The sequence below is a fragment of the Anopheles coustani genome, chromosome 2 (assembly GCF_943734705.1).
Source record: "Anopheles coustani chromosome 2, idAnoCousDA_361_x.2, whole genome shotgun sequence".
Lineage (NCBI taxonomy): Eukaryota > Metazoa > Arthropoda > Insecta > Diptera > Culicidae > Anopheles > Anopheles coustani.
Window position 1 is genome coordinate 55,968,835 of NC_071289.1, and position 120,657 is coordinate 56,089,491.

Sequence of the window (120,657 nt, forward strand, 5' to 3'; positions counted from 1 at the left end):
ACCAGTCAATCTGAAGGATATATATAATAAACCAGTTTCACTATTTACAAGAGTTTTATATGTTAAGTTTATATGCTAATAAATTATTACAAAATTCGAATCGTTTGTTGGTGTTCTTTTCTACTTGAATTACTACATGTATAAAAAATATAGTTGAAAAATGGTTGGGAAGTTTAACGGAAAAATTAGGGAAAGAATCTCAAAATCTATGTAGGTTTTCCTCATGAAGTTTTTTTCTAGGCATAAGTTGGACTATTGTACAAAACCATGTAGATAACTTAAAACAAAGGTGGGATCAATTTTAGTTTATTTTGGAAATATTCTATGAATTAATGAACTAAAAAACTGCAGAAGCTGTTCAGAATTTGCATTTAAATAGCACTTGCTAATAATTCAATTACAAGACTAATTAACCGTTTTGTTAAACATATAATGTTGTTATCTTACGATTTCAAAAATGTATAACATATTCCCTTTTATAAGAGAACTGAACTGCTTTTCGTTTCTTTTATGGATCAAGGTTTCAATCTTTAACCGAGGTTTCATTTCTTTCATTCGTAGGATTCGTAGGAGACGTTCGATGAACGTCTTAAACAGTGTCTCAAGCGCCTAAATGCATGCAGCGTAGCAACAACCGCAATCCTCTTCACCCTAAATTCACTCTTGGAGTAGTACGTAGCAGCGCTCACCAGATGGCGCCAGGAGTATTTACGGCATAACCGGTTCGCTGGGAACAGATCCCGGAAACGGTTCTTCAAGGTCATAATAAGGTCACAAATCGTAAATCACCGGGGTCTGTTCCAGCGAACCGGTTATGCCGTAAATACTCCTGGCGCCATCTGGTGGCCTCACTGGCGTCATCTGGTGGAAGAACCGTTTCGGAGAACCGGTTTTGACCGGTTCGGGGCGACCAATCACGACTCTCCGTTTAAAAAGGTCGTTGAACAGTTCTATGCTTGCGGAATTAAAATTTGTAAATGTTTAAATGAAATCAAGACGAATTTCGAGCATTTTGCGAATTTCGTGTCAAAGATGAAACAAAAATGTTTAAATAGGAGGATCTTATTGGTTTTTCGAAAAATAACCTCTGATCGTTGACTGGTCCGTGAATCGAAATAGTATCATTGGACTCTAAACCATATTTCATTTCTACTATTTCATTTTCTTTAGTTAAGAAGCACTTATTTTTGCTATCATTTTTCAAACAATAATCCTCAAACTCGACGCATACATATTTGGCGATATTAATATCAGTTGAATTGCTAGCGATATTACTTTTTTTCACAATTGGCTGTATCAATTGTGGATTTGAAGATTGTGTAGGGAATTTTTGTTCACCGAATTCATAGATTTCGTTGATGCGTTTAGCTATTTGTGCTAACGGTTTATATCCAGATCGAATTAAATTTTTAATCTGATACAATTTACTTTCGAAAGGATATGCACTAAAATTAGACAATATGCCAAAGCGTTTTACGTCGTCTACCAAATGACTTAAATTGTGAACATTACTTCCTATGAACTCATTTCCATATGTATGTCCGTAACAGTCAACGAAGTGCAAAAGAAGCGAATTTGCCAAATCGAGAAAATGTGCATACTCATTAGATGAACATATAGCAACTGCACTCTGTAATGATAATGATAAAAAATGTTCATAAACATCGGCAGGAAGAAAAAGTTTCAAAATGACAATAAAAATATAGTGCAAAAAAGTTCTGGCTTCTAAGCCCTTCCAACGTGATACGCAATCCAGTCGTGGGCTGGGTTTGTTGGAGGCAAATCCACCACCGACCACATCTTCACTCTACGGCAGATCCTCCAGAAGTGCCGGGAGCACCAGATCCCGACGCACCACCTCTTCATCGACTTCAAGGCGGCCTACGATACCATAGATAGGAAGGAGCTATGGAAGACCATGCGGCAGTACAGCTTCCCCGAGAAGTTGGTTCGACTGCTAGAGGCCACAATGGAGGGGGTGCTGTGTAAGGTGAGGATTTCGAACATGCTGTCGGATCCGTTCGAATCTCACCGGGGTCTGAGGCAAGGTGATGGACTCTCCTGCCTTCTATTCAACATCGCTCTGGAAGGTGTCATGAGGAGCGCGGGCTTCGACATCCGTGGCACGATTTTCACCCGCTCTCTCCAATTCCTCGGCTTCGCGGATGACATCGACATCATCGGGCGGAACACTAGGACGGTGTGCGAGGCGTACACCCGACTGAAACGCGAGGCCGCAAGGATTGGACTAATGATCAATGCGACGAAAACAAAGTACCTGCTCGTCGGAGGCTCTGACAGTGACAGAGCCAGGCTGGGGAGCAGTGTATCAGTGGACGGCGACGAACTTGAGGTAGTAGAGGAGTTTTGCTACCTCGTCACTGTCGTAACTCCGGACAACAACGTGAGCTGCGAAATCCGGAGGCGCATTGTTCAGGGAAATCGTGCCTACTATGGACTCCACAAACTCCTGCGGTCCAGATGGCTTCTCCCACACACGAAATGTGCCATATACCGCACGCTGATTAGACCGGTCGTCCTTTATGGGCACGAATCCTGGACTCTGCTCACGGAGGACGCCAACGCCCTCGCAGTCTTCGAGAGGCGCGTGCTCCGGTCTATCTTTGGCGGTGTGTGTGAGCAGGGCGTGTGGAGGAGAAGGATGAACCACGAGTTAGCTGAGCTGTATGGCGAGCCGGACATCCTGACGGTGGCGAAGGCCGGCAGGATTCGTTGGTTGGGGCATGTCATGAGGATGCCGGACTCATGCCCCACCAAGAAGGTGCTCACCAGCGACCCGCCCGGCACGAGACGACGAGGAGCTCAGCGAGCTCGGTGGATGGACCAAGTGGAGCAGAACCTGCGAGACATCGGATGCGACCGGGGTTGGAGGGCTGCAGCCATGGACCGAGCTACCTGGAGAACGATTGGTGACCAGGCCATGTCAGCACGACGTGCTCAACTGCGAGCGGGCCATTGAAGAAGAAGAAGAAGCCGTAATCACTGTCGTAGCTACACTTCGTGAGAGGATATACCTAACTCGGGGTCCACACTACAGCGCGACGTCGCCTGACAGGAGCTGAACTCCATATAAAAAAAACCTTGCACTATGTTTTTTTTGCATGGAGTTCAGCGCCTGTCAGGCGACGTCGCGTTATGCGACGGTGCAGTCTGGAAAGCGTGTAAAAGTATGCTATTGGTGGTACAATGCCGTTGTGTGAATCGTTTGAATTGAATGTTTCTTTAAATTAAGGATTATGGTTATGCTTATTATGTTCGATGCGCTCGCTGCGGGCGTGTACCCGTTTCATACTCATTTCTTCAGTCAAACGCTATGGTTTATACTGCCCATCTTGTCTAGTTTAACCGATTAGCAAAACGATAAGTTATTATTATATTAGAGAATTTCTTAATGAGGTTTAATAACTAGTTATCGATATTTAAGCTTGCAGTAATTGCATTCAGGCTTGTTCTTCACATAAAAAAACACGTGACAACTATTATTTGCCCATAATTCCTACACATTTATTAACTTTATAAAAGTTATTTTGTAAAAACATGAAAAAGATCAAAATCGAATGCGAATCTAAAAATGAAATAAATGCACGTTCATACATGTATTTGAAAATACAGTTCTTTAACCCCTCGATACCTTTTTAACGTCTCGTAAATATGCTGGAAAATTAGTTTTAGTAATTGTGATAGACAAATGTGAAGAGCAAACCACTGAACTGGGACAGTTATCTTCCATATTAAAGGGGCATGTGCTCACATGATATAGATATCAGGCACCCTAAATGGTGAAAGGGGGGAAGAAATCACAATCGGAATATGATGCTTTCCCTTTCGCTTCGTACGCGCGTGCATTTTTTTTAGTTGTGCACAAGTTTACGTACCTACGTTTTGTGTTTTTTAAATGTTTTCACTATAGATATTGATGAATTAAATCAGTTTCTTTCTTTTTTTTTTTAAATTTGCGTCTAGTACCAGTTTCTGTGATGATCCATACCATAACCTCAGAGTTATTCATCAGAGTCGCCTCAGAGTCACATGGCGTATAGATGCTGTTATATGTGCTGCATAAAAATTCGGCCACTACTTAATCCCGCTTATATTGTTAGATACACAAAAATTGGAGTAATTGTCATTCTAGGAAGAGAAAACATTTAATGACAGATTGATCGGTGTTGATATGCAAAATCCCTTTTGGCCACCCGTTGTAACCCACACACCGGTACATGATGTTACGGATACGAAGGGTAACGTAATTAGATGAATGATGCTAATCTTTTGAAGAAAAAATATGTGTTAAAAATAGTACACACATTTATATCACTTATTACCACACGCCCGACAAATCAGGTGGATCACTTTCAACGTTGCCAAATAGGCGTAGTACCAAAACTGCGAATTTCTTCATTCCAACAGTGTGCAAAATCTCCTTTTCTTAGTTTTAGTTTTCATTTCTTTAAATCCCCTCCCATTCCTCTTCTCTAATTCTGCGAATAACCATCTATACAACAGCAAGCGGTGTTTTTTTTGTTCCATTGCTAATTCTTCTCATCTTGTTCTTGTCTAATTTTGCGTTTCGCGTACCGCCTTGTTATTTATTTATTTATTTTTTTGTTGCTACTAGTCGGAGAAGATCACGTTCACCAACACTCGGGCAACACGTGTCGAATCAGCAAGAGTAAAAGAGAACGTCAGTGCTCTTCGCGGAACAGGTGAGAGCGTGATGGAAACTCTGTGTATCTTATGTGCACCACGAGAAGCAGTGCGCGAGTGTGTGAGGTCTCGATTGTTTTGAGTATTTTCCCCCATTTTTTGTTTTTACTCCATTTGGCTTCCCGTTTCCTGAGCCGGATGATGTGTGCGGCTACAGTGCGGTGCGAGTAAAACGAAAGTGAAATCTTCCCCGGGAAGAATCGAGACTAGATCATTATAGTTTTTTTACCGGAAAATAGCTAACAGGATTTTGAAAAATATGTATATGAAATACATTATGAAACACAGTTTTATCAAATTTTGAACGGCCTCGAACTTGTACATCCGTTGACTGTTGCCATGCATTTTTCTTCTCTAAGGATGCGCCTCCAAATATTTGGTGTGAGCCCTAAGCTAGGAAATGTTTTCCTAAAACACCGATAAATCTGTTCTCTTACAATTTTTAACCAAAAGAAAATGAAAGTTTTTTTGCCGTTCCTTGCAACGCACTGTGTTTGCATGCTCACAGCATTTGATTCGCGATATTTTTCTGCTTCTTTCTGGTATCTACTGTTTCGCATCCAGAGTTTTGAACAGTCTCACATACAGCTGTACTGGCCACACCATCGTACACATCATTTAAGATCCGCACCACCATCGTTACCCCCCAATTGAATCCTTCGTCTTGAGCACCATCGGTTGTTACGAACAACCGTGGATGCGGTCATGGGATGCGGAAACGCGGAGTGCGGCGCCATTGGCGCGTCTGTGTAAGTGACCAGTGCGACACAGGAACTGATCTTCCACCCGGCTGTGGTACGACGGGGGGTGCCGTGTTGGAGGGCGAGAAGCCGCACAGAGGTTGAAGGGGTGTTAGTCGCGGCATTCTAAAAAATATCTAAATATTTTAGAACCCCATCGCCAGTATGTGTCAGTTCGCGACCGTGAAACGTACCGGACTCGCGTTCCGCCTCGCAGTTTGTGATTCCGGCGCGCGCGCGCGCGTGAGAGAGTGAGACCGAAGCGTTGAACGAGGTTGAAAGTAGGTTCGCTAAAAAGGTTTGCCCGAGAATACGGAGCACAAGAGCAAGAAGAATTATGCGCGCCAGCAGCAGCAACAGCAGAAGAGAGCGAAAGTTGGCGCTTAGTGGGGATGTGTACATTCCGCTCGACGGGTGTTTTAGTTTAGATTGCAAAACGGTTCGCAAAATTCGGCCGCCAAAGATCAGCTCTCGGCGATAGTGCCGTGTCGTTGGGGTGTGTTTTTTTGGGTAAAGCCGATGTCCGTTTCATCTCCTATATAGTATTGACGTTCTCCGGTACGGAAAGCATTGATATTTCGAGGGGTGACGGATACCCAAAGGTGAAACGCGACTAGTATGCAAGTGCTTCCGTTTCGGGTGCCAAAGAATAAAGTAGACCGTGATAAAAATCCAGAAGCACTTTGTTAAATGTTGCCCGGAAAACAGCATCCAACCAACCAACCACTCCAGGACCGCTCGCCGGTGTGCCAGTTGCGCCAAGGCAGACCGCGACCGTTCGGCTGCGAAAAGTGTGCTGAGTGTTTTCAGTCGGCTAACGAAAGCAAAAACCGCTGTAGTGCTGTGTAGAGCGGTCTGTCAACAAAGCGAGCAAAATTTAATGCGACGAACAAAAATCAGGCGAACAACAAGAACGAAATGGCTAAGAAGATTTGGCACAAAAACGTGGGACCACCTCGCCTGTCTTGTCTGGGCCGCTCGCAGTGGTGTATGTGTGCATACTGTGCCTGTTTCTCCTCCGGTCTCCAAGCACACACCAACCAACCAGACCGCTGCTGGTGGATTCTAGCTTAGCGCTTCCGCTAGCTGTCTCGCGCCGGCAAACCTCGCGGGGTGTGCGAGCAGCTCGTCGGTACGACAAAACGCGGAAATCTTCTATACCACACACAGCAGAACGGGCAGCGGGAAAACAACTACCACACGGAATTTGTTTATACTCTACGGTGACCGTGGTCGTTCCGTGGTGTTGGTTGTTCTGCTGGTTCAACAGTGAAGTTCATTAACGAATGCGTAATACACGCGGCGCGGTTGGTGTGTTGAGTGCGTAGTTCGCACACTGCGATGCGTCACTGTTTGTGGCACAATTTCTTCCCCTTGTGCTAAACGTCGTCGTCGCTGCTGCACAGAGATTGCCAGCCGAATGTGTCGCCGTGTGTGAAAATGAAAGCCCCTCGCAAATGCAATGATTTTGGGAAGCAAAAATTTCAATTGTACGTTGCATGTCGTTCAACGATTGATTGATAAACATGCAAAAAAAAAAAACCATTAAGTTATACACCAATTTACCTGTTGCACATCGAGCACAAGATCAAAATGTTAAACGTCCCCAAGAGCAGCAATCAACTACTTTGCCATGAGCACATATCTACGCGTTTACGGTGAACGGGTTTTCCCGACTCTGCCCTTTTCTCTAGCAGTAGCCTCCTGCGTTGGAGGCTGTTGCACAATCGTTTCTCGCGACGACGAACATCAGAGCTGTCACTTTCAACAGCTACCGCCGAGCTGTCATTTCAGCTTCCCCATGAGTTACAGGCTGTTAGAATGCCGGTCGTGGTAAATTTTGTTTTTACCATAATAAACCTTTGTGGATTTACCATATATTAATATATATGGTAAAGTGTGATCAATTTATACATAAGTTTTAGTTTTTAAAAATCGGTTGGCCATTCTAGTGACCTTTAATGATAATTTAAAAAAAATATCGCATGCACTTTAAAATTGGCAAACCATTTGTATGCCATAACACACATACGTTCGAACACCCTGTTTTGTGTGTGTGTTCGGTGTCACCTTGCGTGTCGGTTGCGTTTGCGGGACGGTGCGGGAGGCCACGCTGCATCGCAGGCAAAGCACCTATACAGCTCCAGCTTAGGGGGGCATGATTCCCGAAATGCGTTGTGTTAGTGTTCCCAATGTACCAAACCTGTCTAAAGCGGGAGAAGTGAGATAGAAGAGGAAAGAAAAAGAGAAAGACAAAAAACACACTAAGAACGAAACGTAACAGGAGCGTGTGGGAGCAGGCTCCTTTTTGAAGGGGATGGCTGGCGCGCGGGGAACCGTTCTACATCTGGTGCACAGGGATCGGCACTGTGTGCGTGCGCTGTGTGGCCTAAAGACCTACATATTACGAAGAAGGGGGGGTGACGGCTCGTACACGGGTTGGCATAGTCCCGAGAATGCCCCTCATGGGAGGGTGGCTTGGAGGCGGATGCGTTGGCGATCATATTCCCAAAAAAAGAGAAAAGAAAGGAAAAACGGAACAGATCTTGTATGTAAATACCGTAGCGACTGGGGGGCCCCAAAAATGCCAACACACCAAGCGGGCAAGCCAGACAGGGACAGGAACGAAAGCAGTTAGAACGCGAGAAAAAGAGATCGGGAACGGCTTGGAGCGCGTGCGTCCTTGCGTTGCTAGCGTTTGTATGTTTTATTAGCTCCTTTCGCAGCGTGGATGGGGTCCTTTCGTTCGTGCTCTCCACCACGTCTTGGTGTTGGTGTTGACCGTCTGCTGGGGCACTGTTTTTCCTTGAGCTTGACGTTGGTTGTGCAAGGTTCGATTATATTGGTCGACAGCGAACCGTTTTTTTTCCTCTTTCGCTCCCCATTTACAGCCGCCTTTCTGTTATGTGGCATTTCCCTGTCGTTTCCTCCTGGTTCACTTGCTAGTTCGTCCTGTGGGAAACAGACGGAATTGTGCTCCTGTCGGTGCCGGTGGTAGTGTGTGGTGTTGGAACGGATGCCGTTAGATTACCGTTGCCGTTGGCCAAAGTGTAGCTGAAACCTTTTCATCGTTCCTTCGGCGAGGGATTTACGTTTATGCATGATTGAGTGAGTGAGAAGGAAAAGGGGTACGGCGAACGAAAAAAGCCCGGCAATCTTTTTGATGATTGTTCTTCGGTAAGGCAAACATCGATAGCGAAAGTGTTTTCCGAAATGAATCGATCCAACGAAATGTGTCGCATTTACGTTGCCGTTTTTTTCTCGTACGAGCCATGTTGTTGGCCCACCTGTTATCATTCACCTGGTCACGACGGTATCAGCAGCGCCTTCGAACACTGGCCCATCGATGCAGCCATCGCGGAACGACAACAGATTGACAGATTTCGCTGGCCTTCGTTTGCCCGGCGCGATATCAAAAATTTCCTGCTGCTTTTATTTCTATCGCTATCAGTTGAATCACTGTCGAACCACTTCCCACCGCAATGGCCAAAGGGTTGCTCCTTGTGTAACGGTGTTTGTTTTTGCGTTTGTGTGTATGTGTTTGTAGTATTTTTATGATTGCCTTGCCCAACCAGGCAGGAGTGTTTATGTTTTGCGCTTCGGTTGCCCATGAACGCCTACACGAACTCATGTGCCTCTCGATGTTAAGTGTAGGTCACTGTATCATTGTGTCATTCTCATTCGTGTTGGCCAAATCGTGTTGGATAAGTGGGAAGAAAAATCGATGCATGAAAGATAGAAAATCGTTAGAAGCGTTGTGTGATAAGTGACAGCTACAGCTTAGCGAAATATATACGGTACTACATTCGCTCAAAAACCTGTGTTAAATAGATGTGTTAGCTCTGTTTTCCGGTTCTGCTGTTTGCGGGTGTGTTCAGGAACGAAGGCGCCACAGTGCAGTGAAGCAAGGCTTTCATTACGCGATTGAAGGCACAGTGTAACAATTCAATGAGAAAAATGGTTCCTTATTTTCATACACATTTTGGCGTAGGGAAAATCTGTCGTGGAAAAAGAAAAGTGTTGTTTTGAATTGGATTAGTTTAGTGCAGTGCAAATTGATGTTGCATATACAGTTACTCCCAAAAGTGAATACACAGCGACCAAAACAGAAGCAAAAGTTTCACTTTGTTCCTCCAATCGTTTTAGCGATGAAAAAAAGCGAAAGTCGTGTTGAAAATTTATTAAAAATTGGTCGTTTTACCGTCATATAGAACCGGGTGAGGCACATGATTAAGAGGATTTAGATAACTGATTCCGGGGGGTCCGCGACAGCCGAGAACTATCCACGTACAACAGCGAAACAAGTCTCGTAAGCCCTTAACGGGGCAGGCATGATCAAGAGGTCGTTACGCCAAGAAGAAGAAAATAACTCCAAGGAGGAGTCCAAAATAGCCCCAACTTTGACGAAAATTCTGAGCATTGCTTTGGCCCCGAAACTCGTATCGTAACCAAATAAGTATCAGTATGTAGAGAACAGTGCAAAGAACAATCTATCATTGTTAAATACAATGAATATCTTAAACATATCTTAAATAACTGTTCCTCACATAGCAAATGGTATTTGTTTCGAATTTAGCCTGCTGTGTACTGGATACAGTGTAATGTACTACCTCGTTCTGTCTACACATGAACCTTCTTGATAAATTGTTTATAAACTCTTTCACGCAGTGTTTTTTAGGTTCAAATCATGTCGTCCTGACTTGGCTATATTATATTTGAACTTATCTGTGATATTTTAGATATGTTCAATATCGAATACTAATTTTTATTTATTAAGAATGTCAACACGTTATTGAATCACAATCACAAACAATCCGAGTAAATCTCCATTATTTCGTACCCTTTTGTGTATATAAAAATCTGCTAGTAGTAGATAGCAGAGAGATAGTTTTGTCTATTCAAAAACTTAGAAAAATCGTGATGCATTTGTTTGAAATCTTTGTAACGGTTAAAAATCATAGCACTGACAAAACTGGGAGTAACTAACTGGGATGTACAACAACATTAAATGTTTGACGTTTCGGTTTTGAAAATAAGATTTTATTTTTTAAAGATTTCGAAGAATTTACTAAAAGTAAAGCGTTACGTTGTCTACCAGAGAGAAGATTTAAAGTTTTTTTATACAAATACAAATGCAATACCAAAACTATTGTCTTGTAATTGCTACATTAGTCCTGTGTTTCTAATGATTTGTTCATGGAAGTGTTAATTTGTGTTTTACCATTTTCTACCATCGATGGTTCTCGAAGCATCCGCGTGTAATTTTCACAAAAAAAACCCATCTACTACACTCGGGTTCACTTTACATGCGGATGCAGCACGTCGCGTAACGGTTCGTAACGCCGGTTACAACTCCAACTCACCGGTGGAAATTGCATCATCGCACCAATGCATCGAAGATGCCACCGTTGTCGACCTTGAACTATATACTTGCGCAGTATCCCGTCCATTCGCTGTGGTTGCCAAGCCTGGCCGGGCGTCCAACAACAGCTGTGTGGTACTGGTGAACCTGACCGTGGCCTGCATTCTGCATCAAAGCATCCACCGAACCGGGGTGGAAACTGGGATAGTTCAGGACGGTGCTCGCGAGAATGCATCTCCGGCCCCGGCTGCAATACTGTGCATGCTGCTCACCAGCGCCAGCGTAATGCTCCGTCGTGGCCAGCCAATCCCGGTTTTCCTAAATCGGCCATTTCGTTGTAAATCTCTGGTGTTCAAGTAAAACCAAATGGGGAAGGTGGTCACATCTAATGCGAGACCAGCACAAAAAGTGAGAGAGGCTAAGAAGATAAAAAGAGAAAAAGAGATGCGTTGTTGAGCGTGTGTGTGCGTGTGTTTGCATGAATGCTGTGCTTCCGGTGTGAGCGTTCCCTTTTCGGCGTGCACGCTGGTAGCTCCCCGGGAGAAGATTTTTCCGGAAGCAGCAAGCTGCAACCGACGGACGACTTCGAGTGAACCGGCGGTGGTAAAATGTAAAAATCGGAGAGCGACAGCGTGTGAATGTAACCGCCCGGTGCAAGTGAAAGAGCGCTAGTACAATGTGTGGTGTGTGCGAATGTTGGCTATTATCCTTTGGGAAGGGTGGAATAGCGTAGGAAGATGGGATGCTGCAAAACCGAAGAGGTGGAGGAAATGCTCTGTTGCGTTCGGCTGGAAATTTTCCGTGCGCTCCGGCCAGTACCAACAGGACCGTGTCCTTCGTGCAAAGTCTGCCAGTGCTTGCGAGGTCTGAATCGAAAAATTCAACCGTGTGTTCCGTTTCCCAGACGGTTGATCAGTTGGTTAGTGGGTGGCGAAAAAGTGGTTAGAAATTTGGGAAAATTTTCTCAAGCGTACGAAGAGGTGTTTGGACGATTAATAAATTGTGTCAAACAAGTGGTAAAGGTGTAATATCGTAATGTTTTTTCTTCAACGGTTACAACGGTTTAATTTTTTCCAAAAGATGCAAAGTGCCACTGTGGTAACCTAGGGGAGACCGAAAGTGTAAAAAGTGACTTCGTTAAATACGGAAAAGAAAGATTAAAACAACAGTACCTGTGGGAATATATTTCTAATCGAAAAGAAGAAAACAAAGAAGAAAAGACGAAGGAAAAGAAGAAAAGAGCAGTCATAATGCACGAGGAAGCCACCTCGACGGCCAGTTCGTCCTCGCCGTCCTCTAACATCGTGTACGCCAACGGTGGCGGCCTGCTCATCTCCACCTCGCCCACGCCCGGCCCCGGTGGGGCCTCCTCGTCGTCCTCTTCCGCTGCGTCGTCCACGGTCACGCTGTACGATGTGGTGGTGCCGCAGGACCTACATGACACGGCCACCTTCCACAGTCATCAGCATCTCCAGCAGCAGCAGCAGCAACATTCGCAGCAGGCGTTGCAGTTGCCACAGACACCCGGGTTGACAACCGGAGTAACGAAAATCATCGTTACCGGAAATGGTGCTGGAACGCACCACAGTCTTCAGCAGCACCAGCATTTGCCACAAGGCCAACTGCAGCAGCATCATCATCAGCATCACCAAAACCATCTGCAGCATCAGCAGCAACACCAGGTGCACCATCAGCATCACCTAAACCAACACCATCATCACCATCACCAACAGCAGCAGCAGCAGCAGCACCATCATCAACATCATCATCACCATCATCAGCATCAGCCAAGTTCCTCGACGAATGTGATCGTCAGCGGCTCGAGTTCCGTGCCGGTTGCCTCCTCGGGTGTGTCGGACCTGCTGCTCGGCCAGGACCCGATCACGACAACGACGACGACGGCGACGGCCAGCACGGCCATTGCCACTCTCATCGCACTCGGCCCGGACGATGTGGTGGATTCCGTCATCGAGGGTACGGTCGTGACGGAGGACGATGCGTTGCTGAGTACGGATAGCCTTCAGCTGGCAGCTTCACTCGCCGCATCCAGTGTTGACGCGAGCGGCACCGTTGTGGACGAGGTGGGCGAAGTCGTTGGCTCACTGGTGGCTGGTGGTGGTGTTGGAAGCGCTCCGGTCCTCTGTGCAGATCTTCATCATCAACAGCCGCAGCAACAAAGTCAACTCCAGCTGCAGCAACCCAGCAGTTCCTCCTCGTCCAGTATTACGATCGTCTCGGAGACGACGATCCTTCCCATAGGTGGCGGTGGTTCGTCCTGCATCCTGGCTCAGACCTCTTCCCCTGCGTCATCGTCTAGTGTCGCCTCGTCATCCACGTCCTCCTCGTCCTCGTCGGCTACTTCTTGCGCCTCATCATCGGCTTCGTCCTCGTGCTCGATCGGGAGCACCACCACCAACACCACCCACGCGACGATGGTGGCGGTTACCGTCGGGAGCAGCAGTGGTGGTGGTGGTGGTGGTGCTGGCGTTGGGAACGGTTCCAGTGCGGAGGAGGGTTCCTGCGTCGTTATTTCGGAGCTGTCGGGCAATAACGACGCCGTACACCTGACCGAGCCGATCGAGGTCAAGATTCCGGAGGACGACGAGGGTGGCAGCTACGCCGAGGAATCCGACGGTAAGTCGTACATTTTACTTTCTTTTCTTTCAATATGCAATTGTCCAAAAGCATAGCCAATGATGTTTAGCTCCGAACTTCGATTGCGAATGCGACTGTCTACGACATAGTTACAAAAAAATGTATAAAATATTCGACTTATTTTTATTAGAGCAACAAATGTGTATTTATAAATTTTTCCAGAGTAATAAAAACATAATTGCGTACCCTTCATTACTATCACAAATATTTTTTAATATCTATATATCTGTCGTTGGGGTCCGCGACAGCCGAGCGGTAGCGCCGGTTAGAAAATCGGCCCATGAGCGCCGGGGCTCACCACCTCGACGGCGTGGGTTCGAATCCCAACCGAGACCGGACCCTCCCCTGTACGAGAGGACTGACTATCCACGTACACATAGGGTAAAAAGTCTCGTAAGCCCTTTACAGGGCAGGCATGACCAACAAGGTCGTTACGCCAAGAAGAAGATATCTGTCAAATGAATAAAATTTCTTAGGACGGCGAAGATTAAGTCAAGTGGATCGCTATGTGATGATCGTATTGATATTAATATATGACGTCGTGTTACGAATTACTGAATATAAGAAGAGTAGTTAAGTGACCGTTGATTATTCAAATACATTGTAACAAAAGATATAAGGTCATGAAACAATAAAATTCCTATCAACAGATTTTAGTCAAGCACTTTTACACTTGTAAAAGTGTAATCAAATAACAAATTATGTAATTAAAAAAATGGATTAAATATTTCCTGATATGTACTTTCTTTATACTGTACTGTATGCTGGAATGTTTAATGAATGAAATACTGTGTGCTGGAAAGTTGTTAAAATTGAAATGATTTTCCATCATAATATTCCGACGATGCAAAGTTAAATCAATAATCGAATTCATTCGTAGATTATACCTTTTAATTTTAAAAAATGCATAAGAAAAAACGTCACTTACATTATACACTTTTGACCGTATGTTGAATCCGTATGTTCAAAATAATCTACACATATATAATAATTTTAATATCTAATAATTTTTTCTCCATCTCACTTAAACTGACTCATCACTACCTTTCGAGAAAGATAGCTTTTATTGAAACTAGAAATTTGCTCGACAAACTTTTCATGCATAACAACACAGGAATTGGTTTAGGCAATGGGGTTATTTATTTATTTCGACCATGCTGGAATATTTTCCCGCTGTTCAGCGTTTTTTAGGCGACGCAAGCTTATAAACGAAAAATCAATGAAATTTTCTCGTCGTCCTATTTCAGTCGTCGGAAGCGGTGTGAAAATTGGATTTGCTTCTCCTCATCCGTCCAATGCGGGTGCGCGGGTGTGCGTGATTATGTTTGTTTGCCTTCGGTCTATTTGTGCCGTTGTAAGAGACTGTATTTTAACACTTAACAACGTTGGCATTTTATTGGGAACAGATTTTTATATATAATAACTTATAGTACTCAATTCAATGATACATGCACAAATGATATTCGCTGTCACTTTGCTATGGAAAACATGATATCCTTGGTTAGGATTTTCGGTGATTTTTTAAGACATCACAAAACGTCTTTCAACGTGGATTAATTGTGCTAAAGGACGTCACCAATAAAGTGGGTCAGATAAAGTTACATTTGATACTTCACAGGGCACGGAAAAATAACTAAAAATTAGAGTAAACTATTAGATGTGACCCTCGATTAAAATGCTAGAATTCGACCACATTCGAGTCGAAGTTCCATGTAAAATATTCCCCCCAGGCTACACCCAAGCAGAAAATTGGAAGGAAAATCTAACCGGAGGATGGTGGACCAACCCGCGAGCGCAAAGGATGCGACCGGGGACCGAATGCGCGCGGGCGAACCTTGCCCTAGTGGCAGTGTACTCGAAACCCTAACCTCAATACAAACGCTGAACTTGACATTTTCGGTCCAAGCTGGGAACGTTCCAGTTTTGTGCTCCTGACCTCCGCTTTTCCGTAGCAGGACGTTTGTGCTGGTGCGCGTGCAAGCCCATCGGTGCCCACCAACACCAGCGCAAGGATATCAGCCTAACCCAACGATGGGGCACTTGTGTGAGGCTGCCATGGAAATGGTCCTGCCTGGAGAACGTTGTTTACGGCCGTGCGGAGGAGATCCGCTGGCGACTAAATAAACGAGCGGAAAAGGCAAATCCGCGTTTGCAAGGGTGTGCGTTGGCACCGTAGTGTGGCGCTTCCGGCCACTATGTGTTCCAAGTGCGACAGTGTATGTGTGTGTGAGTGATGGAGCAAAGGGAAATAAGTTTTCCATTTTCCCGAACCCAAGCGAACCGAAATCGGGCGTACGGTTGCTTCTTTGTTGCTAACCGAAATGGCAAACCTGCCCCGAAAAGTAGGTCAACCACGTTTCGTGTCGCACCTCCTTTTTCCCAACAACTCCCGCTGGAACCTTCCGTTTCTCTGCTGTGTTTCTTGGGGACGCCGATGGAAGCTGCAGCAGAGTTCTCCACCAGAACGTTGTCTTTAACGTAGACTTAACCGAGCTTATTTACGTTCACCCGGGGAAGGGTCCGCAGCTGATATGAAACATTCCATGGAACTCGATTGAAGTTTTCCGAGTACAAAAAAAAAAAAAAAGATTTTCCATTCGGTAAACTAAACGATGCGGCTGTGAGAGTGAAAATTTGTTGACTAAGTTTTGTTCTTTCAATATGATCGTTATTCTGTTCTGAAAGCATGAATAGCATAAGAGCGTAACTATGTTTTTAAGATTGGGAAAACAATTTTTCTATCGTAATTATTAATGTTTTTTTTCTGAGTCATGCTGTACAGTAAAGTTTGAATAATTTCCGAGACATTTAAATGACGTTAAAAAATGTTAACCTTAACTGCGTTTTAATTCGTAGTATTTTTTGGTTTGGTAGTAACAGCCTCTCATCCATATGCATAAAATTATGGAAATGGTTAGACAAAGATGCACAAAATGTATGTAGCGTGTTAAAAGATTTTTATACAAAACAGCACGATAAGAATATTTGCTAACCATTTATGTAAGCTTTTCATGGTATGTCAAACGACACTTCTTCACCCAGGTGTGTAATCTAGTTTGCACTCGGTGTCCTAGAACCAACAGCGAAAGGGCACCAACTTGACCTTAACCAATAAAAGTTTCTATGCTCACCTTGAGTCTCGCGGGTTTGGGCAGTTTCCTTTTTTCTACTCACTCGAATTTTCCACCCATGACCGTGGTTGGGTCTGGTTCTCTGTGTGTTGGTTCGTTCGGAGTTTTCCTCGTACGCGCATGTGCGGACGAGGTGTACAAGCACCCTAGAAGGAAAGGCTGGGTGAATATTGCCCGATCAACTCCAGTCCAATATGTACGATTCCGGAATTCGACGACCTTACACAAGGATTTTCCGCGAGCCCCCCAAATGTGACGCTCTCGCCCTGGCGCTAACATTGTCCCCTTTCGACAGTACATGGGCCTATGGTCACAGATACACGCGATAGGCGTTGTGAGCCGGTGCAAGTGTAGGGCCTGTTCGCTTGGTACTATGTTATCAGCTAATTTTTCGCCACCCATACATCTACCTCTAGCACCCCAGCCTGCAACGCGTTACATCTCGGAGGCTTAGGTTCCACAAAGACTCCGCCTATTTGGCCACCGGGTTGTTTGACGCGCGTGGCAGCAATCGCAACGACTGGAGCGCTGGGTTGTGTTGTATGCTGACGATGATGATGCAATGAACAAGTGTGAGAGGTCTGCTCGTGACCTACTTTCATATATCTCGTGGAAGCCGCCTCGATTTCCGGACAGGCGCGGGCAAAACACGGTGGCGGGGGTAGAAATTTTGCAACGTGGCACGGCAATGAAAAGCGAACAGCTTTTCCGTTTTTCTCATCCCGCTCGTGACAGTGCTCGAAAATCGGTGCATGGATTTGGGTTTTTTTTTGCAACAGGAGCACCAAACTGATTGTAATCCTTCAGCCAGGGGGATGGGAAGCGGGGAGGAAGGATGAGGGATGTGAATGATGGGGCGGGACGACCGATGACCTAATTTACAGCCACACCATTACTCAGGGCGAGAAGATAAGGGTTTTAATTTCCTATCTCTGCCACCGAGAGAGTATTAAAATTTCCGTTCATCGCTGGAACCTGTACATGTTATAGTTTGTTTTATTTTTTCCTACTCAAGTTCCTTGCACCATTGAAAATAATGTTCCCCCAACGGATTTGTAGTGGCTGATGGCTTGACTACCTGTTGACATCGTATTGATCAATTTTAAGGACTTGCAATACGTTGTTTATATCGAAAAGTTATCCTACGTGCTCTTGCAAAAATAAAACAATTGGTTTGTCACTTATACAGAAAAATAGCAAGGAAAACACCAAACTCGTTGACCTTGTTTTTGCATAAATTTTTTGCCGATTTGAAAATCGGGAACGTGTAAACGATACACTTTCTCCAATTTTGTATGTTCAAATAATAATATACTAAGGGTATACATCATATTAATATATTTTTCATCACTTACACCATCCATTTCGATAAGAAAATTTAGAAAAATAAAACAAATTTTATCATGGTTCCTTCAGAATCCAAAAAAGAAATCCAGAATCGTTTCAATCATGTTAACCTGAAATTGTTTCGGAATAGTCATAAAGTGACTATTCCTTCCTTTGTTAAATTCCATCATTAAATTATATTTTGGCTTCATATTTTTCAATCAAACAAAAAACTTTATTGGGTCAAAATTGAAAAAGGCGTTTGAAGTTTGAAACATCAATAACAAAGTGTATGTCAGTGGTCGGTAAGCAATTTGGAGTAAAGAGCCTATTGATATGAATAATGGATGTTTGAAATGAAATATTTTCATTTTGAGATGAACCGTGTGAAAATTTGTCAAACAATTTACTTAAAACTACTAAGGGTATGGTGGACGTAGGACCTGCAGGTTCGTAACCTCTTAGCTCATCATTAAGTTGATCTTGCAGTCTAGAATAAACTATCCACTCGTATACTATTTCTTAATATTGCCTTTCGCTTTAGATTGATAATCTAAAAGTGTCCAGGTTTGATTTAATTAATAAGGCCTGTGGCGAACTTTAGTCTAGCTTCTAGTAGCTGAAACACACTAGTAAATGTTTAAATTTTTAACACAATTCTACTACGTTTGATAAATTGTCACTATAACATGACATCTTTTCGAAAGAAGCCTTTTTATACATTGAGTCCTTAATATTATTGAAATCTATTTGACGAACTATGGAATATTTATCCATTTCAACCACGTGTTATGCTTTGGAATTCGGAATAATAAAATACATAAGCTTCATTCAAACTTTGAAAAAAAAAAAAACAGATTTGGATGATTCTACAATGCCGGGTGGGTTGTCTTACTCGATCATCTCCCCAATGCGTGCCAACCTTAGCGGTCCATTGTTCTTGCAGGTCGCAATGCTCTCTACCGCACCACTACCTAGGTGTGCTGCTTTCATTTTTTTACCATTCGCTTTCGCGTTCCACGCTTCCAAATGAGGAGGAATTCACTTTCGTCCGGAGCCGGTTCTTTGTCGGAACCGGTTTTTCTTGTGCTTGTACCAGTGACCGTGTGTTTTAAGCCCGCTATGCAGAACTGTTCTCGTCGCGATCGGGCATCGAGTGTCGAGAGGGTTTCGGGGATGGGATTGTTGTTTCTGGTTATCCCCTTCGCGGTGCGGCCGCACCAAAGGGATTCTATGTGTTTGCATGGATATGTGGGATAAAGCATAGCATCAGTAACACACACACGCATAGCCATAGTTGGGAACCGGCAACAACATGGTGGACGGGAGCATAGCGGATAAAGAATCGTAAAATTAACGGCGCTACGATGGAATGGGAATCAAAACATAAGGCAAACTTACGTAGTTTCTTTCAGCTATTCTTAGCATCTACATACATAATGAGGGAATTTTTCTTTCCCTGTTTACGCAATATTTAATGCCGCTGTTTCTAAGGGTAGATTGCTAAATTATATGACTTTCGAAAAATACATGTATTTTGGTATTTTTGTGTGTAGTTCTTATCCTCACCCAGTTTTGAAACCTATGATTGCCGCTTGGCAAGAGCATCTTGTTTTCGGACGCCGAAATCGATATATTGATCGGGCGAAAGAACTAAACTAGCGTGTCTAGCACCTCGTTTGAATAATGTATTTAGAATTAATATGCAGGAGCTCACTACGTATTATGTAATTTACGCTTAAATGTGGCTATATGAAAAAAAAAAATTATGTTAACGTGTTTTTCTTGTTGACTTTATTCCTTTGCCCATTGGTTTGTTCGACAAGTTCATAATTGTATATAAATTTGGAAATAGAGGATCAAACCCTCGGCCTTTTTCGATGTTTTTTCGATACCAAATAATAAGGATTCTGTTACAGGAAATTTAACTATTTTTGACAACCCATACATAGACTATGCTTTTTTAATTTTTCTTTCTTATCACAACGCTTCATGCATTCGACAATATTATTCAACATAAATTTTGCGGTGTGATTTATTTGTCTGTAATGTGACCACACACTCGATATGCTAATACAGCGTTTCTTATCTGTCACCGTTTGTCTTACCGGCACAAAAATGCATCAGTTGCTCGTGGCGGCTGCTGTTGAATATATTTACAACCCTCCTGGCCAGACGCATCGAAATCGGCCATCGGCCAGTGACATCGTTTCATTTAAATGGAATGCATTCGCGTTGGGATACTTGCGAGTGGAGTATCTCATCCAGTTCGGTTGCCGAGGGCGGTAATTGATCGACTATCTAGGCAACCAGCTGGGCGACAATAACAAAAAACAAATTATCCAGTGAGATTCCATCCGCAAGCAATATACAATCTCCGGCAAGATATATTTTCGACTGTACCACCCACAAGTTAACGTAATTGATATCCCGAGGGTTTTATATCGATCGCTATAAGAATCCTTGAGCGTAGAAGAAATGGATGCAACTTGGCTGGCACTGCTGACCACAATAGTTCGGCAGCAGTCCAACGGGTCATAAGGTGTCTTATTCTTTCTTCGTGGCGCACGGGTGTAAGAGAAACCGAGAGTGTCGTTCCGTTTCTGCCGGCAGACGGTTCTTTTCAAGGTGAACCGGTACCGGTGGTGCGAAGGTTTGCCGCTCGACTGCCAATGCTCTCTCGGTCCAATGCTTCCTGTCCGGTGGTCTATTCCTTGTCCAACGGCACTGTGGGACTATTTGATGTGTTTGGTAAACAAGGTTCACAATGTCACATTGTCGGTCGAACAAGACAAATGACTTAAGGCATCAAAAATAAAAAAAATGATAAAGTCAAGTTATTTAATTTCCCATGAACATGTAAAACAATAATCCACAAATGAAAGTTCATTAACATGACTATTGGACCAATGTTCATTAATACTGACTATTGTTTTCGACTCTTTACAAAAGGATGCCTTTATAACATGATCTGGTACTCCAGGTTCTTTGGATTTATCTTTTATTATTTTTATTTTAGAATTTATGGATCTGACCATTGACGCAGTCGATGAAATGTTGGAGAAACTATTGCAGTATACACTCTCGAGCTGAACTATGTTTTATACTCTTGACACTTTCATAAACACCTGGAATTGTAAAAGTTAGATTGTCCTTTTGTATTAAACAACAAGTTTTAAATATGAATTTATCGAACATATGTAAGATCTCGACTTAGGAAAACCCTTTCTAATTTCTACAATTACTCAAAAAACAAATTCTATTTATTCTGAAATGAATAGTGAATATTGTGTGTCGAGTCTCCCTATCTTAATGTGCTAATTTATTTTTATGTCGAACTTTGGTCTTATGTAAAACTTAAAAAAAAAATTTTACCGATTCTCTTAATTATCCATTGAATCCGTTCAACTATTCGAAAATGGTCTGATCGATCAGTTTTCAGTGTTATATTTTAAGCGTAGCAAACGGTTGGGGGAATGCAATTCTTAACTAAAATAATAATTTCCCTAATTCCTTCATATTGCTTTTATACGCAATTTTGGAGATTTTTTTTTTGTGCTTTTTGGTTTTGTGCACTTTTCCGTACTTGCAAAAACGTGCAACATCGAACAGGAGTAAAAATTGTACACTAAAATCTATTTATTTCCCACGACATGTCCCAACCTGCAAACTTTCCTGTCTAGGCACCTTGTTTCTGCCAGGGGGTGAGTTTGGAAGTGTGTGAGTGTCGATTGGTCGGTTCTGGTGCTTGTTCACCGATGGCATTTTACAACCCCCCCATTCGGGCGCGTGTGTGATCATGCGATCGAATCTGAAAACTAACCTCTGCCGGGAGAACGAAGATGTAGAACGCTTCGAATCTCGTGAACGTGTCGTAAACTTCTCACAAACCGACGACGTTCCGCGACGACGGGCGTGTGTGTAAGAGGCAGTTCTGAGCAACCAAAATTGACACCGAGGTGACGAGGAACTGGTGACGGATCCGCTGCCGTGTGCTCTAGGAGGGTAAAACAACAGAGTGGATCGAGCCTGAGTAGGCCAATTGCACTAGCCCGTTTTTATTGCCAAATACACTCACTATCTCGCATGGGCACACACACACAACGGGCGGAGGAGTTGGGGTGGCTTACCGTCATTACGGTAGAGGGATTGATGAAGGTGGTTGCGTCCGATAGTTGCGCGTGTGCTGCGATGTGAGCGCGAACGAAACTACTAGCTCACTACTATTGTTATGGTAGTAGTCGCCGACATAATGGTCTCTATTAGTGGGTTGTTTTTTAAAATAATTTTCTCACCCCAAGCGGCACGCAGGACTAACAACTATGATGATGATGATGATGATGATGATGACGGCAGCGATCATCTTGGTGGTGTGGTATTGGTGGACCACTATCCGAGCCTGCCTTACGTGTTTAGAAAATAGATAGGACAGGAAGGGGGGATGGCAACAAGCTAGCCACTTCTGTTCCATCGACTATGGTCCATAATGGGATAGTAGAGACGCCGCTTCTCGCGTGCTTGGTCGGCCGTGCGGTTCGGGTGCTCGCTAAGCAGTGCAGGTAGTTTCTATCAGATGGCGCCACCGGTATCGATCGTTGCTGTTTTGTCCAAGAATTAACCTGAGTTATTCCACGGAATTTTGCTAGTTGGATGGATAGAAATAGTTGATGTTACATAATTTTGTTTCGGTAATATAATTTTTCAAAAGATATAAATGCTTAAGTTCAGCGCTGGCTTGGTTTAATTATTATTTCGTTCTTAGTTTATTATACATTTAATTTACGATGTTACCAAATATAGTGATATAATCCGTGTTATGTATCTTCTTGAAAACTTGTCAGTAACGACCAACCAAACATGTTAGATTAAAATGGATATGATTTATATGTTTGGTTTACTGTTAGTGCACAATATGGAAAATGAATCATTCGTTCCTAGGATATGAATACTTTGAGATAAATTGCCAACTCGTGAAACATGGTTTATGTTTATTAGTATCAATAATTTGGGGTTAGTTCAAATTAACACGAATTATTGGTCAATTGTTGTTCGACATTTTCCTTCAAAACTTTGAACTAGACAAAAAAACTGCATGGAAGCACACAGGGACGGGTTGTTCCGGTCCTTGCAGCAGGCCTATCGATGCCTATCGGTGTTAGTGGGTCACCTAGTAACCGTGAACTAGTAATCAACCTGGCAGTTGTAAACCCGAAACCGGCGACCTACTCTCCCGGCAGGACGACGGTGTCGACCGATCGTGGCATCATGTGAGCGGCGCTCACAACTATTTGAACGGGGCGACAATAACGAGCACTAAGAACGGAAGGAGAAAGCAACAAAAGGCAGGAGAATGAGCGAACCTTCGCCTAAGTTATAATACAGCTTATAGCGTGAGATCTCAGCTTGCCGCCTTACGGCACCGTCCTTCTTCTTCGTTTCCAACCCTGCTTGAACTCGATTAGTTCTGTTCTAGTTTCGTTTCGTCCCATGTGGACGAGAAGGAAGCTATCCATCAAGTAAAATTTTAATCATGAACGAGTAAACCCCCATGACGAGCCTCCAGTATGTTCCCTCCTTTTGCTTTGGAATACTGTACTATGAATACATAATTCAAATTACTCCTTTTGCTGTCCCTAGCGTATGGGGATATGAATGGAAGTTTTGATGACCTACATTTGTATTTGTGTTCAGCTCTGTTAAAGTAAAAGGTATAATTATGAACAGTACCATTTGTAATATTATGTAATTTTCCAAATAAATTTCGCTTATACAGTATACGTTTTGGGATTTTTATACATTCTGTTTTTTACGGTGGGGGCGCATGGTGTCCCACTTCGTATTTTTTTTTATATGCTGTATTGTCGCACAGCTGTATATTTATTAAACTTATGGAGTGAACAGGAGTTTTTTTTCTAAAACCATAAATTCCATGTTAACTCCGGGCAACCACACATCCTGATTCTAGGTCAATGGAATCCGTCTTTGCTGGTGAGAATGAGTGGAAAAGTGCAATGAGAGTGGAAAATACACGCGGGCGAGTCCTAGAATAATACCCACAATAAGGTAAAAAATGAGTCCCGTTCGCTTGAGGGGAGTCAACTCAGAGGGGTATTTTCTTCGTAACAAACATTGGGAACTCACTACGCGGGGGTGGCCAAAGCTGCAGCCACGTGGCGCGCACCGTAGCTTCTTCAGTTGTTGCCGGCTTGCTTGCCACCCGGCGCCCGCTTCGGTCCTGCGTTCGGATTAGCCTCGTTTTGTTCGTGCCTCCCAGCGTTCGAGGCATTGGTGTTGGTTTTAGTGAGTTGCATAGTTGTATATAGTACACCGCAGCTCCGCAGCGCATCGTTGGTGCTCGTGTACGTTGGTTTTTCTAGAACTAGGTCATGGTTGCAGCAGTAGCAGCAGCAGCAACACCAGTAGCAGCTTGTCGTTCTATTTTGAACAACGCCTATCCACCGACACACAAACACCTTTAGTAGACTGCGCCAGCACGACGTTTTCTCGTTCGTTCGGCACCGGCTCGCTGGAGATGGTTCGAACTCAATTCTTCGCCTAATCCTACGTGTACGTTGCAAAATGTCGAAGAGTGCAGCTTTACCTCCAACCGAACTTCGTTCGTGCGTCGTATGCACATTGCTGTGTGTGGGAAGGACGCCTTGTAATTACACTCAAACACATACACACACACCCTCATGGCACACACTACTACATGTTACGATGCAACTTTGCTAATGCATTTTTATTGATCGTGTTCTACTTTTTGTCGCTTGCTTTGCAGTAATTTGGCCTGCATGTGTGTTTGTTGGGATATGTTTTTAGAACAGCTGTTATCACGGATAAAAGTTTACGCTTAAAAGTTCAACCAAATCGTCGCCGATAAGCAGCAAAGGTATGGTTTTAGTGCAAATGTTAAAGGGCTTTTTGGCAATTTTTGCCCAAATTGTTTTCTTTTTGAGCTTTTTGAATACTTCGATTCGATGCATAATTGCCGATTCGAACCAAATAATGGTTAAAAATTAATGAAATATATTATTTTCATGAAGTACCAGGCTGCTCCATTGACGCTAACTGCAGCCAAATTGAGTCACTGTAAAAAATACAATCAAATAAATAAGCCATTATACGACGTAACGCAATAAAAAAAGTCATTCCACGGCGCCAAGCGTCCAGAACAACAAGTTGATGAAATTGTATAACAGCATGGCGGTTGTAATGGTGTTTTTTAATCTACCCTTACATTATCGGAAGTACTCAACCTGATAACCGTTATGTAATGATAACGCGATGATAAGAAAGAAAAAATGCATCTATAGTGCACTCTTTGATTGAACGTCCATTGCTTAAACCAGGGGTCGGCACACGGTTCCTGTAAGAGGTCAGTTGTTAAAAAAGAGCCTGAAACCGCGGGCCAGATGCCTTTAAGGATGTCTTGATATTGTGAAAGTAATATTAAACCGTTTTAAAAATGAGTATCAATTTTTTCTATCAGTTAACATGAGATAAAATATTTCAAAGCTACACTTTTCGCTATTAATTTTTATACTTCTTCTCGTTAATTTTTTTATTTTTTCAATATATTGATCTTTTGCGGTGCTTAAAATTAGTTTATTTTGTCATACTAGAAAATAAATCATCGTCTCATCTTTTTTTTTTATCATAGAAAGGTTTTACTGGCGTGCTCTCTGTTATTAATAATAATTCAGCCTCGGGATGTATTGAATATTGTGAACATTTCGTAACGGTGTCGATAATTGCTTCAATTGAACATAGTTACTGTGGGTTCAAAGGTAACATGATATTTAGTCGCTGAATTCATACAACTGGCAAATTTTAAATCAATAATGAGTAGAAATGCGTTGCAAAAAGTCTAATAAAAGTATATGTAGAAGTCGCTTGGTATTTGAACACCTTGTTTAACAGTTTAAATACACTTTATCAAGGAAAATACGTGTGTGATATAGTGAACAAATCCGACCAGGATTGACATGGGTTTTTCGTATGTAGTACTAAAATACTACTAACACACACATAATGGGAAACTAATTTTCAATAATTCTATAAACATTTTCGAATCACTACCCCGTGGTTATTTAATGATGATGAAATGGATGATTTATACAAAAGAATTCAAAAATTACCTTCATTGTTATAGAACGTTAAAGTTATTTTATGAGATTAAAAAACAACCGTTACTAATGAAAGACAAGTAGCAATTAAAAAATCTTTAAATAAATATTTATTACAATTAAGCAGATTGTAGGGAAAAGAATGAATGAGAAGAAACGAAACATTCGCGACTTTTACTAAGTTAAGTTGGTAGGCAAACCCGAAAGGCAGAACAGAATCGTGTACGAGCGAAAAGGAAAGAATTTCTCATTTTGGTGCTCTTTAACCCTCCTTCCCCACCCTATTCACCATCCCTCCCATGTCTTCTTTCACCTCCTACAACCAGCCCTGGGACTAGGACCGGTCCAACTGACCAAACGGTAAATCGATTTTGTGCTACACGGTGTCTTTTCTGTTTCCGAAGCAGTGCGCGTCGTCCTTGGCCTACTAACACGCATTCCGATCGAGTCGGGTGCGTGTGCAAAAGAGACAGTCGGAGCGGTAGAGCAAGCGAGTGAGAGAGCGAACATGGTCGTGGGGGGGAGCTATAAGAACAACATCTACTACTCTCGCGGAGTGCGTGCGTTGAGGCAGAAGGGAAAGAAGAAGAAAAAAAATAACGCACGCTCACGCACACCCCAACAACAGTCGTCGAAAATTTATTTACATTTCGGGTGCGTCGTCGCCGTGACTGAGGACCTGAGCTGAGGAACGGCTGCGAGGACCGTTGATGAACGCGAACATGAACGAAACGATCGACGTACCGACAGGGAACGCGCTATAGACGTCGGCAAAAGATTATAAACCAACGACAGAAACGTAAAGAGCAAAAGAGAGCAGCGCAAAATCAGATGCAAAAGGCGTCCATCATCATATCACGGGCAATAGTTACGCACTTTCGTCGGGCATTCGGGCAAGCCGTCCTATGTTTGCCGTGGTGTATTTTTCTGGCCTACTCTTCTTCAATCGCGCGCATCCACTTGTGGCGTTTTGTTTCTGCCTTTATTATTTATCAAAACCCCAGAGTCGATCCAAGCAAGGATTCGAAAATGCATTGAAATTATTTTCTCGTCTAATTATGTTGGGCACTAATGATACTATGAAACTAATGATACTACCATACACTTAAAATAAAATTATAAAAAACACGGTGTTGCTTGAAAATTGATAGTTGACTGCTATCAATTACAATGGTTTTCGCCAGTCTACAATCAAGAAAAAAATATTCAATTCCGGATTTTTGATTGGTAGTTTAAGTTTTTCTATACGTTTAGTTTTTTTTTTAATTTTGTATTCTCTCCTTTTCTACAAATATCATGACAGGTCAAGACAAAGCAAGATAGTGCACTTTGTACTTATGGACATTTCCCAACCTAAGAGAAGACCCGGTTGACAAAAATTCAATTTTTTTGCAGCTGTCATGTAGTTACAGCAAGTTTTTCGATGGCAGATTTCAGCAAAAATTTAAATTTCTGTCAACCGGGGAATAATCTTACAGGCTTACGAAAATCTTCAGTTTGTTTCACTATTGGATTGATCTAAATGTGAAGATATGTGTTTATTTTTTGTTAATGAGCGCTTTAGTTTCAAACCGTCCGAATTTGCGGTTAACCGTGCGTAAAATTAAAGTTTTTTATATATTATCTTCAATTCTCTTTATTATTTTTACTACCTAATAGATTTTTCGAAACCCTAACTAATCCTCATGAATCTGTCTTGAATCTTTCACGAATCCTTATGGTTCTTTGATTGGCATACATCAAGCAACAAATGAAAAGGGGAGCCTCTCTTCTTATTATTTTTTTCTTCTTTTCGAACTTCAATTGTTTATTCTTTTAATATTTATGTATTTTTGAGAATGATGAATCCCTCATTAACACGTTAGGCTGATGTCAGTGCATGGTCGCACGATATTTTATCGGACGTCAGGTCCACCAATGTTTCTATAGTTTTTCAAATCCTAAGAAATTAAATGAATTTAATTAATTTACCTAGATAAGAACCACGACTCCGAGTTTATAAAATCCAACTTTGTTGACAGATAAAATCAAACGATTTTGGTTTTATCGTACGATAAGAGCGTGCAACAGCTTGCAGCTGTCAAATCCCATACATTTTGGTCTGTCAAAACCTGACGTGGTAAAACACTGACACCAGCCTTAACTGCCAAGCGTTTTTAGCATACTTTGTTAGTACAATCTTTTTTAATAAAATTTGTAACTTTATTAATCCAACGATTTTTGAAGGCTAAGCACAAACTCTGCTTCCCAAAGAATTAATATTAAATATTACTATAATTTGTAAGTCACATTTTCATTTATTTATGGGTCAAAAACTTTTTAGAACTGATTGCTGATGTCACCCACTTTTGGATGACATGGCAGTCAACGTGTTAAAAGATTCATGAATTTCAAAACAAAGAGTCATTCAGGTTGATGAATCTGAAGCGAAATTAGACAACTCTAATGTAAACCTTTCATATTTTACCAATGATCGAATGTTAATTTTACAATTATGTACATTCATTTAGAGGCTTCATTAGAAAGACAAACTAGTACATATGACTTTTTAAAAAATAAATGAAATTCGACTATAGAGTTAGTGGGCAAAAATTTTTTTTTTAAGTTTTTCATTTCCTACTTTTTGGCTTTCCTAATATTTATCGGGCCTCCATTGGACACTTTCTTCTGTTTGGTCTTATCTTAAATGAAATAGCTTCTGTTCTGATTTAGTTGAAGTTGCGTGACCTTCGCTGACTGCTGGTTGAAAATAGTTTCAGAAAATAACAAAAATCCCAAACATTATCTATATTGGCTGCTGCTATCTTTGCGCGGAATTCAAGAGTAAAACGGGTTTAGTAATAACAATCTTATTGGCCAACACAACGGTGTTTCGAACTTTTCTTAATTACCTATCATAAAAATAGCCGTACGCACGTTTTATGGCCCCGTCCATTCATCCGTCAAAGCACGATGGGACACTGTTGAGTCAGGCCTTTTCTCCGTCCCACGTGGATGACCTTGATCTCGATTTTCTCGCTGAGGCTTCAGTATTTGATCAGATGAGGGGCAACTGTGTCAACGTAGAAAACGCAACCCCCTTCCCTTCTGATTAAGGGAAATTCAAATAATCAGGTAGAGAAGTTTTTCGAGTTCGTGGGTGGAAGAAGAAAATCTACGAATTCCTTAAAATGAAACCAAAATGAAGGCTTAGAAGCCTCGCGGGCCCTTTCATTAGCGTATTGCGTGGACGTGAATTGTAATCGTAGTACGTGTTTTCTATACCAACTAGGACAGGTCTCTCCTTTCCAAATGTTTTCTCCCCCTATCACCCAGTCCGTCGTTCTTCTTCCATCCATTTTTGGATGTTTTCGATTTTACGTTCGTGAACGAATCAACACTCGAACTGTTTTTGGATTGTTCTCTTTGCCGCCGGATAAACATTGACACCAAAACCGACTAACCTTGACTGACTTTTTGTGGCGTAACCACCTGTGTAAAGGTGTTGGTGGTAATGTACGTGAGGTGCACTGCATTTCGTTAGTATGCGTTTCCATGCGTGCCTTATGCTGATATTACACTTCTACCGCAAGGATTAATAACTGTAAGCTTTCTTAGAATAATCCATATTTATTTTCAGTTTGTTTAGCATAACTGTTTGTGTTATTCAAGGGCTATGGTGCTGCTTTGTAATTTCTTATTTAATTTTTTATGAAACTTCATATTCAATAAGTTTATCCGCCTTACAGCGTTTTACAGGTCACCTAGCAATCGGGGCAGTGTATGTAGAACATCAAGAATGATAGCCTACTGCAGAGTATTTGATGTAGAATAGCAAAACCCACAAGTGGCAACACAAACCGGTAAGTAGAATATCCATCACTTTCTAGGATCTACCAGAATGAAAGTTGTCTCATGGATGTTCGAAGTAGAGACGACCAATTGAGAGGTACAGGATAAGGTAGGCTATGATCGCTTTTTCGCATCAGAAAACGAGCGCGAATCACAACAATGCTCGCAAAAGTATGTTTTCGACCGGAAAGCGATTTTCCCCTACTTTTACCTGCACCCCTCAACTCGTCGTGCCTACTTCGAACATCCACGCGACAACTTTCATTCTGGTAGATCCTAAAAAGTGATGGATATTCTACTTACCGGTTTGTGTTGCCACTTGTGGGTTTTGCTATTCTACATCAAATACTCTGCAGTAGGCTATCATTCTTGATGTTCTACATACACTGCCCCGATTGCTAGGTGACCTGTAAAACGCTGTACTAATGTTCAAGCTCATCAATTTTGTTGTATTAAAATTAACGCGATTGATGTTGCTCCAACAATGAAAATTTTTTAACATCATCGTGCGACAGTTCACGCGCCATGTTGATCTATGCTGGCCATCACGAGTTTTCATGAAAAGCAAATGGTGATGTGGTCCAATATGCATACACAACGCAATGGCGTAAATATTAACGCACTGCGGAAAAAAGGTGTTTTTTGTTGCTGTTGTTTGTGTTCAAAGCAAACAAAAAAAAAAACATAAAAAAACACCTGGCTGGGGGAGACTTGAAGTGCCATTAAATGCATTTTATTTACTGTCTGACCATGACATAAATTACATTGTTTTTGCTCATTCTCACTTTGCATCTCCCCGATGCCATTTATTACCACTACTGCTGCAACCGTTCGCTAATGCTTCCATTACTAACACTTCGGGGAAGGTTTTTCGAGCTGGTTGCGATTGTTATTGGCTCGACGATGGCGTGCAAGATGCAATCCTTCTTCTTGCGTCAAATTGTGTGCAGCTCCAGCAGAGTCATTTCTGTGCTTCGTAACTCGTTTTTGGATCTAAAGATGAGTCTAACTGTTCGTTTAATCTTAGTACATTTGCTTTGTGTGGCATTGCTTGGCTAAACAATGTTAATGATAATCACATACGATGACTATAACAAACAAACCGAATGTAGAAGAATACTGTCATTTTTCAATGTTTCAATGGATGAATAAATTTCTTTTGGGTTCTGGGAATAAAGTGAAATATCAACGCCCATCTTCAGCGACCTTCGAAGTGTTTATACGATATTAGCTCTTTTTTCCTGATTAGTGTTAAAGTGCTTACCTCGCTGGTGATTTTATATCAACACTACATAAAGCTTTTACTTAATTTTTATGTTTGGATCAGATGAAACATGGAACAAGAATGTCATTGCGAATCATCTGGTATCCTTATTAAATGTTGTTATATGAAACACACATTTGTAAAATTATATCAAACAACGACCAATTAATGATGGCTGGTTTTGCATACCTGCTTTTTTGTTCAGCTTCTTTTCTCATAACCATCCGATTCCCTCCTTCCATGATCCTAAACACCTTCGTCCGCCTGCGTTGACGCTGGGAACTTGAAAAGAAAGTGAAAATGGTGTCACTGCCAACAGGTTAGTAGGCCAGGCAGTGACGTCGTGTGAGTGATCGTAATACAATGTGGTGGTGTCGAATGAAACAGCACTTTGGCGGGCGCATGGAGCGAATAGTAGTATAAGAGAGGTCTTTGAAGCATAAAACCGGTGCTAGCCGGTAGTAGGTGATGGCCTAAAACACTATTTCCAAAAGCGCAATCAAAAGTCCAACATGTACCTTTAGTACATCATTTTTCAACTAGTAGTAATAAATGGATTCTGCGTGAAAAACAAACCTACGCGGCGTAAGATTACCTACAAACATTATTCAGTTATGAATAATAAAAGAAATGATTTTAATGTTAATAAAATCATTCATTAACTTGATCATCGGTTTGGTGTAAAATATGAATGCTTGATAATGACTGCGCCAAAATATATGCAACTGTAGCAACATCCATGGTTGATAAGTTTTTCTGCGGTATGCGGAGCAAAAAGTTTAAGTATCCGAAAAAAAATTTATGACTTTTACATTCATCATAGCTAGGCTAATACGAATATTTGTTCTTTGTCCGCCTGTGATGATTCTGTGTTGAAGATGAAATGGCATTATAAATTTTAAAGTTTCTGTTTATTATTGTTGTTGTGCATTAATTTTCCCTGTGTATGTACAGGGAATCAACATTTTCATCCATTTTATATTGTTCCGAAAGGATCAGCTTCTATGTTGCTGTTTAGACAATAATTGGTAGAACAAAAAAAAGCAAACATGAACACTGGTCCGTAAAGGGTTAAATGATAACAGCGTAGAAGGGAGTAGTACACTAACTCATAACATATTGGATAGATAATGATAGTGTAGCTGAAAAGCAAAAAAAAAGGAAAAACATAAACGGTGTTGAACATCCAAACAACCCACCTCAACAACGACGCAATAAAGAGATATCACTCTCACTTTCGTTTCGGTGTCTTCCCCCACGCTCCTCACACAAACCCCTCTCTAACCGGATATACACCTACGCTACTTACAGTTTGTCAGCTTTTTCGGAAAATGATTCCGATCGGAAGTGGAAGCATGTTCCACCATTGACTTTCGGTGCGGTCAGAGGATGGTGGGAGGTGGGCGTTGGTTGATGCGGTAATAGCTGCGCAACCTACAAAATGGGTGGACTCTTTTCATATGCACCTGTTGTTGTGTGAGTGTGTTTGCGTGTGGGCACGCGTTTATATGCGCTCTAATGATAGTAACAATAAGGAACGATGTGTTGCTGTTCAGGTGGTGGTTGGGTGCAACTTATCCATAGTTTTCCACCACCCCGCCGCTTGCTTCCGGTTTGTGATCTCCATTGTTTTACTTCCTTCGCGTGTGTTCTGCGTTCTTGCACACTAGGCTGCCTGTTTTTTTTTCCGTTTTGCCCATTGTGTAATGCAATAAAAGCGCGAGAAACTGGTTGCTCTTGCGATTGCAGAACGGCATTTGGGTTAGTGTCAGAACGCTTTATCCATTGTCTTCTCGCACTCTATTTTCCTTCGTTTTCCTTAATCTTCCCTTTCTTTTTTTGTCTGTACAACCGCGAGGTTTAACATTTTTGATCTTATCTACATTTTCATGTCACCCTCGAAAATGGGTTGGGGGAATTAGAACTATGCATTCGTTTTTCTCGCCGTACACGAGAACCAGTTTTGGGCTTGATTTATCAGCAATTGCACGTAAAGGCATGTTTTGATTTTTTATTGTTCGTATGTGAGTTTTGTACTATGTAATGCTTGTTTTCACTTTTTCGATGTTTCATTTTACGAAAAATAGAAAAAGATTTTGTTTTACGAAAAATGCTTTTCTTTTCTCAAGCAATATTTTTTTCTTGAGCAAGTATAATGATAATGATAATAGATGAGTGATAATGGTTTCGATATCATACGATCTAACATTTCAATGAAAATAAATTTTGAAGTTAAATTAATCCATGTTAATCGGCGTTTTATTTATTATTTTTGACTATTTCAAGACATTTTTGAGTCGTTTTGGTGCGTTTTAAACACTACCAAGAGGAAAAAAATAATACTCTGAAACCCTATGACGATGGAACGTTCACGAGTTGCATAAACACACCCTGACCGCGGGCCTCCTAAAAATGGATCGCTGTGCTTTCCCGCCAGGTATGGATTTGATTAATGTAATGCCAACCTGGTATCGGTTCTTTTGGGTGTCCAAACTCGGACAGGCAGCGCGATTAAATTCGGGGGACAATTTACACGACTCAGCTCTACGTTATTACGGGTTCACAAGCGCGATCGAACACACAGCTACGCGATCACGATCTCGTAACCGTATGTGTCAAAAAGATAGCCCATTTATCGGAACTTAGCACTTACGGGCGGCATGCGTAGGTTTGGAGTACTCTTAAACTTATTTTAAATGTGGTCATCTAGTTTTATGATAACCAAGGAATAAACTAGATATTTCATGGTGTAAAGTATCAAAGAAAAGTTATTCAAATATATAACTTTATTTATTTATCGTCATTTTCATCCAATTTTCGATGGTTTACGCATACCTCCTGTTTAAGATAACATCAGTTCTTCAGTAGACGAATTTGGATAATGCACGATTCAGCAAAGCTGTCTGCATCGGTTTCGGGTGCTAATTTGTCTTGACGTGGCCTGACACCTCGGTTACAGCCAAGACAAAGCAACGATAAGGTTAAAACCTTCAAAGCGATTTCAGCGAGGTGATGAGTCTCCTCTGTGAACGACACGCTCTGTTTCGTTTGGTGTTGATGGTTATGGCTTATAAACAATACATTGTGAGAACATTTCGGGGGCCATTTTGTACAAGTCGAAAAAGATTTTTCGTTTTCAGTTCATTCATTTTCCAACAAAGGTACTCAAATATATAAAAAAGCATGGGTATTCTTATTCAACTTTAAAATAAGCATAGCTGGACAATTTATGTTGTTTATATTAAAGTTAAGACCTTCAATTATGCTGTACGGCTTATAACTTTGTGTAACATAAGGCAATGGAATAATGTTTTTGGGGGTTTCCGGAGTTTCAATCACAATTATTGCCTACCCTCGTTAAGTTCTCTTACGAGACTTTTTCCCTTTGTGTATGTGGCTAGTCAGTCATCTCGTACAGGAGAGACTTCGGTTTCATGGGCCGATTTTCTAACCGGTTATTAATGCTAGTAAATAATTAACAGTTAATATCATGTAGTTGAGAATGTGAATTTCAATGAAATTTAGACCAACTAATCCAAATGGTTTTAAAAGTCTACCAGCTTTCTTATGGTTGAGTTTCCTTCATTTCTGGTTGAGTTTGGCCATTATCCGCCCACTTCCAGAAGAAACTAAAATTAAAAACAAATAGTTGAAAGTTTGCAGTACGAGTGCTAGCCGAATGAGCAAATTCTTAGCAATTTACAAGAAAACAAAAAATATGCATCACTCAAAGAGAGCGTAAACTTTGCCTTTTGATGATGTGAATTTTCGTGGCACTTTCCATTTATGCTTACTACCAAAGGGCCAGCGAAGAGCCCCTAGCAAAAAACAACGGGCAAACAAACCAACCGGAAGCGGTCAAGCGAAAATAAAAGGAAAACTTTTCCTCTTTCACCGCTGCCCGGGCTTTTGCCAGTGGTCAACTTTTCACCATCCAAGCATGGCAACCGAAGAATCACTTGAAGCGAATTGCGAGAACGGTCAGTGTGCTTTCTTTCCCATTTTCCACCGAAAAGATGACAGAAAAAGTCGAGCCGTGCCGTGTTTTGCCCTCGCAGCCCTTTCGCAGCTCGCGACGGCTCGGTTTGTTTTACTTTTCGTTGCATGCATTGTAGTGCCTTCGGTAGCGAACTGGCGGAAAAAGAATGGTTTTCGCAAGCACTTGACGGTTTTTGTTTCCGCCCTTTTCGCGGCAAACATCCGACGCTGAAGGCCGTCGATTTGGAAAGAAAGCGCCGCAGCGGTACTTTCTTTCTTGCACTCGGTGGAAATGCTTTCCCCGTTCTAGGCAGTTGTTGTTAAGTGTTGTTTTGTTGTGGGTCAAAAATGCTCTGCTAAGGAGAATTATGCAGCCACCGCTTCGAGTATAACATTTCACCAGAGCTGATTCACCGCCTTTACGTGAGCGAAAGTGCTTCTGGGTGTGCATCTTATGCTTATGGTTTCGTTCCTGTTTTTTTTTGTTGCACTTTTGTGCTGATTTGAACGTTGCCTTGCTTATATTTGCAATTGCCATCTCCTGCAAAAAACAAAAATAGTGTCTATCTGGCATGGAAAGGTTTGATATTTCTTTTCACTAATGTTTCATACAGTTTAAGGAAGTCTATTTCATTTTGTACTGCAAGAAACAAGCCAAAGTCAACCTTTTTCGGTACTACAAAACTTCAGGCTAAGACTTTTTCTCCCTTCCCAAACTAAGCTTCGGATCCTTCTTCTTCGAGATTTGATGATGCTGTTTTGTCGATTCGTCAATTTTTCTATCTTTATTGCATATTTGATGATACACTTTCGTATTTTAAACAAAACTATTAATTCGCACAATATAAATTAAAAAGTTGTTGAATATCATGATATTCGTTTTTTCTTCTTAAAATAAATGTAAACATGTTGAATGTTTGGGTTGATAGCGTTTGATTCGATTAGTTTGGAATGCAAAATTTTCTGTTTGGAAAATCGAGAAGCAATGGTACAGTGGAAGCAGTGCTCTAAGTTTCATGCATCGGTCAGACATGAACTAAAAGTGCATATTGCGTTGGTGGACTTTGAACTTTACGTGTACAAGCTGTATAGAAACGTTTTTTTGAAGGTTTTACATGTAACATTATGTATGCATGAGTTTCACTAATATAACTATTACTTTTCTATTATTTTACAAATAGGGCATGCAATGGCGATTTGTCAACCGAACAACATATAACTTGTTTTGGATAGCTCAAAGTAATGCACTGATTTTAATTTTCAGTTGTTCATTTATTTTTCCATCGCTCTACGTTACGCCTTTTGCTTCATTCTTAAGCGTTTCCTCTTTATTGATAAACCGTACACGTGGATCAAGCTTTACAAGCATGTTTGAAAAAAAAATCCATCGTGAAATTGTGCCCTGCGTTGTCATGTTTGATGGAAGTGCAACTGTTTAATAGAACAAAGAAGAAAAAAACACGCCAAATGCGAATGAAACATTTGCAAACGCATAAAAAAAGAAACCCGAGAGAAAAAGACCACGCAATGGTGGACCATTAAACAATAGCTTTCGACCCAGACATGCCGACACTGTTGTGTGGGGGGGTTGCCGGGCGTTTCGGATGTATTTGTTCGCGCAGCCCCAGACGGATTGCATAAGCCGGGCGAAAAACGATTCAGCCACGGATGGAAGCATGGAGCCAGCCGCTGGTTTAATGTTTTAATTGAGCTTGACCTCATTTTTTCAGTCGACATGATTTTTTTTCCTTCTTAATTTTCTTCTCTCCGTTCGTTTTTTTTATTTGCTCACCACATCAAGTTGGTCGCCATACCCCTTTGCCATTTTTTTCGTTTTTTTTTAATTTTTGGGTGTGCGTGCGGACGTGCGTGCGAGGGTTTTTTTTTCGCAATGTTGTGTGACGCCCTACCATAGCAACTGACTAATCGGCTTTCATCCCCAAAACTTCCAGCAGACCTGACTGCTTCGTTGGCTTGAAAAGGTTCCTCGCTTGCTCACATTGGAAGGGAGACTGATTTTACCATAAGTGCACTCCGACTGTTCTGTTTTATGTTTCTTTGAAGATCTATTTGGCTGCGTGTAATTGAACACTTACTGAATGCAAGTAGTCATCAAACACGATTATCTCCCCTGCATCAAACCTCCATTTTTTATTGTCAAGAAATAGTTTTCATTACAGGCAGATCGACAGTATAATAACAATTCAATGTGTTGAATGCGTGCAGAAACAATGGACGGGGTTAAACATTTTTGATTGATGTTGCTTTGGTAAAATTGCAAGAGTATGTTTTTAGAACTTCCACTGATGTGGATGACGGCTATGACGTTAATAAATTTATTCAACTAAAAGTAACACCGGATAGTAAAGTTTTATGCTATCTTCTTATTATATCTTCATAAGTATTTAATACCTTACATGCTCGACGTTGATAGGTGAATGTGTTCGACAGTTTCCCAACGACGTAACGTTCACTGCGCGCAAGGATGCATGTAATGTTTGTAGAAGAGCAATCTCTATTCGACGGAAAAACAAATCAACTGCTCACCACTTGTCGGACACGACCGAACAAGATGCTTCATGACACAATAGGTTGACAGTAAAGTAAACGTCAGCAAAACCGACGCCACAGTGGCAGCATCTTGCGTCGCTGGCCATCCCCCCCCCACCGGGGATAAGGGAGGGTGTCTTAAGGGGAAGGGGGGTTGCTGCACAGTTTTTGGGCGCAGAGAGTGGTTTGCGTGATTTTACGCTTCGACCTGGCTTCGGTGGCTGCGGCTGGGGTTCCTTCGCTCCGGTGTCCTTGTATGGTCCTCACATACCGCTTCGCCATTTCATTACGCGCCACCCAACCGGCGCCCGGCCACTAGTGGAGAAGGTAAGGTGACCTGTGCGTGCCTTTCGCTCGATCTCTCGACTCCGACACTACTCTCGCTTTCGAGTGGCGCAGGTGCGCGAGCCAAGAGGGAAGGGTGGTCCGCAGGCCAAGAACTGGTCCGCCACTCCACACGCCACTGTCGTCTGGCATCGGGCCGGGGAAGTTTTTCAGCGAAGATATGTGTTGCAACCGTCTTCGTGCGCTTTCAGAAGCTTGCTCTACTGGTGCTGCCGAAACGAAGATTGAGGCAAGATGACAACGCCGGCATCAAGTATAGTGTGGATGTCAATAAATACGGACTTTATCTTGAATGTTTCAATTGCTGTAATCATATTCCTATAAAGTATTGGATTTAATTATCTAAAATCCAGTTGCTTGTTATATTATAAATCAAATCAACGGAACAGGAAAATACTTCTATATACATAATTTACTTATAAATATTTTTTTTGTTTTTCATCTGAAAATGCTCTTGTTTCAAAATATGAACTGAATTGTGATGGATTAACGCTTCCCAAGAATAGTTTATTTTATCAGCTTCCACAAGAAAAATCTTCAACCAGTGGATGGAGCAGAGGAACCTTTTTATTCCCACAAAAAAAATCAAAAAATAAAAACATTAACAACCCATAGGCTAGTAAAGCCGTCGGAGCCAGCGGACGAATCAGATCGGGCTCGACCGGAGCGCTGCGACCGTCGGTTGGAAGTGGAGTCGAGATTGAGAAAATGTCCTTGGCACACTTAGCACCTGAGTGCATGTTGAGCCGATGTTGAAGCCACCGCTTGGGCAGCTTTTGGGTTGGTGTGTGATGGTCGAGGGGGCGTGCGGGGTAGACGACGATGGAGTTGGAGCCTGCAACAACAAGATCGACACGACCAACCAAGCTTTAAATGGTTGCGGAGGGAAGGGGAGGGGGGGGAGGGTTGTCTGTTGGTGGGGCTAAAGATCACCTTTTCTGTCCGTATTTTCTCCATCTTTCCGGCTATAACAGATGAGTGTCGCGAGTGAGGTATTGTAGGTAAGATTTTTCCATCCGAACTGGGGTTGTATTCTGACAAGGAAAAAAAATCACTACCACATTACCGAAGCTTCGAGAAGATGGTGCGTAGATGCTAAAGTATCTTACAATTGTTCTGGAAGGATGTTAAAATGAAGTAAAGCAAAGAAGATGGTAACATATCGAATGTCCGATCTAGAAACGTCTAAGGAAATGATAACTGATCGAAAACAGAAATGATAACTGAAAACAGAACGAAACCTTGACTGGTTAAGCATCGGTAAGAAATGGGGTTTCCGGCCGACATCTCCATGAAGTCACCGGCGTACTTTAACTTCATTAAATCCAAATTAAGTGGTGCAACTGTGCTCTGGGATAGTTTGTTTAATTATAACTGCGTAGTTGATTTAAAAGAACACACATTACGAATTTCTAAAACATGAACCGCTTTAGTTGTTTAGTGTTTCATCTACTAGGCTTCACTACTAAATGCTACTTACCTCTTTTTTTGCTCACTCAGGCATCGTGTGCCGACTCCTTCGTTCAGTGTCGAGCTTTTTCTGCTTGTTCGACATGGCTCACGTAGTTTTCGACGCCTGCCCTTCCACCTTTTATCCCCGGCCGCCGCCACCCCGTAACCCTTCGTTTCCTTCGTGACCAACCAATCGACGACAGGCTGTCATATTCTGAGCGTCCTTGACATAAATAGGCTGGCTGGGCTAGCGTGGTGTTTTATATTCATATTAACGAAGCTTTTTCCCTCCCGCGTGCGTTGCTTCCACTCACACCGTGCCATACACACCTCCGATGATATTCTTTTCATTGCTTCTCGCTCCCTCTAGTGGCACGATTGGTTAAGGTTTTGTTTTGTTTTACACCAAACCATCTTTGGTTTCGGGTTTGTTTTTCTTGATTTTTATGTTTGCGATGAAATCCACTACTTTACGTTTAAAAAAAAATGTAGTAGGAGTGCGGGTTGACCGGAGCTAAACATTTTTTTATAGTTTTCGTTTTCATTTTCATCTGCGAGGGAACTTCGAGCGTTCTCTAGAATGGGATGGATTTTTTTAATTTTTTCTTATTTGAACCTGCTGTGCACGACGAACCTCGAAGTAGTTTTTTTTTCTTGTGCAATATCAACTCGACGCTAGAAATGGGTTATTAATAGACAACCCAATATCATCTGGCTTGTTATCATTGTTATTCAAATTGTGTACAAATTGTTCAAGTTTGATAAACACCTTCTAGTTTGTTGTGCAGTGTTAAATTCGGTAGATTTTTTTGTACATCTCTAACAACAATGAAAAGTATACAATGTAGTATATTTTAGCAGACTATTTTACTCGTTCTTTTCAGAAAAAAGCGATGGAAATACCCCAAAGGATATACTTTTTGCATATATGAGTGCAATAATTTTACGCGTTTACGAGCTCCATCAATCGCATGTGAAACAACATTTTGAAAAACCATGCACAGTAGGCTAAACGGTTTGACATTCCTTCGTGTGATAACGCTTCGCAAAACAAAACAAAAAGGACGAAAGTAATACACGACCTCATCGCCTCCGCCGGAGGAGCCGCCAACGGGAGAAGTACTCGCAGGGGCAAATAGTGGACAACATTGACCTGAAAACACATTGCACTTGAGTTAGTTTTCCATCGCTTATTTGTTGTGCCGTTCGTGCGCCTCTGCAGTTGCCGTTTGGGATACGGGCTCGTATGTGGGAGGAGCGTGTGTTGGTTAGAGTTTCTGTTCGGTCCATGTTCGGTGCACGTTCGAGCACTGCTGCGCGTTGCCGTATTTGCAAGCTGCAGTTGCATCCGCCCGGTTGCACGCCCCAGCCAACGAGGCAGAGGCCAATTCCGTGGAGACCATTTGATGAATGGAAATAAATCGTTCCCGAGTCGCGGGAAACATTACGATGCACTCGGGCAGATTTATTTCCCCCCCCTTTTTGTTTCCCGATTTCAACTGCTGCGTTGTGAAAAGAGCGGGGAAACGTGAACTGGAAGATGGATGGTATACCAGCGGGGGAAAAGCAACAACATGGCTTACATAATTCAATGCAGTGCATGGTTGCAGTTTAAAAGCGTTTAAAAAGAAGAGTAACCAGTACCAACAATTGCAAACTCTTCTTGATAATATTTGTTTGACCCCCGCGAGTTCAACTTTTAGTTTTTCTTTAGATGCACCGATTTGAAAAATTGTTTTGACCTTCATTTTCGTGTAATTCATCAATGAAGTATTAAATAAATATTTATTGCTTATCATTCATACACTTTATTTGCGCACGTGTTTGTCACAAAGAAAACTAAACACCGGAAAAGGCGTTCAATAATTTGGCTATTTTCTCCGAAGTTGACCGGTGATGCAACAGGAAACCGTCGCCATCGGGCATTCGAAAACATGCGCGATTTAACGGCCCAATTGGCAAATGGGAAGTTAGCATGACGGCATGACGACGACGACGGGGCGATGATGACGATGATGACGAAGCCGACGAACGGACTGCTCCACAGGAAGGAGATGGAGGAGGAACCAGGTTGGGGGTTGTTCATTGCTGCATAGTGCAATGTCAAACCTTCCGCGCGCCCCCTTTCAGTTGTCCCCTCCTACTCATCCTGCACTCCGCTGCATTATTATGCAGTTCGAGTTGTATTAGAGGGAAGAAAAGGCGGTCAATGTCAGGCTCGCCACCATATGGCGCCATAGATTCATGGAGTGCTCTAAGGGTTGGAGAGAAGAAGAAGGGATGGGGGTTGCTACTTTAGGGCCCAATTGGGGTACCGATGGGTACATGTGCGTACACACGTGAGCGTACCCTGGTGCGTGCGTGTATGTGTCTCGCTGCGGGCACACTAGAACACACGCTGCGTACGAATAGGAAAGAAGTTGTTTTCTAGCTCGAGGAAAGTAGTTTATTTTTCCCATTACTACCATTTTGCTCCCGCCCCCCCCCCCCCCCCCGCGCTCAGGGCCATGGCGTCGTCGCTGGCGTCGTAATTGAATTTTAGGTCAAGTTCTGTATGCCCGTCCGCTCACTTTCAGCCCGCCAGCCCGCCCGCCTCGTCGGTCGTTCGGTTACTATTCCGCTGTTTGACAAGATGCATTTTTCTGAAGTTCATCTGATTGCATCGTACTTGAGCGTCGGGTTTGTCCAGCCGGATGCGTTTGTTTTCTCAAAGCAGCGACGCAATAGAAATGGTAATGGCTAGCCTTGCGTGCAGTAGAACAATGCATCCACTGGGCGAGTTGTATTGCTTGAAGATGTTGTGCCGGTTTATTGCACAATTTATCATCCTTTACTCCGGTTCAACGGTTGTTAGACATGGTTAAGGTGTCTAAAACTTAGCAAACATTTATGAAATAGGTAAAAGATATAGTTACTATTACGTAATAACTCTGATTTAGCTTTCATTGTCTTAATGTAACGTTAAAACATGTTATCTATTCTTAGAAGAAATTGTAGAGCAAAATTGTATAGGTCAAGCTCAAAGGATGTAATTGGTTGTTATAAAACCTTTGCATTCAGCTAATTTGATTTGTTTTATAGAAATCTGCTAGCTTGACGCCCCAGCGATGTGGTGTGAAGAAAAAAGTTATGTGTTTTACTCTTTACACTAGTTGTGCAGACAAAAATATAAACATCCTCGCACGGGGGCAATATGCACCGACTTATATGGTGTAGAATGCTCCGCTATAATTGATAAGCAAAATTAACTAAATAATAATAACTAATAAAATCATTTTCAATATTTCATATTGAAATATATTATGTAAAACATTTGGGCCATTTTGCTTCACAAATGACGTGTGGAACATATTGTTCTAAAAAATCTTCGATTTGATACAATTTTTATTTTTTGACAGTAGAAGATAGGGTAGAGAATTGATGGCGATATAGGCCAGGTTTCAGAAAAATACTCAATCTTTTAATCGTTTTTACAGCTGGTGACTGTAAAATCTATTAAAATATTATTTAATTAATTTTATTTCTGTAGGAATAAATTTTACAAAATATGCATGCGTTTAGTGTGATTGGCCTCTCCCCGAACTCTGTGACCTATTGACAGAAAATAATATTGTAGATCAGTGGTTAGTAAAATAATGTAAAATTATGTTTTTACAGAAAACAAAATTTTTTTAATAATTTCTATCAAAATGTAAAACAAAAATCAGCATTAAATTTCTGATTTTAAAACTCCATATCCTGCACGTTTACTTTGATGCGCGCTATTAGCATAATTAGATTATATACTGACGCATTGACATTGGCAACGGATCGTGCAAAAGGTAAACTCTCGTCGCATTACCAGCACCCTCCTTTCTTTCGCTCTTTTCCTTCCTCTTCATCCAAAGTAGTCAGCAAATGCAGCACCACGCAGGCGCAAGCTGCATGGGGCACGCTTGATGAAACTGCATCCCCGTGGGGTAGATGCATTCCCGGCGGTAAAATGAACCTCAGCCCTCCGTTTTCCCCGCCTTCCCATAGAGCAGCCTTCTCGCAGCATCGGTGAGATGCACACGATCCGTGCCAGACGCGAGACCTCGAGACCGGGATTAGATCGGAGCGCCCTCGAACGACGATCGCATCGGGCGTCCGATCGAGTCGCTGGTGGAGCTATCGGTGGTGGGTGGGGGGATTGACGCAAAGTGGCTGCCCTCGTACACTAGACCTAGTTTAGAAAATGGACCCGAGGTTAGTCCACACACACACACACACTAGCACACTCATACGGCGACTCCATCGGGTCGGGCTGCATTCGAGTGGGATAAGGAATGCGTAGCGCTTTGCTTCCTTTTCTGCTGCACGACGCCGCTTGTCTATTTTGAGTCAAACGCAACTCGAAAGACTATTTCGGTTCGTCACGGAGTTTGCGGGTGGTGCAACCTGTGCGAGTAGTTTTCCCCAGGCCCGGTTTTTGAAGGGCGTCCTTAGGAAGGCGCTCGTCGGTGACCGAATTAATTATTTAAATTCGATGCATGATTAATGAGGAGCGCAGCGGTGGTCATCTTTTCCTAAAGGGATTTTTCGTAATTTGGATCGTTGATAATTTACATACGCTTGACGATATGCTGTTTTTTAAAAGCCGTTAAAATGTCAAAATGCTAAAAATGCAAAACAATTGGTAAAACTTTCAGTTGTATTTTCTTGTTGGCATATTGTTCCAAGTGTCATTCCATACGCTACCATTTCAGTAGTTTCATCGAAGTTTTAACCCAAGGATGTAAAATCATAAATTGTTATGCTCAACGCACAATACGCTGCATGTATGGCGATTTATTGGTTCAGCAATTCCATCCCTTAAAGCGCGAATCATAAATGCCTCCAGCGAAGATGTTGAAAAACATAAAACCGAAAATCACTCGCTAGCTTAAATACCCTTAAATTTACTTCCTTCCGAAGCAAGAGTGTGTATTGCATCACGTTGAGTGCATTTCTCGCGGCAGAGTGTACGTTGTTCATATCTGCCAAGGGGTATGGCGAAAAAAAGCGACAAGTTATTTAAAAATGAGAATAAACAAAAGTAAATCTGAAACGGATTCATAACACAATGGCCATAAAATGTATACTACTGACCCACTTTTCATTCCCTGCGGAGGGGTGGCCCGCGGAATGGGGTGCGTGGGAGCAAGAAGGCTTTTCCCAACCCAACCCTTTGGCTGCTTCGGCTCTGTTGCTGTTCTTATTATTGCTTTTATTTTTCATTCCTCATCATTCTGTTTTGGCGGCGAGCAGACGCACGACGAAATATGGTATGAATATTCAAGCATCCCCCAAAATGCAACTTATTATTCTGCGGTGCAATCGTGTTGTTCGGGCCCGCTCGTTCCGTGGCGTTATGCACATTTTTACTTCGTACCGCAAAGGGCTGCCGCTGTTGCTGCTGCATCTCGGCCATCCACGACGCCGGTGGTGACTTATGACGGGTTTGTGAATATCGCCCAATATAACCACAACCTGCCCCTGCTCCTTCGCTCCACTTCATAATTTCCTGTCGCCGCTTTTCGAATACAACCTTTAAATTTCGGTGTATGCCGCCGTTATTACCGGGCAATGCGACGTGGCCGAAGCGAATTGCTGCGACTCGAAAATCGATCAACCTAATTTGCAGGATGTGGTACATGACCAATGTGTGTCAATTTGTGTTGCTATTTATGTGTGTGTGTGTTGGTGTGTCGTTCAACAGCTAATGAACAAACGTAGTCAAATTATGTCTGTAATTTATGGTTGGGGTTTTGTTTCTCATAAAAATAAAATGGAATATTATAAAATATAGCAATAGAAGCAAGCTATATTTTTAAAATAAGCTGTGAAACAATGACACTTTTAATAATCTTTCAATTTATTTTGTTGTTGTTATAATGTTACTAGGTGCCATTTTATAAGCTTGAACTTAATACAATGACCGACGTGATAAACCATGCTCCTCGAAGTTATTGTAATTTTGCTCAATATTTTTGTTCAAATACTCTGTGATCATTTTTTAAATGTTATTTAACTTAACTTTTATAGAATTCTCCTATGAATTAGTGAATAAGCAAATGTTAAGTTTTGAAATATAATGTAATGTTTTGATGTAACTCTCACGGATGTATTAAAAACACTTCGGTTATAATTTGTCGAAGGAAATTTCGTTACCGTTTGGTAGCACACGGGTCAGGGATCAGATTTAATTGGAGGTGCTACCCTGCCACCAAAATCCAATTCACACCCAGTCAAGCGGTATTAATTTACCCAGGAATATTCTATTGAACCCCGTACGTACTATAAAATGACTCGTTTTATCGAATGAATCAAAACTTGAACGTAAACGGCATGATCGTGTGAGGCGCAGAGTGGGCGAGGAGCATTAGGATTGTTGAATCCAAGGCACAAGGAAGCATTGGAAACGAAATGTGGTAGTCTGTGGAGTGGAGTGTTAAACTTTTTAAACAATATTCGAGGTGGGCACTTTATCACGCCGGGCACTATAAGTTTAATTATAATATAAAGCGAATAGCGAATTTTCAAACTCTTGTTTATTGCCTGGGTTTTTCATCTAATCTAAGATATAAAGACTGTTAAACGTAAACATTTCTTCATTTTTTAATGACACAACACACCGTTAATTTTTTAAAGTAACACCGAATAAAGGATAGTGAATTCCGTACGGGATGAGTCGGTCGGTTTTGTGGCCGACGTCATTTCGCAGACGCAATTGCAGTTGCATCAGTCAACATGCTGTGAGACAAAGAAGCACCCCGAAGTTGAAGGTGGAAAAAGCAAAAGCGAGTTGAGAAAGCAAAAAGCCGTCTGCCGTCCTGTGGGTGTCTAGGTTTCGGTCTGGTGCCTTTAACAGCTCAGTTCTGGAGGAGTTCCACGGTTCGCACGGTCGCACAAGTTGCTTTACCATGCGCGCTTTGTACCTCTACCGCTTTGGGTGAAAGTTTCCCGGCCACCCCGCGCCCGGTTTGGGTCGAAAATCAATCCAGGGCCAGCCTCAGTCCCACCCCGCCGGAATGGTCGGATCGGTTCCGGATCGGTGGATTTCGCAACGGCTGGCAATGTGGTCGATGGTCAGTAGGAGGAGGGTGGTGACTAATTGTGGGAGAATAGATTACGTGCGGCGTCCCGCGGACGGAAGATGGAAGGATAGATATTCGGGCACAGTGGAAAGAAATGTGGCTTCTCTCGACCGGAACTGAGCCAACCGCTTGCAGTATAAATCATGCTACCGGAGCATTCTGTGGGAGCAGTTTTACGACTATTTAAAACATAACAAAAAAACACACACGTTTACTATAGGCCATCGGGTTTGGACGTTAAATTTTGTTTTTTATTTTCTATTTTTTATGTTGTAAAGCTGCAGTATCTCACTCAACATTGGTCAAGGAAGCTTTAAAGGCGTAAGAATATATATTGTTTTGTTACTGCGTTTTTTTTACTGCGACGATCTAAACGAAACGTCATCCGCGAAACGGTTGACATGGCGCAGTCAACGTGTTAAATCTCTTCGATGTGCACCATAAACGAATTTAAGTTTATCACATCAAATTATATAAGTAAGGAAATATATCCATATATACAGTGTTTGGAATAAAATCCACATTTTACTATAACTAAATGCTAGGGTTAGTGATCCCATAGTAGTGCTAGTTCCAATAGTGGTTGTAGTGGAGTAAAATCTGAGCTCTACGAAGAAATAAATACAATAGCATTATTTGCCATACTACGAAATATTCTATTGCTAGATATTATATGGTGTGTTCAAAAAATAAAGCTTCCCACTCTGTAATATAGAGGCTCCAAAATCCACATTTTCTAACCAGGTTCTACTAATATGCTGGATTCCAAAAGAATTCATAAGGAATGTAATGATTTCCTTAAGGATATAAATCACTGCAAAATGCATTGGTCTATGACCTAAACAATGCATTGATCAATGAGTAATTTTGCCGTTCTGTTGGTTTTGCTAAAAAGAACAAAACATGCGTAATATTTTCAGTTTTTGTCAAGTTTTTTGTATTACCACCTTAGTACTCGGTACCAAAACTATAGGAACCATACCACCATTATAGGGACAACCGGCTATGAAGAATTGAATTTGCTTTGTCAATTTTTTATGGTGTACGTTGAAGATAGCTTTACAAAAGAATAATAAAGTTTCGATCATAATTTGTATGATTATGAAAAATATTGTGTTCTTAACGATTTTAAATAACTTCACATTGTCAGTCAGATGGCTAAATGCGCCACTATTTGTTCCATTAGCCTACTACACCCTGATGCTTCCAACACCTCACCCTGTTTGTTCCAAAAGATGTTGTAAATACATACAAAAAAACGTACTCTTATGATATGCATAGTACGACCATCCCAAAGGCGCAGCATCTTCAAAGTAAAAAGTTGAAAAATAACCGATAATTATCGCCCTTCCAATTGGAAGGGACCCTCTGCGGATGTTACGACACTCGCTCAAAGGGTTGGTTGTGTTTTCGATACGGTTTCTCCTCGACCGCGACATCTTGAAGCCAGGTCTGTGTTGTAGGTTTGTACGCGATAGTATTTATGGCTGCCGATCGAGACGTACCGTTGTACGCCGTTGGTCCATCTGTTGATAAGCCGGCGCGACCTGTGCATCATCGAGGCGGTTTTCGTCACCTGCGCCGAGTGTAGTAATGTTGAAGTGTGCGTTCCTGGGACCGCCCTCTTCGGGGTGTTCGGCCAAGGGTGTCGTGGCTGTTGATGGTGCGTTTTGTGTCGCATCAGTAACGCTTTTACGCAATCATCCCCGACCTCGGGCAAGCGCGCGAGATGGAGCGCCAAGTCTAAAAACAAAACAAAAACCAAGATATCTTGGGACCGTTTTCGGAAACATGGACCCAAATTTCATGTTACTTTATCGTGCTTGCACACTTGTACAGACTATAAGGGAAGGAGTATTATCTGAATAAATTTAAGGTAGTAAAGTAATTTATTAGTAAATGATATGTGCCGGTTGCAAATATGTATTTAGTTGACCTTCTTTTACTTAGGATTTTCTGAAAAGCCGCACTAGATTCAGAAAATGTTATTACATACACGTTGACTGCCTTGGCAGTCATTTTTGACAATCTGCTGTTTTAAATTTCATTAAAGTGCCCACTCACACACAGTTTCATTGCCCTCTAAAAAATAAAAATGCAACACAAGTGTTATTCTAATCACAAAATATTGTTTTTGAGAATGTTAGCATTTTTTAAAATAAATTTTATATAAACATTTTATCTAACATGATTGTACTAAAAATATGTTCTAAAACGCTACGCAGTTAAACAATTCTTATATGTCACTTACTTGTGCTTATATTTTAATATTTCTGTATCTTTGTCGAATATTTGTAATAACTGTATGTATCAAAGTTATTTTTTGTAAAAATTAAGCAATTAAAAAATGTTCCAAATTTCTCGTTCAAACTTAAAAGCAACGGACATCCGGTGAAACGATTTCGTGTTTCGTTGGTGGAGGTTCGCTTGGGAGGTGGGTGGCCGCGTGTGCTTTGCGTGTCTATTACCAACCCCGTCCGAAAACACCCAACCCACCGCATTCCCCATCAAAAGCACACCCACAATCGTGGCGGATCTAACGTTTACGTTTCACGCGCACAGATAAGGACGGTGCGTTGGGGGGAGGGACTGGGGAGACGAGGAGTAACGCGAGATTAGAGCGCGCGAATGGTGCGTGTGGTGTGGTGGCGGTGGTGTGTGCACACGTTTACGGCGTCGCTGTGTGCGACCCACTTTCCGCTCGAGATGGCCTACTGCACTTGGCCAATTTTCACTCTCGATGGCGATTGCGCAATCAGGCCACCGCCGTCGCCGCCGTTGCTGCCGCTGACGTTTACGCGTAGTGTAGCGCGTTTCTATTCATAGACCGAAGCGCGCTGGGTGCGTGTGAGTGTTCGGAGGTTGGAGTGAACTATAGAAAGAGAAAGAAGCAACCTCTCGAGGGAGTGTACATTAGTGAGTCTTCGGTTTTTGTGGGCTAAAAACGTAAGGTAAGGGGTGATTTTTGTCGACTGAAAATATTTGAGTGCTCGACCGAGGCTCATAAACGCGTCCAGGGCTGCCCCATCCGTATCCCTCTCCCCCGTATCCACAGCTCCAACCGAAAAAGATCGAGTGGAGGGTCGATCGTGCTTTACGCGGGTTTTCGAGATCGCGACCAAACGGCACTCATCTCGCGAGAGTCGCTCACGGTGGTACGGAAAGGGGGTGCTTTTCGTCCCTTATGCTACACTGGCCGCGACGGTTCGAGCTGTGGGGTTGATAGTTTAGGGGTGGCCGAATGGAGCCGCGTGGTTGTTGTAGTGTATGTATGGTCCGTTTTTTCATTAACCGATTTGTTTTGTGCTCGGTGGTGGAAAAAAATATCTCGCGGTTTCGATGGTGGGAAGGGACACGCCAATTCCACACGCGCTGGGAGCTTCCAAACGAGAGTGAAATCGGCTCAACACTTTGTAGGGGCGCGTTTCAAAGGCTTGGTGTTTTTTTTATTTGTGGTTCTGGTTTCATTACGGCTCTTTCCAACGGCGAAATAATGGTTTAAAAAAAATGCCAACATACACACACATACAGCACTGACCACTACAAACTTCCTATGGTATGTTTGGAAACGCTTTCGGAAAGTGCAACGCAATGTAAGGAAGCAGAACGGAGCGTGGACGCTGGGTGCTGGCGGTGTGTTGAGGCCCGGGGAACGTGGACCTTCAAAAAAGTAGTGTTTTTTTAGAGAACCTCAGCTACAGCCGTTTGGTTGCTTTAAGACAACGGGGAAAGGAGGTGGAAAATGGTGGAAATACTGGCGGTGTGAGGTGATTAAGAGAAGCGATGAGTTCGTTGGGCGGGTAGGGTAGTAGGCCGTGGGGGAGGGGGGGATTAGCGGATTATTTACGGCCCGAAATAAAGCTGTCCGAGTGTGTTGCAATCGAAACACTACTGTCCGAGGCCAACCTCTCGAGGGAGTGGAAGCAGTAGTGGAAGAGTTAAAAATATAAAGACAAAAAAGAAACGATTCAAACGGTGTCCACTTGTTGGATGAATTTCAAAGTCGTCAAACAAAACCACGAAATGGAAAGAAATTCTGAATCGTGTTAATTAGTAAGGCTTATGGAGAAGGTCATGAGGTAGCGAGTTGGAAGGGGTAAGTCGATTACAAGATAGGTACGGGAAGGGTGACAAGAAGTCGAATAGATACATAGAAGATCATGTGGAAAATAAAATAAAAACATTATCCATACTGCAATCGAGATATGCATATTTTATTATAATAATATTGTTCAATATACTGCATTTTTCTGATCTTCGATGTTATCCAACAATAGAGCGAAAGAACACAAAATTAACAAGATATAGTTTTTCTCTTGGAAAGTTGTGCTGGAAAACTCAATTAGTGTGTGCACCTAATTTGTTTCCAGCAAAGATGCAAATACGTTTACATGCATGCTTGCACTCCTATTTTATGTCGTAAAATACGAAACAGATATCCAGATCATTAAACTAAATCTACATGATACGCAAAACCACAATGGCTTAAACTGAGATCGTTATGTAACGCTATGCTTAAAAATAGTTATCAACCACTGCGTGCGGTCATTTGTTTGCTTTTGGGAAATTAATAACAAATAATATTAAATAATAACTCCGTAGACCAAAGAAAGTACGTAAAAAATTGCTCATTATTGTTTGAAATTGTAGATTAGTTTTGCTAGTACGCTTGCGCAGTTTTTTTTCCGTTTTTCAATAAACTTGCATTTTGTGTAAACTTGGATTCAAAATAAGTAGATTTTCTTGGTTATACACAAAGTTTACTGTAATTGTAATTATTATTTTGAATTGATGCTTCATTATATATACTATATAATTGTTTGCTACTTTTCCCATCATTTTCTATACAACTGAATAACAAATGGCAAATCAATAACATTAAAGCAAGTGTATCATAATCGATGCTGGGAATGCTAAGCATTTTGCATTATTGATTTTTTTTAATCCTTTGGTCATACGGATTGTTCGTTATAATTCCGATGCTATATCTTATACTTTTCCCCTTCCTATTTTTCAATTCGTTAGTATAAAACTCGGTACACATGGGTTTTTTTCAGTAGCTTCATCAATGAAAAAAAAAAATCAATAAAACGGGTGCATCGTTTATCAACGAAAATGGTGAAACGTTTGTTTTGCCTCTTAGGAACGTCGTAAATGAATGAAATCCTATTTCGCTTGGCTGGTAATTTTTTTCGACCTCCTCTAATTTATCAATTCCCACCCATTCGAAAGAAATGTGTTAAGGTTTCCTTTTTTTCTGTCTTCTTCGGAGCATTGCGTTACTTTCCGAAACGGCAGTTTCGCCTTCGTCTGGCGGAGCCCCAGACTGGAGCTGGATTGTCGCGCTGTGGGAAGCACCGGGGGTATAAACGGTGGTTATTACATAACGTACCGAAAATTTGGTGTGTGAGCCGGTTGTGTGTGCATGTGTGTGTGCATGTTTTGGTCGGTAGTGGGTTTAAAATGACAAAATAAAACACGACCGACGCAGAGCCCGGCAAAGCGAGAGGCAACAAAAGAAAATATATTTGAAAAAACCTCCAAAATCAACACCTTCACGGTTCGGTGGGCTTGGACCAATGCTGTTTTCTCCGTCTTGCTACTAGCTGGATGGTCGATATGCTGAGCCTATGTTTAATGTTGGGCTCCAGTTAGCATACGGGGGCCTTCCTTTCTGGTTCCCCGATCGCTGCATTTGCATACGCAATGTGCATTTTATTTTTTTTTGTTAAATTAAATCTGCTTCAGAAGTGCGTAAGCGGCTTAGCATGGACTGTTTGACAGGCGTTGAAGGGTTGTGTACGACGTCATCGAATAGGTTTTTGATTTTGCTGCAGCCAGCTTGCACGTTCGGTTTTGTTTGTTAATAACGGACGTGATACTAATCATTTTGGAACTGTTGTGACATTTTCTTGATGTTGTGTATGTATTATGGTTTATGTGGGTGATCTAGGCTATTTACTCAACCAACCGTTTAAAGATCAAGTCGAAGAAAGCTATCTACTGCATTAGTAATCATTGTAATAATCGTTTCTAGAGTTATTGGCGTTTTATTGCTTTCAGGAATTTTGTTATTTACCCCTTAAAACCATTCCTGCGACTACAGCCGATTTTAACGTACTTAATTGAAAGATGAATTGTGAAAGGTGAATTAATTATTATTTTTACAATATAGTTATTGTTTTTTTTTATTTATCATGTTCAGAAAAACATAATCAAATCTATTTAACACGTTGACTGTGTCACGAATGGAAACAAGGTTGGGTTGACACCGCTGCCGTTTGCTGATTACACCGATTACGCCGGTAAAGGATTACTACTACCCAAGGTAGGAGTATAAAAGCGGAAGAATTGTAAAGGCAGGTTTCTATATCAAGTTGTAAATCGGTGAATAAAGATACTAAATTTGTGGTGCATCAACAAGCGACCAAAATGTATAATTTCTTAAAACGATTTGCAACAGATTGCAATGACTATCATTTTTGATAGCCAGCTGTCATTAGATGTAAAAAGTTTTTATCCCATAAATAAATGAAAATTCAACATAAAAATTATAGTAATATTTTATATCAATTCTTTGGAAAGCTAAGATTTTGCCTAGCCTTTAAAAACGTTAGTTTAATAAATGTTATAAGTATATTTTATTAAAAAAGAATGTACTAAAAAAGTATGCTAAAAACGCTTGGCAGTCACAATTAAAGAAAAAACAATTAATGTTACGTGTTCAAACATTGCTTCAATCTCGTCGCAAGTACACAACAATTCTGTTAATATTAAAATCACGGCCATCACAATGGTGAAGCTTAGACAAGCAAACGAAACGTAAAACAAGACGAAGAAAAGCAAGCTTGATTCATTTTGCCAAATTTGGAGCTCACATTTGTCATCTGGTAGCCCGTTTGCCAGACATTAGCCGCGTACCGCGTTTTGACATCGTCATCGAATTGAAAAGTGACGATCACGTGCGATGGCGAAACTACGAAGCACTTACGCAGTTTCGCCTTCAACAAAACGACCAAACCCCCGACGGACGCCCCGTAGTTGCAATTCGTTTCGGCGGAAAAATTATGCTGCATTATGAGCTGATGGAAAAATAAACACATAACACATCTTTGTCGCTGATGTTTGAGGGTTTTTCGCAATGGGGCCCCTTCGCGGTGAATTTTGGAAAAATAGACAACATCCATGCAAGATGTCTTCGCACTGCCTTCGTGTGTGTGTGCGTGTGTATGCGTGTGTGTAGCGACTGCTAATGGAGTCAGACTTTTTGAAGGCACGCTGATTTTCCCTCTTTTCTTTTTTCCGCACCCGTGCATATTAATATTTTTTGTCAACTCGGATTGTCCCTTTTGTGCTCTTCCTCTCGCTGCCCTTTACCCTACATGCTTCATGTTTTCATTTTCGCCCAAATTATTTTCCATCGAAACGAGATGAGCCGATGTTTAGGCGGAGTGCAAGGTTTTTCTACTCCTCCTGTTATTGTGTGTGTGTTTGTTTCGGTCTTCGTTCGGAGCCCGCATTTGCTACGCTTTACGATCGCGCTGATGATCAACCGAACCGTCCGGAATGGAATGGGTCCGGGCGGGGAGGACACATTGGCTGGATAAGGGTGATTTGGGGGAATCGTAAGCATAATACAGAATGATGGTAGCTCATTAAGTATGCTGCAACCGCATGCTGCTGCTGCGTGCTGTGGCGTTTGTGGGGAGCGTGCGATACTGATCCGGTGGTGCGTATTTGCTGTGATCGGGCAACGCTTCGACGAACTGGTTGGTCGGTGGCTCGTTTCGATCAGCTATGGTTACTTTCAGCCATCTGACTTCATCTATTGAGCTATGGGACACGTGTGGCGCGACCGAAGCCATCATCGCACAGGACAAGATGAATCGAATACGGACGAATGCTGCTGACATTCAAATTTGGAATTAGTGTAGCTTTTTTGCCTTCTTCGAGGCACAATGCCACTGGCGAGTGTTGCCGGATCGCTGCCTTACCGCTTCGCAGATGCAATTCGTTCCGTTAAGTTGATGCCCAGCTAAATTTAGATGACGATTGAACATTTTTGGGACTCTTCTAGGGGTAAAAGCAAACGAAACGTGTGCGGAACATCCAGATTGAGGATAAAAATAACAAGTTTAATTTTAACGAGTGCACCATAGCACTAAAGGAAACCAGCTTTATCGAGTACGGTTGTAAGTGTAGGGAATTTCTTCCGGATTTGTTTCCCCTTTTCAGTTTCCGGAGCGCAGCGGTTCGATTGCTTGATGTATGATCTCTTTCAAATTACGAACACTTAGTATTTACAATATTGCACAAGGAAAACAATTGTTTAAATCATTTAGTCGTTACCACCTATCTAGTCGTTACCACCCAGCCAACACTAGGCGTTATCACCTATTTTTGGCACTAACTTATCCATGATGGACATCACAATCTACTTCTGTCTCTTAAAAATCTGTGTTTGTCTCTAACTTATTAGATTTTGTCTCGTGTTCATCTGGTTTTGTCTCCAAGTTTCAATGTAGTCCTAATCTAAAATTAATGGATTGGTTATTGATTGTACTAAACATTGTTTTATAAAGCAACCTACAAAAAGCAAAATTAAGCAAAATTACTCACCGCTTCTGGTCGAATTTTGAAACGCGCAAATAAATCGGAAAATCGGTTAAAAATTATTGGAATAGGTACTAGTTAGTTTTAAAGTATAAATTAAGTAATCTTTATTGTTGTTACGGTGCAATAATCCTACAATTGTCCTTTTCATTTTCATATTTTTGTCACCAGACAATGTACATATTTGTATTTAATATGAAAGTCAATTTCTTATACAATAAATGTGTGTGTTTTCAAGATTTACTTCAAGAAATTTACTAAGTAGTTTTGTCAAACCTTGGCATATTGTTTAACTGAATTTGTTTATATATGGTTTTAGTTAAAATTATAAGAATTTGTTTTATATATCCCGTTCAAATTGAGCTCTTAATAATCTTCAGAAATACCTTTTCAACAGCACGTTGTAGGATGTGCACTACATGTCACGCGTTCAACATATTTGTGCGTGAAAATTTCACAATCGCGAATCGTGACGCGGTAATCGAGATCGTGCAGTCCTTATTTCGGTTCCGTTCCAATGTTTTCTCTTCCGAGAAAACGTTCCTCACGAATGGTTATGATCGTACCATACAATGATCATAAATGTATGAGCAGCGGGATGAACACTGTGTTCACATTTCAATACAACCCCCTACACAGCCAGTCGTCCTTATAACGTGACATTTCTTCCTTAATTTCTGACGAAACATTGCAGACGCCTCTGCCTGCTTTCGCTGTTTGTACGACTCGTTTTGTTTGAACTTTACTCTCTCGTTGTTTCTGTGCCTTTTTCGGTTTGGTTTTTCGTTCCTTTTCCTCTCGTACAGTTTTCGCTCTCGTTTACTGCTGCTGGCTATTGCAAGTTTTTTGAGTGTTCGTTTTGCCATCTTTATCCTTTTCAATTTTTTGACTGCCCCATGCAAGCCTATTTGTAGGTCATACCATAATTGAATGGTCGGTACGCGAGCGAAAGGTGCACCGCTTCAAGACGGGTGTACGCGATGCACAATATGGGCCGAATTATGCACTTTTCCTGTGTCCGCGTTGTAGCAAATTGTAAAAAAGTACAAACACTACAATTGGTATCATAACTGATCCTGTTACTGTCGACAGGTTTGCGTTATATTGTGTCATATTAAATTCGATTGCTGTTTGATATAAAGAATACATCGTGTTTAGTCACATTTTAGATTTTTTGTAATTACACTTGGAGCATATGGGACCTTTTCGAATTATTATATTTGCTCTAGAACAACAGGCTTATACTTGGTGCTATTGAAGGATGGCATGGTTCAAGTAAAATCTGTATATGTAAAATTATCAAAAATAGCCAACGCCTCTCAAAGCGGCAGGATCGACTTGTACGTTACGGAAAGTGCAAGTGCAATTGATCGCCTACAGACCACGAAACGCACATCGAATGCGCACGGAATCGTGCCTCCGTGGGAAGGGCTGTTCCCTTTCGAAAACGGTGCAATTGTTTCAGTCCTGTCCGCTGCCGCCAGGACGTGGAGTGTTGTGTATATTTTTTTGCTCCCGATCATGCTGCACTATGATTGCGCAACGCCTGACATCGTCATTGTTTCTCGTGCATTGTGTCTTGGTCAGAGGATATTTTGGAAAGCTCTCGATACGCCACCGCACCATATCCTTCGGTATAAGATGTGACTCCACCAGGTTCGATTCAATCGTTTCTTATTCTGGTTTTGTGTTTCTTTTTGCTTAGCTTGATCTCCATTCTGAAAAGGAAGTTTTAAAGTTTTTTTTCTCTTTTGAATTATCGAAGATTTTCCCTTATTCCTTTTTTATTTCATTGTGCAGCGAAATGGGATATTTTCCAACATAGCCAAGCAAATTGGATAGCTATTGTACGACCTGATTTTTCTCAATATATTTAATTACTATTGTTGCAACGTGAAGAATATGTACCGTTAATCGTAAGTCAAATGTTACCTTAAAATATAAATTGTAATTTTTCAAATAGATCAACTGTGATCACGTTTTCGTTCGAATCGAATTGATGTCGGGTTCCTTTTATTTTCTCAGGCTTACTGCGTTTGAAATGTTAAGTGATTTTATTTATTTTGTTGCGAGATCTCGAGCGACTTTCGGAATGAAAGTGGTTCCTCCTACGATATGCGATGTGCTATGGTTCTTTTCTTTCTTTATTTGCAGTTGAATTTGGGGAATTACATAAAGCTCATGAATAAAATGCCAACGAACTTTTTCTCATCGCTTTCGGAGTTCAACGGCTTAAGGTTTTAATTTAGGGCAATTCTTTTAAAATATCTTGCCATGATATTCAGTGGCAAAAAACAACTATTTCCTTAACTCATTTTGTTCTCCTGTTGCATTCGACAGTGGTTCTAATTCTTCTTACCCTTTTTCAGTAGAGTACAAAGCCTACTGGTATGCCCCAAAACATCAATTTTGTTTGTTTGTTTTCAGTAAGTGTTTCTCGTTTTGCCAAACGCCCAGTGTCCGTAACAGTTTCGGTTGTTCGGCATGGTCGTCATATGCTGTCTCTGACCTGCGGACTAATAAATCAAAATAAAGAATTACTGCCACAGTATTTTTCGGTAAAATCCCGTTTGATCCATCATAGAACAGTCCACCGTTTGCACGCTTAAGGCTTGAAAATTAGAGGTAGAAAATTGTGCTCCTTGGTGTGTTTTGTACCCAGCATCTCTTCGGTGTAAGGACCTTTCGAGGAGCGTCTTACCGACCCGCGGACGCTTGCGATTTCCGTTCGGGTCGGGGGTAGAATATTTACATAATATTTACGTTAATTGGTAGTCAATTGGGCTTGGGTAGAGAAACATGAAGAGAATCTAGAAAAAGTGGTTGAAAATTGAAACCGAAACGAACTTTTCCTCCATTCCAACGAATATCGCATAAGGATGATCCGATCCCATGCACATCTTGGCGTTTCTCGTGTTCAACGAGATATCTCTCTTTGGTGGTGTTATTTCCCGGCCCAAAAAATTAATAACCACCGCTGTGGGATCTACACCGGCGGAAACTACGGGAATGGGAGTGAAAGGAAAAGAGATAATTACCACGTTTTACAGCACTTTGCTGCTGGTTTTCCAATCGATGCCTGCTCGCAGGATACGAATTCGATAAAGTCATCGTTGTACCGGGCGTTTGTATCTTTGTTTTTATGCATTTTGTTTCACCATATTTTCCCGTATAAGTGATGAGAAGGAACAAAGCGGGATAGATTCAACCATTCGAACAGGATTGTTCAATTGCCCGGAGAAAGCATTTCTTCTACACCGGCTTTAAAGAAAACGGAAAAAACATGGGTAGATGCTTTTAAGCTAATAAAAAAATAAACCATGCTGGGGAATCTTACGAAGCTGTTATTGTCAAATAATAAAACACGTGAACGGTCCAAAACAACCTATGAACTAGAGTTTTTTTCCTTGCTAAACTATTTATGGTTGCGTCTTTTGTGCATAAGATTATTGAGAATTTTCATACGTTGCTGAACAAGTTCATGGACGTGCGTTATGTCACCAATCACATATACATTTTCAGTAGTATGCTTGAAATAAAGTAAATACAATACTTCCTTCCATAGTGTCAAGCCATCTATTTGATTTCATTTCTTGCACTATCCCTAGAAGAATACATAAACATAAAACAGTTTTGGCTTACCTGCCGGAGAATTCACCATAACGAATGTTATCTCTCCCTTTTGGCAGACATACAAACACACTCATCAAAGAAATGTGACTTTTTGAATATTTTAAGGTTGAATTTGGGAACTGAACGAAGGATGGGGATCGGTGTTGTACGACTAGAATTTACGACACGTCCAGATTTTACGACTGTTGAGAACGGCTCAATTGTAGAGCGCAGGGCCCGAAAAGGTATGAAAAACCGGCCCATGGTTCGATTGCGATTTTATTGCGCGAGGTAGAAAAGGGCCCATGGCAAAAATAGTTCCCGACAATCTTCTGCCTTGATGTTTCTCTCTCGTTGAAGCTGAAGTACGTTCAATATTTCAGTATGATTGACGTTCACCTTTTACAGAGAATTTGTTCGCAAGTGGATCCTAGAAAGAATATTTAATGTTTTGAAACAAAGTAGTTGAGATGCTGTTCTTATAAATTTCCGTTCGAGTGTAAATACTATTTTTGTGCTTGTTATTTCAAGTAAAGAACAGTCATAGAACGATATCATGGGACTTGGGTTTATGAAACAGGAACAATCTGAAGCGAAACAACCAATTAGCCAATTTACTTTAGAATGGAACATGAAGCAGCGAGACAATTCTCAGCCACCTTCCTTTTTTAGCTTCGCTTACTCTCGCTTGGGAATTCAATCAAAAACATAAGCAAACATGAGAAAAATATGAAAAATGTGTCAACAAATGAGAATAGTTGCAACACTTTTTTAACGCTACAAAGGGGGCACCTTGAAGAGTGCAATATGATCCATCCAAAATTGAACATGGGAAAATCGCACCGTAACTAACCCGCCTGGTCAGGTGGGATTTAATTTAGGCTTTAACTTACCCTGCCACCCGCTCGTGACCGCTTGACTCCATCACTCGCGATTCGGGGTTTTAATTGAAGCAACAAGTGTCGCAAGCACATCTTTTTTTTCCAAAAGTGGACATCAAACCGGCAAAGCGCAGATACCTGTAGTTACCCAGTATTTTTGCTTTGTTCAACTGGTGTGGATAGATCAGGTAGAGTGATTTTTGATTTAATCTATACCAGTTAGCATTTTTGGATACTCATGCCTACGCATTAGGATGCGTTGAAAAGTCACATCGTGTTTGAATGGGTCGTTTTTTTGTTATTGCACTTGGTTAGATGGTGACTGTTAGTATGTTTTGCATTTGAAAAGAATTGTTTAATTGGAGGCTATCACCATCGGTTGTATTTGGGTTAGCATACTTGTTTTCTTTGACACCAATCGCGACACGTCGATTTGCAGTAAATAAAGTCAATGTCACCGTGCTTTTGGCGCAGTACTAATTTATTCTGTACAATCATTGATGTTGGGTGGTTTTGTTGGGCTAGATAAAGATGTTTACAAGTGCTGTTCAAAAGAGATTTTAAGTAAACCTATTCTATATCAATATCTTGTGGACATTGAAATATAAGCAATTTGGTCAAATCTTTATTTATACCGATTTTTGTGTTGGTTTGTCCGAAGACTCATTTAACTCAACAGTTGCGTTTAATCCCATTCATCAAACTTTAAATAAAACTATCACTATTATCATCCTACGCACTAGAAATAGTTAGCTTCTCGTCGTGAGTATTGCGTAAAGGTTGCTTCTTTTAGGGTTTGTAGATGCGTTTCTCGGGATTCTCGCGTCGGTTTTCCTACTTCACGTCTTCGCTCTGACGCGACGCACCAGCTCCTCATCAGCATATCTTTTTCGGTGGATCCTGCTGCTGCTGCGTCGGTGGGTGCGTTCGGTTCGGTTCAGTGCGAGAGTTTACATCACTGCCCTGGCACAATAAATTTTATGATAAACCAACCCATCGTGTAACCCAGCCTACACACGCACCGACGCTACACGTACTCCCTCTCGGCCCGCTGTAAGGGGCAGTCATTTTTTTTTTTTTTGGTGCCAGAAATGCGTAGAAAAAAGAAAGAGAAAGATCCATCATGGTGATTGCAGGGGGGGTGAGCGAGCCAGAACGAATGATCGAATAAAGATGGACGCGTCCGAAAAGTGCGTCTGTGTGTCAGCATCGTTGGCGGCCTGTTGCGTGTGCACGTTGCGTACAAATTTGGGGACTGCTTGGTGACGGTGGAGCTTTTCGTAGTGCCATACGATTTTATACGAGTTTAAAAGAGTTGATTAGCTTACGGGTCCAAAGAATTGTTTGGGTAGCTTCGCTCGACAACACACACAACACCAGTGGTGAAAATTGACAGCAAATGCCCGTGATCCATTTTAGCCGTGGTGAAGTACAAATTCAATAGCAAGCCACAGGACAAAGGTGTCAATGGAGCTTGGATGAGCTCACGCGTCGAAAGCGGGATCTCACTGCTCACTGTCGGCGAGATATCGCCCTCGGTGGAGTGAGGACAATTGACGTTTTGTGTGAGGCGGTAGGTAAGGGAAATACCCGGACAAGTCATTTGTGGTGGGAGATGCACGCGCGGCCCCGACATCATCGCCGGCGTTGGCTATCGCATTCGAACGCAGTCGCATCGTATTTCGTGTTTCACTCTCCCTCGCAGTGTGCCATCATGCCGAGCCGGAAAAGTAGGTCAGTAGGCCAGTCGGAGCAGTTCGGTGTGTGCACACCGGCCAACACGCGCTGTGTGTGAGCTGTCACCTCGCGTACGGACTCTCACGCTCGAGATGTGCTCCCCAGTGCCGCTTGCAGCTGCTCGCACACACATACACTCTCTTTCGCTCTTATATTGGGGGGAATCATCGTGGTCAAGCAGCTTGCCATTTCACTTCATCTGCTCGTGACAGATCTGTCGGCTGCTGTCGTTGCTGCTCATCGATTGCGTCGTCGCCGTTTGTTGGCCATACATCGCGTCGTCGGACGTCGGTAGCTCCACTGTCCACTTTACTTGGTTTGGTGATTTGCTCATCTTGCAACGGCTTGGTGGGGTTTTCTTGGTTGGTAGTTTTCGCTACTTCTCCACCGGATCCGTTTGGTTCACGTCTCATCAACTCTCTGTTTCGATCACCGTCTGGTGCGATGAGATGAGCCTTCTGTTTCTCAGCGTGCATGCGGGCAGGGCTGGAAAGCCGTGTTGTAATCGGTCCCCCGGGACCGGTCCAGTCAGCTACCATATGAAAAGAACACACGGTACGCCCCGTTCGTTTGCGTATTATCGGACGTGATCTACGCGGATTGTGCCCTCGATCGAGTGAGGAAGTTGCTCGCTTAGCTGGTGAGTTGGCACATTGTGAGAGACCAGCATGCAAGCAGCAGCAGCAGCAGCAGAAGCTTCACTTAATTCTCACGACCACCGTGTGACGGAGTATGCGCCTTTTTTTTGTTGTTGCGTTGTCTTTCAAACCTATCGCCTCTTTGACAGTGAAATGAAACGGAAAGTGAGCCGGTACGGAAACAACCGCCACCGGCATGACTCGTCGGTCCGGTCCGGGGTCTGTCTCGGGCGCTTTCTTTCCCTGGCGAAAGGTGCGGCACGGTGCGCGGTGCAAAAATGGGTTCACAACGTAAGCAAACATTTTAACACAGCGTCCGCGGCGATCCCGCCATTGCAGTTGAAAGCGAAAGCGGTTGCGTGGTGCGGTGATGGATGGACCGCTCTTTCGTGGAGCAAATAAATTAGCATATGGTGTTCAATTTTCGGTTGCTGATAAGTTTGTCGATTCCCTGCGAGACTAAAACCGGTGTTCCTGTTTCTACCTGTTGCACAATGGTCACTGTGTGAAATCGTGGTTAAGTAGGTCAAATCGCCTGTAGGGCGTGATCTATTACATTATGGATCATGTACTCAGTAAGGGTTTTTTTCCAAGACTGATACGTAAACTGCACACTTTTGTTTATTTTCTACTTCTTACATTTTCTGAGTTGAGTCATCTAAAACTTTCTTTTTCAATTGCACTTACATACATGGTTGACAACTTCTTGATTCTCTCTAATGTATTAGTTCAGTTATACTTTTTTAAATGTTGTTAAAAGTATGAAAAATACAATTTTTTTAAATAATTCCGTTGGTTAGCTTTTTACGATGGTTGTTTCCTTCAAATATTGGGTCATGGCTCTATTCCGAATTCTTAATATCCCTACCTTTCCTTTAAATTATCTTTGAAACGATGCGACGATTTGTTACCCCTTCTCGGAAGAACCGCTCGTAATAGCTCCCTTTGGAGGCTGGTTTAGGCTGTTTCGTAGAAATGCATAGCGGTCCCGTTTGTTTGCCGACAAGGGTTCATATTCTTTGGGATGATATAAACGGTGGTGATTTATGCATCACAAAAATATGACATTTGCCTGTTTTTTGTTTGGTTGCTTCGAACTGCTTGCTGTTGGGGATCACCAAGATAAAGGGACATTCTTCGTAAAATTTCGGACATTGGATTGTCGTAATTAAAAAAAAAGCAAACGGCGCCTGTCTTGGTAGACGTTTAAACGAGAAAAAATGTTCCGAAGAATCGGTTGCCACCCAGGCTGTGTCGATTGTACAGCACCAGTTACCTGAAATGTGAACAGAAAACACATCAAACCAACGTATCACATCCTTCCGCGAGCCAATGGGTTGCGAATGGTGGCATCTACGGCATGACGCCTTTCTCCAGCATGGATGAAAAAAATATAGATGCCCCTTAATTGGCGTCAGATCATGTCCAAAGGATACCTCCGATCCGAAACTGTCCGATCGTGTGCATTCTCCCTCAAACCACACCCCTGCTCATGTTAAAGGATGCAAGCCGAAAGCGAATCGGGGAAAATCTCCGAAAAGCCATTGTGTAACTAAGTGAGCATCGGTGGTTCGCATGGTCGTCCCTTCTGTTGCTCCACCTTGGGATCCATCCGAGGGGTAGCAAAGTCTGAGTCCAATTTCTGACCACTCGGACTGATCCTTTCGCCGATCCTTTCTCCGAAAAACTGCACAAAAAAGCGGCCACGACTTGCAAAAAGAAACACCAACGAACCGCGAACCCATGATTTCTCGTGCTCGCTGTTCTCGTTCCGAAAAGCTACGAGGGCCGCTAAGGGCGCGGTATGGTTAACAAAAAACGGTGGGACCCATTACTATTTCGCGGTTTCTACCTTATTTTTTAACCCCACGACGAATGTGTACCGTTAAACAGAGACGTGAAACAACCCCTGAAGAAAGTCTACCGGCAGCATGGGCAAAAAGAACGAATGTACACTCGGCCGTCGAATGGCAGGATACTGTGAAAGTGATTTTCATCCTTGCCAGACGAGCGAAGGCTCGATCGATCTCTTGTAGGATCACAGAATATGCAACGCTTATACGCGCAACTGGTAATCGTGAAGAAAAAGTTGGAAGAAACCCGCACCCGTAGGGGCGTCATCAGAAAACCCTTCGAGCGAAGCACAAAAAGGGTCCCATTCCGTCTTGGATCGGGTTAATCTTTTGGGGATATCTGGAACAGGGCGTCTGGCGACTTGGGTCTGAGGGCGATCAGCTTACGTCACAGCGATGGCTTGGATTTCGGCACTCTATAACGTCTGCTGCACCAGTAGGTTACAAAAAATCCACTTTTATATTGTACGATTTTACAGTTTCTACTTTGCTATTTGGTCTTGGTGGTTCTGGGAAGGCTTTCTCCCATTTATTTTCGTGCTTTTTTACGCTTCTTATTCACTGCATCGTTTTGTTGGATGTGGCTACTTTTATTTATAGTTTAATGTATACTTTTGTTTTGCCAAACCTCAAATTGAGTTTCCTTTTCTGATAAAGTTTAAAGACGACTAACCCTTTAGACTAAACGGGAAAAACTTTTCTTATAATTTGCTACCGGATCCTGAGCGTGATGGCACTTAATTCCTCGTTAAAATTGTGCCCACGACAAATACTTCGATTGCCGACCGAAGTAAAGTGACAAAAATATTTTAAACCGTTTCCCCCATAAGCTCAAATTATGCAACGACACTGGCGGGCCCGTTATCTGCACCATTTCCTTTTCGCTCGGTTTCTTTTCGGGAGTTTTCAATTTCGTGTCGTTCCTTTACATCACGCAACCATATCAAACAAGCGCCTGCCGGGCCTCCTGCTTGTTCCGCAAACTTTCCTGATGGTTGCCTCTCTTTCTCGCTCCTCCTTGTGTGTCTTCCGCGTAAGTATTTGCGTACCTCCCAGCTTAAGTCGGCGACAACATTCGCCCGCGTGTCACTTTCTCCGTCCGGTGCGCTCCGTTTCCATAAGGTAGGCGCTTCGGTCCCACCGGGTCTGCTCGGGACTGTGTCAAACGGTTTAGGTTAACACCTTCCGCTGCATTTTCTACGAGTCGCTTTCCGGTGTTTGGCTTTGAGCGTTTTAAGTGCTCCTTCCCTATTGTTTTGCCAGTTTGGGTTGCGGCACGCAAGATGGCTTTTTTTGTTGGCCTCCATTTCAAAGATGAGCATTTTTTCGGTGTTGGAATCATATTTCCACAGGGCAACGGTTTCCCGGAGTGTAACACACAATTGAAGGTATTGAACTGTATCCATATATTACAATATAATTATTAGTAGCAAATTCAAATTTCATCAGCAAATGGTGAAGATTATTTCAACACATTTTTCGCTTGGCTGCATAGGGGAGCATAAGATTTTCGCAAGAATCCGCGAAATGTAAAAAAAAAGTTGTCTGTCTTCATACATGCTTGATGAGGTCAACCAATGTATGAACTGGTTGATTTATGCGTGCGACTTTGCATCCATTTGATCCAAATAAATAATTAGCGGAAATTCGCAAAGCGACGGAACGAAACCGGAGGTTATTTATAGCAACGCAACTCGCGGCTGTGTTGTTGGATCAAGCTCGCTGGGGCGGATTTTTACGGCAACGTTCCTACCATTTCGAAACGTTACAGTTAGAAACTGCACTGGAACAACAAATTCGTCTTTCATTTGTATTTTTTTAGAAAGTATAACGAGTCACATATATTTGCGGTGCTCTTTTGATAGTGTCTAACCTTCAAGTTCAAAAGATTATCATGGATTTGTGTGAACGTCGTTTTTCGAGTACCAATAATATTATGAATAAGAGAAGTTTGCTGAGTTGAATAATATACACATGCATGTTGGTGTAATTATGCTGGTAACGGTTCTTCCAGATATTGAATGCCTTTTATCGGATCTGTTTCACTTCAACCGCCCGGAAGAACTGCCATTATGTACCAATCATATTCTCCAAACTACGAGGGAACTTGAATTCGTTGCTGACGATGACTAGGCGAGAAAAAGGAAGGCTATTCTGGCCACCAATTGCCCAAATTCCATGTTAAGGGCTGTAATGACCGCTTCCGAAAGAAGGTGAAAAAGCGCAGCTTACTTCTTGTCGGATCGGTAAAGTGTCTGTGTGTATCTGTTTTGATGGTATAAGAAAAGTCTTTTACAACTAGATCGCAGCATATTTCCCGTGGGGTTCCGATGCCTGATTCTTTACCGTGTTCGCATTTTTCGGCGACCGATTGCTCTCCAGACAGCTGAAGTCGATGTTCCGGTGCATTCGTGCGTCCGCGTTGCTGCAGCAGAGGTTTGGCACGCTTTAACATAGACCTGATTCAGCGTGCGAATGAAGAAGTTGCGCGCGCAGCAAAAGTAGGTCGCCGATCGTCACCGCTATCACCGCGGGGCTGACTGACTCACACACCAACGTAGCACAATACCGTTACCGTCGTTGTCGTCGTCGTTTGTAGGTTCCGATGGCCACCGTCGCGAGACACCAGGGAGGCGGGCGTGTGTCTACCGAGACGACCGCGCCACACTTTCACTTATTACATGAGCGAGCGCGCTCGTGAACGTCACCTTCATCATCGACGTCGCAGCCACCACCACCACCACTATCACCAGCGGTCGCTCGGAATTCCTGCCCAAACCGGGTAGACCTGTGTAACCGTTGCTTCGCATTACTTTCATTCTGGATCCGGCGGGAATTGATGTGTCGAATTTGTTTCATTTAGTGTTCGATACGTGTTCCACTCAGGATTATCAGTTTCCCTCCAGAAAAGACTCCAAACAAATTTTGGAATGCTCAACAACCTATTTGTTGATTAATTTGTAAAATATAGTTTCCTTAGTTCTAAGGACGAAAACAAATTTTCTCATAAATTTAATAAAGATTGAACGTCACCTCCGACCGATCATCTGTGCAACTGCACTTTACAAATTCGCCTACAGAACGCACTTGTAATTATCGCATCCCTTTTGGTTAATTGCCACTGTCAATCTCTCCCTCTCTCTCTCCTTTTCCCAAATTCGATCGTTCAGATGATCTTTCACCGCCCCATCTCTGTTGGTAATTTTCCCTTCATCGTTCGGTTGCCTGAAAACCTGGTGCGTGCTTTCAAACCTTCCGCTTCCACCGGTGCGGGATCCGGTTATCCCGCGCCTGGAAAAGCCCATTCCTCCACCATCCCGTGCACTCCGGCATTGTCTAGGGGTCAGGTATTACTTCATCCCATGCCGTCTTAGCGGACATGCTTACACGATCGCGCTAGCTTTCCCTTTCGAGCTTTCGGACCACGCTGCTGGCCTTCTCGATCATCTGCGACCCTTTTCGGGCGTGCGAATGCGAAGAGAACAGAGAAACCGGCTTCCATTCCCATTAGTGAGCCGCGTGGGGCCAGGTAACTCATTCGAGAACGGTAACCCACCGAAACCGAAAGTGCGATGGCGTGAGAGCGAGTAAAAGAGAGAGAGATAAGGTTAAGAAGGGCTAGCGGAACAACCCCTCTGTGCGTGGGGCAAGATGTGGGGCAGACCCCCCTGCTCCGCATGCGTGTGGTTTTCTTCTAACAGTGTGTGTGAACCTTCCAAACGAGACGTTGAAAGTGGGCCACCGAGAGCGAGAGTTGAAAAGAAATGAGACAAAAAATTACACAAAACCACGATGGAGAATGTTTGTGTGTGTGTATGTGTTTTTATCGGTTCTCACTTTTCGTTTCAATTTGCTCTCCTTTTCACTCGTAAGGGCTGTTTCTCTTTTGCTTCCCCTTTTCTCGGATGCTCTCCTTCTTATGCCCTAAGAAACTCGGTTGCCGGTTTCGGTGTTAGTAGGCTAAGCGTAAGTGTTGGCCATGGTGTGTACAGACGGGCGAGGGAAGGGGTACGTGACACGCTTTTTGTTTTTTTCTTATCCTACCTCCTCGGTATCTCTCTTTTGGCTGTCTTCTCGCGGTTAATGGAAGGGTTGGTCGCGGTTGCATTCTTTCTCTCTCTTTCTCTTTCCTGTGATTCGCGCTATCCCGTTCTCGGTGCAGCGTGTTCCGCTGAGTGTCACGAACTGCGGCACTCAATGGCGCCCTTTTGGGTCGCTCACATCCTTGCGGTAGGGGTAGCACGAACGGGTGCGAGCGAGCGCGCGGTTTGCCGGTGCGAGCGCGACCGCACGAGTTCGGGTTTTTCGGGCGGATTCGGTCGGATTTGATGTTGTTATTTTCGAGTGGTGCAGTTAGTATATCGTAGCCCATGTTTGCCGTAAGTCGTAATTCTCGCTCGATCGTGCGCGCCTCGCGAGCTTTTACACCGGACCTCTACACCGGAGCTGTTGTTGTGGCACGGGTCCACCAGCGGCATCACCATCATCATCATCGTGACCATCACTGTCCTGAACGGCAGCAGCAGCATCAGCACCAGCAACGGCAACATCACCATCGTCGACGTGATCTTTTAGTGCCTGCTGCTGTGGTAGCAGCTGAAGTTGTCCAATAACTGTTGGTGTCCGAATTTTTAAGTTATCTTACTGCCAGTTGTCAGTGTCACATACGATTCTCCCTCGGTCTTACGGAGGTAGCTCAACGCCGTCCGGTTGTGCCAGGAACAAATCGTTGCCTCTCAAACCGATCAAATGGATTCTAGAGTTTCCATCACCACAAAACACTGCAAGGAAAACGACGGATCCTCCGTTCTAGCCCGGTGTGTTTAGTGCAAGTGCGCAGAGTTCGTGTCGAGAATTAGGACGAACCGACAACCAGGGAACGACTGTCGCTACAATCGTGAGTCGTGGAAAAGTTGTGTGAAAAACTAGCCTGAAACGTGGCAAGTGAAGCAAAACTGTGTCACTTGGGAAGGAGTGACCTACTGTCCTGGAAACGGTGCCATCAGCTGTTTCCGCTGTAGTGCAGGTTGGTTGAATCAAATCAAGGATTACGCTACCACGAGCGAAACCTGTGACGTGAAAAGAAAATTAGAACCACCGCATAGAATGGTGAATTGGTGATTTTTAGTGAGGATAGAGAAACACAAAACGTTCCATAACCAATTCTCCAAAGCGGTTTGCAAAGGGAAAAGGATTTTCCCCGGTACAATACTCGTGCTTGGCAGTGTATCGTGTTAAAAAATCGGTCCAGTGTCCAATACTCTTAGCTTGTGGTTCGACAACGATGTCCTCGCCACGGTGGCATTCCTTTAGAGAGGCACTACATAACGCCAGCATTCAGCATCGAGCGTTCCTGCTGCCTTGGGTCCTTTCGGTAAAGGCGAACGTTGAGTGATGGAAGATTCCTTTCCCAACGTAGTGTGTGAAAAAAGGTGAAACATCGTTGAAAAGGTTGAAGCAACTTCAAACCACAGCAAATGATCGGTACCACGGGATGTCTTGTCGCGAGTGCCATCTAGCGGGCAAAAACTGCCGACTGGCCAGGTCGTGAATGGTTTAGAAATTTGTAACGAACGTAACTAGGCAGAAACTTCATGGAAAGTGTAGGATTGAGCGCGCGAAGTTTCCTACTCCTCGGCCAAACTCTTACGCCAGCTCAAACGGAAGGAAGACTATAGCAGCGATATCTACAAAGAATTGTTCAAACTTAGTGTGCACGTGAAGGTGATTGTTAACATTTTGTTGTACAAATAACCTCACACAGGTAATAATCAGTTTAGAATCAGTTCTGTTTAGCTCATACGGTGCTTCCATTTTTAGAACCTGTGGCCAAACATAAGTCAAACGCTGATGAGATCAGGAGTGCATTGGTTATTTACCTCATTTACGTGCGTAAAGTGTGTTTGAGCACTATCGTAGTGGTCGTAACATTTTGTCGAAAATAATTTTTACTGCCACAAATAATTCTCTTTTAAATCATGTGATTGTCATGACGTCGTGTAAAAAATCAACGAAAAATTCCAATTCGCCAAAAAATCCTTTGTACAAATCGATCCCGAAGGTGTTTTAGTGTCAAAGTACATGCAAAAAGAATCAAGTAATCAACACTTGACAAAAGATCTGTTCAGTGATTGCTTGCAGCTATCCCCAGCGGTTTTCGTGTACCATATGGCTTATTAAAGTGTGTGCGAGTGTTAGTATGCGTGTTTCGCCAAGCACGTATCAGCCGGGTCCTAACAATTGTGTGCTGAAGAATTGTCAATTTTGGATTCAGTGATTTTGCTTTGGCGCCAAAAGAAATCTTCTACATGATCAGCATCGCACACACAAGGATAACACATCGGTCGACGGTGTGGCATCGGTCGGGGGCTCTAGAGAAAGTTGTTTTTTTTTTATTTGAGTTTAAAACTCATTCCGTCTCATTTATTACTCTTATTATAGCGAAAGTGATAGTGTATAATAAAATTTGTGCGTGCGCGTTGTTAAAGTGACGAGAGGTGTACAGTCTTTAAGATTTTCCCCACCGGTTTCCTCTTTCCATCGTTGTTACAATTGTGAACAAGTGAAGTACAAAAGTGATCGGAAAAGAGTGTGTAGATAGATTGTAGGTGGTACATAATTTTGCAGGGGATATCTTAAGAGAGAACCCCGACAGTAAAGCTGCCGCGCTAGAAAGTTGTTAATACAATCCAAGGCGCCGGGCAGATCAGACCGGAGGCAGAACCAACCGGCAAAATAGAATTAAACAAAGTAAACTGAACAAGACGGCAAACCATTTTCCGTGCGAGGCGTGGTTGGCGCACTAGGGCCACGAGTGGAAAAGGACCAGGACTCGCTACTCCTGCATCGTGCGGCAACATAACCGTCCAACCGAGAGCGCGACAATAGGCAAACGGTGGGAAAATGCTACTGGACATGGATCAGCAGCATTCGGCAGTGTTCATGTCGCTGAATATGTCGCAGTATTCGATGCTCAGCGAACCCGGTAGCCCCCCACCGGGTGGCACGGGTGGCGGCGGCGGGGTAGGAGCTGGCAACACGCAGCTCCTATCGCTGGCGGCGGCAGCCTCGGCGGCGACAAACCCCGGCGGCCAGAATACGGGCATGCCTCCTCCTCAGTACGGTGGTGGAGGTGGAGGGGGTGGTTACGGTGGAACCGCCGGGTTGCTGCTGGGCACTGGAAACAACAACAACAACAACAGCAGCACCAGCAACAACAATCTAACGGCGCACCATAACAACAATAATGGCGGCTCCGCTGGCAGCAATGGCGGCGGAAGCAACGGCGGAAGTGGCCACCACCACCATCACATGCACGGTGGCAACAACAACAACGGCAACGCACAGTCGCATTCGCAATCGAACGGCGCAGCCGGTTACGGAGCCCTTTACGGTGGCTTCCACGACAGCTCATCCGTCCCCCCGTCCGCCTATTCAATGTTTTCCCACGTTCCCACAGGCGGAGGTGGTGGCGGCGGCGGCGGTGGCGGTGCTAGCGGTCCCTACCACCATGGTGTGGACGGCGGCGGCGGTGGTGGCGGTGGCGGCGGCGGCGGTGGCAACGGTGGCGGCCAGAACGGACCGGGCCAGTCCACCGGGGGAACGTCGGCTTCGGCGGCGGCGGCGGCAGCGGCGGCGGCGGCCAACTATCTGGCAATACCGGCCTCAGGTACTAGCGGTGGTAGTAATTGTAGTAGTGGCGGGGGCGCGTCCGGCGGCAGCCTCATTGAGCACTCAACCGCACTCAATAGTCTGAGCGTCGTGTCCGCCATCCAATGCGACCAAACTGATTTGAAATATTTCATTGAAGAGCTGTGCCCGGTGTGCGGCGACAAGGTGTCCGGCTACCACTACGGGCTGCTAACGTGCGAGTCGTGCAAGGGCTTCTTCAAGCGCACCGTCCAGAACAAGAAGGTCTACACGTGCGTCGCCGAGCGCCAGTGTCACATCGACAAGACGCAGCGGAAGCGCTGCCCCTACTGCCGTTTCCAGAAGTGTCTCGAGGTCGGCATGAAGCTGGAAGGTGAGTTGGCATTTCAGTACAATCGTTGCATCTCCTCTTTCCATTTTCATCATTCTCTAGGTTCACGCTGCTATTCTTACATTCCATTGCCCTTTATCATAGGAAATATTACAAGAAGGAAACATTTCAACTCTAGAATTAAGGTGATCCGAATCTTGCCGAATTGGGGAAATTCCTACGATTCAAACTTTTTTCTAGAAGCATTTCTACATCCCTTTTGTCGTATATCCGTGATTGATACGGGTCTATCTAAGATTATTTGAAGGAGTAAGGCCACAACTCCCGATTATAGCAAAATTGTTATTCAGTTCTTAAATCTCATAATTTTGTCGGCGTGAATACAAACTCACGTGTTTGTGAGTTACGCTAGCATTCCTTTTTATAGTATCAGATTCTGCAATCGTTACACCAGGTATCAGGTTAGTAGGTAGGTCCTAAGGCCGGGCAATCTTGAAAATGAACTAGACGAGGCTTTGAAGCTGGTTGTTAGGTTTCCAAATACCTTATGCATGATACTCCCCAAATAGTTGGCTCTAAAAATAGAGGTACTTCGATTGAACCAGCATAGAGACTGATCGCAGTTCTTATTCAGAATTTAATTCTTATAGCTCTAGCCCTCATATTCACAAACTGCTTGTTTGAGAGATTCAAATGTGCAAAGCATAAGGATCTCCATAATGGACTGAAACTTTGTCGATTAGTTCCAAAACATGGCATTACTGCATGCAGGTTTTAACGTGAACTTTCAACGCAGGCTTTCTAAGGGAATTCATTTATTCGGCGGCAATCGGTTTTCGTCATTAAACCTTCTTTTTTGGGGTTATCAAACCAGTTTGTAGAGTGTCTGCGTCGGTAGATCTTTATGTCACGGTGACCATAACCCACCCGTGTCACACACTCGACTCTAGTTCGCGCCGTTTACTTGGATATACGATGGGTGTGATTTCCCAATCTCACTCCCGAAAAGCGTTTGACCAGTTTGGAGCTTATCTGCTGGGTATGATGGCGGCGGTAGCGGACGGCAGCCGAAAGGTGATTGATGCTGTGTGGGGAAATTCGGTAATGAGGGAGAAGGAAGCCGCGAAGAGGAACGCAAAGATCGAGTAACAAGCTGGCCGAAAGCCGCTCAACCAACCGTTGGTACCTGTTCGATCGATCGATCGAACGAATTTTGCTTCTTGTAAGCCGCGGCTAAGCTGACATGAGCGTACCGATCGTGCCCGAGAGACGGCAGCCGCTTGCCGAAATCGAAAGTGAAATTTCGGCAACTGTGTACCAATCCAGCGGCCTTTCCTCACCTTTGTCGCCCTCTTGTCGGGGCCGTGCCGCTCGCACACATGCGTGCTTACATTTACGATCGCGTGGCGTGCACCACCTGATCGGTGCCGACTCGCTGCTATTCCGCTACTTCTCTGGCTCGATCGGTCCAGTTGCGCCGAAATGCGGGCGCTGTCACGTCCCAGTCCCCAAAGAAACGAGGGCAAGGGTGCAGCCTGGCTGCGGTGACGAAGCGATTATGAGACACGCGGAGAGTAGTGCGTAAGCGCGATCTTGAAGCGCGCGAGCAGTGAGCTCGATCGGTGAACGAGCGTGAGATCGAGAGCTGCTCACTTTTTGTCAGCGGGATTCCTTTCTTTCGGGGGATGTGTGTTTCTTCATCTTCTGCCGTCCGCTGCTTGGCTATTCGCTCCGCGCCCACGGGCTCCGTTAACAAGACGTGATTTGTGATATTTTGCGGCATGTGTTTTTTATTTATTTATTTAGTTTTTTTTTTTTACTTTTTGGACCGAGTCGTCGATCGCTCGTGGGGAGCAGTGGAGCCGAATTTTGGACGAACAGGTTTGTGGCGTAATAATACGTTCAAACGGGCTGGTTGACACAGCCGATGCGGAGCCTTTCCATCCATTTGGAAGGGGTGGGGTGGCTGCTGCATTCCCTTTTCCGTTTACACACAGTTCCTCTCCTTCCTTTGCTGACTCGGTCACATGTTCGATTTCGGCCACTATGGCACGGAAAGCCAAAAAACAGGGAAAACTGAAAACCAAGCCCTCTCTTCTTGTGTCAGCGCCGTGCGAAGAGGTCTCTTTAATCGATCGACACAGAGACGTTGGGAAAGGGCCACTTTTCTGTCATCTATCACCCACCGAGGCTCCCCGATGATGAGCATTTTTTTCTCCCTACTTCATTGTTTTCTCCTATTGTTTCTTATCTCTCGTTTTTGCTTCTTTTGCACTTTCGTCCAAATGGTAAAGTGTTATTGTATTATCCCATTTGGCTGTCTGTCTTCGCTGTATGTTCCTTGTTTTCCTTCATAAGCTCACTTCCTACCTGCTTGCTTTTGCCAGTCGGTTTTCCGCTGGCGTGCCCCCTTTTACGTCCGATGCGTAAGGTGTACAGGTTTGGCGACTTACGGGCCACGAACCGGTACTATTACACCATAGTGTACGAACACAAACAGCCACAGATACACTCGAACCAGCTAGGTTGGTGGTAATCGTTGTAGCGGATAAAGACTTTCGATTTTTCAGTCCCAAAATTTCAACCAGGCCGGCTGTCGCCTTCAAATGGTTGGGAAAACAAGTTTACGAGAATGTCGAATATGTTTTATTCATTGATCTAAAATAATAATCCAGAGTAACTGCTGGAAACATTTATCAACATTATTTTTAATGTATACCTAAATAGCTAATTTTCAGCGGTACAGTTCTATTTTTCTCTGCTTTTTTAAGTACAATATTACATTCGAATATATATATATACATTCGAATTTAATTTATTTTGTGGATTTCCCATTTCCAATTGGAAAGAAGTGTAATTAAATTTATAGACAAATAAATCAATGCCTCGTTTTCGTCCTTTACTTTTCCCCATCTCTGTGCGATTGGCATTTTTCCTGCACCCAAGCGCAAGTTAGGTGCGCTGGTTGGTTGCAACCGATTGGATGCAATTATGGTAATTGTGCGAAACCTTATTGGGGTCATAATGAAGTGGCGGGAGGGGGGGGGTGGTCACTGCATCGGCTGAGGGCCGCAGAATGCAGAACTCAAAACGAACGGAAAAAGAACCGTACGGGTGGGGATGGTTGGGTTGGTTGGGAGAGCGAGTGGCAAGAACAACATTGGCTCGAGCTCTAGCAAAGCGGGTAGGCATAAAACGGGTAGGATCGTAGGATATGTGCAACAAGGACGAACGGGCATTTATGCTGTGCTCACCCTGCGTCTGGGGTACCTCTCTCTCCCCCTGTCTTGTCACTGTATGCAATTGCGGCCGCCTTTTTTGAGCGACTGTTTTCTGACCTCATTTTGCTTCATTCTTTTCGATTTGGTTTTGTCTCGCTCGATTCGCGCGTCCGTACCGCCGTTCTTTTGGCGGAGAAGAATGTTTCTCAGTGGAGCAACATTGGCTCCCAACGTGATCCGTAGTTGTACGCCTCGACCGTTGCACTTTAAAGATATGGTAAAGAACGAAACTTGTCTGGGTTTATTAAACAAGAGTTCGGGGGCCATAATCTAGACGGAATCTTTTGTGAACTTCTTTAATAAACACCGTTTATTGGTTATGCTGCAAATGTACAATTCATAGTGGACCACAACATTCCAGGAAAGGACGAGACGCTTGGTTTTGAGTAAAACATTACTTTATGGTTCATTGCAAAAGCAAACAATAATTTTCAACCTTCAAACTCGATTTAAAGTGTAATGCGCTATTTACTTCAAAATAAAAATTCTCAATTTAAAAAAAATCATTCAAACGGTCTGATATATGAAATCCAACCATAATGAAGCGTATCTTTTCTTTCTCGACAGCATCCTTTCGCGGAATCGGAATTCGCAAGCAACTTCTTTTGCGCATTTCATATGCGAAGAAAAATTTCATTATGCACAAGAACGCAGACGGTATGTGCTGGCCGTGTGTGTGTGTGTATGTTCGCATGCCTGTTTTTGCATACACAAATGGGTGAGGATGCAGCGGTATTTCTTGATGCATCGCGAAAAGAAACGACCTACCCCAATCCGAGCCCGATTGGGGCTGGTGGATGCATTTTCAATTGGTCCTGAATTGAACAACACTGACGTCGATTCATCCTGCTCCTCGCCGGAGCTGTAGCTCTTTTTTTTTCATTTATTTCTGCCTCCTTTTTCACATACTCGGTTTGCGTGTGTTGTCTTTTTTCCGAGTAGATGGCACACCAACACTGGCGCACGCTTTTCGAGGGCCGCTAATGACCTAGTTCTCTTTATTCGCGCGAATGATATCATTCTTAGTGCCCGTCGTCAAGTGGGGGTTTCTGCAATGGCGTTTACTTTCGTCGTTCGCATCTGGCTGTGTGCAATCCTTTTTTCAATTGAATCTCTCCTTTCGATTGACTCTTTTCGAAGCCGAAGCGCACTTAGGCTTGAAGGTAGAAAGCGTTTGCTACAAAACTTAAATGAACGATCGATCTTTTTCAACTAAGAAAAGTTCCTGAAAAGGGTTATGAACCATTTTACTCAATTATTAAATTTGTGTTGTATTTTCTGGTAAATTCTAGTGAAATTTCTTTTTAAAACTAATCTCTTCGTTATTTTGCTCCCTTTCAAAATTATACGATTGTTATTAGTTTTTTCAACGTAACTTTTGTTTATCTTTGTTTGGTCGCAAAAAACCTTTCCTTTTGGCTGGGGGAATTCAAATATACATATTTAATGTTCTAGGAATTTTGTCTGAACTGGGAAACATCTTAATTGTACATTGACTTGAAATAGTCCCAACTGGATAATGCATTTGAATACGCTTTTTTTGTTTTTCATCTGCATTCATTTCACCCACAATGCACGTGATGACGTATTTGCCTTACAATGCATCCGACATAGAACCCGGTCGGACGCCAACAATGAAACCCATTCCATTTGCCGTCGAGCTCGAAAAAAACGAGCCTGTTTCAACACCAAGGGAAAAAGTGGGAGCTCCCGGTTGAAAAGTCCTTTTTCCAGCATTGTTTCAAACATCGTCATCAGCCAATCTGGTAGCAAACAGTGCATCTGTTACAGCTTTCCGAATGCAATATCTCTCCTCATGTCGTCTTTTTTTATCTTCTATCACTGCACAGCACTTTGTAATTTTCCAGTTATTTTGTACGAAAACTTGTATACCTGCATTTTCCCGTACCCCTTGTTTGGAAACGTTATTTACCTTGCGGGGAATATTATTTAAGACTCTTACGAGAGCGTTTCTTCAGATTCCGTTTCCATCAAAACCATCTCCTTCCACTTCGCCTCTTCGCAAAAGTTACCAAGTTACAAAAGACTTTTACAAACAAACATCCTTCACTGCTAACGCGCAGGTTTGGGAGTTGAGTAGCTAGTGTGCAAGTGTATGCGAGCATTTGTTTGCGCTGTTTTATCATTCTGTAGATGCGGAGTCGCCCCATCCCAAACCTCTAGAGCGCCACTAAATCATCGTGTTGATAGCGTTAAAGTTGGTGATACCCATCTCTACCCCAAATATTTAGATCAAGGTCAGCTAGACGCACGCGGCCCATCCGTAGTGGCTGTGTCTGTGTGTTTTTTGTTTGTGCTCGAAAAAGTACTGAGAAAACTCGCTCCACACCATCCACAGCACTGTTGTTGAGGCTTTTGCTGCCGGTGGTGTCTTTTGCTTGCGCAAGAAAGAAAATCATGGTGCTTGTCGTTTCGTTGCACATGCACACAAGCGTTTTTATTCGTTCGGAAATCAGGAAAATTGTGCCGCGAGGAAAGCGGGAGACCCCGAAAGGGTGGTGGCGGGGATGTCGGACGTCGTCTGAGTGTCTGGATGCCGGGAGTATGATCATCATCATATGCGCCTCAGCAGGAAACAGGAAGCTGCTGGAAAATGGTGCTTCTTCGCTACCGCTCGTGCTGTCTCGATTTTGGTGGAAGATTTATCGATTTGTTTTCCACCAGCGAGAAGCGGTCCGGAAAAGTCGACAGAAGAGCGAAAATCGAGTCTCCTTGTTTGGACTCTCACCAATACAGGGGAACGATGGGGGGGTTGAGTTTGGTTTTTGGTTTATTTTTCGGGGAAAACTAGCTTCCCTTCCATCCATGACCTTGATTTTCATTCTCGTTACGCGCCGTGTTTCCCGAAGGAACACGTTCGACCTGATTTTTTCTCAACCGGTGCTCCAGCTGTGTCTGTTCCTTTTTTTTTTTGTTGTTGTTGCGAATATTCCCGCTGTCTGCCCCGCCGCGCTTCGTCTTACGCTTTGTCCAACACAATTCTGATGGCGGGCAGATCGGTTTGTTGCATCGTTTATCGATTTTTCCAAACCGTGCCGTATCGTTTGCTGTGCACGCGCGCAGTATCTCTGCCGGCATTTTTGCTGCCGCACCTTCACGTTTCGTCGCCATCATTCACCGACCGCCATCGCTTAAACCATCGCTTCCAGGGCGGGTTTTCCAAACGGTTCGTTGGGTTTGTTTGTTGGTTTATTTTACATTGGGTTTTTTTTCGGGAAGTACAATCGCTTTTCCCTGTCACGGTTTTTTACAACTCCTGCTTGATACATAACTTAATTCTTACCCGCGTAAGACCCGAGTCTCTTTGGAAGGTAGTTTCTGGTTTTTGATGAAAACGAATTTGTCCCTCGTTTTTGTTTTATGGAATGTTTGAGCGATGCCGGTACACACTGCTGTGCGAATTATTGAAAGATGGATGACTTTTCCTAGTATGAAGGAATTTATTTACCGAAAGAATTGGGGAATTAAAATCTAATTCGAATTCGATAGCAAGAAGAATTTATAGACTAGGAAACTGTTCCTTAACAACAACAATAAAAAGCAGTAGTGTGTGCATATGAGAATTTATACAAGAGCGATAGAAACATCTTCATATTCAAACCGTTTGTTCGATACCACCAAGCTGGCCACCATCGAATCTACATCCCTTCGGTGAAAAATCCCAATCGAGAAAACGGCAGTACGCTTCGCTTCCGTTCACACTACGGCGCAAACCGTGCCGCTCGAAGAAATCTAGCCCAAGGTCAATGGTGAGAGGAAAAACTTTTCGACATTATTATTATGCTCTACACAATTGGTCCTTATTACACGCTCACACTCACTGCTGCCGCTGCTGCATGCACGGGCCCTGTGTGTTTCTCTCTCTTGGAACGTGAAAAGTTAGTAGTGTGTAGGTATTCACGAGGGTAAGGTATGGTGAGGGCCCAGCATAACAGTGCGGGTGGGGTGGAATTGGATAGAAACGACGTAGAAAATAATGGCCATCAGTGTCGGAATCGTTGGCGACGGCATGTTTGTCCTTTCTTGGCCATTTTTTCTTGCTAGCAAGGGACCATCGTTACTTCCTTGATGTGTCTCTGGTGCTTTCTAACCTTGAATCTCTTCCGGAAAACCCAACGTCGGCTAACCGATTTATGGGATTATTTTGATTTTCTTTTTTTTTTTGCATGGAACAGAATGGCAAAAAATGGTATGAACAAATTTGCTTAGATAATCCTTGAATCTTTAACAAAACTTGCTTATGTGAAATTATGTCTTGTTGAAATTTTGCTGGAATGTATTTTAAATTTCTACTGTATTATTGTATGTCTTACTCAAAAAACAGTGGCTGATTGTAATAAGCCACTTACAATCTTATATTAGGGCTATAGAAAAATCTCTACATTCAATTCAATGGTTTAAAAACAATCAATTGTTGTTATCAAGCTTTTAATATTTGCCTTCATTTCCATTTTCCCCTTTTTCGTTAAACGTTTGGGTAAGGATAATCAGTACGAATTCGATTGTCTTCAGAAGATCTCGGATTTTTACAAATGTATGCATAAGGTAAAACAATCATTACAGGCATATATGAATTTGTGAAAAGTAACATATTTTTTAGTTACAAAGACAAATGTTAGAGGCTCGTTAATGAAATAAGTGTTTCCAACCTATACTGCTCATTATATTGAAAGAATGTATTGCTTGTTTACTAAAAGTAGCTCAATAATATAGGAAGGTATACTTAAAGTCCTTACAAATAGATATAACTCATTTAAAGATTTCTTACGAATTTTATGTCATTATTTCATCAGCACTTGTCAAAAATAGATAGGTACTGTGGTATCTCGTTCAGTTCGCTGTATGCTCCACTGTTCCGTCATGAAAACCAACCCCCTTCCGACCGGATGGGGCAACACCGTTTCTATTGCGGCCGAACGCAAGAACCAACGGCTCTCTAAGACACAGAACCGGTGTTTACGACCGCTTTGCCCCTCTTCGCGTGGGGCTGGCATGTTCTCTCGGGGGGAGTTTTTCGCTGTAAGCGCCGTATGCACGGTGTGAGATAAAGCCGAACGGAATCATGGTGGGTGCAACTGCAGCGGAGAATGTGCATCGATCCGGGAGGCGTCAAGTGAAGCCATTTGCCGCAGCGCAGGCCTGGGAGAGAAACCAGCGCCGGAAGCGTGTACGCAAAAAGGATACCAGCACAATCCGGCTCCGTGAGCTCTCCGTTTTGGTTTGGTTTTGTGTGCTTTTTTCTATCTGCTAGATCGGATTGAGACTGTGTTAGTGACCTAGTTCGGCAACACAACCCCTTCGTCTCCGTTCTGCTGGCCGGTTTGGTGGATTTATGAACTCGTTTTATGAACTCGTTTTACGTTCGGCAAGTTTTCGAAAAAGGGTTACCACTGGCGCTTCACCGCAATGTGTGAGAAGTGAGATGAGAATGCAGAACGTTCTGAGTAGATCGGTCTCTTGAAGCATTTGCACATGTTTGATGTTTGGTTTAGTTTGAAATTTAACATGTCTTTAATCCATTGTAACGAGGCACCAAAATGAGAGATGGGGAGAGGCAATCTACCAATTTTAATGGTTCTAGAACTAGGAGCCCCGGACAAATGCACCCTGAACGTTGCACCATGAACGTTTCGGTTATCGTTTCCAAAACGAGTAGTTAAAGCTCGCGGGAAGGAATTTTAATTGCCTTTTCATCAAATTTACCGCATGACGTTTGCTTGTCCGTCCGGTGCTGGTTGTTGTCCGGGCAGCTTTAAACCCGACGAAAATAAAATGACATCGGCTGCGAAAACACTGGCTGGCGTGAACGCTTTCGGTGAGTTTGTTCGCGCTCGGCATTGTCATGCCAGTCACGCAGTTGCTTTGAGTTGATGGGGGCTGTTATGCTATGACATAATCCACCCTCGGTGGCGCGCGAAATAATAATAAAACTGTCCAACAACGATGTACCTCGAAAAAAAAAACAGCGTTAAGAAAACACCTCACACATAGAAACATTATCATTTAACGCACACCGTTTGCCCCAAATTGTGTCTCTAGGCCATCCGCTCATAGGTGGATGTGAGTGATACCCACAGTGGGTTAAAAGAATCAACCTGAAGGACAAGAGACAATCAATGTAAAAAACAAATATTTTCGCCCGATCTGTCTGCTAGAAGTCGATCATAAACAAATCATACTGACTTTCGTTGCAGCGCGTGTGACTGTTCAGCTTCAACATTAAGTTAATGCCCGCGTGGGAAGATAGAAAGGATCACTGCTCCGCTAAGTACTAATCATACAAAAAGAGCACCAGAGGAAAACATGTACACACTTTCGATTTCATTGCAACCTTCTATGGTAAAAGGAGTGAATGGAGGGAAAGGGAAAGTATAACTCTACTGTCATCTCTAGTGTCTTTATAGGACTGATAGTAAGGTTTGTTTTATTTTTTTTCCTATGTGTACTACTCACTTTTTTTCTCAAACATACTGATGTTTTGACAGTGAGAAAGGGGCACTGTCAGCTCTATTCATCACAATACCATATTGCACATACGTATTTACGATCAGTTTCCTCTTTGCGCACACCACACATTTGTATTTACGATCAGTTTCCTCTTCGCGTACACCACGGCTGCTTGAAATTGCCGTTTAAGTCACAAGCGCACAGTGAAAAGAAATGGAAGAGTGTTTTTAAGTTTATCATTGTTTGCAAACTGGTATATAATTTGTCTAATTTCGCTGAGTAAGAAAATAAACTCTTGAATATCCGTTATCTTAATGAAAATCTACCAAAATGTAGAGATACCGTGAGTATATGGCAGTTTATTTTTTTTTATTGAGCTGAGCTTTGTCTTTGCTTTGGCTTTACCATTGCCGATGTTGCTGTCAATCAAGGACAAAAATGCAGGTCTTAACAAAACCGCCAACTACAGACATTCGGTGTAGTAAAAAATATGAGGAAGTTAAAGCAATTGACGACCGCTAATGTAGGTGTGTTACTGTAGTTGAAACGTACGAAAACCGAATAAAGAAGCAATTAAAAGAAAATAAGTTGTGTTTAGTCCCTTCTTTTCTCTCTCATAGTCCCACCGTGCGCTACTGGGGCAACCCTCCAAAATTACATCAAACGATATCCGCTGGGGGGATCGTGTGCGCGATCGTGTGCCGTTGCGATCAACGGATGCGTCTGCCTTCCCCGGCACCGGGTCGATTCTCCAATTTCCGTTCCGTTTCATACCGTCCAGCCCCGATGCGCATTTGTTGCTGCTGCTGCTGTGTTTCGCCATCGAAAGTGAGGAGCGCGCGAATGAGCGTGAATGGTGCGCGGTGACGAAAGCGCGGCGTTCGACTCACTCTCACTTTCTCGCCTGGCATCCACGCCCGCGCGCTGATGATGAGGTAACCGCGCGCATACCTCAACCAATACCCGCTCCGTTTACTCTCACTCGCCGTCGAACCGCCCGGTTTTGACAGCGCGTGGTCGTAGTTTGTGGACTGAAAGGGAAAGGCTGCGGATCGGGGTGCGGGTGAGAAATTTCCTCACTTTCCTGGTGGAAGTAGTGAACGGAGAACCGGTCGGTTGTCTGTTGCGGCGGTTGCTGCGTTACGCCGTGTGTTAGGCTGGCCATAGTGAGCGAACGCGACCCATCCTCTGATGACCGGTCGTCGGCTGGGTTAGGGTTGGTGGACGGCTGTGCTATAGACATTGGCCAAGCGAGGCAGATGCGAATCAACTGGGGCAATGGGTCTAACAGAGACGGAATGGCAGGATAGGACGATGTGCGTGAGACGTACTCCACAGCACGTGATGGCAAATCGTGAGCGTGAGCACGAATGCCCCAGCGGGGCAAAACAACGTCCAAGAAACACCACGGTGGAGGCGCTTGGTGTGCTTCGTATAGACCCTCGTGGGGTGTTTGCAAACGGTTTCGTCGCCATTGCTATGTGTGTATGTGTTGCGGCGTGTCGTTTTTTTGTGTGTTTCGCTTTCAAAGTTGTGCATTGATTAATCGTGTACAGGCTCGCGCGCAAGTAGGTCATGCTAAAACGGGACGGCTTGAGGCCGCCGCCGCGTCTGTCCGCCCTGGTGTTCAAGCACTCCACCATACGCCGCCAGGCAAACGGAAGGAACTTACGTGAGTGGGAACGAAACATTTTGGAGCGACGCTCCACATCGCACAAGCATCCCAACCACAAATGTTATGGCCGTCGTCTACGAGAGATCATCGTGCTCATGCTCATCTCACCGCAGTGAGAAGCGTTGGTTGGGTTGTCATAAAAAAAAATGCTTGATGTGTTGACGCTTTGGCTCGCTGGCGCTTACTTTTTAGCCGTTCGTTGAAGCTTAATTTAACCTCCATTAGAGGCAGAATTTGTGAGCTGGATGATTTGAGCGATGACAAAGACATTTTGTGTGCAATTGCTACTTATTCTGCAGTTGCAGGTCGTTACTCAAATTTTTATTAAATCAGATTTACGACAATTCAACCATACAACCATTCTCAAATGTACATTATTTCTAGAGTGTAAAACAGTCAAGACGTTCAGATGCGTGGGACTCAGATATATGGTTTTATTTATTTCATACCATTTAAAAAAATGGCATATCGCCTGAATTCAAATAAAACCTAAAAGTTTGCCCCCTTTTGCAAGCTAAACATTTTGTTAAAAGATTATTTACGAGAAAAATATCTAATATAATTCTCCACTCGATTAGAGCGACAGTCAATAGTAGTTTTGCATGTACATTGAACGCCCATTCGCTCACGTACACATATCAAAGTTCGACACGTCCTTTGCAGTCAGGGTACTGTCAATCAATCAAGATTTGGGGACGGCTTCAAATACGATCGCGACCGTTGGATTTGAGGCACACCCTTGATGTGTGCTCGGTAGGTGGCGCTAAATAGTTCGGTACCCCTTCTCCGGTGCAAAGGAGTCGCATAGTGTGTGAAAAACAGCCCCACCTACGCCAACACCGGCGCCGTTTCGAAGCGCCGTGCGTGGAAACGTTTCGGTTCTTAGTTTTCTAAGTGGATTAACTTTCGGTTTTTGGTTCGATTCGCGCTCGCCTTTCATACCCTGCCCTCCCCGCTCGTGCAGCTAGCTTCCATTAGTTTCTTTCTTTCCAACCATCGGCTCGATCGACCCCCAGTAGAACGGATGTAAGCGAGATGCAATCGGTTGCACTCTCGGTTTTGCAACAACACACCTCTACCAGACCGGGGTTCCACCAGGCCGAAGTCGTTTGGAGCCGTGTTTTTCTCCGATTCGCGTTTGGTTTTTCTTTCCCTTTTTTTTACAGGTTAGTTCAAAGTTTATTGGAACGTGTTTCGATAGGGCCTAGAACTTTTGCGGCGTACCAACCGTTGGCTTGCGCTGGCCAGCTTTGTTTTGTGGTGCGTTTTTCTCGATGCGTGCTTCACGCTAGCGCCAAAGAGAACCTAACCTTTTGGTAGAGGGGGCAGAGTCATGAAGCATTGGTATAGGGGTCCGGGGTGGGAGGAGAGGTGAAGAAGTTGATTTTGTTGCTGCAGCAGCATTAACTCAAAAGTTCTCTTGGTAGGCTCGTCTCGGAGTGCGGGGTCCGCCGGTGACTGCATGCTTAACCGCAGCGGCTGAGGTTAGGCCTCGGCTGCATTGTGTGTGGGTATGTGTGTATGTGTATGTTTGCGTCCGTTTCGACTCACAGCCGCAATCGCTAGGAAGGAAATGGAAGTTACCCTCCCCTGCCACCCGTTCGCGCCGAAGCCTACATTCCTTGACGAGTATTTTGTGGCTTCTTGCAGCAGCCCCAACTATGCGATTCAAGTCGTGGAGTGAGACGGGTGGGAGGACGGAGGGAAGCAGGCTACTGTTGCACTATTGCGAAGCCAACGGCTTCGACCGCCTGCATGTTCTCTGTATGTGTGCATATGCACACGTGTGTGTGTGTATGGGCAACTCAAAAACACATTTTGTAAATTGTCGGAAAATGAAGTCGCCAGGTTTGAGTTGAGGTAGGTGTAGGTGTGCGCTTTTCTACAGCACATTTCGATTTTCTGCGGTTATCATGGAAAGCATGTTTAATCTCACCTCCCCCGACCCCTCGTCGCCCAATCTTGGCTCAACCACTGCCGGAACCAACGCCATTATCCTGCCTTTACAAAAGGTGAAAATTCAGAACACGTGTCGACTAAGTTGGATTCATAATTGCGTGTCTAGAGCCTGCATTTTGCAAGAGGTGCAATTATTTACGAAACTGTGAAATGAAAACGCATTCCGGTTGGGAAACGTCTCACCAGTGTTGATTATATTTAGTAACGGATCTTCTACTCTTCACTAAACCATTGTTATGACATAGAAAGCCCACAGTGGAAATTTAACTACCGAAAAGACGATTGTTAGATTATAGGGATTATCTGTATTAACCAAAAATATCTTTCAAAACGCTCAAAACTTGTTTAAATTCTAACATTCTATAAGAAACACATTTAAAAAAATTAAATCAAGCCATTACAAAAATTGTAATGTCTCCAAAAAATAAATAAATATGTTCAAAACGAAAGGGCATCAGACATAACTCACGTAAAATATAGGAGATTTTGTGGAACAATTTTTAGACCAGTTAAATAAAATCAAAACCAGGAACCTTTTTAAAATAACCCTGGAATTAAACTCACACCTTTCTGAGTAGACAATGAAAAAAGGACCAAATTCCAGGAGAAACTTTAAACTTTGCTTGTTATTTTGATTTTTTAAATTTCAAAATAATTGTTGCTAATATTCTAACACTTCACCCCGTCTCGTTAAAAAACTCTTTACTTCTTCATTCTGTTTGCCTTTTCTGGTTTGTGTTTTAGTTATCTTAAATCGCAACAAATCTCAAGATTGTCAGACAAGTGGCAACAACACGCGCATCGAACAAATGTGCGCTGTCACGATAAAATCGGTGACACGATCCCGCGCCCGCCCGAGAATTCGTTTCGGTGCTAGCCACTTTTTCCCCTCCCCCTCTCACTCCCTCCACCGTCGGCAAAAGGAACTGGAAAGAAACTGGTCGTTGGGAAAATCTTGGCACCAAGTTTGCGAACGCTTAGTGGCGGGGTTCGATCGTTCCGATTCCACTTGCGATCATTCTGCCGTGCGACACTCGGTGCGCTCGATCTACCCAGCCCTCTATAATGTCGTTAAGTGTACGGGTTGCCGTTTTACTACCATCGTCTTCTCCGACTTGTTTTTTTTTATAGTCTTGGTCATGGCGGGGAGAGTTTCGTGGTTGAGGGTAGCCGTTTTTGTTTTTTTTTTCGTACGTTTCTTTCTGCCTCCGAAGCTCACAAGTCTTCTAGCTGGCTCTCCCATTGGGTTGCAGTGGAGTGCCTTGTTGTGTGCATCCGGATTGCCATTGGCATGGATTGGCAACGGCGCTCTCGTCCCGTCTCGCTCACTGTGGCATGCCGAAGGTGCAACACGTTGCCATTGTGCAACGCAGCGTGCAGCAACACTTGCCGTGCTGGGCAATGATGCCGAGTTGAGTTAGGGTGCAGTTCTAGTGTGCAGATTTTATATGCGTCTTTTTTCTGCTATCTCTCTCGCACTTCTCCGCTAGTACGGGTATTTTTTATTGCTTTTCCAATTTTCCACTTCCTTTCCTAACCCTCTCTGTACCGCGCTTCACTCGTATATACTGTCGGAATTTTATGACCATTTCGGCCAAACCTGAACGTGCCGCTCTTTTTTTCCCCCTCGAGTTTGTTTGTGATCCTCGTATGTTACGTTCCCGCTGCATTAGTTGTTGTTTAAGTAATATCTAATGAGTCGCAGAAAGCTAATGGACAGTGGATAAGATATTGACTTTTGAAAAATACTCCGAGTTCAATCCGGAGCCAATGGTGCATTTTGGGAATGTTGCATAAATTGAAAGCCTACATGGAACTACGATATTTATTTTGATTTGTTTGTTTTATGTAGCACAAACTCGTTGTTACTACGAGCCCGTAAGCATCAAACACACAGAAATCGGCAATGGAACCCGATCTGTTTTCGTGCCAACAGGAAGCCAAGAATGCTAGGGTGTTGCAACGACCAAAGAACCATCCACAAACGAGCAAACGAACTGGCACGAGCATGCTGCAATTGTTACTGCACCAAGGAGAGAGGGCAGTGAAAAGTTTCGATCAGAACTCATTAGTGGTTGTATTGATTTAACACACCTCAACTCACCCATGCCCCAGGATGACGCTTTCAGTGCCTCTTGACACCGCGTCGAGTTGTTTTGGTTTGGTTTTTGTTGGTTTCGTTCCAACCTCTGGCTCTGGCCTTTGGAATGTTTTAATGAGCGCTGCCATCGGCTTCTTCAGACCCCTATCGACACCGTGCCAGCAATGATCCTTATGTTGGCGACCGGAATACTTTTTTTTGTGTTAATTCCGCTGCGCCACGTGACTAGTAGAAAATGCACCTTTTTTCATAATGTTTTTATTTATTGCTTCGCCCCGCGAAATCCGATCCGGAGCGTATTTTAATTATCGCTGCTGGAACGAAGGAGTTTGACCTGGATTTTGCTGCAAAGCGTCAGAGTGCAACATGATTTGTGTTTTTTGTTCATTTTTTAAATTTGTATTTCGTTCACCTTGACTGGAAGGTACAAGATTTTTGTAGGAGCAATGGCGACGTGGAGTGACTTACAATTAATTTACTATGCAATGAACACGTCTCTGAATAAAATAGATGTGGTTGACCTAGTTCTTTATATACCGTTGAAACAGTGTTGTTTACCTTTTTTGTTGTATTATCTTAAAATATTCTTAAAACAAGGCTTCGATGCTAAGGTTAATGTGAAAATGGCGACACGACTGTAACTACTTATTGTGTCTTCAAAGTACCAGGCGACCCCATCATAAGAAAAATCAGTACAATGTAAACATTGAAGCTTTTAATTGATCCATGCTGTAATTTACAGTAAAAATTACACTCAGTATTTGTGGGTAGTACATTTTGTATCCGAAAATTTTTCCAAACATAGAAAAATGGCACTTGAGGTAGGAAAAAATATAGAGATATTTACGAGTTGAGGAATCCAACGGAGCGAACCTACAAGCAAGAGAAATAAAAATGCCTGAACAATTTATACAGCACATTCTGATGTGGATCCTCATAATTTGCTGGAATTTTCGCTCGCCTACATTTGACCTATATCAAACCTTTAATATGTAAAGTATGATGTAAATGATCAAAACATTTGTCACCGAAGCAAAAAGATAATTTAAAAATGGTGTTCCAAACTCAATTCATACAAGCGTTGCAGTATTTTTTCATCAATTCCTGTTCATGAATCATTCCATTCCAAGAGAAAAAGAGTTACGTTCTACTATTTGTGAAATCAATCCACTAATGCCAAGTATTGCGTTTCTTTTTTCCATTTGCAGGTATGTTTTATCAACTGATACACTGTCTGGTGAGATGAGGTACCGTGAGCGTGCTCCTGATGGGTTAATGCGTTCTTAACTTTATCATCCCTGAAAAAACATATACGTAAAAGCATCTTATGGTAGTAACTATGGTTATTTGTTTGTGGCTCAGAGAATGCAATTACTTGCAATTGGATGTACAACATTTTTTCCTAAGATTGTACTAATTTGGCGCCACCGACAGCTGTACAAATTCCCGTTCTTAAAGTTGCAATCAGGTCGCCACCTTTTAAAACAGGGTTTTTGCTTTTTTGCTCTGTCGGCGACGCCGTCCCAGATAGGAACGTTCGCGTGTGTTTATTTTATTTCATTTTTTCTCTGTTCCGTCGGCTCGTCCAATTATCAAAAATACTGTGTCGGTGACGCGCCGTCGCCGGTTTGGTGGTGCGAGTGTTCCCGTTCCCGTTTCTAGGACACACATGCACATTCACACCGGGTCTCTCCCGCACAATGCGACCTTGACCTACTGGTATGGCACCCGTGGGACCGGGATGATGGCGACTGGCGTGGACTGTAGTTAAAAAATGTTTGAAGGAAACAACCACATATGCGAGGAGTAGTTCCCTTCGTATAAAACAGATAACAACACCATTTAACATAACCGGTTTGCTGGGAATGAGTAAATAGAATCAGAAATTGACGAATACGATGAAATTGTCTAAAGCTTTGAAACATTTGTCGTTTGTTGGAACATGGTTGTGTTTGGTGAGTGTTTTCCCCTGCTGACTTTAAGATGGCTGCTTATAAAAAGTTTGTTTACGTTTTCCCCTCCGTTCCCATCTGTTTTTAAATTGGTTCGGCTTTCCAGAACCATCTGTTCGAACGACTTCTGAGTGATGAGAATATTCTCCGTCCGTTTGCAATTAAAGAGGGCGAAAGTAGAGCAGAGCGACAGGCGCGAATGGCAAATTCTTCCCGCCTTCTAGGGGTTGGTGGTCGTCGGATTGCTTGCTGCTTTCGGTTGAGACGTATGGCTCCGACTTGACTTTGTTTACATTGCGGAGACCCATTATTAGGTGATAAGATTAGCGATTGTGCCAGTTTTGAGTTTTTACTCTTTTTCCTCACTTTGACAGTTGCGTTGCGTGTGAGGGTGGGGATGATGTTTGTTTTGTTTGTTTTGGTTTCGGTATATTTTCGCTACTTCGCCATTGGAATATCTACCACCGTGCGATCGTGTTGTTTTTTTACGGTGATTTTCCACTAGCGTCGTCTCGAAGCGAACGTGAGACAAATCAATTTGATGAAATTGCGCATGACACGTGTGGGGAAGGTTTAGTTCCGTTGCTCGATTTTCGGTAATGATAAAATATAGTTAATTTGTTTGTGAAAACGATTCAAGAAGCTATTTTATAATAATCAGTCTGTTTCGGAGGAGATCCGGATAGATTTAAAACCGACACGTTGGCGCCAGGGTTCAAATTAAATCTAACTCTATCAAATCTATCTGTACATATGGTTGTTAAGTTGGTAATATACTGTGATAGTCATTTAATTTGAGAAGCTTCGTTTTCAAATTTCGAAACTTGATTAAAAAGGGACCATGTTGAATGGAAAGCTGAAAATGACCAGGCTTCTCCATTAGGTTCAAGAAATAATTAATGCCGATGTATTCAATCACAAAGGGATGTCAACTGTTTTGCAACAAAGCTTTTCTTTATTGAACATAAGAAAAATATAGTCTTTCCTTTTCAATAATTCACTTTCCCTTCGCACACTTCAACCCTATGGATGTTATGCTAAGCAAACCGTTCACCTTAGTTGTCATCCGAACATGAGCCCCTCATTATCGCCTCTCGATAAACCGAAGCACATTTGGCGATACGGAACACGTTCCCTCTTAGCCGAAGCATATGTCGCTTCATTTCTCGTCTTGAGCAATGGAACAAAACACACTCTTGTCAATATTACGGCATCTCGTTTGGCTTCGCTCCACAGGTCGCCCCATTAGACGAGCATTAGTGTCGATGAGGTGCGAAAGATGTGCGTCCACACATCGGTGAGCTGAGGCAGAGGCTTAGGCAATGTTGATTGGCAACCTTCCGCGTTTCCGCCAAGTAGCAAGCATCTCTGGGGGGAGAGGAAGCTCGCGAAGATCGTTGCGATTATTCAATATTTACCGATTCACTTACGCGTGCAAATCGACCGGGCGTGCGGAACTGCATGGAACTGCAACGAGGGGCAAAAGGGGGTAGGGAGCGGTTACGGTGCAATGGTTTAGCATATCGTCGTCATCATCAAACAAACTCACCTCATCGAGCGCAGATGCGCGCGCTTTGGCTCCGTTTAATGAGCCGGAGATGCACTCGATATGGAAAGGTGCGAGCTGGCTCACTTGCACAATATTTGTGCACACCAACGTGAACGGCAGTCAATCAACCGGCGTCGAGCAGAAGACCTACTGACAAAGTTCGCCCGATGTTGCCGTTTCGCGATGGCGACACAGTTGTCATATTTTTTTATTTTATTTTCTTTTTGCATGCGAGTTTTAAATCCGACAAACAAACTGGAGAAGTCAAGCAGATAAAACCGAATGGTTTGCATGAAAGATCTGCGCATAGACATGAAATTTGTTTTGATGCTCAGATAGGTAAGCTCTCTTTCATGTGTCATCTGTCAAAAGATCAAATCAGCAAGGAAAATATTTATTACCTAAGGGCATCGGGACACAAATTCATAAGAGATTTTTACTCTTTCTGAACCTCACAAATTTGTTTCGTTCATGCTCAATACCTCAATGTTTACATGCTGGGCGTTGTATTTGTCACTTCACATCGGTCACGTACGCTAATGACATTAGCGGAAACGTCGCGGAACGTCGGAGAAAAGCTGTTGCGACAGCCTCGATCCACAGCCGAAAGGGAATCGAGTGACGGAGTGTGCAGCGAACCTAATATCCGTTATTCCGTTCACTTTTGGTGAACTAACCACGTGTGTGTTTGTGTAGCTGCCGGTAAAAGTCACCAGGGAAGCACTTTTGGGGAATTGTTGTTTCCATTTTTCCAATCCAATAGCTCCAGACACCGGCAGAGCTCGGTAACCAGATGGTCGAAAAGGGGCCGACCGAATTCGGATGCTAATTTGCTGATGAGAGACGGCATGAGATGTCATGTCGGTGCGGCGCCTCGTCCGCTCATCAGCGCTCGTCTTGAGGCCGTGCCACATTATGCAATCCGGCAAAGCGAAAGATGAACCTTTGTTTGCTTGCGCACTATTTGCACTGTTGAGCGGGAGAAAATTAAAAGCTTCTGCTGCTTTTGACGGCACAAATCGGTTGCTCAAACTCGATCGCACTCGATCGATATTGTTCATTGCCCAACGTCGCCTCACGTCCGTCGACTGGTGATGAGTACGGAGGTGGGTTAGAAAAGAAGCGTACAACCGTGCGAATAGTCGCGATCGCGAAACGATGAGGTCAAATTAATTTGGAAGTTTCTCATCACCTCTCGAAAGCTCATCAGCGGCTCGTCATCTCGATCGATCATCGGGCCGCCGCAGTTGGATGCAGTTTTCGTAATTTCTTGCTTCGCTCGCTAGGTTGGCTGGCTAGAGCGGTTTACTTTTTGCCCCAAAAGTCAACGTTGTTGCCCAGCGAAAGAGCAGCTAGAGAGGGTGAGGAAATGGTGCGCGATAGCTGACAGTTGGCATTGAGCGTCTCGATTAACTCGAGCTCGGCCAAAAATGGCTCCGAAGAAGACGCGCCTTTAGGGGGAGACGAAGCGCTGATGATGAAGAAATTATTCACGCACGGCTCGGGGGGGTGGGGGGGGGGGGGGGTCGAAACAACCGAATCCATCGTTCACGGTGCATTAAGGAGTTAATTTTGAAATCGTGTTTCATACCGAATACCGCTTTGAATGAAAATCGATGCTGAGCAATACGGTCGTCGTTTTTTGTTTTCTAATGGGAGATAAAAACATTTAATAGGCATTAATAGAATCGGTGCTAACAAGACATATTTCTTCAACTCCTACTGAACCTCAATTTGTGTAAAGTAATAACAATATCAAACATCCTACACCGAAGTATCTAGTATTTGTTTTAGGCATAAGTGCAGCTAAAACTATTCGATAAGAAAAGGGATGCTTGTAGGAAAAACCCATAAAAGAAACTACCCTGGCACGATGTCTACAAGGTTTCGATGCAGCGCGCGTGCCATGTTCCGGTGTATTGGTGGGCGATAGTGGTTTCGTGTCGTTGGGTGATTATATAGGAAAAAAAACAAAACAAATAAATTATTGATTTCGTCCACCTTGACCCACATTTTTGGGCCCGCTTTTGTAGCCAGTTTGACCAAACTCGTGTGCCGTACAGCTGTTTCGTTCGACTTTTGAGAATTGAAACTTAGAGATAACAACAACATTGTGCAACATAAATGGAAATCGAAATATAATGACATAGTTTAAGCAACCATCTACTGCCTAGGAACGGTATGAAATTATCAAGATGTTGGAATCTACTTATAGCTTTTTTGTTAAGTTGATTGTAGCTTTAGTTATTGAAAAAATCAATCAAAAATGTTTGCTTATCGTTAGTTTATGATTTTTGGTGGAGGTTTTTATTAATTTGCGTTGTTTGATATATCGTTAGGGTGTTCAGTACAATGTTATTGATACATATCATTGACTTGTTATGTTATTGAACTTAAAGCCGCAATATCGCTTCCTGAGGTCAATAGAGCCACAGTTTTGTAATAATGTTATGGCAGATTTAAATGGTAACTCAATTTAATTTTAATCCAAAATTCCCTTCATCATCTTAATAACAGCAGGAAACTGTTCTAGCACCCATCAGCTGCAGCTTCCGACTAGGTTTACTAAATTGTCACTTTGTGTTTTGCATTCGCTTACTTTTGTTGAGCTCTTCAATTTTCTTCAACTCCCCTCTCATTGATGCTGCCCTTCCGTCCGCTCAATGACTCATCCCGTCCGACCTGTTGCATCTTGCTCGGAGTTGGTGTGCAATTTTATTACGTCAGCCTCAGTGGCAAAGACCACAAGCTGGAAACACTGACGTCGGCGCAACGATGGGCGGCACCGTCGGCTGCAAGTGCACTTCCCGACATTGAACACATTATGCTGTCCCCCCAGGGGGGGGAACTAGGCACGGGCGACAACGAGTGTTGGTTTTTTTTTTTGCTGAACTACGGGAAAAGAGGAAAGTGGAGGAATAAAATACGCTAGGAAAGTCGTTCCGATCGGGCGCGTTAATAGCATTGGCGTTTTTCTCGGTCACCTACAGCGCTCTAGCGAAGTTCTTATCTATGTGTGTGTGTGTGTGTTTAAATGTGAGCATGCTCGGTTGCTAGTGCAGGTGCAACTGCAGCGTGCAGACCTGCATAATAGTGGTAGTCGCAGCCTCAGCGATCGAACGTTCCAAAACAGGGGGGGACAACGCCATGTGCAATTGTGAACGGGCTTAGGGGATGTTGCGAAACATAACGCACACATAAGATATGTTTGCGCATACGACATCGACATCAGTCGTGTCACAAGAGTAGAGAGAAACGTGTGCGCCTTTCACTCCTGATGTAGGTTTTTTAATTTTAAAATTACAAATTTGCTCTGTGTCACCTAAAATTTTTGTTCTGAATTAAATTTCACGTGGAGTTGGTTTGGTTTTATTATACCAAATGATTAGGATGAAATTTCTTAGAGTTTAAAATGTGATATTTAATTTTTGAGCATACCTGCATAAACAGAAACAGAACTATTGAACTCCTATCTTAAACACACTTTTTTTTTCAAACTTTTAATAAGTAAAAATACTTTTTTATAAAGTAAAATTGCTTTCACGCCAGGTGTACCTTCATTAACTCGTTGATAGCCATAATTTTTGCTAACCAGCTGTCATTAGTTCTCAAAAGGTTTTTGCCCCATAAATTTAAAAAATTGCAACTAAAAGCTATAGTAATTATAAAAAACTAGTTCTTTGGGAAACTTACTCTTTGCTTGGTTATGAAAACCCCGTTGGTTAACAGTTGTCGGAATATATCTACATACTTATTTAAAAATAGTATTCCCAGCCATAACCATTCCCTTGCACCATCAGTCTTCGCACAGACGCAAACAGCAGTTAATTATATTTTCCTCATTCCCTGGACGGAGCGATCCATTTCTCGAATCAATGGGAAATCGTGTACAGCATGCCCTTGCGTCTGCCATCCGTTCTCTCCGTGCCCCAACTGCGGATACTCCCAAGACGTCCCCGCTAGCGCCAACCGGTCCCAGCCAGGCCAGCCAACCGGCAGCCAGCATCGACGACGCCAGGCCACCTTGACATTGGCCCAGATTTCGTCCGGAGGTCTCGAGGTCTCGGTGCAGCAATTTCTCTTCTATTACATCTAATAGTCCCAGTGCGGCCTCCGGCTTCATTGCCGGCGCCTTGCGAAGAAAGTGTTACTACCCACTCCGAGGTGTTGCTGCGGGGTCTGTGGGTGTGTGTGTGTATGTGTGTGAGAGAGAGAAAAAGAGACAGAGGGGGAAAAGCAACGGGAAAAGCTGGCTCGAAGTATGAAGTAATAGAGTTAACTATTAATCATCGTTAGTTTTTCTTTCCACTGTTTGCTTTTCGCCGTTCGTTCGCGGCCGCCGCTCGGTCCCAGTGGTGCGTTGTTGTTTTCTATTTGCCTCAACCACTTTTCCATCCTCCCCTTTCCGTCGCCTCCCCCCCACACATGGACTCCGATATACAGTTGCTCCCCGGAGCCATTGGCAGCGACCTTGGTGCCGCAGCCCGTTTTCTAAGCCGATCCGTGGTCGAACCCGATGCGCCCGGAGGAGGAGGATGGCAATGAAAGTGAAAACCCCCATCCGGAGGGCCGTTACGTGCATCGTGCCGCTGTATGTGCGATTGCATCGCAGACTGGCGATGATGCTGTGCACGGTTGGGCATGGCAGTTTTCAGGAAATGTAGACCGAGGTTACTGCAAACAGTGTGATGTGTTTTGTCTATTTAATCGACCTTGGAATGTTCACATTGGAATCCGGAACAACGGAATTGAATAGTTGTTTACTACCATTGGTACTATCATTACTTTGGTTCATTTACTTCTATTTTTTCCAAGCATCTACAGAAGGAAATGCGAAATGTTAAAATAAATTGATTCTTTCTTACTGGTTTTTGTAGAATGCTTAACTTTAAGATCTAAATGTGATAACGTTTCATCTGGATTTAAAATGTTTGTTGTTATATTTTAAGTTTTAACACGTTGACTGCTACGTCACCCATTTTGCGGGTGACAGAAACAATCAACATCAGCTCTTTGGACTTATATCGATGCAGGCTATAGTAATAACAAAACTGTATCGTTTGCGGAGCATTCGCTTTAGGTTTTCGAAAACCGTTGGTTTTATACATTTTATGACAAAATTTTGTCAAAAATAATTGTACTAAAAATGTAAAGGAATTTTCCTAAAACGGATTTCTTATTTTTATACGTACCGTAATATATTGTAAGACATTTTATGTGTTTTCGAATAAGAAAACCACCACCTCCCGGTTGTCCGTTCCGATGCCTCGACCATGCCTCGTGCCTTTATGTTCCTGAGCTAATGGTTTTCGTCCATTAGCTTTCGCCACAGCGACATTAGCACGCCTTCCATTCTCGATCGTCGTTCGTAAGGCGTCTCACAAACTGCAGCTATGACGGAGTTCGTTCTGCCACTGGGAACACACACCGATGACGGCAGCGTTAACGGTGCCCGGGTGTGTTGGTGGTGTACTTTATTTTCCAGCCAGATTTTCCAGACGGCCCATTTGTTACGAATCAATTTGCACTCCCGAAAGAATTGCAGTCAAATTGGTCACTTGTCAGCATTTGGGCTTACATTGTGCTTAGCTGTCCCGGTTGGCGAGGGGCAGGTATCGGAAAGAATGGTGGGACAGATAGTCAACTTAGAATGCGAGGTGGATAGTTGTGCCTTTTTATTTTCCTCTCTGCCGAGATGCGATTTGATACGAGCCTCATAAACATGTGTCACAACAACGAAATTCTGCAACAAAGGGTTGGTTTGTGAAACAATGAACACTAACCCACCGTCCGGTAGGCTCGCAGCGGGCGTACAAGATCGTAAGCATTGTTGGACACTTTCGGAGCCCATAATTCAGACTCCACAGACTCCATCGCCACGGGGTGGCTGAGCATTGCTCTCGCTGGCTCGGTTCACTCAGTCCAAGCGGCGGCTCTAGGAGAAGGAACACCATAGCTTTGACTGATTTGATTATGTGTTGCAGCACAGCTCCGAGTGTAGGGGAAAAAAAGGGAGCTCAAAATAATGCGCCAGAGTATGGTCATTGTTTGCGGTTGGGTGATATATAATTCGCGCTCTGGAATCATTTCGTGAACTCCACCCTCCATAAGCAGCTTAAAACCGTGCAGCTCTGATGTGATCCAAACGTTGTAGAGTCGTGGAAACCAACACAAACGATATGCACGGAATGACATATGTTTATGGCCGATCAAACGGAGTAGAAAATACGTGTTGACATACTACACAATAACAATTTACCTCGGTTTTGCGTTCTGTTTGTGATCTTTAACACCGGGAACGTACTCAAAACCAAAGTGCAATAAATGGAAATCATTGTGGCAAAGTTGCCCTGAAGGAAACGTGGCAAACACCTCGTGGACGACTAAAGACTAAAAAAGGTTCTTGGGCTGTGGTTTTGCGTTCGTCTTCGTCCCTTCTTTAGGGCAAAATTGGTCGTCGCAGATAACTTTCTCCTCGCTATTATTTTCTTCATTTCCTTGCTGCGGTGCTTTAGGGTGGGTGCAGATGGAAATTAGCACGCGCCGAACCGAATCCGAGGTCCGGAACCGAACGCAAGCGAAGTGTGAAAACCGAACCCGGGTAGGAAGGATGAACAAACGGGATTTTGACGGAACACCCGAGAGTATGCTAGTGTTTTATGCTGCTTTCCTTTTTTTTAAACCATTTTTTAAACTGTCTCGTTTCGCACGAGTTCGTCTGTTTGTTCTTTCGATGGCGAACTGAAGGGTTTCTTGCGATGGAGAAAAAAGACGGGTTTGCGTTTTTTGGGTTTGTTTTGGGGTAGTTTTGTTGTGGTATTGTTAGGTTGTGAGGAAGAATAAAAAAACACCCGTACAACATGAAATGGCCCGAAAAAAGGGTGGATGTGCATGTGCAACAAGTACGGCACTGCACATCTTCCTCTTTTTTTATTTTTGCACGCCGAATGCACATGCCCGTTCCAGGTGGCTAGCCACCCACCGAAAAGGGTTTTGGGGGCTTTTATTTTCGCAAAACATTTTTCGACATGCACACACAGTTCATCCGATCGTACCTTTGGCAGACGATCCGATGCTGATGGGAAGGGAACATAACTACACCGACGGCGAACCCGGTGAGCATGTAATAACGGGAGGCAGCATTCAACCATGCTGCTGCCCCCACGAAGGAGAGCGACGGGGTTCTGTAGCATAAAATTTAATGACTCCGGGACCCGTTACATTCTCGTCCCTTTTCCTGCCGGCACAAAAATGCCGCCGGCGCAGGAATGGCGGCGGGGAGTTCCGTTTCGGTTCGCTTCACAACTAGGCCAGCAGCGGCACGTGAAGCCAACATCCGGTGTCCGAAAAATAAAACTCAACCCGAGCTCAAGTGATGCACCAATTTCGAAGAAGAACTAAATCATTAACATTGCCGTTCGAGGAGTTTTCTTGTTTGCAATTTAAAACAGGGCACAGGACGCGCGGAGTAATTGTGAACGAGCACGCGGGAAAGGCAACCGAACACGTGCCTCCCACGTTCCCTTTGGTAAGGCGATGGTAATCGGTCTTCCGTTGGCTTTGTGGATGACTTTCTGTGTGAAAAATCCATTCCTAAGTGACAGAAGAGAAATCCGTCAACCGTGTCTGGCCGGTGTCTGGCAGGAAAGAACCGTTAATTAAAGGATTGCATGGCACACGAGTTTTGGCCTGAATTTTACCAGAGTTCCAATGCACCATTACCAAAGCAATGAGATACAATATGTTTTCGCTATGGCTATCACTAACGCAGGATTCTTCCTAAATGAAAATAATATTTCATTTATTTTTTTATCGGAACGAGTAACATTTTTATGATAAATATGATGATATTTTTTTAAAGGATTCAAGGTAAATATGAGTTTTGTGCGATCTAAAAAAGAGCAAAAATAATAAACGATGTGTAAGAATCGCCACAGCTTGATCGGCGATTTTCCATTTACACGAACAAAATTCTATCGTTAAAAATGGACAATCTATTGAACACCTACATACTATAATATTTGTATATCTGTCACTTGGTTGGAACACTGTTGGAGCATATTATTTCATTATTATTATTTATTTTTATTTTATCTGCACGTAAGGACTAATCAAAACTGATAATTAGATTCCAAAAAACCTTGACTTAAGAACTAAACCCTAACTCATGCTATAAACAAAGGACATGCGGAAACGAATAAGGATGCTGTCGAACCGGAAGCAGAAAGAAGGCATGGGTAGAGCAAAGCAGGAGTAGAGGAAGTTGAAGAACGGAAAATGGAAAGGGAAGTCGAAGTGATCGTACAGATGGTTAAATTGGCTCTCTATGCGCCAAAGCAAAGGGTAATTATTCCCGAAACCAGTGCGACGTGGTTCGACAGCAAGAGATTTTCTTCCATAGAGTTAAGTTTTCATATTTTTAGAGAAATGGATTTAAAAAATTTTTCTCAATTATACTGCAATTCTTCTCTTAATGAACTTTTTGGAGTTGCTCCTCTTGAATTAACTGATAACTAGTTGACAAGCTGTAACCAATATAAAAAGTCAATCAAACAGGGTTCTATGGTTTGTACTAACCCTAGATCGCTCTTTAAAACGTAGTCTCGGGATTAAAGCGTAGTTTCGGCATGAGATATAATTCTGCGTATGAATATTTTTTGCTTTTTCTCAGTTCTTACTTTATTTTGTCGCAATCGTTTGCTGTTTGTAAAACAGTCGTAACAAAAATGTGCATAAGAACGTTTTTTCTTCGCGACCGGAAGATTTTCACCCAACTGAAATGCCTAAACGTTTTTACTTTCACTTTCGCTCGCCGCTACCGTTACGTTTAAGAAAGAATTTGCCGCTTTCCCGCGCGTATGATTAACGCCCATTATGGCGGACTAATGATGAAAAAAAACGAAAGCAACTGCAGAATCAACACATGAACTTCACTCGGACGTAAGGCTTTTCTTTGCTTACAACTCGGCGAAGCCGGCGGCAACGGTAAAGTAGGAATTAATAAATAACCCTACATAACTGTGCATGGAGCTGTAGACTTGTCACGCACATGGTTTTGCCAAATAGTAAACACGTTGACGAAAACACTGGGCACATTGTTTTTGATGACAGCAATGGGTGACCGTTATGCTAAACTATAAATAATTCACCATTTGCCGGCCGGCTTGTAGACGAACTGAATTGGCGGAACAAGTGGGAAACCCGTAACTTGTGTATTTAATTCATTCACCTAGAATCATGGGAAGAAAAAAACTCCTTAGTTGAGGAATTCAATTCCGGGTGCAACAGCAAGAAAGCGGTTTGCATACAAGCATTCCAGTAACGCTAAACATTGTTCTTTTTCATGTTTTCTTTTATTTTATACCATGACTATGGTTCGAAAAATAACAATAGCTTTCCACTTCCAAACAGGTTGGTGCGTAAAAAAGATAATTTGAAGCCATAAAAACTACACCTATGGCAGATCTTACGCACTTCGCAAAGAAGAAAGTTTCGTTAATCATCTTCCTGCTTTACTGGAGCAGCTTGTGCCTTGTTTCAGGTGTCCTAGTTTCGGGTTTTCCTTTGTTGTTGAAGCTGGCAAATTGATGCATGGCTCATTAAAAAGGATCGCGACCGTTTCGTTCCGCGTTTCCGCGTTTTCATTAGCGCAACGACGATCGTCGGATCGTGCAAAGTCACCTGCCATTATGGTGTTTTCCTTTTTTTCTGGTTGCATAACTTGACCGATTCTATAACTTTCGGTGGATACACGATCGATTAATAAAAAAGTACATACATCGACGGGTGGCATGCGCCGTTTACATGGTAAGATAATTTGTCGTGGTCACTTAGTTTTGTTCATAAGGACCAACTGCCGATATGACTTTTATTCACGAACGTGTGTTTTTGGTAAATGCGAGTGAAAACTGTTCAAATGCATTTCCACCATGCGTTGTGGACAGTTTTATGCCGCTTTGTGGAACGATTGTGATTTATTGACGAAATTCGACGTAACAATCGGGTCAAACGCTTTATTTGACGTAAAGCAAACTTTCAATTTTTTTCTTCCCACGAAATTTACGAAATAACGGTGCCTGACGACTAAATGGCGACAGCTGCTGCGATTCTGAAAACTAAACCTCGTTTGGAAACATCGGAGAAATGATCCATGATCCTTATAATTAGGGACAAAAAAACGGGCCGTAGGATACGTTCAAAGGTGAAACGTATAACGCGATTTAATTACCCCCCTTCGTTTGAGCCATGGATCCAGTAAGAAAAAGGATACAAAGCTCTAAAAAAGAGTTGTTCTCGTCAAACCGTTTTCCTCCTGTCCTGAGCGTTGGAGTCCACGGGTTTGCTCCTTTTTTTTCTTATCCTATTTGATCGAGAGGATCAAGAGGCGTGTTCGGCACAGGATCTTCTGCTGCCGTCGTTCCAAGAAGGATTGGCAGTAACGGTTCAATGCAACATATCTCTCCACAATCTCCGTGATCGTACCTGCAAAGAAGTGGACGTTTTACAACGAACCACTTTTTTATATTTATTGAAGTACATGGACCTTAAATTATATATAGTTGAAAATATTATAAAAATATAACCCTTTTTTTACCTACTACAAAGGAAAAAGAAATGCCGTGATTGCTATTGCCTGGAATATAGTCACACAAACTATACAAAACTTTACTATGCGCTACTACTTCTAATGCAAAACTTTGTTAGTAGTTGATCACAAAACAAAATGAGGGATATTCACGGAAAAAAAATGTAAAATCGATTTCAAATCCTACGTCAGATAAAGCAAGAACGCAATACGTGTCGGCATGTTCATGGTCTGCTCATGAAACCATCTTACTATCAGCTCACCATTGAAGAACGAATTGTCTCTCAATCTGCCGAACAAATAACTAATCGCTTCTACTCGTTATTCTCTTTTCTCTTGTTTTTTTCTTTTTCGAATATTTTCTTTCTTCCTGAACCAAATATAGCCGTGCGAGCCGATCGGATGCGCGGCGGAAGGAACAAGTTCGGTCCCATGTACAAGCGGGACCGGGCGCGAAAGCTGCAGATCATGCGCCAGCGTCAGCTCGCCCTACAGGCCCTGCGCGGCTCGATAGGAGGAGGTGTCGGCATCGGAACGCTAGGCTCGGACGGAACCTCGCCACAGCTGCAGGGCCTGGACTACCACCAGCCGTACTCGAGCATGCACATTAAACAGGAAATTCAGATTCCACAGGTGCGTAGCGCAAGCTCCCAAGCGGTGGCGTATTATGCGAAGTGTGCATCCTGGTTTCTAACCTCACTTTGTGTTTTTTTTTTTCAATTTTGGCAGGTATCTTCGTTGACATCATCGCCAGACAGCTCGCCGAGCCCGATCGCGATCGCACTCGGTCAGGTCAATCCGCAGACGACGATATCGCTCAGCAGCAGTGGAGTGGGCGGCAACGGTGGTGGTGGCGGCGGTGGCGGTGGTGGTGGGGGCGGTGGCGGCGGCGGTGGTGGTAGCAATGGGTCCGGTGCCGGCACCGGCAGCTCCAACTCCAGCTCCACCGGTCTCCCGAACCCGCTGTCCGACTCGAAGCTCTGGATGAGCGCCAACTCGACGACCGCCTCGCCACACTCTCTCAGCCCGAAGGCCTTCAGCTTCGACTCCAATCCCACCAGCACGGCCGACTCCGGCAACCCGGCCGACACCCTAAGGCTAGTGTCACTTTGCTTCTTTTAGCTTCATCCAACCAGTCCTCTCGTAGCTCGAAAGCCATCCGTGGTGTCAACGACGGCATCGTGTCATCCCTTACCTCCATTCTTTCTCTCGAAGGGTACCTTTAGGCTACCAAATGCTGCAGTGCAGCAAACAGTGATCCCACTTGGATGATCGGTCAACCCCAAAACCTAACAAGTAGCTAATCACCATCAATCGATTCATGGGTGTAACATTTTATGTTTGCTATATTCTTTAGCAACATCACAGCGGATTTATGCTCCAAAAAGTTTCCTTATGCAACATCTTTTTCTAAAAATATCTTTTGTGTTTACAGATTATCATATCGATTAAACTATTAATACGTTGCTAACAAATTACCCTTACTAACCCCACATTTTCGATCATTTACTAAAATGTCTCTTCACAGCAAACCGCACCGTCTCAGCGAGCAGCATTGATTAATAGTTTTTTTTTCTCTCTCTCTCTTTATATGCATCCCCGTCTCCCTTCATCCCTTCCCCCACCATATCGAATTCTGGATTTGCGAAAACTTTGACCAAACAATGACCGAAAACCGGTGTGTGCCCTCCAATGCGTTTTCGCTCATTTTCCGGTACGACAACAAAATTGCTCTTCCCGCCCCGACTTATTCGCCACCTCCAGGGTATCGCCGATGATCCGCGAGTTCGTCCAGTCGATCGACGACCGCGAATGGCAGACGTCGCTGTTCTCGCTGCTCCAGAGCCAGTCCTACAATCAGTGCGAGGTCGACCTGTTCGAGCTGATGTGCAAAGTATTAGACCAAAATCTTTTCTCGCAGGTCGACTGGGCGCGGAATACGATATTCTTCAAAGATTTAAAGGTCAGTGCGTGGAAGTGATGATCTCGTTTCTGTCGTAACCATTTGGTTTATTTAATTCTATAGGTAGTGTAAATGAAAAGGTTCTCTAAAGAATCACGGGAACTCAGCAAATATGCATACGTTTGATATGTAGCTTTTGTGCGATCTGGTAGAAATGACATGAAGCCACGTTTACTCTTTAACATGTTATACTGTTCACCAAATGCAACTACTCAACGTCATCACAACAGCGACGTGAGACGAAAGACGGCAAAAAAGCCAACTTAAATCTACCCCCTCACACTGATACATACACACGCACGTACGCACCACCCATAAACCCCTCTTCCCCCCACAAAGTCACTCTCAATTTCAATCGCTGACCTACTTGTCAAGCTGAGCCGAACGTGCATTAAAAATGAATGAACAAGAAAAGTAAACGAGTGAGATAATGGTGCCCGGGGAGAGTGGAAGGGGGAAGCAAAAAATGGCAACACCACCCTCCACGGCGCATACACTTACGCATCGGGCCGGTGGTCTGCAGTCACGTCGTGTAGAGGAGAGGAAAGGGCATCCGAACCGGGGCCAGGATGGTGCGATGAATGCGCGAATGCACAAAAATATCGCCCCGCACGACGATGATGACGACGACGACGACGCTGAAGCCGCGCCGAGAAAAATGAATTTTCAAATGACACCAAAATACTCACTTCCACCAGACTCGGTGGGCTCATTTTCCCATTTCGGATCTACCCTTTTGTCGTGCCTGCTGCTGCCCTTAAGTCGCAGGGAAGCAACGCTTTGGCCATTGGGTACGCGTGAATGAGTTGGTATTTTTTGTGCTTGATTTTTTTATTGTTTTCATGCGTATGGGAAACAGTGACGCGCAAGAGGAACCCGCCTTTTGCGAGGGCTTGTATTTATGTATCTACTTTGTTCTTCAATTACAAACAACCCACGCCGCAAACCGCGTCCGAACATACGCTATGTTGCAGTTTTACTGCCTTGGCACGATCGTGTGTTTGCTGCTTTCCGTACCACCGATTTGGGTTTTGCTTCTCCTGTTTTCCTGTTCAGATGTTGTTTCGTTTCGGCATCTCTTTCCGAACTTCCGTTCATAGAAGCGGGCTACAAGAGATGGCTTGACTTTTTGAAAAGTGAGAAACGAGCGAGAAATTAAACCCTTACTTAAACAAATGTAGTTGCATCTCGACCCCCCAGTGAGTTGGGGAGAACTAGTTCGGGGCATTCTAGAAATGTGGAATGCACATTAATGCTTTGTAAATGGCTATTTTCACACTCCAACGAAGACAATTTGTCTTATAACCAATTCCGAGAAAAAGAAACAACAAATTCAGATAAAGATGCAATTTTATTAGAAGTAAAGTGTAATTTACATCAATTGGTACCTTTTTCCAGGGATTTTCCCAACATCCCCCATCCTTTTATGTTTTACCACGATCCCTTTCTCATTAGCATCTTTTATCGTTTCAAAACCGCAAATTTTGATTTTAGTAGATTATTGTCTCGAGGAAAATGTTTTATCAATGTTATTTATCGCAGATAAATATCTATATTTGTTGGCAAGGAGTTATGTAATAATGTTTAAAATGCATACTGAACAAGCTTTCCTCATCGAGTCTTTATCACCATAGGGAAAGTTCTGACTTCTTTTAACCGTACAGCACTATTCAATCGCGTAACAACAAATCAGAACAAAAAGACCAGATTGCGCCTTAACAATATATGATCGGACGTGAGGTGGTTCTTTATGTAAGCAGACTGCAATTTACCCTACCTACCTTTAAGGTTACGACTCTACGCGTTTTCCAATGTACTTATGCTCAAGTGCAATATCAGGTCGTAGCACTGTACATTAAAGGCGGCGGCAGAGTGCACAAGAAACAGCGGCTTTTGGGTGCACGCAAACAAAAAGGTAAAATAGTAACATGCACCTAAGCGGTGCAATTTCCTCTTTTCTCATCGATGCAATTGGCATGCGAAGAGGGGGTCGAGGGCGGAGGGTGAAACCGGGTGGCGTTAGTGCATAACTCTCCTACACATTTCGCAGAGCAAAAACCTTTTCCGTCCGGTCCGGTTTTAGTCGGTAGGTAGCCAAAACAAAACAAGACCACGATGGATGGCAACCTTCCGGAGCGCGGGGTGATTTGATGAATTGACGTTTAAATGCACTCTGAGGCGCATGCTGCCGTCGCTCCGTGTGTGCGTTTCGCTACCGAAGTAGGTTAAGAACAACTTGACGCCATGCACCAGCCACCTCCAAAAGGGGGAGAGTAGGTTGAAATTCGCGTGCGAAAAAAAACACACACACACACAACGAAAAAGTGCATTTCGCAGCTCACACCGTGTTTGCAGTTGCATTTTGCGCCCGTGTAAGTAGGCAACGGCCGGAACGTGCCGTATCGTCGGAAAGGGCACCGGAGCGCGGTCCGTTGGAGAGGGTGGATTAAAAAGTAAAAATAAAACGGACCCGCAACGGGGGCTTCCAAGCGCGCAAATACTGCCTCCATCCGGCGTCATCGCCTTCCGATTTCCGCCGGCGTGTCCATTGGTCACGAAAATGAAAATGTATTTCCCCCAGCAGCGGAATGTACGTGTGGCTTTGTGGCGGGTATGCGAAAGATTAAGTGTTTCACATTATGTAATTGAACCGATTGAAGGCATTTAACCTAATTTCCGCGATTCTTTCCCGTTCGGCGTTCTTGGCCGGTTCGCTCGATCAACTTCGTGCGAACGGAACCCAAGAACTTTGTGGTTTGTGTCGATTTTGTTTCGGCGCCCATTTGCTAACGGTTCCCGCGGTTAATTCGATTCCGTTTTTCCGGTTCCTTGTGAACCAGTGTGTGAGTCATGTTGTCTTCAGTTCAGACCGAATAACAGATTGTTTCAGCACGACTTATGGGGCAGAACAATTCTACGATGTGCTAATCGAGGCGTCACTTCTCGGTGTGTTGTTGATTTGCAACCCGTCAAGGGTTGGAAATTAATTAAATATGAGTAATGTGTCGTAGATTTTTTTATGTTTGTTTGAAAATTTTTAAATAACAAGAGAACGCAAGCACATTTTCATCCTCCCACCGGTTAACTAATAATTTTTTACGCATTTTTAGGAATCAATTTAGTGCGAATTTCACTACTTGCACATGGGCAGTACAACATATTCATTGATCCAAGCGCGTAACAAGGTCCAATACAAATGTCAACCAATGGAGCATACATTATTACCACGAATCAATTCAAACATCATGTAACGAGCTCGGGCTCGGGACGGACATCCAATGCTGGCTGGCCCCGGGTCGTCATGGGGGTGCCGGGGCTTCCCCCGAAAGACTCATCCAAGGATTGAAGACTTGCGGCGACAGGTCTCAAAGAAAGCGAAACCGCGAAACCCAAGGGCTATCGAAGGGGAGGGAGGATCCGTGGCAGCTGGCTGGAATGGGTGGCTAATTTATGTTTGATTAATAATTCATTGGCCACCATTCGGGCGCACTGCGAGCGCAACGAAATCGACGTTGTGACGATGGCGGCCTTCTTTGACTCCTCTACGCAATTTCCTCGACGACCGATCCTCGTTCTGGTGTCCGTTTTCCTTTGAGCTGTTCGCGAAGCAGCATGTTTCTTATTTAATTTTCGTCCTCCGGAACCCTTCTCCCCCTGTTGTTCGGCTTGGGGTTTCTTCCCGTTTGTCTCCAGGTCGTTTTTCCCTGCACCCCCTTCCCTCGGGGTCTGGAGTTTCGTCTTCCACGCACCGCAGATTCCGCTTTTCGGTGCGTAAAACGTAACGGTGTCTGGGTTGGTAGGAGACATTGGTGGGTGAGTCTCATCATCCATTTTTCATCTCGTGTTTGTTTGTGTGCGTGTGTTTGTTTTTTTCCTTTCCTATTTGTTGCTGCGTTTTCTCTTTTCCCTTTCCTTTGACGACGCGGTTGCGACGACGACGCCAGACGGATGGATCGCACGAAAATCCGTGTCAAGGTTGCGCGTTTCACCATCATCTCGCCTCGCGTGTGCTGCAACGTTCGCTGTAGGAGTGGACTTTTTTTTTCTCTTCTTTTGGTTAATTTGGGGCGAAGATTTTTTTCTCTCCCGCTCCTCTTCTCAACACGCACGGTGGCGCAAACCGGCCCAGAAATATTCCTCGGCGCATCCCCACGCGTTGGGCGTAGTATTACCCGTTGTCTTGATTCGCGAGAAGGATCCGTCTAGGGTGGAAACATCGGGGGGAGACTGTCGCAAGAGAGAGTGAGAGAGATACTGAGTGCAGACAAAGATTCGGTATATTTAAGTCACAACGATAAAGGAATGAAAAAGGTTTTCATTCGACACGGAAAATACAGAGCACGTAAATTTTAAAGCAAAAATATTTAAACTCACCCGATTCTATATGATTTTTTAAATCTTTTTATTCTGTACTTGGCATATAAATCAAAACTGTGCGCTTGATGGGGTGATTTATGCTTCACCGTGCGTTATACCAATTCTGAAAATCTAAAATAAATTTATATGTCCCACCCAGTCGGGAAGACATAAAAAAATTCCAAAATCCTTTCGCAATGCCACCGCTGGAGATCGTTGGGATATCATTCTGGGATGCAGCGGATTTTTGTGCAGACTTCCAAAAATAGGTTCAAAAATATTGCCACCAGATGGGAGTGTCCGTTGAAGCCAGAAGAGACGATAAAAAACAGATCGGGAAGATCGTCTGCCTAATTTTGCTACTTCCTTCTAAAGAACGATCGAGACGTTTACTGCGTTTCTTACCCCAGCTAAATGTGTATTTGAAACTTCGTAGGCTAAGCGTCGCCAAGGATGGACAGCATAATTGTATGCATCGAGCGTAATCACGGACGGCGCTTTGACGGCACCTGAAGGTCGCATCGAGTCACTCGTTCTGAAGGACGGCGAAACCGACATCCATTCCCTGTTTTTTTTCAGCTCTATTGCGGGAAAGGGAAGGATTTGTTTACCACCCCAAGCTGTCGATCGTGACTTGATCTGCTTCGTATCTATGCTCGAGACAGCTGTACACAAGTAGATTACACCAGAGGGAGCTCCTTTTGCGGGGTAGCCAAGAGGTAGCCCTTTTTGTTTGTATCTTTCTACGGTATCTTCGGTTCCGGTTTAGGCCAGTTATTGTTGTTTACCGTTTCGCACAACGCCATGGGAATTCCTTGCGCGTTGAAGAGAAGCGTTGACACGCGGGTGATTCATGTTCAGTTCGGTTGAGTAGGAAACTCTCCTAACGATCCTAGCGTGTATGTGGAAGATGGTATGATTATGCGCATTAGAATAGTCGGAGTGTGCGTAATGGCTTAATAATGGAAGCGTGTACGTAGCGATACAAACAGGAACACCACGATGATCCCAAGTTGTTTACTAGAACGAACCAAACAAAACAATAACAACGTACCGATGTTTTACAAGTAGACAAGCACAAGTCACATATTCAGCTGATGATTAAAAGAGTAACTGTTTAAACACAAAAGATTCGGGACCGCCTTACGCAGTCGCCGATAAGATTGGAAACTCCAAGCAATGGACTTTTTAGCAACTCTTACGGATACAAGAAGACATGTTAAAAGACTTAGAGGGACGATACTTTTCAAACCGCTTTGCCATTGTGATGTTTGTACGCAACTGAATTCCACTCCATATCCACTAGAACAAACAATTGCCTTCCAAACAACGATTAAATGTAATACAATTAAAATTTTGATACATGACAAATATATTTCAACCATAATCGAATAATGCAAAACATGTCCCTTTAATGCATCGTGTAGACTACAAAAACAGTAGTTCATTTTGGTAAATGTTTCGTTATTTTCCTTAAACTAACTTACCTTAACGATATTTCATCAAAAAAATTTGTTCGATTCGTTTGTGTCATCAGACCATTAGACAAAAATGGAGACGGTGGCATGGATTTAAACGTGTTTGAAAAATGTGTATTGTCACGTTTTAAGTAACACTATTTGAGCAATATTTCTCTACACTAAAGTAATTGAAAACATTTTGCAGAACAATTTACCATTGCAAAATTTAAAATTATAACCTGGTATTTATACACAAGATGTATAAGTTTCTTGATGGTTTCATTTTGTTGTTATTGTTTCTATAAAGAAACATTGTTTAAGAGCTTTTCATTTATTTTAACCAATTATGCATGATAGCATTGCAGAGATTGTAAAACGATCGTTTAGTGATATAGGTATCGCACAATAACGGTTCAGTTACAGAATTCCCTATCGTTCTGTTTTCGCAGTACGTTCATCTAGTGAAAGAGTCCTTTTTCTACGCGGACTGGTAACTGGAACATGTTAACTCACCCACATGTTAGCAAGAACCTACTTAGCGGATCCTAATGAATGCCTTTCAACTGCGGTTGGTTCGTTTAAAAGGATTCTTTGCTAAATTCTACCACTCCGCTGACCCACCTCCCTCGACCCTCCACGCGAACTATCGTATTCCCGCGTGCATTGCGTAACGGAACACGTTCTATTTTTCCTGCGCCGCTCTTGCTCGATGTTTTGTGTTTTGGTCTGCCCGATGTCCCAGTTTCAATCTGGACCTACTTTCCTTCCCTTCCGATTACTTGCAGCGCAATGGCTGCGGTTGTGGGGGTCCTTTCTTAGTTTCGGGAAAAACTACTTTCTCTAGGAACGGAAACTAGCACAAGCAATGCATAGGGAAGCACGTTTGCTCTAGCGCTGACTGCTTTTTATTCAATGTAACTAGCACACTCTCGGGTGCGATATGCGATACCACCATTCTCTCTTTTCAGAACGCTCGGCCTGTTTAGGACATTTTAAACCAAAACAAAAAAAAACAACGATACCTCCCGGCGATGGAAGATGCTTTTCAAAAAATGAATGTTTCATTATGTCTCCCATCAGCCAGCCCCGTTCGGCTTTCGGTCGACCGTTTTCACAGCTGGGATTTGTTGGCAGTAGAATGAGGCCATGGGGGAGGGGGCTGGTGGAGATGGCAACGCCACCCACCCCTTGGACACGTTTTGTCTAGTGTTTAATGGGCTTTTTTGTTCCTCTCATCGAAAGACCACTTCGGTGCCTAAGGCTTGGTATCCTTTTTCAAAGATTGTATTTTTGAACCCTCCCCGCATGCAAAGGGCTTTCAGGTGTAGGCATCGTGGAAGGACGTGATCGGTTCTAGGGTTCTGTCTCTGTGTGCATGATTTGATGAGAGTGTGCACCAAGAACGCTTGAGCGATGCACCTGTGCACTCTTCAGCGCTCCCCGTGCAAGGATGCAAAATAATCGACTACACACGCCTCCGTGGTGCAGAATGTAGTTCATATCGCTTTCCACCAAGAGGGGTTGGTGGGCAGGGTGGGAGGCAACTGAAAATAAATTCTTCTCGCACCCGCAAACTGGGTCAATGGGTCAACTGCGCCACTGCAGACCGCCCGTGCCTAGACCCGCGCCAGGAATCGGAAAGGATGGAAAAAGGATGTAAAGCTCGCTCGGTACAAAATCCGTTACAGTTGCCCCCTCGGTTTAGCCTGCTAGGGAAACCTCCCTCCCTCTCTCCCTCCACCATAAGAGGAAATGAGGCTAGTATCAATAACTGGAGCGCCTAAGCGCCTCGGCTGAATTTAATCCGTTCCATTCCAATCTTGCTGAGTGAGTTGATTTTTCCCTCGAGAGACTTGGTTTGCTTGCTTGGTGGTGTTTGAGCGCCAGAGAAGGTCAAGTGGTCAAGTGTTAGAAGGGACAGTTTTTTTTCAGTTTGATGAATTTAAAATTCACTAAGACTATCATTAATTTTCAGTGTGCCTTGCGTTATTTTGTAAAATGCCAGTGTATTTGTTTCTCTAACTGTACTCTAACATACAGTTCAAAGTATGGTTATTTAGCTTTAATCTTGTTTGTAAGATCATGAATCAATTCATACATATCACGCCAAAGGTTCGTAGCCTTTGACGCGATGTGTATGAAAAATGACAACTCGTTTCGATCGAAGTCCGTGCTGATGCTGGTAGTTTTTTCAAACAATAATTCTTATTTTCATATTATTAAATTAATCAAACAGTTAAATCCATAAGTCGAAATATTTTTGTAGTATAATGGCAACGGAATTGAATTGAATTGAATTTATTTTAATTTAGTTTTTTATAAAGATTTATTCATTCATACAAATTGACCAATGGCTCTCAGATTAGTTTGTTGACATATTAATTTAGTACAATCTTCATACTCGATGAGTTCTAATGACTTTGTTGTAAAATTACATTGAAACATCAAGCTTTTAGTTTGATTAACACACGTTGTCCGATCTAATTGATTAAATGGACCATAATATATCATTTCCACACGTTCCATTTTACACCTACATAACTTTCTATTTTAAGAAATCATTATTAAAATAGAGGTGACTCTACGGTCCACGGCAACTTTTGTAATCGTAGTGTAAAAGCAAAAAAAAACAGCCAGGCTCCGTTGTGTGGAGCCTAAAGGGGGGAAATTAGGCCCATCGAAAGGGAAAATCGAACCGAGGGAGAAGAAAAGAACAACTTCATTTAGCGAGCAATTGAACTTAAATTGCACCGCGAACCCGCGGTGGAAATGCGAAGAAAAGAAGACAGAACAACAGCAGTAAGAAAATAAAAACCGGCCCCAAAATGTTCAAATTGGTTCGGGGTCGTTTCGTCGTGAGATGCGGTATACGCGCGCATCGGATATTGCAATGAGACAACGGCGCTGAGGCAACAACCCGGCGGTGGCGTTGGCGGGGGTTCCACCAATCCGTAAGCTGCTAGCGAATCCAAACCGAACGCCGGCCTATGAGCCTCTGTGCTTCAATGATGGTAACTCCGATTGGTGAAAATCTGGGCCATGGTCAAGTGATTGTGGCAGCCTATTGTGGCGTTGTTTTCGATTTTCGACGTGTCTCACACCACATCCCTCCCATCGTTGTCCGTTGGCGGCGACGGCTTCACAACGCTGTAGTGCAACGCTTTGGCTGTGGCAGGAGGCCATCGATGACGATGACGTCAAGTGGTGGAGCCGTTGGGTTTTGCCGAGCAGCAGCGTCGTCTCGGTACGCAAACCGAAGGAACGTTGAGCGTCCTCTTCGAGCGAAGCCTGCCGTTTTGTAGAGCTGACGAAACTTTCGTAGCTTCGAACCGGATTGAGCAAGCTAGTTTTCTTTTTCTGTAGCTGAAGGACATCGACGAAATACGGTTTCATTCGTGTGACTCTTACTTCGCAAGCTATAAGGCCAGGGGGTTGAGTAGACTAGTTGGAAAATAGATTTAAACAATAGGAAAACATAATACATCATTTAGTGCCTATTAGCGCCGTAATTTAAATCACAACGAACACAAATAGTTAACCGCTTCTCTATCACGTTCATCCGCAGGTGGACGATCAGATGAAGCTGCTGCAAAACAGCTGGTCGGACATGCTAGTGCTGGACCACATACACCAGCGGTTGCATAACGGGCTGCCGGACGAAACCACCCTGCACAACGGGCAGAAGTTTGATCTCTTAGGTTTAGGGCTGCTGGGCGTACCGAGCCTGGCGGAACACTTCAACGAGCTGCAAAACAAGCTGCAGGAGCTTAAGTTTGACGTCGGGGACTACATCTGCATGAAGTTCCTGCTGCTGCTTAATCCCGGTAAGTATCATCGGTATCACGGTGCGTGCGCGAGGCTAGTTTCAGCTTTCAGCTCACAGTGTCCTTACGTCTCCAATTTGTCCGTTTTATTTTTCCTCCAGACGTCCGGGGGATCACCAACCGCAAGACAGTCGTCGAGGGGTACGAAAACGTGCAAGCTGCCCTGCTGGACTATACCCTTACCTGCTACCCGTCAGTGCCTGTAAGTCGTAACCTACGTTCCACGTCACCATGTCGAGTTGCCCCGCTAACCAACAATCCCTTTTTATTCTTCCTTCCGCGTGCAGGACAAGTTCAGCAAGCTGCTAAGTATTATTCCGGAAATTCACGGAATGGCTGCCAGAGGCGAGGAACATCTGTACATCAAACACTGCGCCGGAAGTGCCCCGTCGCAGACGCTGCTAATGGAGATGCTCCATGCGAAGCGGAAATGAACCGCTCGTCCACGGATCGAACCGGATCATCTTCATCAACAGCAGCTGCGGCGGCAGTGGCAACGGCTTCCGCAACTCGGCCGGCAATTACCATCACATCACACGCCACCGATCGGAGGGTGGCATCAGATGGAGGAGTGATCGCCCCACGACGCCACACGAGTCCTGAAACAGACAGACGACCGAGGGATGACGAAATTCTATTGCGACGAGTACTACTACGGGGGGGAGAGAGAGGGAAAGCCACTTGCAGTACGGCCACTTCCCAGCATCGCGATTTCAGTATTTTTCTCCGTTGTCCTCCCCTCAACACCCGGGAGTCCCTTTAGGGAACAGGGGGCCGCAGTCCGTGTTAAGAACCCGCGCTTGTACATATGAAAAGAAAAAACAACATTAGGTGACACGAGCAGTTCCCTGCGCCTTCAAGAACAGACACACAAACAAACACACGCAAATTGTCATTTATCGTTTTTTTTATTTTTTATTGAAATCTTGTCCGCTTGCGTGTGTGCTGCTGCACCGATCAGGTGATCTTTTTCGCACTGCAGAAGTCGATCCACGCTCTTTGAAAATGCAAAATTTTTCGATATACTTATACTTTTTTAATTCTACACGTTAAGTACACACCATAGTTGCGGTAAAGTCTCTTTTTAAACCCCGAATCGTCGCGACTAGTTTTTTCTTGTTTTGTTTTTCTTTGTTTAAGGTGGTATTAAGGGTTAGTTTGTAGGGATTATAGTGGTAGATATTGTTGTGTCGATCATACCACGCTGGCGTTGGCAGAAACGCAGAAAAAACGATGCAAAAAGAGCACCACGAATGCTTATCCACTCCTATTAATGAGAAGTAAAAGGCATGCAGAAAATAATTAAGATTATCATCAAAGAAAGGGGCGTGCTGTAGGAAGGCTCGAAAATATAAACATATATAAAAGGGATACATATTGTGAACCAAGGTGATTTAGGAGAAAACTAACAAATTATTGCAGAAAAATCCATTCGGAGGCTCCGACACACGCGAGCTTGCGATGGGGAATTGTTCCCTCTGTTCGGTTCTTTTTGTTTTCATCTCTTACGGACCCGTGAGCAGTAAGTGCAATGTCAAGTCATTTTACAAGAAGATAATGAAAACGTCGTATTCCTTTTTTTTCGGAGATTCACGAAAGCTTTGCTCCGGAAGAGAGTATACAGCATCATAACCACAAGAACATTCGTTACCATTGCATCTCAGAGGAAGTGGGAATAAGATTTTTATTTCTATTTATTGTTTACGTGGAGCGAAGTTTTGTTGCAGGTTTAAAATACGGTAGCCATCTACCATGGCGCCCATGCAGAAAGTTATTTTATTATCAGCACCTCAAAGAAGAATAGGCCCATTCACGGAGGTACGCTTGAATCCACACTTACCCGCCATAAAAGTATGTTGTTTTTTTTCTAAAGAGGCAATTAGTAAAACCATTGGTAATTCGTAGAGGCGAAACTAACAGAAAGCATTATCTAAAAACCAAAAATAAAAATCGCACACACCAACACAAATCATATCGAAATAGTTTGCTATCGGATCGGAATGTAAACGTTCGTAAACAAATCTGACAAAAACATAAAACGTGCACAATCATTTATTGTTTCGGCTACACTTTTCTTCTTTCATCGACGTGTTAATTTTTGCATGCGGGAGAGCTAAAAAAGCTTACTTTTGCTGTACCACAAAACGGGAGGAAACATTGTACAGAGTTATGTAAATTATCGATCAGATAAGGAAACGCTTATGATAAGGGAGTAAATGGGGGTAAATTAGAGCGCACTCTTTTAAAATGTTTATGTTGCTAATGCGCAGAACAGAAGGAAGCAACAAGTAAAAAAAGAGAAACAAACACATGTGTTAATAGTGATCTAGAAGAAGCAAGCGTGCGCAAGCGAAACAGATGAAGTGTGGTAGTAGTAGTAGTAGTAGTAGTAGCAATAGAAATAGCCGTAACACCTAGTGGTAATATACGAAAAAATGAAAAAACGGAAACAAAGGATCTAAAACTAAGTGTTCACTAAATGTTAAAGCAAAAATCATGATTCAAACAGAGCGTGGTAGAAATGGTTAGATAGATATCTCATCTTCAAGATTCAGCTAAGAAAATTCGTTCCCGTCGAAAAGCAAGTCTCAGCCATTATCTCGTTTTCGGTTTCGCGGTATCTGCATGCACCGATTCGCTTGCAGAGGTATGGAACAGCTTGTGTTTTTTAGTGCAATATTGTGACTTATCGGGGTTTTTTTTTAATGAAATATCTTGCTTAATGTAAATTGTCATCGCTTTAACGTTCCAACCTCCTTTTCGTTTAAGATCAGCACATATACACTCGTAAAGTGGCGAATCAACCAACATTAACCCGGTAACATTAACAATCTTTCTCCTCAAATAGTGGACCGTAATGAACGGTTTCAACAAAATACAAAAAAAAAGTTGATCGACTCTCCGTGCATCACAAACACACAAAAAACACTTAAAGAAGAGGAAAGCAAAAGCAAAACTCACAGATACCTATAAAGCCTACTCGTTGTTGTTTATGAAAAACTACAAAACAAACCAAACAAAATACAAACAAAATCTTTACTGTTACTAAATATAATGTGTACAAGCATATTACCCGTTCAAACGCGAAAAGGAAACAAACAAACAAGAAAATAGGTGTTTCGCAAAACAAGCAAAACTGTTTCGCAAGCTGTTGATATTACCTGTTTCATCACCAGAATCACCTTGAAATGTTTCAAAGATAACGAAATATTGTATGTAGCGCGATATAGCCTGCTCACACTAAACTAAACAACACACTCGTAGATAAGACGCGTGCGATTTTTGCCAAAGGACGTCTACATCACTTTTATCGTTATGTCGTCTTTTAACGTGTTATTGGATCAACACTGAACACCCTTATGCATTAATTGCAGTTCGCCAGAGAGAATGTGATCGATGTGCTTAGTACGGATCCTTTGAGTCATCCTAATATGCGATCTTAAAATTGTACCGATATCACACACAAATAGAACAAAAACGTTTTGCAACAAGACACTGCGTTTACCCGGATGAAACCGAACGAGAGGGAGCTCTTTTTAACTGAGCTAGAGGCTTTTTGTAAATGACATCCAAATAGTCTCGGCAAACGTAGCTAAACAGCAAGGAAGGAAAGAGAGAAATCTAAAATAACGAGTGTAGAAACACGTGCGAATGAATCCGTCTTTTTAAAACTGCAGAAATCTTCTACCGCGTATGTAAACTACAACAACAAAAAAACATGAATCACAATGGAAAGAATGATTCGGGATTCGAATGGATCGGAGATCAAAACGAAAGCGAAATCGAAAAACTGCCAGAAGCGTTGTTGAAAGCGTACAAGTTATTTGTAAATACTATCTTACTTTATTTTTTATATGTTAAGGGCATTTCACATTCCATGCTTTTTGTTTTATCGGTGCTGTCTTCTGACTTCTTCTGACCGCTATATTCCCTGTGTTCTCGTCTATCTGTCTCTATCTATCGTTTCGCACTGTGTAACTATCTAATTCACTTACTCTTGCGTGCATCGGTTACTATTTACAATATACTATCTATTATTTTAAACTTTTAAGAATATGTTTCTTTCTGTAACATGGTTCCATCTTCAACAGATGTTTGCTATTTAGTGTATTCTGCGGCTTATCCTATTCCTGTTTATTTTCGGTTCTTTTCCCACTTCTATTTCATCTTACGTCGATTAATTTACTATTCATTGACCTATCGAATTATCACGGGATTTTTTCTTGTTCAATCTGTTCAAATTACTATTTCTTCTTAACTGGCATTCTGTTATCTGTAATAGGTTTTTTCTTCTATTTATTGTTCTTTTGTTTTACACAATTCTATTCTAAATATCTTTCAATCTGGTGCCTTCGCAGTGTCTTACCAAATTTTCACTCTACCTTGCGTTTTTTTGTTCTGTTGATCGAAACATAGGTTATCGGTATCTCTTCTCTTTATTTTGTTAGTCTCACTCCTGTATTTCTGTTTATTTTTTCGTTTCTCTTGTTTCAATGTTCCATTACTTTTCTACCTTGCTGTCTTTTATTCATTCTACTCTTCTCTTTTCTTATTCTCTTCGATACTATTGTTTCTACCTTGTTGTCTTTTATTTATTCTGCTCTATTTTCTTTTCTTATTCTCTTCTATACTTTGTGTGTCCCCACTTGTATTGATTTTTCCTTCAGGATTCCTTCTTGTTGTCCAATTTTATTCAGTTCTATTCTTTTTTCTTATTCTCTTCCTGGTATCTTTGGACGGCCTTGCTTTTATTGCTTTTTCTTTGCTATTATGGTATTGCATTCTGCAGTGTATCTCAATTTCTCAACTGCCTTCACTTATTTCTTTCTCTTTCCCCTACTCTACCGTAGACCACTTTGTCATATGGTTAATTTCATACCCGATAGTATAAGCTTTCAATTGTGTGTTTTTTGAAACGTGTGTCGTTACCTACCGAAACACCTACTTCGGTGTTGAAGAACGAGAGAAAATATATTCTGATGAAAAGATACAAAAGAACACTCAATGAAACATTTAACAAAAATCCCTTAGATGCATTAGTTGCAAAAACAAAACAAAAGAACAGAAACTCCACCAACCGTTGGATGGCAAATCGTAGGGTCTGTAGGTGATTACTCACTATAAAAGCTTTAGCCATCGAACATCACACACTGTTATCAGGCTCCCCAAGCAAAAGCAAGCACCCTATTCTTATGCTCATAACTCGTAGCTCATCAATGGGTGTATAGTAGCCGGTTACGGTAATTTGTGTTAGAAAGAACTTACCAAACGAATACAAAATCACACAAATGTACTTGGGGATACGGTACTCGGGAAATTTCAAGAGTAGAAAAGTATAAATATATAAAAACAATATATATTTTTTGATGTAAACTTTTTTCCCATTAGCCATCGGATTATCCTGAAGGGGGAAGAGCGGCGTGAGCGTGTGCGAGTGCGTGCGTATGTATGAATGGGACTCTGAGTGCACGTGCGGGGAGGGTTTGTAAAACCTCACGAAAACAAAATAAACCCGTAACAACACAACATAAGTAAAAAAAGAAGAATGAAATGCCTTTTTAAAGTACAAACGTAAAGCAGAGAGAGGTTCTTACATTCGTTTTGTAGAATTTTGATGGCTCTAAGAGTACGGTATTAGCTTGTGATGTTGATTATAATGCCACGCTGGCACACCAAACTCCTGTCGGGGGGAACGGTGTACAGAATGTGTTCAAATCCGGTGCTCGTTACGAGCGGCATCCGGTTGCATCGGGACTGTTTCCGAGACAGTTTAAAAACAAAATCAAGTAAAAAAACAAAAAGGACCTCCCGTCCGCGCAACATATGTACATATGAGTTAGCAAAACACAAACGTAAGCAAGCAAATCTACTAGCAACTGTTTTTAAAATCTTCTCGTTACGTATCGCTGTTACACATACTAGTGGTGTGTTAATTTTGTGCTCATTGAAGAGTCACTGATCCTTCATATAACAAATCACTGTTGATCGCTAGAGACAGAAACGCTGGGAGGTAATGCACGAAACAATGGACACGAACATTTTCGGAAAAACACACATTTGAAAGCTCCAAACATACGCTTTCACATCGCAAAGGTTTATGAATTAAAAACTGGCCGGTACACCTTTGAGGAAATGCTTCAAATATCAAATGGATGGCTACAAAAACTCTTTTTAAAAACCCCGTCACAAAAGAAATATTCAAGAAATAAATAATTAAAAGAATCAAGCAACATATAGAAACGTTAAAACCAAATGCTGTGACAGATTATAAGGAAATAATTGTGTTTAGTTTTTAGCGATCACAAGAAAAACAAAACAAACCCGGGGGTAAAGGAAGGAAGTGTTTAGTTAATGTAAGCGTCTGTTGAGGGAAAGATAGGTACGTGCGGTGGTTCCGAAAACGGAACCGTCGTTGTGTGTTGACAACCGTCCGCCCGCTGGATTCTCCCGCCGGATCAGAGGGCTGTAAAGTGTGCTAGGTAGCGTGGGTTTAGTACGTTAACGAATTGAAACAGGGGTTGGGAAACAGCAACAAACGAAATACGTAGTCGGGTAAAAGGATACAAAGGATACAAAGTAACACAAACAAATTACAATACCCAAACATTCCAAATAGTAATTGAAAATAAAAATGGGTAACCCTTTTAGTTCAAATAGCTATGAAGCTGTGCGTGAAGCATGATTGTAAAAAAGAAGATTTGAAGCAAGTGATGAAATAATAAATGGGAAACTAAAGGAGACCAACAAAAACTATAGTGGGAAAGTGAAGAACCTTTGAGGACAGAGAAAACCGTGGAAATATTATTAGATTGGAAATCATAATTTGCCACAGTGATACATAGGTGTAGGGATAGGCTAGATAAAAAATAAACAAACAGAGTAAAGCAGGTCAGTGATAACGAGGGAAAGAAGCAAGAGGTTAAGAGAAAGGATATGATCTTTGAGCAAATGGCGGCATAAGGCACTTAAATCGGGGGTCTTGTTGGATTTCTTTTGTGACAATAATTTTTAAACTCATCTTCCTTTGCTATTTTTCCCGCGCTTTGGGAGGAAAATATTTGTCTAAGATATCAATCGAATCTATTACAACCGGTTGGGTTTTTTTTAAATTTCCTTTAATCGATTCGCACTCGATCTTCGTTCTTGGATCCTAATCATTCTTTCCACTTCCTACCGCAAAGAGGGTGTTATACTATTTGTATGATAGGATGGATACCAATATATATTTATGTATATGAAAAGAAAAACATGTGTGAAAAATTGGTTTCTCGTATTTCATCGACACACAATACGGGAAATCGCAAAAATCACTCAAACAAAAAGAGCATAAAATATGATTTAAATAGAGCGTACGTGTATAAAATAGTAGTAAGTAACGCGCGAGGATAACTGTAACAAAAAACTCAAACAACCATCACAGCAGAGAATGGAAATCAGTGTAGATGTTATACTTATTTAGAACGTTGAGTAAAGCGATCAGCGATATTACAGCAAAACAAAAAAACCGAAGGGGCAAAAAAGAAAATAACTAAAGCGAAACAAAACAAAAAATACGCAAAAAAATTGGGTACCTTACCTTAATGT

At 43.0% G+C, this 120,657-nt stretch overlaps 1 protein-coding gene across 12 annotated transcripts; it reads left to right on the plus strand.

Moving 5' to 3' along the window:
- Window positions 1-5,629: 5,629 nt before the first annotated feature.
- LOC131267009 (nuclear hormone receptor FTZ-F1-like) lies at window positions 5,630-115,036 on the plus strand. Of its 12 annotated transcripts, XM_058269752.1 has the most exons (10): window positions 5,632-5,746; window positions 11,908-13,461; window positions 71,379-71,588; window positions 71,730-71,942; window positions 101,856-102,103; window positions 102,200-102,567; window positions 103,235-103,433; window positions 112,815-113,073; window positions 113,175-113,275; window positions 113,361-115,036. In XM_058269752.1, the coding sequence occupies exons 2-10, from the start codon at window positions 12,078-12,080 to the stop codon at window positions 113,505-113,507; spliced, it is 3,129 nt and encodes a 1,042-aa protein (XP_058125735.1). In that variant the 5' UTR covers window positions 5,632-5,746; window positions 11,908-12,077; the 3' UTR covers window positions 113,508-115,036. The 12 variants fall into 12 exon arrangements, with proteins under 12 accessions (XP_058125725.1, XP_058125735.1, XP_058125723.1 ...); XM_058269742.1 differs by having other exon boundaries at window positions 5,630-5,739; window positions 71,379-71,942; XM_058269740.1 differs by having other exon boundaries at window positions 71,379-71,942.
- The last annotated feature ends 5,621 nt before the right edge of the window (window positions 115,037-120,657 follow it).

What these genes read in the sequence shown, in the direction of transcription:
- LOC131267009 (XM_058269742.1), top strand. Translation starts at nt 12,078, where the DNA reads ATGCACGAGGAAGCCACCTCGACGGCCAGTTCGTCCTCGCCGTCCTCT. An exon ending in AACCCGGCCGACACCCTAAG is followed by an intron (nt 102,568 to 103,234) that starts GCTAGTGTCACT and finishes CGCCACCTCCAG; the next exon opens with GGTATCGCCGATGATCCGCG. An exon ending in TATTCTTCAAAGATTTAAAG is followed by an intron (nt 103,434 to 112,814) that starts GTCAGTGCGTGG and finishes GTTCATCCGCAG; the next exon opens with GTGGACGATCAGATGAAGCT.